Source organism: Canis aureus, chromosome 17, assembly GCF_053574225.1.
Source record: "Canis aureus isolate CA01 chromosome 17, VMU_Caureus_v.1.0, whole genome shotgun sequence".
Taxonomy (NCBI): Eukaryota; Metazoa; Chordata; class Mammalia; order Carnivora; family Canidae; genus Canis; species Canis aureus.
Window position 1 is genome coordinate 3,154,585 of NC_135627.1, and position 144,179 is coordinate 3,298,763.

The following is a 144,179-nucleotide window of genomic DNA, read 5'->3' on the forward strand; positions in this document are numbered from 1 at the left end:
GACTTTCTTTGGGAGCCAAATATCTTCTCAGCAGCTGCCCCCCACTTCCTTTCACAAATGAACTCCTTTACTGCACAAAAAGCCTCACTGCTCAGCTGGTCACTGTGAACCCACATCTCCCTGGCTCCCTGCAGACCCCATCCTGCCTCTGCTTCTTCTGTTCCAGTCACAGCTCTGGGATTTTGCTGGGCCCTTGATTGTTTTTTCCAAAGAGGGGTTTTTGTTCTGTACATTCTTTCCTTTTTTAAAAACTACTTTTTATCAGAGTAAAATATATATGACATCACACTTGCAATCTTAACTATTTTTAAGTGTGCAGTTGGGTGGCATGCAGGGCATTCTCATTGTGCAGCCATCTGCATGTGTACAAGACCCCAGGCCCTGCTCTGTGCATAACAAATTTGAGAAGCATGGCACTACGGGATTTTAGCCTGGGGACACCCTCTCTTTCTTGAAGAAGTATTAGCTTTTGCCATTTCCAAGCGCTATCCTCTTGGGACACACATCCTGCAAGTCTGGAATGCTGTTTCCCACATCTTTACTTTGCATCCTCCTAGGTTCTGTTCTTGGCTTCCCTCCTTCAAATCTCCACCTCTCCTTCTGACATCAAGGCTTCCAGTCTTGTGTCCTCCCCTCCTCCTGGAGTTAGATGGGGATGCTGTAGTGTAGAGTCACATTCTGCTATGCCAATTGGATTCTTGCCTTTAATCTGTCCAGGACGACCTGCTATTTTTCAAAAATATATCTGATCCTGTAATTCTCTTAATTAAAATTATGCCATGTCTCCCTAGGACCTACCAACTAAGGTCCAAATTCCTAAGAAGGACATTCATGGCCATTCCCAATCTATTTAAAGCCTATAATTTTTCCTAACCTTGTCTTCTTCTGTGTCTAAGTTCTAGATCAGTGATTCTCTGTGCTGGCTGCACATTAGACTTACCCGTGGAAATTTAAAATACTAAAACATCTATGCCCCAGACTTGCCATAAATCAGAAACTCTGGGAGGGCAGCCCCAGCATTGGTGGTATGAAGATCAGAACTCAGGAGTAGACAAAGTTCCTGAATTTCGAGAACATGCCACTTCCCATAATCTTCTGGCAGGTGACATCTTAACTCCCACCCATTAGCAAAGGGCCATCTCTATTTGTGGGGGAAAAAAGAGAGAGAGAGAGAGAGAAAGAGAACATTCTTTCCTTTGTGAGGCAGCCTTTCTTGTAATATCTATAATGGATTTCACTTCATTCCACTTTAGTGAAGATGAAAGCAAATGTAAGAAGTCCAGTAAAATATGATCTTCCAGGAATTAATACATGCCAGGGGATGCATTAACTTAATTGGTCTATATTAATAGAATAAAAGAGGGTAACATAGTGGTCTTCATGATGTATCATAAAACATAGCTGTTGGCTAGATTTAAGAGAAAATCTTAATGTGTATGTGTGCGTGCGTATGCACATGTGCATGTGTGCGTGAGTGTGCCAGTACGTGAGTGAGTGTGTGTGTGAGCATCAGTCTTGAATTCTCATTAAACTTGCTTTGTCTCTGAAGCCTGACTTCGCTGATTTTTTGACTCAAAGTTTTCACATCCTTAGTATGAATAAGAGTTAACTGACATTCTGAATGGCAAAGGCCATTAACAAAAATTACAAACAAGTAAAAGTAAAAACAAACAAATAAACAAGTTTGCCTTGTAATTAGGGTCATCTTTAGTTTTGCAAGATGCAATATTGACTTTTCTATCATTTTTAAATATGACTTTATGGTCTGACTTTTTCAAATGGTAAAATATGTCCAATACCATTTTGATAGATAACCATCTACTTCAATAACCCAGCATTTGGCTGAAAAAATATTGCTTAGCCTTTTATTACAAAGGAGTGTGTGTGTGTATATACACATATAGGTATATGAAAGTATATTTTGTGTACCAAATATATGTACACACACACATATTCCAAAACTTTTCAAAACCATTCTTTTAGTCAATCATCTGAATTTCCACTCAGTCTGCAGTAAAAACACCCAGTACAACTAGTGCTGTAAAACAGAAATTACATAGTGTTTGTCACAAACAGGGTGATAAGAGGCCCGTGACCCTCAAAATGCCAGAGAGGGAGGGACCCAGGCTGGCCCCAACCCCCAACCTGAGTGCAAAGTCTGTGTGAGAAGAGTTGGAGGGAGGCAGCGGGACAGGTCATGGATAGGAGAAGGGAAGAACCAATAATGGCCTCGGGAACCTCACTGGAAGCAGAGGGGCTGGTCTGGGGGCAGTGCTACACCCAGAGGAGGCTCTGCAAACTCCCCTGCTGGGCCAATGTAAGGGGCCCACTTTTAGACTCACCAGCCTTGGTCCCTTCCAGGACAATGTCCCATATAGAGGAGAATGTGCCAGGGATAGAATCCAGAATGAGGGACCCCTGGGTGGTTTAGTGATTGAGCATCTGCCTTTGGATTAGGTCCTGATCCTGGGGTCCTGGGATCGAGTCCCGCATTGGGCTCCCTGCATGGAGCCTGCTTCTCCCTCTGCCTGTGTCTCTGCCTCTCTCTGTGTGTCTCTCATGAATAAATAAATAAAATCTTAAAAAAAAAAATCCAGAATGGGCAGGATAGAGACATCCAGAGAAAAGGGGAGGTGAGGGTGGTGAACACAGCTGGGGGGGGTCTCACCAGGGACCACCCTTACCCTGGTGGCTGAGGCAGACAACAGGAGGAGCTCCAGAGCCAGCAAGCTGGCAAAGCTCTTGGACCCCCGTCTCCCACCCCTAACTCAGAAAAACCCCTCCCAGGTAAAAACCAGCCACAGCAAAGGCTCACAGTATAATTCTGTTCAAAGTTAGTCTCAGGAAAAGGAGAATACGGAACAGAAGAAAGCTCCTGCAATAGTGAGGCTAGACCTGAGAGATGCATCCACAGGCTGACGGGAAAGAAAACACACTCTACCTCAGCGAAAACTAGAAGACGCGGAGTAAGTAACAGAAGACATGGAAGATCAACACAAATCAGAATGCGGAAAATTCAGGAGTGTGCTGACAGCATTCAGGGAGGGATTGCAATTAAGAGAAACTTTCTTTTAGAAAGGAGACCCGAATGAGAAGAAATATGAGGACTTCATAGAAGGTGAAAAGGAAGAAAAGTTTGGCATCAAAAGGAAGGGATCCAAGAAAAGGTGGAAAAACGTAGACTGCAGGCAAAGGAGATTCAAAATAAGTATCACGGAATTTCCCCCAGAAGGAAGCAACAGAAGGGTACACACGCAGCTCGTCCACTTTTCCTGGATGACAGCGAAGACCCAGCTGCCCCCAGAGCCGCCGGGTACCAGCAGGACCGGACCGGGCGGCAGGAGCGGGCCTGTGGCCGCCTGCGTGTCCCTGGGTGAGTGAGGACGGCGTCGGGGCTGGACAACAGCGACATGGGGAAAACCCAACCATGAGAGTCAAAATTGCAAAACTTGTACTTTGTGTTGAAAGGTGGAAGCGTGAGGGTACTATGCTTAGGATTCGGTCCCTCCCTCCAGAAGAGGGGTCAGTGCACCAAGTGGGGATTGCCCATTTAGCACATTCTCCCCCCGCTCCCCCCCAGCCTTGTCCAAAGACCGGTTGTGGGGAGAGGGCACCCAGCAGCGCAGCAAGACGAGCTGGCTCCCACGGCAGTAAATCAGGAAGCTCCCAGGGCAACCCCAGCTGAGTGGCAAGAACAGTTTCCCCCCTTAATTAAAAGAAAACAAATCTGTGTGGGCTGCAGTGTTTACTTATTACTATTGACACTTATTTTCTGTTTGGAAATGTCTTCGGATTCAGGGAATCGATAATGCTCACACCTACCCTCCTCTCTTGTAACGGCAGTTCTGATATTCCGGTAACAAATAATACCATTTCCTGGTCACAGCCTCACTCACTGGGGCACTTGGGAACATTCCCCGACCCTCTCAAAACAAGAACCCATGCGATTCAATAGGATGCAGAATCGCAAATATCCTTCTGGCATGAAAAATAAAGTATGAAGATGTTTTGAGAAGTTCCTTTGAGGAGCAAATTCTCTAAAATCAGCTAACTGCTCCGGTGCTGAGGCTGGTCATGCAGTGAGCTCGCTCTGTGTAGCACTAAACAGTAAATGTACTGGTGAGGATAGTTTGATAGTTCTCTGAAAGGCAATTGAAAATGATAGAAAATTAAGTTTTCCACCTTTTAGATCAGAGAATCTAACCATATGTGCATTTAAGTATGAAATTTCCCCAACAAAGGAACTTAACAAAGGAAATAACTTTTTTTGTACTTGAAATAAGATTGGAAAGAAATAAGCAAGAGTTATTTACTTTATTGCCTAAGAAGTGAGCAAACTCTGAAGTCCTATAGGTAGTTTTCCACAAAGGGCATTATAAGTAAGAGGATTATCAGAGAGGGTATAACAATTAACCCAAACGAGGAAATGTTTGGCAAAGAGGGTGTGTAAAATTTCCCCGTGACTTATAATTCCACAGCACATAAGTGGTTTCTTTTTTTATTTTTAAAGATTTCATTTATTTATTTGAGAGAGAGAGAGAGCTCACAAGCAGGAGAGGGAGGAGCAGACTCCCTGCTGAGCAGAGAGATGGACGCGGGACTCCATCCCAGGATGCTGGGATCACAACCTGAGCCGAAGGCAGACGCTTAACCCACTGAGCCCCCCAGGTGCCCCCATGAATGGTTTCTTTTTCAAAATTTTTATTTATTTATTCATGAGACACACACACACACACACACACACACACACACACAGAGGCACAGACACAGGCAGAGGGAGAAGCAGGCTCCATGCAGGGAGCCTGACGTGGGACTCGATCCCGGGTCTCCAGGACCACACCCTGGACTGAAGGTGTGGCGCTAAGCCACTGAGCCACCCAGGCTGCCCCCATAAATGGTTTCTTAAGAAATAATATATCACACTGAAATCATATACTAATATTGATTTGTAAATATTACGTTTAGTTTTTGAACTTTGTTGGTAGATGCTAGAGTATAGCAATATCCTAATGACTTATGTTGCTTTTATGGAAATTAAAGAACAATAGGAAATAAGCAGCTATTTTTCATGAATACTCATGGAGAGGAACAGTCCGATGCCTCGTCCTCATTAATACCTTCTTTCCAATCTCACCAGCATCCATCTAGTTGGGGGTTTAGCCCCCAGGACAGCTCTGCTTATCTTCTCATTGGCCATATTCACAAAGCCAAGCCCCTCCTCCACCAGCAGCACCTGCTACTTTGTGGTGGAGGCATCTCTTGTCAGGAATCTTGAGAATCTGCATCTGATTCAGGTCTGTATGCATGAAGGTGCATCAGAACATTTTAGTCTTTTTTTTTAATAAATTTATTTTTATTGGTGTTCAATTTGTCAACATACAGAATAACACCCAGTGCTCATCCCATCAAGTGCCCCCCTCAGTGCCCGTCACCCAGTCACCCCCACACCCTGCCCACCTCCCTTTCCACCACCCCTAATACGTTTCCTAGAGTTAAGAGTCTCTCATGTTCTGTCTCCCTTTCTGATATTTCCCACTCATTTTTTCTCCTTTCCCCTTTATTCCATTTCACTATTTTTTATATTCCCCAAATGAATGAGACCATATAATGTTTGTCCTTTTCCGATTGACTTACTTCACTCAGCATAATACCCTCCAGTTCCATCTACATCGAAGCAAATGGTGGGTATTTGTTGTTTCTAATGGCTGAGGAATATTCCATTGTGTATATAGACAACACCTTTTTTATCCATTCATCTTTCGATGGACACCGAGGCTCCTTCCACAGTTTGGCTACTGTAGACATTGCTGCTCTAAACATCGGGGTGCAGGTGTCCTGGCGTTTCACTGCATCTGTATCTTTGGGGTAAATCCCCAGCAGTGCAATTGCTGGGTCGTAGGGCAGGTCTATTTTTAACTCTTTGAGGAACCTCCACACTGTTTTCCAGAGTGGCTGCACCAGTTCACATTCCCACCAACAGTGCAGGAGGGTTCCCTTTTCTCCACATCCTCTCCAACATTTGTGGTTTCCTGCCTTGTTAATTTTCCCCATTCTCACTGGTGTGAGGTGGGATCTCATTGTGGTTTGCTAGAACTCATTTTAGTCTTTTTTCTAAAACCATTTGTGACAACATGATGGACCTTGAGGATCTTCTGCTAAATGAGACGTCAGGCAGGGAAAGACACACATTCCATGATCTCACACGTGGACTCTAAAAGAGCCGAACAGAGACTAGGATGCTGGCTCCGAGGGCTGGAGGTGGGGGAAATGGGGAGATGTCAATCACAGGGCCAACGTCCAGCTAGCTGATGAATTAGTCCTGGAGATGCAGTGTGCAGCAGAGATGACAGTCAACAGCGCTGTGCTATAAACTTCAGAGTTGCTAAGAGACTAGATCTTAATTGTTTTCCCACAGAAAAGAAATGTGGCAGAGGCGTTAGCTAACGCTGTGGCAGTAATCATTGCGATACATAAATGCATCAGGTCAACGCTACTGTACCTGAAGTTTACACAGTGTCATCTGTCAATTATATTACAATAAGAATAAATAAATAAAGACAGTGAGTGACTTTTTGTCCTGAAGTTACATCCAGGTTCATGCATCTACCTCCCAAGAGAAATGGTGACATTTCAGAAAAACCTGGCCACTTTTACTAAAGAATGAGGAGCAGTGTCTGTGCATCTGGGAATACTATATACTGAAATCAGCTCCAGCTTGGCAGCATTCTGCTAATGGAAGAATCATCTATACCTTGTTACCACGGAATTGCTACCAGCGTGTTGTATAACTAACTCTTAGCACACCCAACCAGCCTTGTGTGCATTAAGTATCAATGGTTATCTGCTAGGAGATTTTTGTTTCGATCACAAAGTAAACTCATAACTTGGGTGTGTCCTACACCCCTTGGACCCACCAAAAAACAGGGTTGAACAAGAGGGCAAGAACAGGTGCTACCAAGTGTGTTCTCAGCTGGCACGCTGGAGGAGCAATTAGATCATAAAGAATTCCTGGTATTTTAGGAAACACTTGTGCAGTTTTAAAATTTTGTTTGGTTTTCTTTTGCTGCCTAAGTTTGCCATCCCCGAGATTGCTTTGCCCTTTCACTAAACATTCAGAACAATAGGGAAAAAGTTGCAGTTCTGGCCTATTATTATTTTTTTAAAGAGACTTGTTATAAGTTAGACCCACTGTAATAGTGGGCTTTATCATGAGGCTGTGTGGGGCATGAGAAGAGAGCAGATTGTGGGCTGACAAACCTGCATTTAAATTGCAACTCCAGCATTTATTAGCTGAGTGACTCTAAGTGGGTTGGTTGACTTCTCTGAGCTTCTATCTCATTCTCTGAAAAAACACGGATGACTACAGCCCCCGGCTGATTTATAGAAGAGAATCAAAGGAGACCCAGGACACCGGGTAAGCACTCAGGGAGTCTTCCTTTCCTTACTTCCCAGGCATCCTTTACTCTGCCTTGCTACCTTATGACCACGGATAATTGAACGTGGGCTGTGGTTTTACGTATTTTGATATTTTAATGATCCTGCATAATGTCCAGGACTGTGCCGAGCGGCGCCTGGCAGGGAGGGCTGGGCTACAGGGCCCTGGGCTTGCTGCCCTCCAGGAGGTGAGCTGGACCAGCCAGCTCAGGGACAGCCGAGCTGAGGGAGCAGCTCTCCCTCCCCCTCCCGCCCTGCCCCCACCACTGGGGTTCCGAGCCCTGCCACCTGCCAGCCCGGGTCTCCCCACTGCAGAGAGTTTCTCTCTTCCTGTCTTGGGTTTCATGCCGGGCAGCGGGGGTGGGCCCTCGCACTGGTGGTTTCTCTCATGGCACCACACATAACTCATGTCCTTCCCAAATATGGGAAAGGCTGAATTGCCCCTGAAGCGCTGCTGCCGGCTCACAGGCTAATATTTGCACACGTTCTGAGACCAGTTTTGTTTCTTATGAACTATCTGAGTAACACGCACTAGATGAATTTCATTCAAGTGACTTTTACAAAAGGATCTGGTTTTTTTTTTTCTTACAACAGAAAAAAAAAAGTATTGCACATTTTAAAATAAAAACCTAACATGAGATAGAAAGCAGCTGACTGGTGGCTGGGTAGGTGAAGAAGCTTGATGTTATTTAGCTGACACCCGAGGGTTTACCTTCTCCAGGGCTCAGGCTGGACACCTCGGTATGTAAGATTTCTTCAAGGACTACAGTTATGTCTGCGTGACATTAGGCCTCACACGACTGGGATGATGGGGGCGGCGGGGGCGGGGGGTGAAGAGACTAGGTCCAGTGATTCATATCCTGGAGCATTTTTGCAAAATGAAATGCAGCAATGAGAGGTAGAGTTCCAAACCGTCCCTGTAAGACAGCAGTTGGGACCTAGCTCACCACGCTATTTTTAATAAATGAGGTCACAGAGTATTTATATGCACCCTTGGGGCAGGCCCCTGATTGAAACAGGAACCAACAAACTTACACTTTAGTGACCCCACCACTCTCAAACTTCCAGTTTCATTACATTTAGAACATTGTGTTATTTGGGGACAAGGCGGTAAAGAAGTGACGCAAAAGAAAGGAAACGAATGCACGAAGAAAGGGTTTTCTCTTCACCTGCCTCCAAGAATGTCATCTGTTCCATTTAAGAAGAGAAGACAGATAAGCAAACCATGGTCCCAACAATGGAATATTATTCGAGGATAAAAAGGAATGAGCTCTCCATGCACAAAAAGATATGGAGGAAACTTCGATGCACATCAGTGGATGGAAGATGCCAGTCTGGAAGAGGTCACACGCCATATGATTCCAACTATGGGACATTCAAGAAAAGGCGACATGATGCACACAGCAAAAGATCAGGGGGTGCCAGGGGTCACAGGGGAGACAGGGATGAGCAGGTGGACTACAGAGGATTTTTAGGGCTGTGGAAGAGTCTGTTCATGACCATAATGGCAGATACGTGTCATATTACACATTTGTCAGAACTTACAGAAGGCGTGACACTCAGAGTGAACCTGAATGCACAGGTGGATTTAGTTAACGGGGAAGTTTATCAATACTGGCTCATCCATTGTCTTAAACCATCCAGGATGTTAACAATAGGAAGGAGTGTCAGGAATGTAGGTTATTTAGGGGATATATGAGAACACTCTATGTTTCAGACAATTTTCCTATAAACTCAAAACTGCACAAAAAATACAGTCTATTAATTTTTTTAAAGGGAAGCAGCTATTGGCAACTTGGGATTTCTTAGGGCTGTCCTCTGTGCTCTACAGGGAATCCTTGGGGCCATTTGCTTCTGTCCCCGTGCTCTGCCATTTCCTTGTCCCTGTCTCCCAGGGAACCTAGCGGCACTTCTGTTCCTGTATCATCCCTGGCCTGGCACAGTGTCCACCAAGGAAAATGAGTGCCAGGCCAGGGCTCGAGCCTACTCTGGAAGCTTGAAGCTCTTACTCCACTTGGCTCTCTAGTGAGAAGTCCTTTTGGGTGACTTTAGTGAAAAAGCAACACTTTCTGCTGTGAGTGGAGCATGGGCTGTTTCTCTTTTCTTCAAGATGACCCACCTGGGGGTGAGTTATAAAGCACTGGCATTTGTACAGATGTGTGTCCATGTCATAGTGGGCCCTCGGCCCTGGAGGGAGGCACGTGAAAGGCACCCCCTGGCCCTGACATTGACAGAACCCCAGGCTGTGGGCATTTCCTGGCCATCTTCTAAGTGCCAACCAAGCTCTGTACCAGGCAGGGGATGGACACAGTGGGGGTCAGATCTACCCCTGGGAGACGGGGAAGGAAGGATGGACCCAGCGACACAGGAGGGGCCATGCAGACAAAGAAAATCTACATAAAGGGGTATGTGGCGCCAGCCCCCCAGGAAGGCAGGACAGGAAAGCTCTCCATGGCTCCAGGCAGCACCCAGCTCTGGCCCCACAGATGCTCTCTCTGCAGCCCCCAGGCACCAGGTAGCTGTTCCCTGTGCCCGCTCACCCTCCAGCTCAGATCAGATGTCCCAGTGGCACCACAGGGAAAGTTCAGGGCAGGTGAGGACCTTGCTTCGCCCTCTAGTACTCACTCTCTGGGATCTTGCATGGATTATGCTTCAAGGGACCTTTGCCAAAGCTCTTCAGGGCAGTTACATTACATTCGGAGCAAGCCTGGGAGTCACCATGACATCTAGCTCATTCTAACTCCTCTCATCATGTAGATTCAAGGTTGGAAGGGGTCTCTGAAAGCCTCCATATTCTCTAAAGCTTAGGAAAAGGGGGCACCAGGAGGCTAAGTCTAGGTAGAGTTTTCCCCATGCCACAGACACATTTCTCAGAAGCAGGGCAAGGAGAACAGAGAAGTGATACAGAGCGATCACCTCATTCGGGAGAAATCAGTCTTGAGCAATGTCAAGGGCACAAATCCTCTTTGAGACAAGCACGTAGATTACCACGTATGTCCATAAGCCCAACCATTCTCTGAATGCCACCTCCACTTCCTCGTCGCCAATTTACCTGGCCACAGAGCACAGGTACGGGGACTTGTTCCATCATGGGACATCTCCCACCAGGGTGACTGCGGGTAGGTCACCACCACTGCCCCATCAGCAGTGAGCTGCGGGGGTGCTGACCAGAATCCCCAGGGTAGGTCCCAATCATCCAGCAACTACGGGAGCAGTGTCCACTGAAGCAAGCCTTATTTTACCTTGATTTACCTCTTGGGCATTATCTGTTGTTTTCTGTTTGTTTTATTAGTTTCCAGTTTTCTTCACTGCCCTGGATACACTGAAAGGCTCTGCCATACGGCTGTAGCAGGTGCAAAGCTGAAAAAGAATACTGGTCACCAACATTACAGGGTGGATGAGACGGTACAACCTCTTCAAGCAAAAAGTGTCTAAGGAGGGCAGATCTAAATAGTTTTTCCAAGACCCTCCCCCAAAAAAAAAACCAGAAAAAAATCCCCTGTGATATTAAAATATTAATTTTATGATTCCAAACTTTTAAACTAGTTTTGTAATTATGAAAAAGGGAAGTTTTGCCTTGCTCTGTGTGTGTGTGCGTGTGTGTGTGTGCCAGTTCTGCTATCACTAATGTTATACGTTGGCAGTAAACTCCATGGGTTCTTGATTGTGTCTGTACTGGTTCCAGCCACATCCAGAAAGAAAGCGCCCGGGGGGCAGGGTTGGGGGGGACGGAGGTGGCTGGTGGCCGTGAGCTGCAGAGCCCTGAGCACGCCAGCCAGCTGCCCATCTCGGGTTACAGCCCTGAAGCCGCTGCAGTGTAAACGTCACCGCCCAGAGCGAGCAGAGATTCTTCTCAGAGCAGAGAAGGAGGCGAAATAGAGCAGCCTGCAATTGCTTCCAGCAACTCTGAGGCGCTCGCCGGAGAGGTTCCCACCAGGTTTGCAAGCAGGTGGCTGCGCAACCACACTCGTCCCTCAAGCGTTGCTGACCGCTGTTCTAAGGCCTCCGTGAGGCCTTCCCAGACGGGCACTGTAAACGTCTTTGAGAAGAAAGTAGGGTAAGGGGAGGGCTGAGCCACCCGGGACTGGGCTCGGTGATGATGCTCGGGACAAGGCTTAGGATCTGCACTTGTCTTCCATCTTCCATCCTCTACCCTCCAGGACTTGGGGCAGGGGGGGCGACAAGCACAGCATGTGGGATCACTCGGTGCTCCCTGCAGGCTGACTGTCCCCAAGTCGGCCACTCTTCTGCTTGCCCAGCTATATGGCTCCTCATTTTGTGAATTGGCTGGGATCAGATCAGTGGGGTAACACCTCACTCCCTAAGACCCCTGGACCTCATTTCCCCCATGAGCCCTAGCCCTTCCTACAGGGTGGCGACACCACCAGGAGTTTCTGACGTGTGTTGTGTGTGCCCTGCCCCTGAGCCCCGGGGAGCAGACATCAGGTCCTGCATCCCTGTGTCCCCAGCAGCAGCAGCAGCCTGCCACAACCAGGTGTCCAATAAATGTTTTCTTCAAGAGGTTCGTCTGAGATGAACAAGAGCCTGAGGACCATGAGCAGGATATCGTGCTGACAGCAGGCGCCTCGTCCCACTTGCTCCCGGACCCTCCGTTCGGCTCCGGCTCCCAGACCACAGGAAGTGGACCCCACGCACTAGGGTGGCTTTATTGGCTCTACCCTTAGACTAATCATCCCTAAACATTCTTCCTGTTTCATCTTAAATGCCTCTTGTCTTCCCCAATTATTTTTTTTAAGATGCTTCCTCTGTCTTTGTTCTATTGATATCAGTTCTCTTGATTACAAAAGGAGCCTGTCTTTTTAGATTAACTTATGTATTCGTCTGTACAGCATCTGAGTTATAGAGCAGATATTCTTTAAAACTAAGTAGTAATGGAGGTTTGGCCTGTCATTTCCTCTGAATTTCATGTTATACCACAGGCCATTGGCTCCGGTTAACTGATCCATGGTTCACTTTCTTACTCAGAACAAGTGCACTAATTTTTATTTTGGTCTCTCACAATTTCAGTAAAATGTATTTTTTTAAAGATTGTATTTATTTATTCATGAGAGACATACAGAAGGAGGCAGAGGAGGAAACAGGCTCCCTGCAGGGAGCTCGATGCAGGATTCGATCCCAGGACCCTGGGATCATGCCCTGAGCTGAAGGCAGACGCTCAACCCTGAGCCACCCAGGAGTCCCAGTAAAATGTCTTTTATTTTAGTGTATTCCCTGTCTAAAATGGCTCTGTTATACTCCAGCCACTAAAGAAAGATACTATAGGACAAACAATACCTAATGGCATAGGAGAAAGCTGGCCTTATACCATTTCTGAAATAATGTGTGTGATAGAGTCTCTATTACATTATGGTCCCAAGTGTGCAAAAGTTAGTAGTTACACCAAGTTGGTAGGCTTATGAATGATTTTAACTTTCTTCTTTACATTTCTCTGGATTGGGGAGTGTTCTTTGACGGACTAAAATTTCTTTGTCTCAAGGAAGAGAAACTGTTGGCATGTGAGAAAGCATAAACTCTCCTTTTCCTTGGCCATCCAGAGTGTGGGGTCGTTGATTCATATAAAGACCAGAAGACTCCTACTGCTGTCTGGCGGCGTGGGAAATCTCTGGTGTCATCAATGTTAGAAGGCTATGAACTTGGATTTGGGAAGGACAAGAGCCTGAGAAGTGGTCTGAGGTTTTGGCTCAGGAGGGCAAGAGTGTGGGAAGTGACATTGTGATGGCTGCCAAGCCAGCAAGGTAACAAGTGAAATTCTGTGACTAGATCAGTCACCGAGGGGCAGGAAAACCTATCATGTCCAACCGAGGACCAAGGACTCATCTGTTCAGTAAATCTAGGAACTGAGCCCTCCAGGAATAGTCACAGATTGCTGGGTGGACCACCACCTCTCATTGTCCCCCCTGGCAGTTACCAACTTCTGAGCTCACTGTCCAGGACAGCGCCAGGGCAGTCAGGAAGGGTGACACCAGAGGATGGTGCAGCTGGGTGGTACGATAGGGTGATTCAAGCCTGCCACAGGTAGATGAAGCCAGGTAGATCACCCATCATATCTGCCAGCTCCAGGTGCCTTTAGTAAAGGGGAAATAACATTTCCAAGCATCGCTTCTATAAACAGGGCGTTTTACCTACTGTGCTCTGTTCAATGTCTGTGAAACAGGCAGCTGCTTCACTATAGATGCGATCATTGGCACCAGGGAGGTGACACACCCAGAGCTAGAAAGGGGCAGCTCTAATTCACACCTGGGTCCCCAGAGTCCCTCCAAATTCCCTGCTTCAATGGGACCAGAGGGTTGTATCTCTTGGACAAGCCAATGTCTCCAAGCTACAGTTTGTCTGTAAATGGAGGTGACTCAGTTAAGTGGATTTTGAGGTCCTCTTGGGCCCTTGCATTTTATGACTCTAATGATTTTACTTATACTAGAGTCACAGCTTAATACAGTTTTAGTGAAATGCTACATTCTTCTGGCATTAACTTCACAGAGTCCCGAGAGCAAAGCATGGCAAAGCAGAGACAGAGTGTGTTCAGATGATGGAGGGTTGCAAAAAGGTCAAGTTAGGAAATGCATTCCAGAGACCTCTGCTTTCCTCCTCGGAACAAGACCCAGGGCTGGTGGACTCGGAGCATCGCCTGCAGTGGTGGGAGTAAGTGTGTGAGCAGTATAGTCAGTCATGCTCTGATGCCCCATATCTATCCTCTCGTGACTTTCACACAGTGTGTACCACTTGCAACATGCAAATTAACTTTTCATTTTGAAATTCTAATTTCCTCAAAGTCTTTGAAACAAGGCTTCAAAAAGACAAATGGAATCACATACATCTCCACTCTGGTACTGAGCTATGATTGAAAGGAACGTATCGATCCCAAGAGTTCTCAGTAAGCTGTAAGGTCTAGGTCTGTGCCACGACAGCCAGCCCAGCAAGGTGACAGAGGTGGCACGTCAGAACAATTCAGTAATAAGCACCCATTTAGGCATTTGTTGTTCAAGTTCTGCATTTCTGTGGACTAGTGCTTCTGCGTGTCATCACTATTAATGTGTGAAAAGAAGAAGTTTGCATACAGAGGTGTCAGAGTTTTTTTAATCCAATGGTAGAGATGGGAAACTCAGTTCATAACTTCTGTGAATATATGTTTGTAAAGGCATACAAATTATTTTTTCTAATTGCTGACAACTCTTGAGAAATAGAACTCATTTGGACTTTCTGTGTAAAGACTCTGAGGCACAGTATGTAGACTTCATCTGTGTTCAGAAATCCGCAGAAAGGACCTGGTGGGCTGGAGCCTGTGGTGGTTGGACTATTTGGTCCTGGGGGCAGGGAAAGGCTCTGTGGTGAACTCAGAGGTCGTGAGGAGGGGCCCTCTGAGGGATCCAGCTCAGTTCTTACTGGTTCTGTTCCTTATTTGGAGTCTGTGACCACAGATCTGTTGCATACGCTGAAGGCTCCGTTTCTGCTTCTGTGGGTTGGATCACTAACTGTGCTTCTTCATGAGGTGGGAGCGAGGATGCCATTAGGTGGTGTAAGGGAACATGCCCGCCACTGCCTAGCACAGGACCAGCATCCAACAAATGTCAGCGTTGATAAGGATGAAAGGGAGCATTGCATGAGTATCTCGGTCCTGGAAAGCAGGGTGAGAGCAGAAACTCTGAGGCTGGAAAGAAGGTGTACATGGGGAGAGGTGCAGAAAAGGCCATGCCGATCAGACAACGGCCAAGTTGTGTGGCGTGGGGCTGAGATCTGCTGGTAGCAGAGTGCTCTGCCTCTGACTGTCTTCTTTCTCTCTCTCAAACATGGGCCATTGACGGCTCTTTCCAATCATTCATTCTCACTTCAAGAAGTAGCTCTCACTTTCATTTCTGGTCTTGTGTTTGCAGGAAATCTGAGTTAATGAATGCTTATCTCCACCCGCTACATATCCAAGGTAGTATCTCTTCCCTGGTCTGCACCAGGGACACATGCAGGCTGGAAAAGCTTAGTGGACAGGCTAAATTTATGGGTCAGAAAGGCTGCTTATGTGGTTTGGGCAGCCCCATGACTGTGAGGCAGCCAAAAGCCCAAGAAGCTGCTTGACCAGGAGCCCACACAGCACAATAGGCCATGGGGTAGAGCTCAGAGAGCAGTGTGCTCCAACGACCAGGTAGAGGCTGAGGTGGGTCATGGCCACCCCTGACCAAATCACAATATAATCTGCTTTTCCCCAAATTTGGTCATGGTCCTTCCCTGATTGGATGGCTAATCTTTGGTGTATACTTTAAACTCTTTAAAAATGTTGTCATTCAAAAATCTGAAATAGCACCATGTGATACCAAAGATGTTCTTTTTCATTTAGAGGAGGAAAAAGATAAATATAATTTTGTAAATCCTTCAAGAGTCTCATACTGGATCAGAGTGCAAGGCCCATCATCCATAGACCGGCTTGCAAAGTGGATGGAAGGAACTTTGGTAAAAGATCTGAAGTCTTGTATTACTAATGAAAGGAAGTAAGTTTGCAAAATTCTGCTCTTACAGGTGTCAACTGACCTACAGCCATAAAACAACTCACAGGTTTAAAAAGTTAACTAGGGGTGCATGGGTGGCTCAGTGGTTGAGCATCTGCCTTCAGCTAGTGTCATGGGTCCTGGGATCGAGTCCTGCATTGGGCTCCCTGTAGGGAGCCAGTTTCTCCCTCTGCCTATCTCTCTGCCTCTCTCTCTGTGTCTCTCATAAAGAAAATCTTTAAGTAAATAAATAAATAAACTAATTAATAAATTAATTAATATAAGAAGTTAACCATTTTAGAGCAAAAGGTTACTCGTTTTAGAACATCCAAAGATGTCTCCCCTTAACTCAAGGCCTAGTTGAAAGCACAGAGGGACTATTTGTTTTTCTCACTGGTTGTACCATACTTTTGCTTCCCCTGAAAGTTCACATTAGAAGCAAAGGCTCAACCAGTAAAAATAAAGCTAGCGTATGGGTGCTTTCTTAAACCGATTCCATTACTGATTTTCTCAGATGTTAGTATTTTCTCATTGATTTATTCCTTGGCCGAGGGTGATATTTGAAATATGAAATATCACAGACGAGTTTTCAGAAGACATATAATCATATGATCCATTATCCAGGGAGTGTGCCAGATTTTAACTCTCATTATAACATCAGAGATAGAATTTTTACTATTATCTGTGCCTGAGATTCTGTGAAAAATATAACATCCAGGACAATTTGGTGTTTTGTCCTCAGGAGTATGATGTGCTTTTGATGACAATGGGAAGAAAGTGTGGTTTCGTAGTAAATTGCCCCAAAAGCCTAGTTAAAAAATATTCTTTAAATGGTTAGGCATATGGCTCATTTCCATCGCATCAGCAAACAAGGAAAGTGAGCTGTAAGAAGGGGCACAAGTCATTTCATTTGATTTTAAGAAAAAGAAGAAAGGAGTAGATGATGGTGTGTATAGTGCGGGTGAGTCAGCAGACACAGATGGCCAGGGTGTATGGGCTCCATTCGGGAGGAAGAGAGGATGGATTCAAAGAGCCTTACGTCAACCGCTCATTTGTTAATTAATTTTACAGAAAGACAGTTGTGTTTCCTTACCCTGATCAACAATGGCATTTCCTCATTCTGTTGCATGCTGACGTGGGGGATTTTTTTTTTTTTTTTTAACCAACTCTTGGATCCTTCCCGACTGTTCATTCAAGCCATTCACATTTTGCCTCCATTGATTTGAACCACAGCAACATGTTTTTCAATGGATCTCCACCCTCCTCATGAGAGGGAGCTATGCCTTTCACCCCAGGGTGTGTTGCTCATAGAGAGATCCACAAGCAGGGCGGAGGGGGCCTGATTGTTCCCACCAGAACCAGAGAACCCATGGGAGCCATGGAGGATGATGAGCTGGAGTATCTACTGGAACAGCTTTAAAAGCCAAGGAAATCTCACTATTCTGGTGGGAACCCTACCCTGTGGCAAAGTGCATTCCCATGCTCATAGAAATTGTCCAGTTTGTTGGTTTTCAAAATACTTTTTTAAGATTTTATCTATTCATGAGAGACAGAGAGGAGACAGAGAGAGAGAGAGAGAGAGAGAGAGAGAGGCAGAGACATAGGCAGAGGGAGAAGCAGGCTCCCTGTGGGGAGCCCAATGAGGGACTCAATCCCAGGACGCTGGGATTACGACCTGAGCTGAAGACAGACGCTCAACCACTAAGCCACCCAGGAGTCCCTTTAAAATATTTCTTATCAGCAGATCTTCTTTTCAAACAAAATTAGACAGGTCTCTGCACCACACTGTGCACTACAAAATACACAGTGAAGATACAGAAGAAGCTGCTCTACTAACAGCAGAGGTTGGGTAGGGACCCCAGAAGGGCTTGATTTAGACAGTTCTAGTTCAAAATTGCAACCCCACAGAGCAAGGAGAGTGTTAAAGCACTGTTTTGTTGTCCATTTCATTGGAAGCAAAAGTGCTCCCACAATCCAAGTCCCTTAAAAACTCATTGGGGTGCTGTTCTTTTGGTACACATTGGGTCAACAACAACAAAAAAGGTTTGGTTAAGCCTGGGGTATACTGCTTAAGAGGTTGTGAGTTCTACATTTCAATTTATAAAACTTTCTATTAAGTGGTCAAGTTAATACACCATATATTAAAGGATTCACTTGTACTTAAAAGTTATTCTCATGGAGGGAGAACTTCATTTACTGGAGCTAGATAATATGTAGTCTGGTATATGAATTGATAACCATACAATTTGCTTTTGTTTTTATTTTTTTTCCTTTTTAAAGATTTTATTAATTTATTCATGAGAGACACACAGAGAGAGGCAGAGACACAAGAAGAGGGAGAAGCAGTTTTCCTGCAGGGAGAGGATGTGGGACTCGATCCCAGGACCCTGAGATTAAGACCTGAGCTGAAGGCAGATGCTCAACCACTGAGCCACCCAGCTTTTGTTTTTCATATTAGGATACATACCTTTTAGGGCCTGGGAACCCCAACAGCGATAAGACCCATTTCTGGTCTCGTCCCCACCAGTTCTACTGGTTATCCCCATGAAGCATCTCCCAATCAAGACACTATGTGCCAATGCATTGCCCACCATTGCAGGTATTAGAGACCTCTCTGTATGATTCCTACAATATCTTGATACTATCTAATTGTGTACCACTCAAAAAAGTTTTTAAAAAGAGCCCCTGGAACCTTTTAGTTGGGACTTGCTCCTTCTGCCCACCTTTCTCTGGTTTTCTACTTCCACTGCCCAGGCAGGCTGGCAGGGGTTGGCAGCTCTGGGGGAAGCAGACAAGGACATGCCAGAGCCTGGAGAGGCCAAGGGACCCCCTGCCTCACTTGGGCCCCTCCCAAGTCCCCCTGGAGTCACCAGATGCAGGCTCTCCATGCACATCCGCCGTATGGCCACGACACCCATTAGCTTGACGGGATCTTTTGCCATTCTGCATTCAGTACCCATGTCCAAGTCTGTATGTGACAGATCTCTTGAGATGGATTTTTTTTTTCCTAACAGAAATTACCTTAGAGCAGCAACTTAGAGTATTTCAACTTTAAAACACATGGCTTTCTAGGTACTTTTCAGAGTAACACACAAACAAATCCCTGTTAAGATAACAGAGCTATTCAAGGAATGCTCCTTGGGTTCACCATGAGGCTATGGATGAGAGTTGGCACTCTTCCTTCCCAGTTTGGTTGGAGGTATAGGAAATCTAGGTACTTTTTCCCACCAGCACTGATATTATAAAGTGAGTAATATCATAGGACAATGGGAAAGCCCAACCAGAAATTTTCAAATGTTTTCCTAAATATTACTCCTTTGAAAACTAGTTGTTGACAGCAATCGTATTTATCAGGTTTGTGCCCGTGCACCAGTGTACACGCAGAGCTCTCTCCTCTGAGATGTGTGGGCCAGAGATGTGCATTATGGACAGCTGAGCATGTCGTCCATGGTGCAAGGAAGACACGGCAGGCCTGGCATGGGGGCAGAGCCACTGCTACTTCCGGCTGTACCGGCATCTCACCATTGCCAGATCTGCTATTAGAAAGGCTCAGTATTAAGACAATTTGGAAAACAGTGCTTTAAAATTCTCCACCCCCTGCTGCAAATGAAGCACGTTTAAAATTTTCTCAGGGATTTGAGTAAATTATTATTAAAGAATTGAAAGTGAGGGGAAATAACTAATTCTGGTCTTTGAAGCCCATTTGAAATTTAATTGACCGCTAGGCCACCAACTATCTTGGCGCATGACCACTTAATAATGAGAAGCTCAACCTTACATTAGGAATGAGAGCGACATAATCCATCAAAAGCTACACACCATTTACAGTGCTTTCCTCGGAGGTTTCTTGGGGAAAGTGCAGAACACACAGTTTTAAGTAATTTATGGGCTTTTTAGTAGTGTTATAGAGATTGAGCTCTGGCAATAATGAAAGTGTTTGTCGACAAGTATGCTTAAATTTTATTTGACGCGGGCCATAATTGTACCTTGTCTCCTGCCTCAGAAGCTCAGGCTGCAATTAATGAAGTCATGGGAAGAAATTCTTTGAAAAAAAATCTAGTAATACAGATAAACATAAACATCTTAAGTGTTGAAACCGAGATAAAACAATAATACCACCTTATAGTCAAACAAAATCAATTTGTTAAATCGCATTGCTGTTCTGATGAATCTCATTTGCTCCATGTGGACCCAATCATTAAAATTATCAGTTTAACAATTAATTTTCAGTCTTGAAAATTACTCTTACATTAACCCTATGATATGCCGATAACAAAGAAATATGACCAACACCACCGTTTCCAGTTTTGACCTGAGAATGGACATAACCCTGATCACCATGGTAAGGGCACTGAATTAATCCCTACCAGCTCTTCTGTTCTGAGAAACCAGCAACATACAGCAGAATGGAGATTCTGCAGGCTGAATTCTCAGCTTTCCTTTGATGAATGCCATATAGCTTTGGCCTTGAGTTTGGCATTCAGTCTCTCTGGGCTACGGGTTCCAGTCTGTGACTCCAAAATGTAATGTAAAATGGTGATTTTTAAGCTTTTTGCATAGGAGGACCATTTTTATAACATCAAAACTATATAGACCACCATGCAAAAATAGGGTAACCTTCATTCTCCACTGATATAAAAAAATGATATATGACACATATATATCATCAGGACTTGTAGTAAGTGTGTGTACCATAGTAATCACAACATCTGAAAATTCTAAAATTATCAGCATATGTGTATGAGAAATGGAATTTATCCAGTCTATAAAATTGTAAGAGCTTTGGCTTACTGAGTACTTATGGGATAAGCATTGTGTTAATTATGCACTTGACATTATAAAGGTAAACTATTAGTATGGTTATTTATTAGTATGGTTATTTTACAGATGAAGCCTTGGAGGCCTTGAGAGATTAATTGACTTGCTCAAGATCACAGAGTTAGAAAGATGTGGACATACTGAACCCTTGCTAATTACCCTAGACCCCAGACTCCCACATCCCCAGACCACATGTTGGATGCAGCCTGAAAGGACCATTCTAGGCTCCATCATTCCGTTATAATGCTCAACTCTAGGTAAATTCTTCCTCTAATCACCACATCAGAGGATAAGACTATGCCTGTTTCATTTATTCCAAAGCATTTATTTACTCAGTTATGTGCAATGATAGATTCTGGAGGTAAGCACAATGTAAGTAGTTTATGAACCATGTGGGTGGAACTGTCATTGGCTTATAATGTGTTTCTACCTGATTCCATGTGATGGGGAGAATGGCTCAGATGAAAAATGTAGGAGGGAATATATTTTTGAAGGAACTGGCTTCAGTTCCTTCAAAGCAAATGATGACTGGAAACTCCTTTTCATGGACTCTTCTTATATTATTTATCAGATGGTATAAGTGCTCAAATTCAAGTAGCATTCCAAGGAAAACAATGGCCTAGTCTTCCCACATGCCTTAACGTTCAGCAAGAAATTTCCTATGGGGGCGCCTGGGTGGCTCAGTCAGTTAAGCATCTGACTCTTGGTTTTGGCTCGGGTCATGATCTCAGGGTAGTGAGACTGAGCCCTGCATTGGGCTCCACACTCAGTGAGGGTCTACTTGAGTTTCTCTCTCTCCCCCTCTGTCCCTCCCCCTGCTCGTGCACTTTGTCTCTAAATAAATAAAACAAAATCTTTAAAATCTTAAAAAAAGAAAAAGAAAAAAGAAATTTTCTGTGGATTTTAAAGTATGGCCACATTGTCCTTCAACAACTATGTGAGGATACTCACTGTTATATAATTTGGCACTTCTGATATGATTTTAAATGTCTCTGCTGGACAGAGCCTTATTTTCCACTGTCAGCTTTGGACAGATATAAGATGCCGCTTTTTTTTTTTTTTAAGATTTTATTTATTTACTTGAGAGACAGCAAGAGAGAGAGAGAGTGAGAGGGAGAGCACAGAGGAAGAGGGAGAAGCGGGCTTACCGCTGAGCAGAGATTCCCCACATAGGACTCAATCTCTGGACCCTGGGATCATGCTTTATCAACTGAGCCACCCAGGGATCCCAATAAGATGCTGCTTTTAAATTTATACCAAGCAGAAACAACTTACCTCTGATAATGTTTGTGTTGTAACTGGAGCTCTAGTCTCTACGTCAATCAAACCCCAGAAATAGGTTTGTATTTGATTAATCCCACCCGTGATTCAATAAGACTATTGTAACTTCAGGACCAAGTGTTGTATTGGGATGATCCCAGAAACTACAAAGACAAGTGAACCAAATACATGTGTTTGATCTCACTGTTATTCAGGGTTGACATTTTTCTGATCAATCAATGCCTTTCTACCTTTGTGGTTTGTACCCACACGTTAGTATGGTTTTTGAGACTGGAAAGTGCCTCTGTGCACACATTATCATCATTATGAATAATGTTAAATCATTTCAAACTGGAATATTTTAAGGTATTTATATAAACCTGGTTATGAAAGTAATTTGCATATGGAATGTTGTTTAAAAGCAATTGTCATTTCCAATTATTTTTGCAACCACATTCTTTATTAAATTGATTTACTTCAAATGGTCCACAAGAGACAAATTTTCCCTACAGGAATCCACTTACTCTGGAAATACTTTTATGTTATATAACTCTGCGGCTGCCAAGTGTTCTCCTTTTTCCAAGTCATATTTCCTATTTGAAATTTGACCAACAAATATTTACTTACACTTCATATAATTTAACCAGCTATAGACATTTTCTTAACTATGTTTTTAATAAACAGGAATATTGTCTCAATGGCACTTAGACACAAGAAAGTGTCTTGAGATTCATAAATATTTGAGGCATACTTAGTATGTACCAAGAGGATAACAAGCCACATTGACTTCACTAATTGAAATTGCAACAGAAAACCTTCAACTGTATGTGTTGGTTCCAGTGACCAAAAAAAAAAAAAAAGAGTAAAATGTACTTTCAAAACTTTTGAATAGCTCCATATTTTATTTGCAAATTTTATTAATAAAATCTATCAACTCTTTTGCTTTTGACCAAAATAATTCATCTTGTCTTCTCAACACACATGTGTATATATATATATATATATATATATACACACACACATAAAAAATCTGTATCAACATATATATCTCATTTAATATATATATATATATATACATATATATATATATATTAAATACTAAGGATATCTGAAGTATCTAGTTGCCATACTTAATTTGTGATTCGTTACATCATTCTGGACAAAAACAGAAACCAATACTTTTTTTCCAGGGGGTCTTATCCTCTAAAATCTTTGACAGATGCTAACAACTGCTGGAGCTAGTTGCCCCATACATTGATCAGTTACAGTTACTGAAGACCTACTAGGCTCCAGACAATCAGTGAATCAGTGAACACAACAGATGTGGAGTGTTCTATCCACAATGGGAATGCACCACAAAGAGTAGAGATAATCAATAAGCATATCACTCTGTGTTGCAGAGTGACCTATATCATGAAAAATGAAGTAGATGATAAGGAGAAGGAGTCAAGGCGGCATTCCACCAAAGCCTTGAAGGAGGTGGGAGGCTGGAGGATGTCAGGGTAGGGTTGGCAAGGCCAAGTCACACTCTCAAAGGTGCCAGGACAGCAAGTGTGCTGACACAGCAGGAGCAAAGAGGGGCAGAGTTAGAAGGCAGGTAGGAAGAGGTCCTTGTAGGCCACTGACTAGCCCTTGGCTTTCCTCCCCAGAATGAAGTGGAGAGCCATGTGGAGATCTGAAAGCATTCCATGCAGAGGGAACAAAAAGGCACAATCCTACCTGGAGTGGGTTGAATTGTATTCTTCAAAAAGATTTAAGGAAGACCCACTGCCCAGTACCTAGAAATAGGAACTTATTTGGAAACAGGATCTTTGTAGATGTGATGAGGATAAGATGAAGTCATTGGGATGGACCCTAATCCAGTGTGACCAAGGACCTTACAAGAAGAGACATGCAGGAGGGAGGTCACATGGGGACAGAGGCCGAGGATGAAGCGTTCTGTCTTCAGGCCAAAGATGGAGGCAGAAAGGATTCTCCCTTAGAGCCTTCAGAGGAGCATGGCCCTGCCAGCACCTTGATTCAGACTTCTGGCCTCTAGACTCCAAGAGAACACACTTCTTTTGCTTTAAGTCCCCAGACTGTGGTGTTTGTCATGGCAGCTGTGGGAGACTCACATGTGATCCGAGAATGAAGGTGGTGGAAGGCTGATGGGGGTGGGCAGAGGGGCCCTGGTTCATGGGAACACTGGACAGGGAGCTGGCTATGCAGCCATCTGGGCTCACTCACCATCTGCAATTGTGAAGTTCATGGAAGGCCAGGCAGTGTGGTCTGTGTTTTCTCTGGCCACACATAGCTGTTGGGCAGAGTCGCCCAAGGGCAGAGAATTGCACGTATGCATAAATGGATGTGTTACAGGTGAGTGAGGGGCGAGGTGCAAGGCAGTGAAGGGCATTTGCAAGGGAGTGACTGTACTACATTGACCACATGAGTATAGCTGTGTAGAGAAGCCACGGCTTGAGAGAGGATGAGGACCTGGGAGAAGCAGTGAACTCTGAGTCCCACTGAGTTAGTTTTCATTTTCCAGTTCCTGGCATAGCACCTCACATATAATCTTTGTCCAATAAATCTGAAATTGCAATAATAACAACCCCAAAGCTGTTTTTCTCACAGTCTCTCAAAATTAGAGCTCTGGGTTTAAATGCTATGGAAAAATGTAATTTTTTAGACCAGGAAAGTGCCTTAGCAAGCATCTAGCCAGACATACACATGTTTTTAGATGGGAAATACCTAGGGTCAGCATGCTGCCCATGATTACACGGCTGCTAGAACCTAGAAGCAGAAGTAGAATCAGGTGGCTGCTTGCTATGTGCTGTTCCCGTCACATCTGTAACTTCTTTACCTCAATGTCTGTCACTCACACATGCTGGACTTGTGGTTCCTTCGATGTGTCTGCTGTCGGATGATTGTTAGGACGATTTGCTCTACAGAACACATTTTGAGAACCAAATAGTATTAGAATAAAAAGGAACCATATTATTATACCTATGTTCTATTTTAACCTGTTTGCTTTTCCCACTAAGTTACACCATAAAAAAACGGAAAAGCAACCACTATTATTGTGTCTTCTATTACTGTAAGCAAATGCAGAGGTACCAGGTGGTTTCTGGGAGCGGGATGGGTGTGGTAGGAAGGACTGTATTCCATGTAGTCATTTGCATGAAAATGTGTGCCAGATGCTTGGCGATAATTTACGGACAATGCATTCCCCTGCATTCCCTTGGTTGTCACACACTGACAGAAAAATATCAGTCTCATGTGGGAAAATCTGCAGTATTGGCCGTACTGAATGCACAATTTTGTGTTTCAATAAGCTACTTTGGAGGGGGCTAGAATTTCCAGCATCATTGGTTGCGTTTATTGTTGGCCTTCAGAATGCTGTTCTCTTGGGCAATTTACCTATTTAGAAATGTTAATGTAACCTCACTGCTTTTATTTGCCCTGAGTCCATGTCTGTCGGCTCCAGATACCATGGCCACCAGACCAGAGAGATGGGACTTCATTTCTGTTCCACTGAAGATGGAAGCTACATGTAATCAGGAGCCTCTTATGGTCTACCTCTCTGGCCTGATCCTCAGAGCTCTGCTTCTGCCTAATTGTGGTTCATCCACTGGGTCTCCATACAGGGGACAATTGCTCTTTTCTTGGCCCCAAACATCTCTTTCTACTGGATGGTTAGCTCTGGGACTTCTGGTCCCCAGCCACTGACTGAGCCTGGCAATTCTGATATCTCTTTAGCCCTCTGCAAGGATAGATTCAAGGGACAGAGAGTCTTTCTCTGAGAACAGGCACACATGGGGGAGGAAGGAGGCTCCGTCTGCCTTGGGATCACTAGTTGTAAAGAGAGGAGATGCCCAACAGCTATCTTCCCTAGCACTGAAGAGAGCCTGTTTGCAGCAAGAGACAATAGAGCCAACCAGAAAAACGAAATGGAAATACGTAGAGATGGGTGGAGAGGAGGGAAAGAGAGAGACCAGATTATGTGATGCCACATAAGGTCCAGATCCAAATGCGCACTCGGTCCTTCCATTCTGATGCTGGACTTAGGGTGGTAGACAGGCAGTCTCGCCTGCTAATTGAGCTAGTGCAGTCAGCGGCACCACTGTTTTCAAAAGCCTTCTACCTCTTTTCCCATCTCTGCCTCCTAAAGGTACCTCAAACAAGTCCCATTGAATTTTCTGGTCACTCTTGCTTATTGCAAGATTCACATTCTCAGACACAGAAAGTCTCATCCTGTTCTAAACCAAAACTTTACTCTTCCTTCTTTAAACATCTCAGCTTCCCAGCTCAAGGCCCCCTGAATCCTGGGGTCAGCATTTGTCCTTCCACTCCTGGGCTTCTGTCTTTCCCCTTGCTACTCTGACTGCTTTAGAAGAGAAGGGAGGAAGTCCAACTCGAACACAGTTCGCAATGTGGTTGCTTCCTCTTTCTGTTTGCAAATGTCAGGACACTGGGTGCTCCTCTCTGTTGTCTGGATTCAGGGGCCCCATCCTCCACTGAGGACTGTCTCCTGGCACTTCCTTTTCCCTGCAGCCCTCTTGGGAGAAATCTTTGAGCTGGGCTCCAGTCAGGTCCCAACTCCCTGGTATCCACCTGGGTGATGAGGAACCTCGGCACCCTCTCCCACCTATCACCAAATTCAGGAAGAGCACATGTCTCCCACTTCCGCCCTGTCCTTTGCTCCTGCCTTTGGGGGCTGTCCCAGCCATACTGCCTTCCCACCTTGTGAGGCAAGACTTGAGGGTCTCTTTGTTCAAATGGGCCCACCAGTTCCAGGGGATGGCTCTCAGCCCCCCAGGATAGACACTTCACAATCCAGTGCCCATCTTATGAGATATCACAGAAAGGCTCTTCTTCTCGAAAGCACATCCTGTGGCTCACAGATTCTAGTGGAGATCTATCATTTGACTGGGGAGAACCAATGTCATAAAGTCCAAACTGGACCAACCACTCTTTGCAAGGAAAGCAAGTTCAAAGGTCAGCCCCTGAATTCTCTCTTCTTTTACAGTGGCCAGCAGTGGGCAGAGGGTCTCAGAAAGAACTTTTGGCAAGTCCTGTGGTTTTCCCCATTAATGATGGGGGCAACCTTACCCTGTCCTCCTGGAGCTCCAAAGCCCTGGGGAAGTTCCATGTAATATTCCATTACAGTGACTTCAGCTCGAGTTGGGTTAGTTGTCAGCAAAGGACTCCTGACATGTACATCTTCTGTTTCTCATTTATTCCCCAGGCCTTGGGATCCACTGTTTATGGAAACTCGTTTCTGCCTTGGAAGGCCCCTATAAATGCCAGGTTTATGACTGCTGTGTTTCAATTCCCTCCCATCCACTTGGCATACCCTAGGAATTCCCCTCTGCTTACACAGAGGTCCCAAATATCCTCTTTCCCACTCCTTGGCAACAAGCCCTCGATGAGTACATAAAGAGGCAAGTCAGCACAGAAACCCATGCACTGCTATCATCCTGATGTATGCAAGCCAGTGATTTTCCACCTGAAAGTTCATGACCAGTTTTCATCACTACCAATGGTGAGACCGTTTTCCTACTCACAGAGAAGAGTGTGCATCTGCCTCTATAAAGACATACAGACACGGAAAGGTAAACACTATCTCATGGTCAAAAAGACAATGAGGTGAGCACCTGGGTGCCTCAGTGGTTGAGCATCTGCCTTTCACCCAGGGCGTGATCCTGGAGTCCAGGAATCAAGCCCCACATCAGGCTCCTTGCATGGAGCCTGCTTCTCCCTCTGCCTGTGTCTCTGCCTCTCTCTCTGTGTCTCTCATGAATAAAAAAATGAAAAGACAATGAGGACTCTCCAAGAGAGGACAATGAGTTTCCACCAGCTTGAAAATAAGAAGACAGAAATAGGAGCATCCTTTGGGACAAGCCCATAAAGCAGACACCACAGTACAGGAAACAAATGTAGAGCTCTGTGAGTTGCTGTAGAGCCAACACGTTCATCACAGCAACCAGGTCAATGCATGAACGGTGCCAGCCTCCTTAGAAGCCCTCGATATATCCTCATCCCAATCACACACTCTTGCCCGTGTCAAAGTCACCTCTATCCTGACTTTTGTACTAATTGCTTCTATTACATTTTTTATTGTTATACTTGAACCTGATATGCCCTAAAATCTGTGTACTCCCCACCACCCCGTCCCATCCCTTTTCTTCCAGTGTGTCTGTCTGTCCTGTAGCATTTCTGGCAGACTAGGTCTGCTGATTGCTAACCGCACGTGGCTGTGACCTTGTGTCCTCTGTGTGCAGCTAGATTTCAATGTTTAATCAGATTCAGTTTTGACTCCTTTGGAAAGACCACAGGTAGCATCATGCTCTATCATCAGGTGGCCCTTCCTGTCTGTTTTTTTGCTCCTTTTCAACAAAAACAGCTTCTGGTGCCCAGTTCCTCGATCCATAGAGTTTTGGGGAATTGGAAAATACTTATCTTCTTCCATCATTAGTTTTTCATCTATCAGCTGGAATAAATCTCTGAGAAGACCTCTCCCCTCATCTCACCTGTAGGTGTGTAGAGTTGACCAGGATAAGCACAAGAAGTGCTTGACTCTTTCCTTTTATTTACTGAGGTTCCAGGATAATGGGTGCATTAATCATCCTCCTCAAAGAGGGACCGATTTGGCTTTTAAAAATACCATTATAATCACAAAAAGGTATGTCTACTTGATATATGTCAATCTTTACCATTTCTACTCATTGAGACTCAAACTGTACCCTTCTGGCCAGTGGGAAATTTGTTGAGCTAGCTTCCTTAGTTCTTTTGAAATAAGTCTAAGTAGTCTTTTACTGCTTCTAAATTTTCTGGCATTACAAAATGTTTTAAGCTAATTGCACTAGTTTCCTAAGGCTTCTATAGCAAAGTGCCATAAACGGATGGTCCAGAGCAACAGACTTTATTCTCTGAGTTCTGGAGTCCAGAAGTCTAAAGTCAGGTGTCGGCAGAGCTCCGCTCTCTCTGGAGACTCTACAGGACCATCTGTTGCATGCTGTTTTCTTAGCTTCTGGCATGGCTGACAATCGCTCCAACCTCTGCATCACTGTCCTGTGGTGTCTCCCTGTGTCTTCACATCACCTGCCTTCTGTGAATGTCTGTCTGTGTCTCTTCTCTTCTGTAGGGACATATATCATGTTGCATTAGCCCACCTCTATATATTTTATTCTATAGTATATTGCACTACCTAGGTTGTGGTATAGAAGGAAGATACGTGTCTCCATCCATCTGCTCTCACCCTCCCATGTGGCATGTGGTGATTCCCACATGCCACATGGTATGCTAACTCCCTTGAATGTCCAGGTAGCACAAGCATGAGTGTTGAGAAGACACTTCCTTGTGTCTTCAGTATCAGGAAAGCCCAGGGAGAAAGCAAGAGATAAGTGGTATGTGTTTGAGTCATGGTACTGTCAGCCTGAGACAAGCTACAGCCTCACTGAGCTGTCAGCCACCACCATGGCTGGAGATGAGGCTGGGAGGCTGGGAGGCATTGCAAAAACATTCCAAAAACAGGCCTGAGATGGCCTCCATATCAATCCAGAAGTAGCTGCTATGGAACCAGGAGGGCAGCTCTGCCATCTTCACAAATCTTCACAAATCTTTCACCCCCAAGTCCAAAGAGGTTCTACTGGGTGCAAATGTCAGGGAGTACATGCCCATTCCCTGGAAGGGCATGTCCTGAAAGTGGCATCCGTCACATTCCATCAGCTGGAACTCAGTGACTCACATGCAGATTGGAAAGTCCTTAGGGTGCTCAGCCAGCTGGTCCTGAGCTTCCTCCAGCCTCCACGTAGGGAGGAAGGATAGAGCATGGTTATTGGTGGACAGCGGTGTCGGGACCTGTGGTGGGGGCAAGGTGGGGAGGAGCCATGGTTGCAAACAGGCTCTCGGAGGACCTGAGGAGGACCAGTGACGGTGGAGGTGGAGGAGTGCTGGCTGCCGGCTTAAGGGAGTGTTTCAACCCTGATGGAAACTTCTTCTCATTTGCTAATGTGGGTTCAACATAGAGGAGTTGGTAGTCTTTCTTTTCAATACTCAGACCTATCTTCTGCCCGGAGAAGCCCCCTCCCCTCTTGGCCAGTACTCCTGTGGGGTGCTCCAGGACCTGTAGTAACGCTCTCCCGTTTCAGCAAATGGTCTGAGGCCAAGTATATGGCAACTGCTCCCAAACTTTACAGACAAAGAACAAGAGCTTGAAGACAGCTCTACCTGGTCAATTTTTCAAATAAATTTGCAGCCAGGTACTTCCAAGAACCCACTTATCTTCATCATACTGGCAGGCACCACACCAAACCCAGCACTCAGCTCCAGGGCACATTCGATGATATACTGAGGGGCATTCAATCTCATGTTTACAATCAGATTCAAGACACAGGACAGGCTTCCCCAGCGCGCCTCTCACCAGGAGCCCAGTGGAAGCAGCCAGCAACAAGCAACCACCTGTGGATTGGAGGGGCACGCTACAGTCTGGGGTCCCCTGGGGATTCTGGGTGGCTCTCGGCTGGCAGAAGAGTATATAGGTCATTCTCTGAAACGAGGAGCCCTCTTCCAACCAAACCAGTTCTTCAAGAATTTTAGGGTTCAAAGTAGCCTCAGGCTGGCCAGTAAGCAGGCCTTCCCAGGAGTCTCCCAGTGAGGTCTTCCTCATTCAGAGCTTCTCCACCGGGAGGGGGCACAGGTGCAAACCCAGGATGCTAACCTGAGTTCCTGGCACACAATAAAGGCTTAGTTAAGGTAGCCATTCCTATTCTGTCTGTTTCCTATCCAATTTATTTTAAGATTCCTCAGGGCAGAACCCATGTGGCATGCTTCGTTGCCTCCCTGCTCCTGGCTGGTGGCACAATGCGTTGTACACGGTGGCCCCACAAGGTCCTTTTTGCTTAGCTAGTAACGGGAATGTAGAGAAGCATATCACTGGCAATATTGCTAGTCAGCTGGCCTCACATGTCCGAACCTACCCTGTGACTGCACGCATCACAGCATCAGGAGGGTGCCATGTGACATTAGGGAAAGTTACCTCTCTGTGGCTCAGTGTGAGTTCTACATATGCAGGATATAGGACAATCCCTAGTGTACCTTTTATTTTCCTTACTCAATCTTATGTCCCTGAGGGAAGGGGCACATTTCTCTCTGGGTTCTTGGTAGCCAGTGCTCCTGCATGTAGGAGAAGTTGAACAAATGCTCAGTGACTTGAACAGAGCTCGTTGTCAGAGATGACAACGTAGGTGTCTGCACCTGCTGATCCCGTAGCATCTTAGGAGCACTAGTTATCGGGGCTGCGGTCGATGGGGTTGCTCACTGGTGTCTGGCTCCTCTTTCCTTCTGCACACAGAAGTCTGTGCTTCCCAGACACGCAGAGGTTGGCGGGGCCGGGTACCACGTGCCAGACCACAGGCAGCGAGCGGGAGTGGTGTGGGAAGTACTTGCGGGTGCCAGCCTTCCGGTACTTCTGCCGGCAGGGAGCAGCGGACCACGTTTTACTCGGCACAGCCCCTGCCAGCCTCTCCACACAGGATTCTCCAGAGCTGAGGCCACACCAGCCTGCGAGGACACGCACTAGGAAACACAGCCTTGCTGTGGCATTCAGTCATCATGACTTAGTCACAACCATAGTGTCACCTGGCCCAGTCTGACTACTACACCTGGAATGGAACATGCATGTTTGTTCAAGTGTATGCACACACACGTGCACACACGCACATACACAAATGCACACACACGCACATGTGTGTCTCATGCACACACATATATGCACAAATATAAGTGCACATATGTACGCACACGTGCACACACACACATATAAGCACACATATATACACATGCACGCACATATATACATGCACAAATACAAGTGCACACTTGTATGCACACACATGTACATACATGCATATATACACATGCATGCATGCACACACATGCACACAGATACACACACACACAATTTATAGACAAGGCAATTAAAATTGAGAAGTGACCTTGATTACCCAAGATGAGTAACGACCCAGATTCTCTCCATCCCCATCCGGGGAGCTCTCTGCCTCCCTACCCTGGGGCTGCCTCCATCAGGTGGGCCTCTTTGCATCGCTCCCCTCAATGTGTGGTGCTCTCTCCTGTCTGAGATTTGCACAACTTGCTCCTTCTGCCTGGAGTGCGGTTCCTCACTCGCCTCACTTATGTGCATTCAGGCTCTGACATATTTGTCCACTTCTCTACATAGATAGAACATTTAGCCCCCTAAATCCTGGTGAGGGGCTCCTCCAATGCTCCCCCTCAGCTATCCATAGCCCTCTCCTAAAACAGAGGAGCCCACACTAATGTGTATTTATGCATTAACTTCTCTATAATTTCAAATGAGGCAGAGGCTTCGCCTGCCTGAGCTCACTGTGGCCTCCTCTGGCCTCCTCCATGGCGGATGTCCCATGGATGTTTGCAGAATGAATATATGAATATTATAGCTACCATTTAGTAAGTGCTTATCAGGGGCCAACTTCTGTGCCTGCCTCTTCTCCTAAAGGACTCCAGATTTTAAGACGTGTGAGGTAGATAGTATCATTCATATTTCAAGATCAGGAGAACTCTTCAAGTCTAGAGTGATTTAAGATCAAAGATTTAAAATTTAAAAACATCTTTAATCCAGAGAGACTACAAATTTACCTGAAGTCCCCCAGTCAAGGAGTAGTGAAGATGGGACAAAGAACTTGGTCTCAGGCCACCAGCTACCACTGCCTAGCAAGAATGCAGGGAGCTGGCAGAGACGCCACTGGGGAGGCACCTGGACGGCCCACAGTCCAGCTGAGGTTCTCCAAACATTGCCATGGATGTGAAGAAGGCACGGACTCAGATCCTATTTCTCCGTGAGGCCCTTCTGGCCCACCACAAAGGACACGGGCCTTTCTCTTTGTGGGTACTCATAACTTCCCTTCCCCGACTCACGGTTGTGCCATGTTATTTCCTGTGCAGGCTCAGTGCACGCCCATTTCTGAAGCACAGAGCGCAGTGGCCTCCTCGGCCCTGTGACTTGGGTGCCGGGACACTGGCGGGGACTGCGTGCTGGGGGCGCAGGGCCAGGTGCACAGCGGGCAGCCAGGTGGGCCTCCCAGCTTTCTCTCGGGACAGCCTGACGTTGCAGCTAAATGCTTCCATCAGAAAAACACAAGCAAACGTTTCGTTTGCCATCTTCAGACTACAGAATGCACCTTGGGACCGAGTAAGGGATCCCCGAAGAGAAAGAAGTGGACACCAGAAAAAAGCTGATGCCCTTGGACTCATTGCATTTCAGATAAGGAGGAACAGCAGGTGCCTCCCTCTTCCTTTGAGGGAACAGCCGGTCAGGGCCATCTCAGGACGCTGGCACCCATGGCTGTCACCCTTGCCAACCCGCGCGAGACATGCAGGCCACAGCTGCCCGCGGTGCCCCCAGTTCCCTGCTGGGATCCCAGGGAATCCGTGCGCACTGGACTCAACAACATACTGTCACTTGGAGGGCGCCAGGCATGCCTGCCGCCATGGCTTCCGAATGACCTTGTGAGGTCGGACACAGGATTCTGAAGATTCCAACTGTCGTGTGTTCTATTCAACACATATGTGTGCACTGCTAAGCAGCCAGGGGCACCTTCCCAGGGTGGATGCTTCCACTACCCACCCACCCAGCCGTCGGCTCCTGGGCTGTGGTCCACCTCGGAGGCAGCGGTCCCCTAGCCCACAGCTTGGTGGTCCACACACGTGGGGTGGGAGGAGCGGGGCCCCTTCACGCCCATGTGCTGGCACCTTCCAGCACTTAGTTAAGGGTTCCCCATCGGTTCTACATACCAAGATGCAGTAAAGGGCCGGGGAGTCAGGACTCTGGGCTTTGTGGACGGTATGGTTTCTGCCATAGCCATGGACAGGTGGGCAGGAGCCAGGAGTTTAACTTAGTTTATCTGAATTCAAAGCCCCGAGCTTTTTTACTGTCATTACCAGCCCCCAAAAGTGATTGGTTACACTTATATGCTGGTACATGCCAGACCTTGTTTCCACGCTCTTCACAACTGGCACGTGTGATCCTCACATATCAAGAATGTAACTTACCTACCTTTACCCCTGAGAGAGGAGTGCCTTTAGAAATGGAGACACAGAAGCACAGAGAGTACTAGTGACTTGCCTAGGGTCACACAGCGGTCTGCGGTGGTGCTGGGATATGAACCCAGGCAGGCGTCCTACCCGCTATGCTAAAACGCAGGTGAACCAAATGTCTGTGATCAGGATGTTGTATGATTCAGTGTTATGTTGGATGACAAGGACCCAAGTGGCCACAGAGCTTATAGGAAAGTCCGTGAGGAACGGAGTTGTCCAAGCAGTAGTCCTGAGTGAGGGGGCTGGTGGGGGCGGAGGGCGGAAGGGACAGTTGGGGGAGCAGTGTTCTGGGGGCAACAGGGGACAGCCCCAGGCTCCACGGAATGGAGTTATTTGCTCCTTATCCAGACACCTTCTGCCTCCCCATAACCAAAATTTATCGAGCACTTACAATGTGACTTACCTCGTTAAGCACTTTCACTGTCCTAAAAGACGAATTAATCTGCTTTACTACATAGATAATCAGAGAATATGAAAACTCAGCATGGCTTTAAGAACCATCTAGAGAGTTCCAGCTGCCCTCCTGAAGGAAAGACTGGCTTGGTACCTCGAGGGAAGCCTGACTTATGGCCTCACATGCAGCACTGTTGTTTTCTGGGAGGCTTCTCGGGTAGACCCTTCCTCGTTCAGGTGGCAGAGAATCCAATTCAAAGTGGCTCAGACCAGTAAAGGAGAATTTACTGACCACATACTGAAAGGTCCAGAGTCACTCCCTCAAAGCAGAGTCCACCGTCCCCATGGGCTGGGCACAGACACTGATGTCCCAGCGTGGGTGTGTCCACCCTACACAAAGCTCCTAGCCTGGTGCCTCATCCTTCATCTCTGCCCCAGATGCTCTAAAAGCTGGAGGCAGTTAGTGCAAACTCTCTAAAGTGAGTGGTTCTTTTATCCCTCATCTGAACTCTCTGTGATTCCTGCCCCTAGACCTGGCCCAGCACTTCGGGAGGGTCTCTCCATCAAGAGACAGCCCCTTGGGGTGGAGAAGTCTATTCCTGAGACTTACACTATTTCCCTTTTATTAAAGATTTTATTCATTTATTTGAGAAAGAGGGAGGGAGAGAGGGAGAGAGAGTGAGCATGAGCAGAGTAGGGGCAGAGGGAGAGGGAGATGCGAACTCCCCACTGAGCAGGGAGCCTGATGGGATTTGATCCTGGGACTCTGGGATCATGATCTGAGCTAAAGGCAGCTGCTTAACCAACTGAGCCACCTAGGCAACCACCACTCTTCTTTGAAAATGTGTTCCAGGGATCCCTGGGTGGCGCAGCGGTTTGGTGCCTGCCTTTGGCCCAGGGCGTGATCCTGGAGACCCGGGATCGAATCCCACGTCGGGCTCCCGGTGCATGGAACCTGCTTCTCCCTCTGCCTGTGTCTCTGCCTCTCTCTCTCTCTCTCTGTGACTATCATAAATAAATTTAAAAAATTAAAAAAAAAAAAAGAAAATGTGTTCCAAGCCCCTGGACTTGGCTGCCGAGGTGGGGCAAGGGGGAGGGGCCAAGGCGCGTGTGCACAGGGCTGTCTAGAGCCGCTTGTGTGTCCACGAGACCCTCCAAGTGCAAGACAAAAGCCCCGTTGCAAGACACCGGGAGGCAGACGGCAGGCTGGGCACAGGGAACCACGTCTCCAGCAGGGCTGACATGCAACCTGAGAGGTCTAAGAATTTGAACCTGGACCTGTAGCCCCTTATAAAGGCACATTTGCTAAGAGCAAGGAGATAAAAGTGATTGTAGTTGACCGTTTTTTGGCTTGGTTTATCCATATGGTGTTTGAGGCCCAATCTGTGCTCTTCCATGAATGCAGGTAAATACTTTTTTCTTGTGAAACATGGAGAAAGGCCATGAAGTGCAGAGAGAGCAGGTGTACAAGATGCAGACCTGAATCTTGGAGAATGAGAGACATTGGTAGAGAAGGAGCAGGGAGGGAAAAGAGGAAGGAGGAGAGAGGTGGCTCACGTGGATGAGGGACTAGGGGAGGCAGAGACAGAGGGGCCGGCGGTACCCCTCGCCGCTGGAGGGGCGGTGTTCAACTGTTTCTAATGTTCTTTGAGAAATGCAAAGAAACTTAACAATCACTTTGAATCTCCTTTGGTAATACACTGTTTTGTCTGAAGGCTAGTCCAATGTTTTTCAAGCTGTGGATTGCTGCCCATTCATATGTATGCACAGAAAATAAGTGCTGTTTCCAATAAACAAGATAGATTGGCAAAGCATAGACAATAGCCTGTAGGAAGTATTGCTTCAAAGAAACTTATTTCTGTCGAGAGTGAGTACATATGTACAGGGTCATGATGTAAAATGTTTTTCTTACTTTGGGCTGTTATCAGAAAGTTTCAGAGTCCCTGTGCTCTCCTGTGTGACATACTCATATTTGAGTTACATGAACATTAAGTGAAATAAGATGCGTAGAATTCTAGCGTAATGCCTGGCCTACAGGGGCATTCATCACTCTCATGCCAACCTATACGGTGTGCGAACACTATCCTGGAGGTTAATTCTCAAGGCCAAGACAAGCAGAGATGAGCCTGGAATCCAGATGTCTGTTCTCAGCCCCAGAGCTTTGCTGAAGTTCTATACCCCTTATTAGAGAGGTCTGACCAGCTAAGAAGCTGTCAGTACTTGTCCGTACTTCCTTTGTGATTTTAAAGGTTTGCCTCAATACCTAACACACAGAAAAAAAGAAATCTTAACTCTAAATGATTCCATCTAGGAACACTTTTCACTTTTTTATTGAGGTATAAAGTACAAACATGGTAAGCATATAGCTTGATGAATCTTTGCTTTTATAGACTGCTGTGCAAACACCACCCAGATCAATCAAATCTCCCAGAAGGATCTCGGATGCCCCTCCGGGTTAATGCACTTTATTACCAGAGATCAGACTTGCCCATTTGTAGCTTTATACACATGGGATCGTACAGTATGAACTTTTTTCACTCAACATTTTGTTGATGACTTTCATTTTGCTATGACCTTATGCAGTGGTTCCTTCTGTCTCATTGTTATCTAGTGTTCCATTTTATAAATACAACCTAATTTGTGATCCATTATAACCTTGGTGGATATCTAGTTTGTTTCTAGTCTTTGCTACTATTTATCCGTTTGTTGTTATTAAAAGAGCTGCCAGGAGTGTTCTTGTACCTGTGTTTTGGTAGAATTAAGTATCCACTTAGATTGGGTATTTACACATGCCTATAGAATAATTTAATAATTACAACTTTGTATAAAACAGATACAAAATAGTATTTTCAATAGAAAAAGAAAGAAACAACAGAAATCAACAAGGAATAGATAGACATTAAAAATGTAGTCTTGGGGGGTGCCTGAGTGGCTCAGTCATTTCAGTATCTGACTTTGGCTCAGGTCATGATCCCAGGGCCCTGGGATCGAGTCCTGCATCAGGTTCCCTGCTCAGCAAGAAGCCTGCTTCTTCCTCCCCCACTAGCCTTGCTTGTGTGCACTTGCGTGCTGTCTCTCTGTCAAATAAATAAATAAAATCCTTTAAAAATGTAGTCTTGGGAATGAGTACTTATGTATGGGTAAATGCCAGTTTTTATTTTTATTCACACCATTTACCAAAATGAAAGCATCAAATAAATAAATGAAACCATAATTGAATATAAGAAAACATAAGCAATACTTCTGTTTGGGCAAAGAAAGAATTCCTAAAAAATGAACGTTTGTTAAATAAACCACAATGGAAAATAAAGATGTTTGGACACACAGCAATTTTAAACCTCCAAGGATCCAGGCACATCGTGAACTAAATTACAACCCATATACTATTTCAGAATAATATTAAGAGGTACATCATAAAGGATTAATAACCTTAGTATAAATAGGGTTCACATAAAATTTGGTGAGAAAATCGTTAGTGACCCAAGAATTAGCTAAACTGTAGGAATGGATTTATAAAAGATAAGATACATGTATTTAATGAACATGAAAACATTCCAACCTTAATGGTAATCAAAAAAGAGCAAATGAAAACATGGGCACATCACTTTTCCCACATCACAAGGTACGAAGGAATATTTAGCCAAGAGCGGGAGAGAAAGCAGAGGGAGCCCTTCTGCTAAACTGTTGGGAGGGCGTCTCCAGGAAGCAGCTCAGTACTATTTGTACAAAACTTCAAAACATTTAGTCCCCTTGAACTTGTATTTCAGGATTCCATTGTTTGGGGATAATGCAAAATAGAAACAAAAATGTGTTTGCAACTAATTGTTTGGAATGTATAACACATTCATCAGAAGATTATCATTGCAAAATATAAGGGGAAAAGTGATACTTGTCAATCAGAAGAAGAGAAAAAGGGACCATCTGATGTCATGGTGCCAACATGGAGGATGAGGCAGGCATTAAACGATGTTGTTGTGCAGAGCAGGGGCAACCAGCCCAGTGGCACATCCACTGTGCCCTTGGGACCATCGTGAGCAGCCTCACTGGGCAGGACAGAGCGGGGACAGCAGGTACTGTGCGGGCCCTGTTGTCTGTCCATCACTTCCCGGCAGGAGCAGCAGTCTGGCCCATGTGGGTGGTGGCTGCAGAGCCTTTAAATCACAGAACCGGAGAAGGACCACTGTGGTGTCCTCAGAACCCTGGATGGTCCCAGGGTGGTGCTGAGGGTGGAGGTGGCCCAGGCAGCAGTGGGCGGTGGTCGTGCCACCTGCACTTGACACAGGGAAGCCTCTCACTGCTTCCCAGGCTGTGAAGCTTGCTGTGGGTTCATCAAGCTCAGTTAGGTATGTGGTGCTTGCAGGTCACACCTGTTAGGCGGCCGGAAAGGCTGGACATATAGTAAATACCAACAGATAAGTGAAAGTTCTTAAGAGACAAAAAAATAAAAATAAAAATGTTTGACCAAACACAGCAAAGGGCCAGACGTTGTTCTCTGGCTGGTGGGAGAATAGGAAGCCCAGTTTGGGGTAGGTTCTGTTCCTGTGGTCCTGTCTTTAATTTCGTGTTGCGTTGAGCTAAGAACATGTTCTTGGTACCCAGGAGAGAGAGAACGGAAGAATACGGCTTCCTAAGTCGCCGTTAAGATTAAAAGGGAACAGCAGGAAACCAGGGCTACTCTGCTTCTCTGCTGACGCCCTTGGCTTGAACCAGGCCATTCGCAGGACTTGCTTACATCACTTGAAGATGTTCACAGAGTTGAGTCAGCAACAAAAATCTGGCAGACTTTGTAGCCATTTTGTAGGTTCTCTCAAAGATGTGCGCAGAGGTAGGGATACCATTGGTAGAGTCGTTTCATTTGGGTTACCCTCTTTATCCAGCACATCAGGATTCTCATTTCATCGGCAAGTAACTAATGCCTGGGAATGTCCTCCACACAAGACCAGAGCCACCGCTCTGCCCAAATCCAGGGACCACTATTCAGAAAGTACAATGGCCCTAGGCTGCTTGTGGCTCTCCGTGATGGCCCCCACTCAGCAGAAATCACTGGTAAACAGAGATGCTCAAAACTAGGTTCTTGGTCAGCTCATTCCAGGGTGTCGCCTCACTTAAATCTGTAAGGGAAGGAAGATTTCTGTTCTACCCTTTATCTTCCCATACTACAAAATATAATTTATGTTGCAAGTTAGTTTCCATTCATATACAACATACTCAAGAAATAAGTCATGCTTTTAGGGTTCAATATCTTTAAACTGTCAAGTAAGTTTGTCCAAATATATCTTATTTAGTATTGCTAAATGTGACACATTAGTCACATCTCTTGGTGTGATACAGTGGTCACGTCAAATGCCATTGAAAGAATATGTACACAAATAGTTATAAGTTATTTTAAGTGTAAAACAAAAAGATAAACCACAAGAAAGTTCTCTAGATTGAGTTAAAAAATTTGAAAGCCTCCGCTTTTCCCTTTGGGGCAAACTTATAGATGTGATATCTTGAAAATTTTCTGCTTTAAAATATCCAGAAGTTTTCAAATAAAAAACATATCACCTTTAAAATTTTTATTTATTTATTCATGAGAGACAGAGAGAGAGAGAGAGAGAGAGAGAGAGAGGCAGAGACATTGGCAGAGGGAGAAACAGGCTCCCTGTGGAGAGTTCCATGCAGAACTTGATCCAAGGACCCCAGGATCATGATCTGAGCCGAAGGCAGACACTCAACCACTGAGCCAAACTGGCGCCCTAAATGCACATCTTATTAAGTTCATAACAAGTTTGCAAGATATTAAGTGAAATCCTCGGGAGACCAAACAAAATGAGGCAGGAATATTGTGGCGAGCCAGTGATGGATAATGGCTCGCTGAAGGCAAATGCCCGTGTGCCCCCCAAGTCCATAAAGACACAGAAGAAAATAACAAGGGTTCCTGGAAGGCTAGAGTCTGGCTGGACCTTCTCCTGCAGCCAGAAACTCCAAGAGCCATGCTTAGCAAGAGGATGAATACAAGAAACCATCTGCCTTTCAAAGAGACAGAAGGTCACTTAAACATCCAGACACAGAGATTGACAGCAGACAGATAGGCGATGATTCGGACACACACAGACACAAAATCAGATGCTGGGACTCTCAGACACAAAGACCGTATGTCAAAGTCTGTTTTTAGGAGAACCCAAAGTAAAAGAATGACAAGATTAAATTTATTCCAGAAACACAAATTTGGTCTAACATTTGAGAATCAACAAATGCAGTTCACTATACGTAGAAATTAAACCAGAAAACCCAAAGATCACGGCAGTAGGTGCTGAGAAATATTTGATAAATGTTCACATCCCTTCAGCTTAAAACCATGAGCATATTGAGATCCAAGAGAACTTCTTTAAACTGGGAAAATGGAATCTACCAAATTATTTGAAAAAAATAAATAAATAAACATGATACCAAATGGTAGAATTTAAAATGTTCCCTTTCAAAAATCATTAAGACAAGGTTATCCTTGGGGAACCTGGGTGGCTCAGTGGTTGAGCATCTGCCTTCGGTTCAGGTCATGATCCCAGGGTTCCAGGATCGAGTCCAGCATCGGGCTCCCTGTGGGGAGCCTACTTCTGTCTCTGACTATGTCTCTGCCTCTCTCTCTCTCTCTCTCTCTCTGTCTCTCATGAATAAATAAATAAAACCTTTAAAAGAAAACAAAAGACAAGGTTGTGTTTACACCACATACCTGGTTCTAGAGAGTTCAGGAAGGGGAGAAAAAAAAAAAGGGAATGAGAATTTGAAAGGAAAACACAAAAATTCCATGACTTGTACAGTATTTGCAAAGTATCCCCCCATACTTCTCCAAGTTATTCAGTCTAATAACAAGGTTTAACACAATTGCTAGATATAAGATAACTGATTAAAAATCAATTTGATTTCTATACCCAAGCAGCAAAGAGAAAATGGATTTTTTTTTTTTTATATATACAGAGGCTATTTACAATAGCAACAAAATACACAAGGTGCTAGGAATAAATCTAACCAAATATGTTTAAGATCTCCGGGAGGGGGCACCTGGATGGCTCAGTTGGTTGAGTGTCTGCCTTCAGCTCAGGTCATGATCCTGGGGTCCTGGGATCGAGCCCCACGTCAGGTTCCCTGCTCAGTGGGGAGTCTGCTTCTCCCTCTGCCTCTGCTCGTGTATTCTCTCTCTCTCACTCTCTTTCTCAAACAAACAAACAAACAAACAAACAAACAAATCTTTGTGGGGAAAAATATCTCTAGAGATAAATTTATAGAACATTTTCAAATCCCCTGAATAGGTTGGGAGACATGCCTTATTCATGGGTGGAAGAACCAGTATCTTAAAGATGTCCAATCTTCCCAAACTTACCTAAATTTTAACAGACTCGTTCATTAAATTTGTCAAGCTGATTCTGAAACATGTGAGGAGTAGGGTCACGGGTATTCACATGTTTCTGTAGCAGAAGGTGAAGTAAATGTCTCATCAGTGAGATGTGTTAACAGAATAGAATACTCAAGTGGTGTGACACTGACCTGGCAAAGAGAACAGCGGAAAAGAAGAAGCACATTTATCCATGTATCAAGGAGATTTGCTCTATCAGAGAAGTCTCATTCAGACCCAGAGGGGGAAAGTCAGAAATTCAGAACATGCTTCCAGAAGAACAAGAAAAAAATGGAAGTGAGCCTCTATCCCATGCCATATGTAAGTGCGTGAAAAAAAATGTCAAAATGAAAAAAGGAAAAGAAAGAAGGAAGGAAGGAGATATAGGAATAAATGCTTGTGACTTAAAAGTAGGGTAGGAAAAAAAAATAAAATAAATAAAAGTAGGGTAGGGTAGGGTAGGGATTTTTTTTTTACAATGAAACAAAGCACAAACCTCAAAAGGAAGTTTGATAAATGTGACTCCATTAAAATTTAGAATTTCTGTTCATTCAAAAGACAACATAAAGAAAATGAGGAAACAACAACAAATCAGGAAAATGCATTTTTATAAAGGATCAGTGACACAGTAGGTAAAGGACTGTTACAAACCAAGGAGCAGGGATCAACCATCCAGGGGAGAAACGAGCAGGAGCTTGATTTGCATTTTACAGAGGAAGAGCTGCAAATGGCCAGCGGCTCTCCAAGAGCCCCTCCACCTCCACAGCAACCACAGGACACACACGATGAAGTCATGAGATGCTAGTTTGCACCCCCGCATGCAGGAGAAATGTTAAAGCCAATGAGACCCTCCTAGTGGAATTCTTAATCTGTATACATAGTTGGAAAAAAAATTAAATATGCATTACAATTAAGGCAGGGCAGATTTAAGAATAGAAATCCCATTCCTATGTCCAGATCCCTGTGTGTAAGAATACGCACACATGTGCGAGTGATTTATCAACAGTGCTTTAATTGCTAAGAATCACTTAGTTGTTAAACTTCCATTGTTTAAAGCAAATAGTTTTAAAACAAAAAATTTTTTTAAAATTACAAATAGTCAAAATTTCCACTGGCAGAAGTGAAAAGTTATTATACATGTATTACAGTTACAACGAATGACCTATGGCTTCCCTGGTCAAAGTAGATGACTCCTTAGGACGTATTGTTGAACAGAGTCAGGATTATTGGTGGCTGGGGATGAAAAAGGGGGTGATTCTCCGTGGGTGCAAGGTTTTCTTTAAGATCATGAAAATGTTCCAGGTTTAGATAGTGGTGATGGTTTCACAACTTTGTGATTATGCTAAAAATCCCTGAATTGTACATTTTATGTAATATGAATTATATCTCAGTTAAGATAATGTGTAAAAAAAAAAGCAAGTTGTAGAAGAGTACAATAGTATGATAATGTTTCTATAATGCTTAAATATAAGCATAATGTAGAAATTTATTATTTAGATTTACACACACATGTGGTAAAATCATAGATAATCAAAGAATAATTAAACACAATTTAGGACGATGGTAAGCCCAGTTGATGGACTTCAAAATATTGGTAACATTCTCTTTATGAAGTTTGGTGCTGAGTATACCAATTTCAAACTATTTTTAATTGGCATATATGTTAAATATCCTTTTGTATGTGTGTATTATGTTTCATAACGTAAAAAAAAAACTTTATTAAGATAAAACAAAAACGCATCAAAAATGTGCAAGAAAAAAAATGTGCGAGAAAAGTTGGAAGAGGAGAAACAGGATCTGTGTGACAAGGAAGAGATAACAAGTGCCTAGCATATTACACAACCCCTCAGGAACTCAGAAAATCAAGACCAAAGTATCCACACAGGAGTGGGTGGTGGCAGAAAAAAAGTGATAGGTCTGCAGGATATTTTGGATGTAAGTCGATGGGCCATGGTCCTGGACTGGGGCTGAGAGCGAGCCACAGCAAAAATGCTTGCAGGTCTCCAGCGTGCCTAACTGGACATGTGGCAACCAACTTGCCAAGATAAAGCACAACACGAAATTGTGTTTAGTCACCGCAGTTCAATGTTTAACAGTAAGAGATTAGAAGCAACAAAAACAGGCAAGTTTAAGACAGTAGTTGAATGAATCATGGTGCCATTGCACAGAGGAATGGCATGCACAAAAATTCATAGTTCAAGAAACTGACGGCATTTCAAATTTTAAAACAATGTCTGCATAGGCTATGGTTTCCACTTTGCACAATTATACATACATGATTTGTATAGTTCTATAAATGTAAACTTTTGTATGTATATTTTTATATACATACACTTAACGACGGCCTAATGTCCTACAATGTTAGCAATAGTTGTCCCTAGGTGGTACAATTGTACTAATTTAAATTTTCTTCTATTCATTTTCCTGGAATCTAAAAATTTTTCTACAATAAGCAATGATTACTTCGATAATCAGAACATATATGTGCCCTTTTACATGGCAACTAGAATCGCTGCCAGGCTCTTCAAGTGTTTGTGAAGACAGCAAAGCGACACAGCGGCTGCAGAGCCGCTCAGGAAGCCGCGCGTGTGCTGCGAGCTAGTGTGGGAGATCAGCGGGGATGAGAAATGTATGTTTGTTATGAAATAATTATCGGTGGTTGGGGGTTAAAAGCCTCTGTAGGCAATCCAATTCCAACCTTCACTCAGACACTTTGAATGCCCGATCATAACACCTTCTTTTCAAGTGCATCCCAGGGTGATGCAAAGTGAGTGCTCCGCACAGCACCTTCCAGAACAAAAACATCTTCAGACAGAAGGTGTCTCAATGTTTCAGAGACCATTTCTTTTCACCTGGTGGGATTACAGGCACACTGCGGTTCTTCTCTCCTCCTTCACTCTGGAATGTCAGAGTTTGGCACATTCGTCTTGTTTTGTCTTTTTGCCTTCATGTTCTCTATCCCTCTCTTCTGCTCTCCTACTTCTCTGCTTTTGGGAATAAGAACATCTTTTGGAATAAATACATGTTGGGGTGTTTTGTACTGTAGGTTCACCCCGTGGGGCTGCTTGAGGCCTCTCTGAAGATGTGAAATGCTTCAATCACGGCAGATTTTATCAAGTAAAATTCACAGAACACAGAATAATGATGTTAAGATATGCAATTTGGTGACATTTCATACTACCTCATGGTAGATTTTTTTTTTAGAGAATATCTTGAGGCTCAATTGTTTTAGAGCAGTTTTAGGGTTACAACAACGCTGAGCGGAAGGTGTGGACATCTGCCCCCACTGCCTACCCCAACGCCACAATGCACAGCCTTCCCCAGTGTTACCATCACTCACCTAGATTGGCACAAGTTTTACCAAGGATGCATCTAGGAAAGTAGACTTCAAAATATGATAAGTATGTTTGCATAGATTTCTCTTGAGCTCTAAAACATATACATGCTTTCACTCACTGGACTGTAAACAAAAACTTAAAAACGATATACATACTTCATCATGATGGGATTCTGGAATTGAGAATTAGAATAAACAGATCCCAGATGACCATAATAGCACATGGGAAGTAGACTAAATATTTTATATATTAATCCTCTTTCCTGTAAAATTACATTTTCCCCCCTAGAAACCTTCAACTTTTTGTTATTGGCTTTACTCATTTTTTTCCTTCTAGCAATGTTTAGAAAACAGGCCATTACTTTTCTAGAACTAAATATGGAAATAATTTACTAGATATCCACTAATATATACTTCATAGGTATAATCCACTTCATAGGTATTCTTCCAGAATGCACAATATGGCACAAGAAATAGTTTTTAGTTATAAACCTTGTTGGACACCCCCGACAGAGGACTCAGATTTCCCTACCTCACCAAGTCCCTTCACTAGGCGGCGCTAGGATGGATTCTTCCAGAAACCTTGAGGCCGGTGAATTCCTCTATGGCTCAGAGCTCTGTAACTCATGGTCATGTTCACAACGTTGGTTTCCTGGGTCTTGTTTCCCCTCCACACGCTACCGTCTCCCCGCACCCAACACCCACGGCTTCCCTTCCTTCCTGGTCATTTGTTGTACCCTCTGGAATTCCTAAATTTCTGTACCTAAAGAAACCAGCCTCTGTCTAGCCTCTGTCTAGCCTCCTTGAACAGAAGGTCATAAGGTTTGTGATCCACACGTGGTAGGATACAGAACACAAAGTACTCTTAACAAACATTTATTGACTGTGTGATGTGCCGGCCCTTTATTCAAAGGGCTTAATACATCAATTTATTTGAGTTTTTCTGTAATTACAGAAATGTCCAATTAGAGGAAACAGCATACAAGTATAATCCAAAAAGGTAGAAGAACAATCCCGACAAGAACGTATTGAGCATCCATCTACTATGTGGTAGGTCCCTTAAGAAAGTGAGTCAAAGGGCAGCCCGGGTGGCTCAGCGGTTTAGTGCCGCCTTCAGCCCAGGCCATGATCCTGGAGACCCGGGATCGAGTCCCAAGCTCCCTGCATGGAGCTTGCTTCTCCCTCTGCCTGTGTCTCTGACTCTCTGTCTCTCTCCTCTCTGTGTATTCTAATGAATAAATACATAAAATCTTTAAAAAAAGAAAGAAAGAAAGTAAATGAGTCAAGGGGCGCCTAGGTGGCTCAGTGGTTGAGCATCTGCCTTTGGCTCAGGGCATGATCCTGGGGTCCTGGGATCGAGTCCCATATCAGGCTCCCTGCGGGGATCCTGCTTCTCCCTCTGCCTGTGTCTCTGCTCCTCTCTCTGTCTCTCTGTCTCTCATGAATAAATAAATAAAATCTTTAAAAAAGAAAGAAAGAAAGAAAGAAAGAAAGAAAGAAAGAAAGAAAGAAAGAAAGTCAGTCAAGAGTAAAGTGTGAACCAACAAATGCCCAGGGCAGGCTCGAGAGCTGCCATGGAGGGAAGCTCTCTGAGGATGTGTAAGGAAAACCTGCCAGCCTGTGGTACCAAGGACAGGAGGTGAGATCGGGCATCAGTCTCCATGTCTGTTCCAGAATGACATCAACATTCGTCCCACATGGCTGGTGGCATCTGACAGTCGGCTAATGGCACAACATCTGGAAATTCCTGACCCGAGCCTTCACGGGGAGCTGCTGGTATAAACAAGTTGCATCCACCCCAGGTATTATGTGAACAAGTTCTAACAGGCTACCAGCCTGAGAATCAAGGAAACAGATTCTACCCTTGTTCCAAAAATGCCAAAGCTGAAGAGAGATAGAGTATGATGATACTTATGTTGGGGGAGAGTTGGTAATGGGGGTTCTATGATTTATGACAAAATGGAACCCTGAGATTGAGAGGGACAATGGAGAACCCCTGTCCAGACAGGACAGAGGTCCCCAATAGCTCCGTGCCAGGGACTCATCCAGAACAGTCAGAGGCACACACAGATCTCTCCCTGCCCCACACTGAGGACCCCCTGGCTGGAGCCTCTCTGGTCACCCATAACAGCTGTCAGCCGTAGGCACCGTGGATGCCAATACAAGCACAACCGAGAGGAGGGGTCTTGGGTGCCCTTGCTTTGTGAGGCTGGGCTGCACTCGGGGAGCACCTCCACAACCTGCCACACGCACAGGCTCCCGCCCACAGCAAAACCCGTCCTGCCATGCACCTGATCCCACGGGGTTGAGCTAAGTGCTCCACGCCTTTCAACCAGCCTCATGCCCCTCCTTTGTGCCCTAAATGCTTCTAGTACATTCTTAGATGTGTCATCACACTGCAAACTCGAGTCTGTCCTCTGGGAACCCTGTTCCACCCTGCGCACGCTGCTGCGTTTGCCCCCAGGACCGGCTCCATCTCCATCTCGGCTCACTGGCACCTGTTGACCCCCTGGGCGTCGCCAGCACATGAAGGGAAGTGCTGCGTCCGTGGCACTTCCTCCTCCTCTGGGGCCCTGGCCCATCTTCCCTGCAACTCTGGGCTGCGTCCCCACCAACTCATCTCCACAGTGCTCCCGCCGTGGAGATCAGAGCCACCTCTCCAGGTGACTCCCCATGGTTGCCCATGGCCGTGCGGGCGGCCACCTTGTCCTCTGCTCAGTTCCCTGACTCCTCACCTGCCTGGTGACCTCCTGCCTCAAAGACTGCCCCTTCCCCTTCCCTGGGCCCTCTGCGGGCTCCTTGCCAATGGCTTCTGAGCACCAGCTGTGCCCTCCTCTCGTGCACCCCCCGGCTCAGTTCTAGCGGTTCTGATCTCCTGTCCACACCCGTCTAACATTCTGCTGGCATCTTCCCTGGGGCAGGTCCCTGTCACCCTGCAAGAGTTTCCAGGAGTCAGTTCTGATTCTCCCCATCTTTCCGCCCACCCAAACCATCACCAAGGTCTACCGAGCCACTCGTTAAAGCAAAAATTAATTCTTTTCACACCTTTGACTATTTAATAGACTCTTGTGTTACAAAAGTCATAAAACCCAAAAAAGTTACTGAGTAAACTGGGAATCCTTTCCCTATTTCTCCCCCCGGCAACCTAGGTCTGCACTGTTGCCAGCTCTGTGAGCATGCTTCTAGAACATACATGCATATACATATACATACATATACATGCTTTTTATAAAAATAGCAGCATTCTATTAAACACACTGTTCTGTGACTTAAGTTCCCACCTTACAGTGTATCCTCAAACATGATTGCAGGTCAGTGTAGGTAAAGCTGCCATGTTCCCGTTCCTGTTGCATAGCATGCTGGTATGCATTCATACTACACTTACACCTGCTAGTTTTTTTTTTTTAAGATTTTATTTATTTGTTCATGAGAGACACAGAGAGAGAGAGGCAGAGACATAGGCAGAGGGAGAAGCAGGGTCCCTGCAGGGAGCCCAATGCAGGACTCAATCTCAGGACCCCAGGATCATGCCCTGAGCCAAAGGCAGACACTCAACCACTGAACCACCCAGGTGCCCCACACCTGCTAGGTTTTACATGGATGTGCCCTGTTTAAGAAATGGGCACTTGGTTATTTTCATTAAAATGTTTTAATTATGATTATGTTTGCAATTGCAACCCAGTCTTGATTAGGGACACCACCTACATATTTCCTTATGAGCTAAGATAGATAGATAGATAGATAGATAGATAGATAGATAGATAGACAGTTTGATCAGTCCCAAATTGTTGGCATTCAACTTGCTTCCAAATTTCTGGTATTCTAGGCAAGGCTGAGATGAAGACACAATATACATGGTTTCACATATGAGTACTTGTTTCTAGTCCAATCATTAATGCCATAAATACCCTTGAAAAGAAATCACTTCATGTGTGCACAAGTAATTCCTAGAAGTTAAAGTATAGGTCAACGCACGTGGGTATTTGCCATCCTGATAGATACAGTCAAACTGCTTGGCGAACGTGCTTCAGTGGGTACTCCCGCAGCCCAGAGTGGAAACCTTTCCCGACATCCTGGCAAACACACTGTGTTATCAAACTTCCCAATCTGAGCCAATCTGATAGGTGAATGACTGTACCACTTTGTGGTTTTAATTTGCATTTATCTTATTTTAGGACAGGTTAAGCAGACTTTGATATGTTTAAGACTTTCTGGCACTTCTTTATATTATTGTGACATTTGTGTTCAAATATCTCACCCATTTTTGAATTCTTTGTTATTATCTTACAGGAGTCCCTAAGGTATCAAATAAAGACAGAATTAGCACTTTATCTGCAGTACTGGCTGTGATTACCTCCCCCTCCCCCCAGAATTCTGTTTTAGAAAGTCGAATTCATCAATATTTCTTTCATTTTCTCCTAAATTTTATGGTTTCATGTTGTAGTATTTAAATCTTGATTCAACTGACATTTCAGTGAAAGGAGACAGGTATTCCAACTTAACATGTCTTCAGATCTATTTTCTGGGTATGCCAACCCCATTTATTGATAACCTGTCTTCTTCCCCAATGAAGTAAAATGCCCACTTGGTAATGCACTATTTTCCCCTGTGTGGTTGGTCTATTTCTGTACTTAGCACGATTGGCCCTCTGGTTTAGCCATTTGCCTGTAGAGTCTCCCCTCCCCACTAGACCATGAGCTTCCTGAGGGCACTGTCAAGGTCTGAAATTTCATTCTTTCTCAGAATGAACTAACTGGGTAGCCTGCCTTGTGACATGCATGCTAGCCGAGGATGTGAGCTTCTTGGGTCATAGACTCATGGCACAGAAGATGGTATGAATTGTTTCTGCTCCAACCCGAGCACCATAGAGGGTAGCCTGGAGGGGCTCAGAGCAGGCTACCTCTGCAGGGAGTTGTTCACAGCTGACTCACAGGGGTTTGGATAATCTGCCTCTTTTGTAGCAGGAAATAAGCAAGCCTGCCGTTTGTCCTGGAAGGAGTCATTGCTTTTTCTCTTAGGGCGATTGTCTGCAAACCCACCCCTAGAATTGGCTTGAGTTAAGAGTGTCCACTGTGCATTGTTCACTCAACCAGCAAGAGGTATGGCAGCCGGTGAGACCCTGGAAGATCGTCTCTCCCCGCAGGCACCACTGGGTGGCTGTTGTAGGTTTGCATTTTTGTGTCCATGGGACTACACGCAGTGTCTAGCACAAAGTAAATACTTGAACTATATTGATAAATTTGCTAGAACCAAATATTTCATTGGGTTAGAATGAATTTATCACCAGACAACATAAACAGAAACTCGGTATTCTGTATGATTCCATACTATGCAAATAGCTCCTTAGCCTGTAGACTGGGCAGGATCAGAACACTGGCTTTTTAAAAATTAACCTAACACTGGACTAAATAGAATTAGTAATGTTTGACTAATTAAAACTAATTTCCACAGAACAAAATTTGGAGACTGTATTTACTAGTTTCATTCCCTGGGAAGTGTTCAGCCAATAACTTGGAAAGCATGTGCTGGGTTTAAGTGCCCTTAATCTATTTTAAATGGATGTGCCTTATTTATAAAATGGGCACTTGGTTATTACCACTAATATGTTTTAATTATGCATTTTCATGTTTGAAATTGTAATCCAATCATGATTAGGAACACCACTGGGTAAGCAGCGCCGGGGAGACAAAAAAAGGGTTTGCCCTCCTCTGGAATTAGCTACAGATGGCAAACACCATTTGGAAGGCAGGGAACAGGACCTGGATTAAGAATGTTAAGGGAAGGGATCCCTGGGTGGCGCAGCGGTTTAGCGCCTGCCTTTGGCCCAGGGCGCGATCCTGGAGACCCGGGATCGAATCCCACGTCGGGCTCCCGGTGCATGGAGCCTGCTTCTCCCTCTGCCTATGTCTCTGCCTCTCTCTCTCTCTCTCTCTCTCTCTCTCTCTCTGTGATTATCATAAATAAATAAAAAAATTAAAAAAAAAAAGAATGTTAAGGGAAGAGAACCAGCGGGAACAAGGGAGATGCGCAACAGCAAATCACTTCATTGTACTTGAGGAGCAGTTTGAACTGGATTACAGGGACTTCCATACCATGACTATGGAGCTGTGGCTTTCTACCTGAGCAATGAACCTGGATGGAGGAACAGCAGAAACGCTTCTCTGGGAGTGAGGGGGACACATGATGGCACAGGTGTATGTGTCAGAGGCCATCCGGAACCCCAGTCCCGACCAACACACTCAGGGTCACGGGTAACACAATTTCCATGTTAACTGCTCAACATCTAACATCAATCAAATCAAACCAAAAGGCATTTTAAAGTTGTATCTTTTACTTGTTCTCATGTATCCCCTGTCTTCTAAGTGCAAACAGAATTATAATCAGAGGATAGTTCTGCTTAGCAAGGTGAAGTTCAGTTCTTGTTTGTTTGTTTTGATTTTCATACCACCTTGTCCCTGCAATTTTTCTGAACATGTAATTTGATGTGATGTGAGATGGTTTGTAAAGCTTTCATGCTCAGAGATGAAAATCACTTTCTCTGATATTCGTTATTGGCCAGAAGAGGCTAAAGCAGCAGCATTAGGAATTAATATAAACCATTACAAGAATTAAGGACACACCAGATGATGATCATAATAACATATAGTCATTTTTGTTTCCAAATTATGAGACAATATTGAATAAAAGGTACAAGAAAAAACAAGCCTCTTAAACATTAATCATTTAAGGAGACAGTACCTTAAAAAAAAAAAAAAGGAGACAGTACCTTATTATTTAGATAGAAAAGCAAAAGGGCGAGGCACCTGGGTGGCTCACTGGTTGAGCATCTGCCTTCAGTTCCAGGATCGAGTCCCACATCGGGCTCCCCACAAGAAGCCTGCTTCTCTTTCTGCCTAGGTCTCTGTCTCTCATGAATAAATAAATAAAATCTTAAAAAAAAGAAAAAAGAAAAAGGGCAAAGACTTACATTCTAGATAATTCCTAAAAGATGTTCGATGCTTAACAAATACCAAACAAATGTTTACTGATTTTTATATTTTGGATTGAGGAAGATACAAATTCACCTGAGTAGTAAAGGGTACTCCTCCTTTTCTATTATTCTATAATTAAAAAATACTGTGATTTTTAACCAATGGGACCAAATGGCTACATGCATATAACTTCCTTTTTAATTCATACTGTAAGGGATATGGGTGCCATGCTGAAATTGTAATGAACTCTTCTTATGTAGAAATTTTACAATCAGGTACAAGTTTACAAAAATAAAAACAGAAAAACATCAACTCTCAAAATAGCAATATATTTCATTTTCTATTTGTTTTCCAGTAATAGTAGTAAACATGGCTTTTTAATTCTTGCTCTTTACTACCCCAAAAGGCATTCTTGCAATATAAAATCTAATGTTGAGAAAATTTTTATATAGCATTCTTAGTTTTCCCTCTTGTAGCAAGACTATAGGCTGACATCTTAATAAAGACCTAGCCAAGGTGAAATACTGGCTGGTGTTTACACTCACAGTGGTCATTCTTAGAACCAGCTTATCTGAACTGACATCTCCCCTTCACACTTAACAGCTGGCAGGAAGTGGCAGGAAGTTCATCTTTATTATTTTCTTGTGAACTTCACTAATATTTCCTCAAGCTAATTCAGTCAATATCATTTGTTCTAAGAGTCCTTGACAAGGCAAAAAGTATAGTAAATATGTAAGTGCTTGATCGCTCTTAAAATTATATGTGGAGCGCATAGCACAGGTGAGTGGGAATGAAAGATTGAGGTTGTATTCCTACTTGCGCTGAAATCATATATTTATGGTATGAGTAGTATGGGCGAATTATATATATTTTACTTGTCCCATAGGCTGGTAAGAATCAAATGCCTTAATACACATGCATATACTGATAAACTACCCTTATCAGTTATTATTATTGCTTTTCTTTTTTAACATATCAGTATTTTTTTTTTTCACTCACAGTAAAGGTACCTGAAGGGCATGCTTGGTAGCAAAGAAATCAAGTCTTCTGATCTCTTCACTCTACTTAGATAACTTACCTAAGTGCCGTTACTAATGAGTATCTCAATTATTTGTATTGCCTGAGGACAGACTAAAACAGTAAAAAAGAAAATGCAATTTATACATTTAGAGTTGATAAATAAGTCATGAGTATATAAGTTCAAATTATTTCAATTAAAAAATAGCCACAAAAAAATAAAAAAAATAAAAATAAAAATAAATAAAAAATAGCCACATTTGACATTTATTAACTGCCATTTATTATTTATAGTTTAAACATGTTTTTGTTATTCTTCACTTTTAAAGTATATTTTCTTTACTATCTGTACTTTTTCAAATTTTGCTTTTCAATATCCCTCAAAGTGACTGGCTTATTCTAAAAAAAAAAAAATTGAGACTGACAGGTCAGTTTAGTGAAGAAATATGATAAAAAGTTTCCTTGCAAGACAAACAAATATTGATTGTAATTCATGTTTACTCCAAAATAATCCTGAGTTTAGAGCCTTGTATTTTTTTTTTTAACTTTGTTGGTTAGGTAGCTTTCTAAAATCTTAAATGAAGATTGATACTCATTTTTTTAATATAATAACTGTTCTTGGTAAATAAATATGCGAATTGGGATATAAAATATATTTTAAAATTTGACTGTATTAGCTTGATACTTCTCAAATCATATAAAAAGTTTTTAGACTGAATGTATCCATTTGTTTGTCACCTGATAATGCCTGAGTTGTTCATTGTCGATATTTCTTTGTTTTATCTCAAATGGTTTCTATCAACTTATTTAAAGATTCATGCAAAGCAAATGTATGCTTAGGTTGTAACCAACTTTCTGCTACTACTCTGGCTGTAACGTCTTGCAAAAAAAAAGCCTGTTCTGTCTTAGGAAGAAGCATTGCCAGTTGGTGGCACCATTCACAAGAACGGGTCACATTTCGCTGTTATCTTTAGGTTGGATTTCAAAACAACTCTAGAAAACAGACTCAAAGGCAAGCCTAGAAACAGCACGTGAACTGCAGAAAAGTGGAAGGTTTCTAACTACAATCCAGTTCCACAAAACGCCAGAGCATCTGGCAAAAAGCAAGGTGGCTCGCGTCCTACTTAGCTCCTGAATGGTTTACAAACAGGGTGAAAGCTCGCTCCTAGAGCAAACAGTAGGATCAATGAACAGGGGCTGATCTTTCCTTCCTAACATTTGCTCTGTTCAAGGACACACAGCTCTCCTCACTGCTCATTCCCCCTCCCTCCTAGAAAATATAGCTGTGTCATTTTAGAGACTTTTTTTTTTTTTATGTCATCTGCTCATGATCCACAGATTGAGAAGCAGACAATTTTGTTCTGCTCTGACAGAAAAGCCACAATAACAACAAACAAACAACTTTTTAACCCAGCAGCTAGAACACGGACAGCCAGCACTACCCAGGGCACCAATCTGGTCCAGCAAAACGTGAGTGTATTATGTTACAGGGCCGAGCATTCCAAGAGGGATATTCTAAGAAGGAACTCTTTTGTGTTTTTACGGTTCAGTAATGTTATACAGTCTTTAATGTAAAATTTTTATTTCTATCATGGAAAGTCCATGGGAAAAAAGGTGTTTGCTTTCTTTAAAAAAAAAGTGAGAAATACTTTCTCAAACACAACAAAATCTAGAGGTGGGTTAATAAAAATTTTAAGTTACTAACTATAGTCACTTTGTAATTGATTGTTTATACGTTTAAGTTTCTTCAGCATAATTATATTTAAAATAAAAATGTTTTGAGTATTGGGTGAGCTGTACTTGTTCCTACTACATAAGTGAGTATTGTTCTAAAGAGTATTAATTAATTCGGTGTATACATTTTTCAGAAGAATTCTTACTGTTAAACTCACAGTAGTTTGCTCCATCATATATGCACACAAAATAGTCATTTATTTTAGAAAATCCCCCCTCCCTAACGAATATTTAAGAAAGAGAAGATTTAAAATACGTAAGTATTTGTAATAAGCAAAATAAACACTAAGGTGGAAAGCTTTACAATTTCCAAGGAACCAATATGATCTATTACCAAATCCTGATTCTTGGGACATTTGGAATGCCTGCATAGATAGTAAACTATCCGAACAGTAGTTACATTCTCTCATGTCAATCATTCTGTTGCACACAATTAGCATGTTACAAAATTCTTGTGAAATTTCAGTTGAAACATATTAGCAAATATATTGGTGGGGGGAAAAAAAAAACAGCTACCAAAGTCCAGGAAGTCCTCTTATGAATTCTAAATGAGGAAAAGTCTATCTTTGCTTGGTTCATTCACCAGAGAAAGAGAAATGTATTAAATGAATTACTGAAATTCAACATTTAATAAAGCAAAATGTGATAAAATTCTGTCACTTTTTTAAAAGACTAAATAGGTCCTCTGACAAAAGCCTCTGAGGTTAAAATCTAGACCTCCTAAAGCATATTTTATTTTTATTTTTTTTTCCTCCTAAAGCACTTTTTAAATTGAAGCTATTCTAACTGGTTGTATAGTGTTCCACTATCTCCCTGCGCTGTCTGGTTTTAGATACAGTTCATCTAGATAGGAAATACTATCAAACAGATACAGGGTTAAGGATTAAAAAGAAAAAAAGAAGAAGAAGAAGAAAAAAAAAAAACCTCACAAGCCCTAAAATGTTATCTACTTTTGTCCTCCTATGTTGTGCCTTTCTTACATGAAACAGAGAATTAATGATGCTTACAATTATTTGTATTATGGATTTGTGATGCATTCTTAATGACTACATTTTTATGAAATTGACTACTTTATGAAAGGTAATCAAATTGTTCCAGAAAGGACCTTTCGTTTTAAGAAAAGAATCATTGCATATGATCCTATGTAAACGAAACAAAACAAACAAAAGACGCTCCTTGCTAAAAGATATGGCCATTTCGTTATCCATGATACCAAAGAGGACTTCCAAGGAAAGGTCTTGGACCATGAGAAAAAAATTTCATCCAGGCTGCTGGCTGGCAACAGGCCATGCGAGCAGCACCCGGCCCTGCGTGGAGAGCAGGTTGGCAGATGTTATTAGCTGACTTTTGCTGAAAAAGTATGGGAGAACAGTTGGAAAATCACAAGGTGTCGGACAAGCTTTAAATAAATAAATAGCTTATTTGGCAGTAGAAAGAGAGAAAGACAACAATAAGCTCCTTCGTTGAGGAAGAAGACGGGGATACTTCTAATTACAGAGTTCCTTACTGTTGGTTTCACGGGCTGACTTCTTAATGAGAATGGAAACTGTATCTCCCACACTCGTATTTAGAGGTTCTAGGACTTCAGAATGACAACTAGTTTATAGTTTTGCTCCAGGAGATTTGCGATCTTTCTGGTATGAGAATGCCAGTGATGTAGGTGAGAGTTCTTCACCCTTCTCTCCTGGTGACTGAGGCAGCACGTGGGGAAAGTGCCACCTGCTAACTTAGAGCTTCTAACACCTTTGCTTGGAGATGGCATAACACTAGAATAGCCCTAAGGAGAAAAACAAACCTTCCAAAGATGACACTTGTTAACATCTGAGGGGCACCCCAAGCAAGCATTGGTGAATATAGGAAAATCTAATTTCATATGAAAAGGCAGGGTCAAAAAGAAAAGAATGAAACAATTGAAAAAGATGCTTTCTCAGAGGAGATCATCAGTACCCCGTGAGGCTGAGAAGAGGTTATCCCAACATCGATCACTGCTGGCTACTTAGGGCTGCCGAACCTCTAGGCAGGCCCGTTCGGATCCCCCACGGAGTGAGATGGAAATCATCACAAAGCTGACAAAATTGGGCCACATTTTCTGCAAACTCCAAGAATCCCTTCATCTCCCCTTTCTGAGTAAACATATTGCCAGGCAACATTTGTCAACATAGAAAGGACAAGATCTAAGAAGAACAGAAAACCAAAGCACCGTGTCCATGAAGGTGCCCGGGACACACATACAACCTCCCACATGCATACCCCCACGCACCCTTAAGATGACATTCCGAGAGGTATTATTTCTTAAAGCTAGACTTAAAATGGAAGATTGACTTTAAATATGCCTCCTTGAGGCAAACTCTACTATGACTGACGCCTCGCTGACCCTTCTTCCCCAATTCATGCTGCTCAACAGTGACTGTAAATTGTATAGAGGCCACAACGCTGTTATCTTCGTGCAAATAGGGTTCTTTTGGCACATGCTATTAACTGGCAGGATCCTGGAGTCACATGCTCACAAATATGTGAAAATATTTATTGCCCTGTCAAAAAAAATCACAATCTTATTATCCTTAGACGTGAGATTTCATTACATTTAAAAATAAAGGCCTTTCTAAAACTAGAGAGGACATTCAAAGGCACACTTCCAGGACTTAATAGAAAATAACCAACATTATTGTTTCAAATTATGTCATGAAGACACACAAATTAAAGGAAGAGAACAGACAAGGGCTTGTTTTGTTAAGGCTTCTTGGTTTCCGCAAGACTCGGAGCCCGCTGGGAGGGTCTCCGGTCGGGGACACCTACCCTCACCCGCTGCCCCCACTGTGACATTTAGGAGATGCACCGCAAGGGTACTTATTTGTCACCGACTCTGAAAGTCACAAAGGCCATCACAAAAGCCGCGTAGACGTGAGCCTCGGGAGCGCTCCTTCAAGGGCATTTCCGACCCAGCCGGGGCCGGCGGCGCAGGGCGCGCGGGTCTGGAGCCGCCCCCTCTTGCGCGCGGGGCCGCCGGGGCCGGAGGGGACCCGGGCTCGGGGCCGCGCCTCGCCGGAGCCCGCCCTCTTTCCGGCGCTATGGAAACCGCATTTCTGCGCGCCTGCTCGTCCTCCTTCTCTTTCTCTTGTTACATCCCAGGCACACGATTTCAACTTCCCGAGAACCTGACAAGTGAATGGCGCTGACGACGCCCCGGAAGAGCCCGCGACCCGGGCGCGGGGGAAGGGACCCCGGCAGCAGCCGGGCGCGCGCGGGCCGGGATGCGGGGGGCGCCGCGCCCCTCCCCTCCCGCCCGGGAAGGGCACCGAGCTGCCCCGACCCGGCGCTCCCCGCGGACAACCGTGATGCTCGTAAACAGGGCGCGGGCCAGGCCCCCGGGAACCACCCAGGCGCGCGCCCACCCCGGCCCGGGGCTCCGGGTCCGCGCGCCCGGGGGTGCCCGCGGAGGGGGTTACGGGAGGGCGGCCAAGTTCGCCGCCCGCCGGGCCCCCGCCGGCCCCCGCCCCCCGCCCCCGGCCCCCGCCCCGGCGGAAGCTCCGAGCCCAGTTAATTGAGTCCGAGGCGGGAGGGAAGAAGGGCCCTGCGCGCGGAGGCCGGCCCCCGCCCCGCCCCGCCCCGCCCCGCCCCGCCCGCGCGCCCCGTTTCCCGCCCTGGGTGGCATCTCCTCCGCCGGCATCCACAACGAGCCCCTGATTAATGAGGCTCGGGCCGCCCCCGCCCCGCCCGGGCCCGGGCCTCCGCCGCGGGGGGAGGGGACGGCGGGAAACGCGGCCCGGGGAGAAAGGGGGGCGGGGCGGGGGCGCGCTCCCATTGGCCGCGCGGGCCGTCCGTCGGGGGGCGCGAAGCCAATGCGCGCGGCGGGGCGGGGCGGCCGCGCCGTGTGTGCCTGCGTAACGCCGAGTCACATGTTGTTTTGCTCCTGTTACTTCAGTCACTCGGTGCGCGATGTGTTACTCACTGTGCGGCGGGGACCGCGACGAGCCCGGGTCGCCGTTGGCAGCAGCAGCAGCAGCAGCAGCAGCAGCAGCAGCCGCCCCGGCGGCGGCGCGGACCCCGAGCGCCCGGGCGCACCCCGGCACCCCCGAGCGCGGCGCAGCGGCCGGAGCGGTGCGGCCGCGCGCGCCTTAGGCTCGGCCCCGCGGCTCGGGGACCCCGACTCCCGGCCCAGCCAGCGAGTCCCCAGGCGCCGCCCGAGAGCCCGGGAGGCGGCGGCTGCGGGCCGCCGGGCCAGGGGGCGGCCACCGCCCGCGCCGGGCATCCTCCGGGGCCCGGGGGCGCGGAGGGCGCTGCGCCACCGCGCGGGGCCGGCCCCCCCCGCGGGCCTCCCCCGGCCTCCCCCACCTCCCGGGCCCGAGGGACCGGGGCTCGCGCGGGCGAGCAGGGGCGGGGGAGGGAGCCGCCCCCGCCCGCGCCCCCGCCCGCGCCCGCGCCCCCTCCGCTGCCCCCGGCGGCTCGGCTCGGCTCGGCGCGGCGCGGCCTGAAACGCCGGCGATGGCGAGCCCGCCGCTGCCCGGGCCCCCGGGGCCGGCGGGCGGCGACGGCCCCAACCTCAACAACAACAACAACAACAACCACAGCGTGCGCAAGTGCGGCTACCTGCGCAAGCAGAAGCACGGCCACAAGCGCTTCTTCGTGCTGCGCGGGCCCGGCGACGAGGCGGCGGCGACGGCGGGCGGGGTCCCGGCGCCGCAGCCGCCGCGGCTCGAGTACTACGAGAGCGAGAAGAAGTGGCGGAGCAAGGCGGGCGCCCCGAAGCGGGTCATCGCGCTCGACTGCTGCCTCAACATCAACAAGCGCGCCGACGCCAAGCACAAGTACCTGATCGCGCTCTACACCAGGGACGAGTACTTCGCGGTGGCGGCGGAGAACGAGCAGGAGCAGGAGGGCTGGTACCGCGCGCTCACCGACCTGCTCAGCGAGGGCCGCGCGGGCGACGCGCCCCCCGCCCCCGCCCCCGCCCACGCCGCCGCGTCCTGCAGCGCCTCGCTGCCCGGCGCCCTGGGTGGCTCGGCCGGCGCCGCCGCGGCCGACGACAGCTACGGGCTGGTGGCGCCCGCCACGGCCGCCTACCGCGAGGTGTGGCAGGTGAACCTGAAGCCCAAGGGCCTGGGCCAGAGCAAGAACCTGACGGGCGTGTACCGCCTGTGCCTGTCGGCGCGCACCATCGGCTTCGTGAAGCTCAACTGCGAGCAGCCGTCGGTGACGCTGCAGCTCATGAACATCCGCCGCTGCGGCCACTCGGACAGCTTCTTCTTCATCGAGGTGGGCCGCTCGGCGGTCACGGGCCCCGGGGAGCTGTGGATGCAGGCCGACGACTCGGTGGTGGCGCAGAACATCCACGAGACCATCCTGGAGGCCATGAAGGCGCTCAAGGAGCTCTTCGAGTTCCGGCCCCGCAGCAAGAGCCAGTCGTCGGGCTCGTCCTCCACGCACCCCATCAGCGTCCCCGGCGCGCGCCGCCACCACCACCTGGTCAACCTGCCCCCGAGCCAGACGGGCCTGGTGCGCCGCTCGCGCACCGACAGCCTGGCCGCCACCCCGCCGGCCGCCAAGTGCAGCTCGTGCCGGGTGCGCACGGCCAGCGAGGGCGACGGCGGCGCGGGCGCGGGGGCGGCGGGCGCGGGGGCGGCGGGCGTGGGCGCGGGCGCGGGCGCGGGGGCGGGCGGCAGGCCGGTGTCGGTGGCCGGGAGCCCCCTGAGCCCCGGGCCGGTGCGCGCGCCCCTGAGCCGCTCGCACACCCTGAGCGGCGGCTGCGGCGGGCGCGCGAGCAAGGTGGCGCCGGCGCCGGCAGGGGGTGCCCTGCAGCACAGCCGCTCCATGTCCATGCCCGTGGCGCACTCGCCCCCGGCCGCCACCAGCCCCGGCAGCCTGTCGTCCAGCAGCGGGCACGGCTCCGGCTCCTACCCGCCGCCCCCGGGCCCGCACCCGCCCCTGCAGCACCCCCTGCACCACGCCGCGAGCCAGCGCCCGTCCAGCGGCAGCGCGTCGGCCTCGGGCTCCCCCAGCGACCCCGGCTTCATGTCGCTGGACGAGTATGGCTCCAGCCCCGGCGACCTGAGAGCCTTCTGCAGCCACCGGAGCAACACGCCCGAGTCCATCGCCGAGACGCCGCCGGCCAGGGACGGCGGCGGGGGCGAGCTGTACGGGTACATGACCATGGACAGGCCCCTGAGCCACTGCGGCCGCCCCTACCGCAGAGTGTCCGGGGATGGCGCCCAGGACCTGGACCGGGGGCTGAGGAAGAGGACTTACTCCCTGACCACCCCTGCCCGGCAGCGGCCGGTGCCCCAGCCCTCCTCCGCGTCCCTGGATGAGTATACCCTGATGCGGGCCACCTTCTCCGGCAGCTCCGGCCGCCTCTGCCCGTCCTGCCCCGCGTCCTCTCCCAAAGTGGCCTACAACCCGTATCCCGAGGACTACGGCGACGTCGAGATCGGGTCCCACCGCAGCTCCAGCAGCAACCTCGGTGCCGACGACGGGTACATGCCCATGACCCCCGGCGTGGCCCTCATGGGCGGGGGCGGTGGCAGCTGTAAGAGTGACGACTACATGCCCATGAGCCCCACCAGCGTGTCGGCCCCCAAGCAGATCCTGCAACCGCGGGCCTCCGCCGCCGCCCTCCCCCCCACGGGGGCTGCAGTGCCAGCGCCCGCCCCTTCGGCCGGCAGGGCCTTCGCGGCCAGTGGCAGCGGCGTTAGCTACAAGGCGAGCTCCCCAGCCGAGAGCTCCCCCGAGGACAGCGGGTACATGCGCATGTGGTGTGGTTCCAAGCTGTCCATGGAGAGCGCCGACAGCAAGCTGCTACCCAACGGGGACTACCTCAATATGTCCCCCAGCGACGCGGGTACCTCGGGGACTCCTCCGGACTTCTTTTCGGCCGCCTTGCATGGCAGTGGGGAGATGCTCAGGGGAGTGCCTGGCTACTGCTACAGCTCCCTGCCGCGCTCCTACAAGGCGCCCTACACGTGCAACGGGGACAACAACGACCAGTACGTGCTCATGAGCTCCCCCGTGGGGCGCATCCTGGAAGAGGAGAGGCTGGAGCCGCCCGCCAGCCCGGGGCCCACGGCCGGCGGCGCCTTCGCGGGGGCGGGCGGCCACACCCAGCCCCCCCACCCAGCAGTGCCTTCGCCCGGCAGGCCCGGTGGCAGCAGCGCTGGCCGCCCCGACGGCTTCCTGACCCAGCGCTGCCGGGCAGTGCGGCCCACGCGCCTGTCCCTGGAGGGGCTGCAGACGCTGCCCAGCATGCACGAGTACCCTCTGCCGCCCGAGCCCAAGAGCCCCGGCGAGTACATCAACATTGACTTCGGCGAGGCCGGGGCCCGCCTCTCCCCGCCCGCGCCCCCGCTGCTGGCCTCGGCGGCCTCGTCGTGCTCGCTGCTGTCCGCCAGCAGCCCGGCCTCCTCCCTGGGCTCGGGCACCCCGGGCACCAGCAGCGACAGCAGGCAGCGCTCCCCGCTCTCCGACTACATGAACCTCGACTTCAGCTCGCCCAAGTCGCCCAAGCCCGGCGCGCAGAGCGGGGACCCCGTGGGCTCCCTGGACGCCCTCCTGTCCCCCGAGGCCGCCTCGCCCTACCCGCCGCTGCCCCCTCGCCCCGCCGCCCCCGCGGCCTCCCTGCAGCTGCAGCCGCCCCCGCCGCCGCCCCCGGGGGAGCTGTACCGCCTACCCCCGGCCGCCCCGTCGCAGGGCCCCGGCGCGGCCTCCTCCTCTTCCTCGGAGCCCGGGGACAATGGTGACTACACCGAGATGGCCTTCGGCGTGGCTGCCACCCCGCCACAACCCATCGCGGCGCCCCCGAAGCCAGAGGGCGCCCGCGTGACCAGCCCCACGTCCGGGGTGAAGAGGCTGAGCCTCATGGACCAGGTGTCGGGAGTCGAGGCCTTCCTGCAGGCCAGCCAGCCCCCGGACCCGCACCGGGGCGCCAAGGTCATCCGCGCCGACCCGCAGGGGGGCCGGCGCCGCCACAGCTCTGAGACCTTTGCCTCGACCACCACTGTGACCCCCGTGTCCCCCTCCTTCGCCCACAACCCCAAGCGCCACAACTCGGCCTCTGTGGAAAACGTGTCTCTCAGGAAAAGCAGCGAAGGGGGCAGCAGCGGCGTCCTGGGTGCCGGGGACGACCGCCCCACGTCCCCCCGCCAGCTGCAGCCGCCGCACCCCCAGCAGGCGCGCCCCTGGGGCCCAGGTCAGCCCGGGGGCTTGGTCGGCTGCCCTGGGGGCAGTGGCGCCCCAATGCGCAGGGAGACCTCTGCCGGCTTCCAGAATGGCCTCAACTACATCGCCATCGACGTGAGGGACGAGCCTGGGCTGTCACCCGCCCCGCAGCAGCATCCGCATCCGCATCCGCATCCGCAGCCCGGAGACAAGAGCGCCTGGGGCCGGACCCGCAGTCTCGGGGGCCTGATCACCGCCGTGGGGAGCAGCGGCGGCGGTGGGGTGTGTGGGGGGCCCAGCCCCGGCGCCTTGCCCCCCGCCAACACCTATGCCAGCATTGACTTCCTGTCCCATCACCTGAAGGAGGCCACCATCGTGAAAGGTGAGGCCCTTGGACCTTGTGAAGGGTGGGAGGACCGGTGGGAGGATGGCTGGAAGCACCGGTGGGAGAACCGGTGGGAGATCGGGGGCTGCTGTTCTTTGCTACCTGGACCTGAGTGCCAAAATATCGGGCCAGCCTTCCGGTTTGGTTTTCCTTCCTGCCCCCTCGGCTTCCTTCTTCTCCAAACACCAAGAGCCGTCCAGTGGTCTTCCGTGATATCTCTGAGTTGGAGGTGAAGCCTCCCACTCAGGAGCTGTGGACTTGTTGTTTGGACCCCACCCCCTCCTCCCCTCTGTCCCCAGGGCACGGGTCTTCCCACGTCAGCCACCCCAGAGTGCCAGGGGTTGGTTCTTGACCTGAAGTTCTGACAGCTCCCTCACCCTTTGTCTTTGTTTTCCTGGAAGCAGGTCCCACCTGATTTTTGCTGAGCCTTAAAGTTTTTAAAGACAGGCCTGCAAGTCATTTAGAAAATGAGCATCCATTTTGGTGGCTGCAACAGGGAACAGTTATAACCGGTGGTTCAGTTTTACACAGAAACTGTAGGGGCTTTTCTGTAAGAGGCATCGTTTTTCTCCCAAGGGTCTGACAGGGTGGCAGTGCCTACACGTGGGGTAGAAGCAGTAGTTCTCTGACTCGAGCATACCTGGGGGGTCACCTGGTCAGAGATGGCTGAAGCCTGGATGACTGGGTTGTGCAGAGCCCCAGAGATTGTGATGCGGAAGGTGTAGGGCGTGGCCTGGAAGGTGCCTTTCTCGGAAGTTCCCAGGTTGTGTTGCTGCTGCTGGTTGGGGAACATCCTCTGAGAACCCTGTCCCAGGTTAGGCTCACCTGAGGAGGTTTGAGAAAGCCCCTTTGGGGCCTCGCCCCAGACAGATTGAAGCAAAGCCTCCGGTGGGCAGAGCACAGGCACCAGTGTTGTTCACAGTTTGCCTGGGTGATAACGTGCAGCCGGGATTTAGAATCAGTGCTTTAGAGGAAACAAGTGGAAGACAGCCACGTGGTGTTTTCAAGAACAATTGGACAGGATGGTGCCCCGCATCCTTCACGTTCTTATCAAATATCCATGAGGAGAGGTGTGCTTGCTTTGCAGCTGGTGGTGCATTCTGAGGATCTCAAACTTTGAATGACTGGGTGGTAGGGGTGTGAATGTTCAATTCACAAGTTCCTAATTTTTCTTTGGTGATGTGTGTGTTTGGGGAGGGTTCTAGTAAGGTAGAGGCTCCGGAGGAACCACAAAATATAAAGCAGCAAATAGTGTTAATGTAGATGCCGGCGTGAAGTCAGAAGTCTGCAAAGGGTCCGAAGTGACGATCTCCACAGCTTTTGGGGATCCGTGCGCCTTTTGGTCTTAAACAGAGTAGCTGAAAGCTAAGTCCAGCATACAGTTGATAGTATGCCTGGGACGGTTAGTCCATGGGATGTAAAAGTATAGCTGTAGGGTAAATAGCCTGTTGTTCTACTATAAGAGAGGAAGAGCTCTTTACTTTTTTATTAAAACCATAGAATAAAAGATGAAAAGAGTCCTAGAGAATTATCAGGAGTATGGTGCTCTAGCACCATCTAATTAAATCAATCGGAACTTGTCAGAGTGTATCCCATAAACGATGACTTGCCTCTGAAGGTCACTTTGCTTGCAGTTAAGTTAAACACTACAGATACTTCTGAAAAATTGTTTGTGTGTCAGGGAGTTGAAGGATTAGCTGCAGTCTAGGACACAGACCATAGAAACACACAGGCATGACTGGAATTGAGGGGGGGGAGGGAGAAATGCATGCATGCAAACATTTTCCTCGCATGCCCAGATGGGTATATGGGGGATATGCCATAGTAAACATGAAAGTACATTTTGCTGAAATCTGATTCTAATCAGAAAAGCAGCCTGAGAACATAACACCTTTTTTACCCCTTTTGGTGAAACAGGAAGCAAAACCCTGGCCTGGATTACAGAAGGCCCCAGGAGTGGGTTCCTGCAGGAGCAGGAGGAGTGAGCTGGGGTTTGCCTCTACCAGCCTGAAAGGATTCAAGGCCTTTCTGATAAGGGAGATACATTAAGAAACGTGATTCATGTTATGATATAATGCCCTTTTCAGACTCGGGGAAAATAAAATGTTAAACTGCGAGAGATAAGTTTAGTTAGAGACCTGATTTAGCTTGTTCTGTTTGTTTTCCCACCAGTATAAAATTCCTTTCAACCTATAGGACTCAGGACTCCTGAAACCAAAACAGCAGTTCGTAGGCTCGGTGGTGGCTGAACAAAGATGAGATTGAATTTGCTTGCCGTTTTTCCAAAGACTCTGTGAGCATTATGGTAAACACCTTTTTAAGAAGAGAAAGGACTATTTTTAAGCAAGATCGAGAACTGCAATTGATCCATTGTGCCAGAACCACAGTTTTTTAAGAGGGCTACATGCGAAATGGATTTCTAGTGAACTGATTTGACACAAGAACAGTAGAACAGGAAAGACGAGGATGTCATCTTAATGAATGTGGAACCTGCGCTGTGGTCTGTGGAGCCAGAGAGGAACTCAAAATGAACGTCCACTTTTATTTAACTCACGTGTGCATGTAGAAATTTGTCTGTGGTGCTCATAAATAAAGAGTTCACGGGAGATAAGCGTCCTTTGGGAGGATGATTTATAGGGAGGAAGACTTGGAAAGCATTTCTTTGAAGATGAAATAGGAGAAAAAAACTTCCTGGGTCATTGTGTGCATGGCCTGGCGCTCAGAAGTGGCATAGGTGTCTGTTCACACTGAGCTCCTCCGTCTCCACATGGGGAAATGTCATTAATTATGCTGAAGCAGAATGATTTGGGGTCCTGCAGTAGGGTTTGGCATTTGCATAAGTGGTAACAAAGACACAAGATTTCTGCAACAACGTTTGATAGTTGTTTACAGTAGAGTTGGGGGATGGTGGGATTTCGGTGCCAGAAGCAAGTCAGTGCACTTTAGGGGTGTGTGTGTGTGTGTGTGTGTGTGTTTGTGTATGTGCATGCTCTGGATTAATATATGATAATAATCTGTATAACACAATAGTTATGGATTAATCCAGAGCAAATAAAATTTGAACTGTAAATTATCCATCTTATTGGGGAGCAAAGGAAGGCCCTTTCTGCGTGCTTTGCGGGTGCGTACGTAGGAACATTGAACCAATCTGTCAGAACGTTGTTGTTTTGGAACTGAAAATACAGTGTGGAATTTACTATGCTTTAAAACAGCATTTAAAAATTAACTGTATACATGTTTGTGCTACGACTGTAGGTTGGTGTAGATCATAAAAGGTGCTATCTAACTGTTCCTCTTTGGTGGGATTTTTGTTCTAAAATTGGTTTTTATGTATGTATAAGGCAGATTAGATATGAGTTACCGCTGAAAGCATCTCTGTTTAAATTCTGATTGATAAGAGGACTATTTGTTCCTATCCTATGGTCAGAGAATTTGGGGACAGCAGGAACGTCTCCAAAGGAACAAGATAATCACGATTTATGTTTAAAAGGATTGCCTATTGGAAGTCTGAAAGCAAAGAACCTGAATATTTTTAGAACTCCAATGAGATTGCTTGACAAACCACATGCCCTTTATTTTTCTGTTTTGCGTGCTCTCCTGCTTTGGTTGGCCAGCTCTGGTCGTAATAAGATAATAATGAACACTGCTCCTGCCCTGTTCCCGGGAACAGACAACCAAGGTGCTAATGAAAACACACAGGCTTTCGTGAATGAAAGTCACGTGACTTGTTCTACTTCCTTTATTGAAAGAGAAACCTTTACAAAAATAGTACTTCGTAGAAGGAAGCATAGTATGTGGAACATTAAACCAGGAATCAGGAAACCAGGTTTCTGGTTGCTGATCTTAATGAGTCATTGTGTGACAGAGGAGAACCATTTAACCCCACTTTCTCACTTTCTCTGTCTGTAAAATGGGGTAATTATAACCCTCTCACTCCTGTGGCCTCGGCCATTGGGAGGTCCAGCAGATCATAAAAATCAAGAACGGTTAAAATGCTCTCCTGAAGGATCCTGCTGATAAACTCACTGACACTATTGATACTTATTGCCTTGAAACTATGAGGGTTTATAGGAAAGTCACTTTTGTCAATGAGTGTTCTTAAAAAGAAACAACTCACGGTCGTCTAAAAATGGAGCTAACGCCTTTTTTAAGAGATGCATGTCTTTTCTTCTTCATTGCTAATTCCACTCCAGTCTCCAAGAACCATGTTTTCCCCTCATCTTTACCCAACTTGAGATTTTGTTCATAGATAATCAATTGCAATGAAGTAGTGTTTTAAATTACGTAGTGAGGGATCCCTGGGTGGCGCAGCGGTTTAGCGCCTGCCTTTGGCCCAGGGCGCGATCCTGGAGACCCGGGATCGAATCCCACGTCGGGCTCCCGGTGCATGGAGCCTGCTTCTCCCTCTGCCTGTGTCTCTGCCTCTCTCTCTCTCTATGTGACTATCATAAATAAATAAAAATTAAAAAAAATAAATAAATAAATTACGTAGTGAAATGACATAATCAAGGAAAACAGCGTCCTAAAGCTGAAACTATATTAAGACCGTACTTTTGATTACCTTTTATAATTTGTTTGTATGTCAACAGGTATTGTCAATATGAAAATTAATAATTACGATACTCATTTTTTTTAACTGATAGTTTTGGCTTTTAACGTGGGCTGTATTGAGAGAAAAACAGAACCCTTAAACTTTCAGCTGCTGAACCTAGTGTTGGGCTTGGGGGTTCTCTTTTAGGGTTGATTTAACTAGGGTAGCCCCTCCTGCTCTGTTTTGATTTTTTTTGGTTGTCAGACATGGTAGGAAAACCTCCAGTGTTTGTTTGATTCATTTGCTCTTGCACAGGCCCACTCCCCCACAAAAGGAATTTTAATAGATAATTAAATATAATTATTTTCTTTGGAATTATGTGTATTACATGAATCTCTCTGTTTTTCTGGAGAGGAGGAGGACTCGTAGCACTTTTATTTACTACCAGCATGGGTATAATGGGTTTTCTGTTAAAATTCCCACTAATGCATTTTCTGTAGAAGCATAGTTCCAAGAGCTAGTTAACTTTTGGTATCAGATTTGGCAAGTTGAGAGGGTTTTTTGTTTTGTTTTGTTTTTTTGGGTAGCACAGAATCAAGTGTTCCCATTTCACCTTAGAAACTTAAGGGAAAATGTAACTTTACTCTTTTTATCTGCACTGCCAAGTAGAGTGAGGAAAAACTCAGAGGGAAGTGAAGCCCCGCCCAAAGCCGGGTCTTCACCGACTCCACGAATAGTAGGAGAGTTCGCTGCAGATTTTCTCTACTACAGACATGAGGAGAATGTCTTTCTATTCAAGATGAGCAAGACATTTTAATAAACAAATGAAAACCAAATTTTCTGACCCTCCAATGTGATCAGTTGTAACCACGTTACTGATCAAGTAGAAACGTACTATCTAAATATAATCGGGGAGACTCTCTGTTGATTTTATCTATTTGAATGTGTTCTTCAAGATCACTGTGGTTTTTTTAATCATTCAAGGTAGATCATTGCAGACTGAGTTCATTGGTAGGTTTTTTTTTTTTCTGAGGAGGACGAGTGGAGTCATCATTCAAGATAGGGCAAATGCTGAGGCTGAGAACTGCTAGTGAGGATTCGATTTCTTTCTAGATAGCCACAGAGACTTGAGTTAACGGCACACGAAAATAAAAGGCACAGAAGGAAGTTTGAATAGAGGGAGTAGAAATACACGTTGTACACTACCATTTTGCTCAGTGGATGCGAATAATACAAGATCCTTCTGTGCATGGTACTCTTGCTGCTTAATTGAATTCATTGCATGGGAACGCTGGGATAGAATTGGGTTAAAATTTAAAGGCTGCACGTTTACAAGCGGTAAAATAGTCAAGTTAGCGGTTCTGATTTCTCAGCGATTACACTAGAAAAATATTAAATTTGCATAAAGTCACTTTTACAGGTCCAGAGACATTGTAAACCTTGAGCAGACAAATGTGTCTTCAGATTTGGCCCCATTTTCTTATGCCATACATAATATTTACACCCACAAACAAGATTTATAAAATACTCCTTGCCTATTGTGCTTTTAGTGAAATTTGGAATATTTGGTTAAATATGGTGGTACGTAATATGCCTTAAGATAAATGACCATATGCACAGCACCTTGTCAGTACTGGTTGTTTTTTTGTTTTGTTTTGTTTTAAGTTTCTATTTTATTGTATTTATTGGTTTTTAAGATTTTACTAATTTATTTTAGAGAGAGGAGTGAGGGAGGAGCAGAGGGGAAAGGGACAAGCCGACTCTGTGCTAAGTGTGGAGCCCTAAGCCAGACTCAGTCTCATGACCCTAAGATCATGACCTGAACCAAAATCAAGATCTGACGCTCAACTGGCTGAGCCACCCAGGTGTCCTTTAGTATTGATTTTAAACAGTATCAAATTTTCCAGAAATAAATATTTTGTGTGTGTGTGTGTGTGTGTGTAGGGGAGGGGGCTCCATGTCTTATCTAATCATGCCCCAAGAGGCTTGGTGGGAATTTTGTCTTTGTGAAACTCAAATACTGAATAATGACGTGTTCTCTAATCACGTTAAAACTTTACAACCTTAAGTATAATTATAGTCTTACTGGTGCTTTAATCTATCCATAGGGTGTTGGTATAAATCGTTGGGTGAATGATTGTAGTCTAGTATTAAATTGCAATTTTTTCAGTGTGTAAAAATGGGGATTATGATAGATTTCATTATATTATGTGATTTTAATAATTACTTTAAAATCCGTATGTTTATCCTAAGAAGGATTTATGCTTTTACATAGTATTAATGCCTGATCTCTAGCATTTATGAGTGTGACGTAGTGCTTCCTCTGTCCAAATGTAAAAGTAGTTACTTAGGGGAGGGGGCCCATCATTTGCCTCTGAATTAGGTGCTACTAAGAATCCCAGAACCTGATGCGCAGTGAAAGAAGGCAGCTGGAGCTGGTGCTGGTGAAGTTGTAACCATTATGCTGATCAGTATTGGAAGAGTATTGTGTTGCCCTAACTCCTTTAGGTCAAAAGAATTGTTTAAAATCCAGGCACTGTTTTTTTCCTCACTTCATGGCATCGAGACATTTTCTTCCCTGTAGTATCACATTATACTCCCAAACCCAGTGACATTAGGCAGGGCCACTCCTTGGGAATGAGGAATCTGCAGCAGAGAGAGGCCCCGGGACTTGGCCAGGTTCCGAGAGCTGAGAGGAGTACTGTTGGGTGAGCCTCAGAAGGTGCCCATTGACCATCCTTGTCCTGCCTTGTCCTGCGGTCCTGCCTCCTCAGGTCTGACTCGGCAGCCTGTGCTCTTACATCCCATCATACTGTCTCCGAGTGCTACAAACTGTCTGCTGGGGAAGCTCAGAGCCAACAGTTACATTAGGATTTTAGCCTAGACCCGTCTCAGGCAACTATCCAGGTAGCTGTTTTGTTTTCTATTTCGCTTGGCTGATACTTACTGAATTTCCCTCTTTTTTTTTTCCATGTGTTTATTGATTCTGAGTAAAATGTGGGCAGTTAAGCAGGAAGTAGGACATGGAAGGGAAGCCCCCTAATTTTTTTAAACCCGTTTTATGCCTGGCAGTATGCAGAGCTCAGGATCTGATAGGACTTTCACAGCCGTCACTGTGTTGGTGGCTTCAGAGTGGTGGTTCCAGGTTGTTGACCGGTCATCTGTTCTGGGGCTTTCCAGTCTCACTTCCTGGGGTCCCAGTGGTCTGCAACACTGAAAGCTCCTATTCCTCTAGCTGCTTTTTGTTTCAACAAAGCTGGCTATATATTATCCTTGAGAAGATGCCTCTCTGCCCTCCCACCACCAAATACATGAAAATTCTGTCCACACAGTGTGGTGAGGATCAGGAGAGAATGCAAGGTCGTTTCAAGGGAGAGGAGTTGGGAACGGTTGGTATAATAAAACTCATTTAAGCCTGCGTACACAGAGGCTCAGGGAGGTCAGACCTTTTTTCCAAGGTCACCATTTAATTCGTTGGTAGAAATGTTTGTAAATATTATCAAGAAAGAATAGAGTATGCCCTGTCTCTGTGGGTCTTTTGTGTACCACTGAATAACTTCCTCCCAGGGCTGTCGTATTCGCTCCAGAACAACTCAGCGTTTGTACAAGTGGTATCTGTCCTTTTTTTTTTTTTTCTTTTTTTTTTGACTTTGGAACATTTTGCTTCATGCGTAGACTAGCAGGTCTGCTGGCCGACAGAAGCAGAGGATGCAGAGGCACCTAGGTAAGGAAGAGTGCTGTGAATCAGGAGACACGCCTGCTCACGATCATGTGGGCAGTGTGTACTGGGGAAGCAGAAGAGCGAAGGTTTGGCAAACATTCAAGATCATGTGCTTACTTGTTAAAAAAAAAAAAGAAAAGAAAGAAGAAAATTCTTGGCATGATTCCAGTGGAAAAGCCTCTGTTACCTGGGAAAAACATATGTCCTTGCCATTTGTGATGGGTTCAAGCTAGATGCTTGATCTGGTTATGGCGTGAGGTGTCTTTGTGATAGATTTATTCCATAAGTGAAATACATATTCTCCTCCTTATGAATAAGTCCATTAACAGTTTCCTAAGAAATGAGTCATTAACCTACTTAATGATGAGTGTATTTGAAAACTAACCAATTTAGAATTTGCCTAAGGACCAATAAGTTAACTAATCAGTTGTTGCTAGGTGGTAATCTTCTGGGGACCAGATTATTTCACGAGTGCCTCTCTTATTTTCAAGATTTTTTTTTTCTGAAAAAAAGAAATCATTTAACTGAATTTTTGAATGAAGAGAAATGGTTTTTCTACCTTCCTAATGATGTGACTGTGACCCCACTTTCAAAGGCAGAAGGGAAGATGTAAACAAACCAAAATTCATAGGCTGTCCATATTTTTAAAAAATGCAATGGGGATCTACGGGCTGAGTTGGTTTTGTTTACATTAGCTGCCAGTCTCTCCAGCATCCTCCGAGAGAGGACTTCCTTCCTAGCAGATGGCAGCCTGGGGCCACACGCCTCCCTGGTAAGCATCGTGCACCAGTAATCTACCCAGCCCCTCGGGAAGGAGGCTGCCGCCGCCCACTGGGGTCAACAAACCAGGGCGATGCAGCTCCCTCCCCTGCCCTTCCCATCAGTGCACTGCAAAAACAGCCTTTCGGGGTGAGGGTGGGGGAGAGCAGAGTTCAGAGCGCCCTGTCTCTGGGTTCTGGGTCTGGAGAGTACTCACCAGGTGAAATGCAAAAGCTGCCGAATAAAGATGCTGCTGTGCTTGCGCTGTAGGGAGTCTTCATAAATAAATGCAGCAGTGTTTCCCAGGGCGAGGTTTGGATCCCCTCCTTAGAGAACCCCTGAACTGGCGTGGCCGCACTGCCAGGTGCTGGCGGTGGGAAGCCAGGGAAGTAGGGACTGGGGTGGGTGAAGGCTGAGAGTTCCCCACCTGCAGTAGAAGCCACGCCCATGCCCCCCCCCCCCCCAGGGGACTTGGCCCCACACCACAGCCTGCCAGTGCCTCTTTCCCTGTCCCCAGTGCAGGGTCCCAGGCACCCGCTGGGCCAATGGCAGGGGCGGGGGGTGCAGAAGCATGAAGAGAAGTTTTGGAAATAGGCCAGGACATTCTTAATAAGTTTAAAAACTATGCAAATCGTGCTTTAGAAACTCTGAGCAATAAGCAGTATTAAACAAGGCACCAATTAGTGTGCATAGAGCAGCTTGATTTTGTTTGAGGGTGAGAGGGAGGTAGGAGTAGTACTCTGGGACCCTGTCAACATTCTGGAGCTCCTGAACTACTCAGAGGACAGAAGTTGCTAGAAAGAGACACTCAGGCGGTCAGTTTCTTTCGCCGAAGGCTGGATGCATTTTTTGGAAGATAAATTGCTCAAGTGATGGGTGGCAACGCATACCTCTGTTTTATTCTTACATGATAGCAGGGTTTTCAAAAATAGTTTTCTGGCATAAAAGTGACCTAAAACAGCACTTTGTGTATACAGATGAAACAAACAAATGCATTTGCTACTCATTCCGTCTTCCAGTTATATTTATCAAATAAGTCTGATGACATTTCTGCGAAGAACTTTCATTAGTTTGCTAAGTAGACTTCTTATAAACGTACAGTTCAATTGAAAATATTTAGGTACTATTTAGCCAAATACACGAGTTGCAAAACTGCAAAATCTGTATTTCTTCCTTCTTTAGGATGTTATAAATCCAGGAGCGTACATTTATTTTATAGTCCGCAACAGAAAATTAACTTTTCAGCTGGTTCGGTAAAAAGTGGAAACTTGAATAACGTGTGGTGTGGAAATATTAGATATGAAAGCCCGACAAACTTACAAACAATGAATTTTAAAACATCCTTTAGCCTTTACTTATTTTGAAATTTTAAAATGAGCATTTTCTCTGAAAGTTTACATAGCTTCTAAGCATAATGACATTTTGGTGTTTATGGTCCTATCAGAGTTTTAAAGATGCAGTAGAAGAACTCACCTTAATTCCATTTTACTTCTTATCATTATTTGCAGTTTAGCTTATCAGTAGGGCTGGTTTATTAGTAGCCTTCGTTCCAAATGAAATAACCACAGCAGTAAAATACCCAAGTTTCTCTGGCATGGAGCATTTAATTAAGTTCCTAGAATAACTCTGGGTGATAAGCATTCATCTCCACGACTCTGGAGTCTGTCCTGTTCAGCTGGAATGTTCAGAATTCTTCGTGTCTTGAGGCATTTCCTAGAGTTGACAGTTTAGCCAGTTACTCGATGGAGATTCAGTGTGTATGAACACCTGAGTAGTCGCCGGGGGCCACTCGGTGCTCCCCACGTAGGCTGTTTCCTGGGCAGCGGCATGGAGCGTTCCAGGAGTCGTCCGTCCGCCCTTCTCAGTGGGGTGGCCTCGCTGGAAGGTTCTGATGGAGCCACTCCGCGCTCAGTCCTGTCTCCATACTCTTGGGGTTCCTCCGATGATGCTGGGTCAGTTTTCTTCTCAGAAACTGTGGGTTCAGTTTGCCAGGGTCCTGGCTGCTGGGTATAGCTCACTCTAGCCTCTGCCCGTAACTGTCCCAGGATTTCTCCTTGTATCCCATCTTTGCTGTCAGTGGAAGTATTCCAGAAACTTCCCAACACTGGGATATTGGCCTCCTTTTCCAGAGCCTTCCGATTCTTTGCAGCTTACCCACCATCCACTGCTGCTTAACGGATGTCCTCTCTTTTGTTTGCGTGGTGGGAGTTCTTTCTGTGAACTCATCCTTAATTCTGCAACACCAAGCGTTCATGGCCACACACGTGGAAAGCTCACATGTAAAATGCTTACTGCTACTGCTCGCGCCCCACTGTGGCCTTCCATAAATGGTGAACATGTAGATTTTAGACACTATCCTAATAATTTCCAAATCAGGCCGACACATCTTTAACGCACCTTCAGTGGCATGCAGGTGTATCTGAAGCCCTTGAAAGCGGACGTCCTTTTTATAGACCCAGTGATCTGGCCAGGAAAGCCCGTCCCCCTCCTGCACAAGGGAGGCCCCCCTGGCTACCAGCAGCTCCCTCTGCTCTGAGACCTGCTGCTGCCAGACCCATCTCTGCCTTGGCATCCACTGTGGAGAGGAGAGGGCCATCCATCGGCCAGGCAGCTGTATCTCCAACCCATCAGACTGATGTGGGAGTTGGTTTCCTGTCCTTCTGTCCTTTTTACATTTTCCCACCTTTAAGTGCTCATTCAGGGCAGGGAGTGGTGCGGCGGGGGGGGGGGGGGGGGGGGGGGGGACTGATAGGAGTGTCACTTAATGCTGCTTGGGAGGGTAGAAAGATGGGCTGTGGGCAGGAGGGACAGAGGCAGAAAGGTTAGATCTCCCTTCAACTTTCAGAGTTAATCAAATTGTTAAATTTTTTTTCATGACAAAGATGCCAGTTGTTACTTGTTGAATACTTTTAAACTGTTTCACTCATTTGAAAAATATTAAAGTGTATGAGAGAAAGAAACAGGTTTGGTTCCCAAGCTTAAAAGAAAAACAAAAGGTACTCAGTGTTCAAGCCTATATTTGAAACCTAGGAAATAAATTTAATTTCGTTATGTTTTCAGATGATGAAGTATTATAGGTAGTAATAGATGCTCCAGAAAATAAAGTGGCGGAAGGGAGGGAGGGGAGAGGTGACAGCTTGAAGGTGATAAAGAAGCAGGTCTTCTAGATCTTTACAGGGAGAATCCATATAGGCAAAGGAATACCTGTGCAAAGGCCCTGGGGCAGAAGATTGCTGGTATGTTCCGCAATGAGGAGTGGGTCAGTATGACTGACGAAGAAGGAGAAAGGCAGAGCATATTAGGTGAAGTGAGGGGGTGACAAGGGACCATGATCTGTAGAGCTCGGTCAGCCGTTGTAAAGATGTCAGCTCATATTTTAATAATGTAAAGGAGCATAGAATCATCTAATTCTGCCATCTTGTGTGTGGGGTTTTTTTTTGTTTTTTTGATTTTTGTTTTTTTGTTTATTGTTTTTTGATTTTTGTTTTTTTGGTTTTTTTGTTCTTTTTTTGCCTCGTGAGGGATATGGCAGCTCTTGAATTTCCTTTTCCAAACTAGCATAGAAGCTGGGAGAAACCCTGAAAATGGGTTGAGGCACTGAGTTGTGAGGGGGTGGGCGCTGGAAGATGATAAACAAGATTAACAGCCAAGCACCTGCCTCCTGGTGGAATTATGTACGTGATTATGCAAACATCTGTAAAGAGCCTTGTAATTTATAAAACATTTTTTTTAAAGATTTTATTTATTTATTTATGAGAGACACAGAGAATGAGAGAGAGAGAGAATGAGGCAGAGACACAGGCAGAGGGAGAAGCAGGCTCCATGCAGGGAGCCTGACGTGGGACCCCGGTCTCCAGGATCATGCCCTAGGCCGAAGGCGGCACTAAACTGCTGGGCCACCCGGGTTGCCCTATAAAACATTTCTAACTGTTGTCGAGTCCTCGGGACCTCCTTGGAGGGAGGTTCTTGTTATTCTTATGTTTTAAAGGAAAAACCTGGGGCTGGAGAGACTCTTTGGGCCTGGGAGGTGTGATGCTGCCTGCTTCTGGGTCTTGCAGGTGACATGCTGGCTCCTTTGGGGGGAGAAAGGACACTCACTCATCCTGACCAGCCAAACCATGGGTGGGTCTGGCGCTGGGTTAGTGCCGCGTGCGGCCGCCTGCCATTAGTTGGGCAGGCTCTGCTCTTGCTCAGGAGTGCCAGGTTCGAGCTGCACACTGGGTTGGTTTCATCGTCCAGGGATGGAGCTCGGATTCCTCCGTGTGTTTCACAGAGACAAACCGGCAGGACGGTGCTGATACTAGGAGTGAGCCAGGCTCCAAGGCTGCCAGGAGGACCCACCTGCCCTCAGTCTGTGTGTGAGCAAAATGGATGTTTTGCGAGTGGATTTGTGTGCAGTTATTTGTAGCTTGTATCGTTTGAAGACTTGACGTAGCATGTAGGTCTGTCTTCAGGATTTAGGTTTTGTCTCACTTAATTTTTGTGAAATACGTACATCATACGGTAGCGTACATGCAAGGTGTTAAAGAAGCTCCTCCGTTGGAAGAAGACTGGTGGTCTGCTCCTGGCGGTTTGCTTACCTGCATTAGCAGTTACAACTTCCACTTGGGTTGCCCTTGCCTCTTCCAGGCCAGAATCGTGAAATTTCCATGTTGACGTTCACGTGCAATGTTTTAGAAAATCCGTCTATGCTTGTGGGTCTCCTTGGTGTCTCTGCTTCCTAGACTCTGGAGAAGCTCTTAGATGAGGCTCTGCAACAACAAGAGGCGAGAGTGGGAGGCAAGTAGCCACAAGTGGGCTACTTGCCCCACATCCAGGGCCTTTGTAGGGACTTGAGGCTGTGGCTGTGGCCGTGGCGCCCACCCTGTGACCCGCAGCCCGGGGCTGGTGTGGATTCCCACTCCCCAGCTCCTGTGTGACTGGCTGCCGCCCTGTTACCCTCTGTTCAGGCTGCTTGGAAGCCCGTTCATGTTCCGTTGAGTACAATAGGTAGAAATGACAAAATGTAATTTGCTGTGTTGCCTTTTGTCATTTGGGCTCCCAAGGACGTGGTTAGGAACGCACGTGACTTTTCAGTCCATCCTGAAAAGTCGCAGAGGCTTCTGCTCAGCTTGAAGGAACTGGAAATGGGACCAGGCCAGTCTACGCAGACAGGCTAGCCTTCTTCCCGTGGAAGGAGTGATGTCTTCACCCTGAGTTGACTGTTTCCCCCTCCCCGAGCCTTCAGCACTTTGGGAAGCTGGATCTTGCTGTGCTTGGCTGTGTTGTTCCCTCACTGGGCTTTCTTCTCACTAGAGAAGGGGCAAGAGTGGGGGACGTGCGTGATCACGCGTGCAGCTGCGGGGACCAAAACTGGGTCCCCTCCATATTCCCAGCCCAGGGGCAGCGTCAGGTGCTCTTCCTGGCTCTGTGTGTAACCGTTGTGGGTCTGGCCTCCAGGAGGACTGGGGGGCTAGGGTGTCCATGTGTCCATCCTGCCTGCTCTTTCGAATCCCTCCGAGGCCTTGAGAGATGCCAGGCTGGACCCCTGGCTCAGGTGTCCTGGGGTCCAGAGCCTCCCGTGTGGGAGGTCCCTCCTGGCAAATAAGTGTGTAAGATGCCTACCGGGTCCAGCCACTGAGTTCTCCCAAGGCTGGAGAAGTGAGTCTCCAGAGCCCTTTCCCTGCAGAGACTCCAGTGTGAGTGACTGGAGACACTACACTTTGGCACTCTTTGGCCCAGAGGGCATGTGTAGTAGCCTAACCTGCCCCAGGGGCTGTCGGGTTGTGAAGTGGGGGAGGGGGCTGGGGGCGGCACCTGCAGGTCCAGGTGGGGCCGGTGGGAGGAACCGCCGTTTTCCTGGCCCGCTTCCTGGGAAGGCCTGGCCATCCATGGCTGCTGATTTTATTTTTCAGTAAATGAACTCGGTAAAGACAGTTTGTAACTTAGCACTTCACATTTTTTGTTACTGAAATTTTAATAAGTAGTACTTGGTTTGAATGTAAATCTCTGTGTGCAGCAGAGTCTGAATGCTGATGTTGACCTACAGTTTGCCACACTTTGGAGCATAAACCCGAGAGAACAGAAACTCGTGCCCATGGCCCCGCTCGCCAGTGGGCACCGTGCTGCGGGGCGCGTCCCGGCGGTCCCTGATGGCGCAGCTGCCTGCTCCGGGGCACATGCGCCCCCTGGCCGCACGCACGTTCTGTCCTGCCCACAGGACGTGGGGGGAGCAGCCGAGCAAGGCGATCAGGGCAGCATTTGAGAACTATTAGCTTTAAATGGCCTGGAGTTACCCTCAGAAAAACAATTCTACTTCTGTTCTGCTTCTATCCAATTAAAACAAGTTTATTCATTTCATTCCGGGAGCTATTTGCCATTGTTTTTGTGCATTCATGAGTTGTTTATTTGCTGCTTGAAGTTCCAGTTGTTCGTGATGTCATTCATGGGTAGAATTTTGAATGAAGGAAAATGCTGTGGTGGCAAACGTGCTCAGAGATAGCACTGTTGTGGCCGCACAGATTAGCCAAGAGAGCGGGGTGGGAGGAGCCAGGCTTTCTTTGGCCGCCTAGGGCTGCCGGGTCTCATTAAGTCTTTGTAGTTCACAAGGAACATGTGGCTACGCGTATACATCATTTGAAGGAACTTGAAGAAAGCAAAGGGACCCACCTGCAGGGTGCCACTAATGCTAGTGGCATGTACTCCTCTGCACACGGAAAGTCAAGAGTATCTCTACATTGTGTTTGACTTACATGCTTGTAGCTTTCATATGTAAAATTTGGTAGTTCCACAAAGGCCCAGGAAGGAACTCAGGGCAGGAGAATGATGGCCCTGTTTTCAGAAGGAAGAACAGAATGGTAAATGCTGGATCCTGGGCCCCAGGACTCCCTGTGGGACCAGTGACTGTCCACACCCACGTCGCATTGAGCCATTGGAATGGCATTCAGTTTGCAGGGGTGGGGACGGCTTGACCTGAGTCATTCCTAAGCTCCCAGAATGCCTTTGAGATGAGTGATGGTGAGAATGAGCCAGGACACCTGAGGGTTGGCTGCCCATTCACACAAGAGCCTTTAAATGAGATCTATTCTGAGCCCCCAGGAGATGGGAGAGGATGCCGACATCTGCATCCTGTGGACGTTAATAGACAGGGAGGGAATCAGCCTGCGGAGAGGCGGAGGCCACTCAGGCCACCCAGGTGCATTTGCTCAGTGGAAGCTCGCACCTAGGAGGGAGATAGCTGGGCAGGGGCTGGGGGCAATGGATTCCAGAATTGCCCTCTGTTTTCTTTTCTTTTTTTTTTTTTTTAAAGATCTCATTTATTCAACATTTACTTCTTTCTTTTTTCCTGTAATGAAAGACAAGCACTTTAGTGCTTATTATGCTCTATTTTTAATACGTTTCCAAGTTGCTGTATTATTGTTAAATGTGTAAACTAGAGTATATATCTTAGAATCCTAGGCCGTACCTTTTAACTATACTCATAAGTCTGTTTCCTATTAAGTGATATTATAGAGGGGATTTGAGGTGTGTTTGTCATAATTTCAGACTTCCAAAAAATGCTTATTTCGGTTTCAATAATAAAAACAAGGAATGAAATCATAAAACTAAAATAACCCCAGTAGCAACTCTTACATATCTAAACATTTGAAGGAAAGAAAGGTGCATTTGAAATGATATATAACAACAGGGTATTTGGGGTGGATATATTTTGAATAAATTGTTATTGTACATTTCTTAATTTTGTAGGAAAAACATAATAGGTCTGAGAACTTCAGATATAAACAAGAAAAACATTTTTGTAGTGTACATAAAATACATGTTCTTTACATCGGCATAAGCTCATGAGCTTATGGAAAGAATTACAGTGTTCATAGGATATTTGCAATTTTAGTGCACATTATATCATTTAGCTCAATTATTCTTACTGTTTCATAGGGAGAAACATAACGCTTATATTCATGCTCTTAAATGACCCGAGAAAGAGAAAAGATTTGGACCCTTCTAGAATTGAAGGTCTAACTTATTATAACTTCACCTCTGTTAAAGTTGAAAGAACGATACTGTAGGATGTATCTTGTGTATGAAAACCGTATTCTCGTATTGTGTATGAAAAACGAACTAGAAGAGCCATAGGTAGCGGAAATTAATCCCCAAAGTGTGCTGGCTTCATAAATGATTGCATGACTTGCTTCCTCGTTTTCAGCAGGGCCTGTAACAAGATAGCGTGTTTTTTAGTCGAGGGTATTACATTTCTGAAGGACATAAGCTGACAGCTTATATCCAGAGGGGGAATCAGGCTGTCTCCAGGTGTAACACAGATGGAAATGTATGGTGTTATTTTGACTCCCCCACCCTACTTTCTCCTCTGATGCCTTCCTCTCGTCTCGGGGCAGACGGTCTCTGCACAACCACTAGCTCTCCCGCTGAAGTGCAGAAGCTGCCCTGTGCAAACGAACGAGCATGGCTGTGTTCCAATAAAACTTTATTTACAGAAACAGACGACAGTCAGATTTAGCCGTACTTTGCTGACCTCTGCCTTGGAATGCCACTCTCTCTCATGAGGTGAAGAGGGTTTTCTTTTCTTCTGGGCCTCAGACCGTTCTAGGGTTTCATTCTCCTTTAGAAGTTCTGTTTGTTTGTTTAGCTTTTCTGCCTGTGAGAAATGGCATAAACCACATGGGTTTTTATTTCAACTTCATTGAAGCTAAAGAAAGGGCCTAATAAGCATTGTGCCAGATGCTGGGGACAGGAAGGGTTTGAGTCCCCAAATCCCAGGGGAGACAGGAGCAGGCGGCAGGAACCTGTGTAGTATTTTGTGTCCCTGGGGAGAGTTTTGTGATGGGCTAATAATGGTGCTTACTGTGCAAAAGTGTAAACTCCGAGGCGGACCTCCTCTCCCTCTCCCCAGTCCCACCCACTCCTATACTTTGTAGAAATGCTCCCAGTGGAGCAGGGAGGAGAGCCCTGGGGAAGTAAAGGAGCATCCTTTACTTCTGACCATTCTCAGGCGCTCCCTTACCTGGCTTTTCACCTAGAAAGGCCTGACATTTCATGATGTAAGAGCAAGGCCCCCAGCAATCCGGAGGAGGGTATTTTGCCCCTCTGGTGTCTATGCTGAATATGAATAATCAGTCATATTTCCTCTCTGGACACTGTTGGACTCTGCTGCCCTGGCATGGTGCACACTCTTGCTGCAGGAGATTGGCTGCTAGGGCACAAGCACAGAAAAGAAACAAATAGTTGAGATGTAAGTGTGCTGAGGAAGGGGTGGTGCAGTAGCTCCAGGCTGGGACCCCAAGGGCAAGGGCTCTTGCTCTTGGTGAAAAGGTCAATGGGAGGTAGAGGTGGAGAAGCCACCTTTCAGGGTCCCCAGCCTCCTATCAGGCTAGACCTTCTAGTCCCTGTCTGTGCCATGTCCTTTCCATCATGTACAGCTCAGTGCCAGGACATTTCTCCAACAAGCATTCATGATGAGATGATTTTACCTGTCAGTGGAAACAGTGATCTCATATAGAAGACAGTTTTAAATCTTGCACAATTGGTAAAGTCATTTACTGCCCCCTCTCCGTCTGTCCTGAGGAACTTTGTCTCCCCGAGTTTCCTTACAAGTTATTATTTTTTTCTGATTTAAATGAAAAGTTCGAGTAACCGTTTTTCTTAGAATCTCTTGTTATCACACTTAACCTTACTTTTTTTTTTTTTTCCTGGTATATTCAAGAGTGTTTTGCTTTTCTTCAAGTAAGGAGATACTGTATTATCAGGTTTATTTTTCTAGGAATTTCTCCTGTAACTGAAAAAGTTTATTTTCTCTTGTAATTCTCTGTTTTCACATCAAAGGTTTAAATGGGCCAAAGGACATGTCTGGGCTTATTGCAAGTTTCTTTCTTCCTAATCATAGTTGCCACTGGAAATGTAGGGTTTTGTTAAGTACGTTGTTTTGTTTGTCACGCAAGTCAGTATTTGCGCAGTCTTAATGCAGAGGTGCCTGAAGTTTAAGTCATTGTTACCTACTAAGTGCAGATGTCCCCCTCCCCCACTCCCCTTTTCCAGTGCCCTTGCTCCCTGCACCTGAGCCTGACCCCCCACCCCCACCTGTGGAGTTCTGGGTTGCGCCCCACAGGGTGGCTCACACACAGCCCTGCAGGAGACCATCTCCACCCAGGCCTCCCTAAGGCTCTGCGTGCGACCCTGGGTGGGACCCACGGGACCCTCTGCAGAGAGAACCAGGGCCTCGGGGGGCTGACTTGCAACCATTCAGGTCTGTGTACCAAATTCTGGGCACTGAAATATGGACTGTGAAGCCAAACACATGCAGACCCACGTACTTTTGAGAAATCAAAGCGAAAATGTCATAAGTCAGAATGTGTATGAAAAATGCTGCTTGAATTTATTTGCTGGTGCTGATTTCCCCAGCTTACCTCCGGAACACCCTAGAACATTCTAGACCTAATGATGCTCACTGTACTTTCCACTAATGTATTGGGAATTGTGGAATCCAGCTTGCCATCGCCAGGACATGTCAGTGTTTTGACATTTGTGCTGTCCATGGCAAAGAAACCTTCACACTTGTTTTCTATTTCTTTCTGGTGTGTGTGTGTGTGTGTGTGTGTGTAAAATAGAGCAGATTGAAGGTGGGGTCTTTAATGACATTGTCCTTGCTCATTTGCATTGTGATTGCTCTTAAATGGAAGAGTAAAGGCAAGGAATGATCCCCCTCCTCCTCAGAAATTATGATACCTGGCACATGGAAACCTATTCTTCATGTGGCATCATTTGTCACATGTGACAGAGGAAAAACAAGACGGGAAAGTAACTGGCCGGTGTGACAGATGCTTTGGAACAGCTTCTATCTTTTTAATGCAAGGGTTTTTTTTTAATCAACTTACTTTAGACCGATGCTTCTGTGAATGGGTTTCTTTACAAAGCAATGTCTAAGCTACAGAACAGTACCGTGTGATTATAGGACAAATTCAATGAATGCCAATAAGTTTAAATTATTTTTAGACGCATTACCTTCAGGATACAATCCAGATACCTTGGTAATTGCATTCATGAACAATGCTTCTTGATATGTTTATTTTTTATTTTGCCTCCACATCTAATGAGTTCCAGGAATGTCTCCCATCCTAATGAATATTCAGTGTGGAGTGATCATAAAATTAATAATTTGTACTTTTCTTCTACTAGAATTAACATAGATAACAAAGTACATAAAATTTTGCTGGGATCACCATCAGAAGTCATAAATATTTAAAGGTGAGGATGTCAAGTTTGTGGCATTTCCTAGTCTGGATGAAGCAGATTAATTTTCAGGAGGAGAGATCACTTAACTTACTTTAAAAGTCAGTAAACAGGGATCCCTGGGTGGCTCAGCGGTTTAGCGTCTGCCTTTGGCTCAGGACGTGATCCTGGAGTCCCGGGATCAAGTCCTACATCAGGCTCCCTGCATGGAGCCTGCTTCTCCCTCCGCCTATGTCTCTGCCTCTCTCTCTCTATGTCTCTCATGAATAAATAAATAAAATCTTAAAATAAATAAAAGTCAGTAAACAATCGAAAACGGCAAGTATGCTCATGCTCCCAGGGCCAGCTCCTGCCACTCTCCTCTTCCTCTGGGGATGGGGGAACAGGGGGTTCCTGCTGCCTCTGCATCCTCTGAGCCCTGGCCCAGTTCCTGAGCGGTCGCCAGGCAACCTTTTCCTCCGGCCGCTCCTCTTCTCGACTTCTCCACCAGGTTCAGGGCCCCAGCCAGCATGTGCCACAGCCTCGGGCTGGAAGGGCAGCTGGGGACCCTGTTGGGCCTTCTTTCTATAACAAATTAAAAACTATAGTTAGGTTTCTAAAACCAATCCCTTCCTCCCTGTGTGTGTTCTTGTTGAGTATTCACCTCTGGTGGATTCTGTCCAGATTCTTTTCATCATCATGTCATGGCCCTTGTGACCTGATTTGGGGTGCTCCAGCCTTCCTTTCTTTTGCATCCAAACAAGGATGTTTGCTGAAGGCACGCTGTTTGTTGCACGTGAGGCCACCACCAGCTCCATGAACCACAGCGTGTCGGGGAGGGCCCTGGGTGCACACATGGTGAGCCACGGGTGGGGTGTCGTGAGGCAGCTGCCGGGTGTGGCAGGTGGTCCGGACCCCAGGTCCTTGTGCCTGGGACCCCCCGTCTTAACCCTCCTACTGCCACACCGAGAAGCACTGTGGAAAGCAGCTGCTTTAATCTCATAGGAGACAGGTTGCATACATGTGTTCACTCTCATATTCATCTGTGTTTTCCACGTGTAGGGAGCACAACACACGTCATGCTGGGACCTCTGTCTCAGAGCTGGTGGTCGTCCTCTTCCTGCCATGCCCAGCTTCAGCTGGTGTTCTTCCCATGGCCAGAAGCAGGTGCCTCCTGCTGTGACAGTGCAGACGCATGTGTGTGGTCACCTCCCCAAGTGTGTGTGTGTGTGTGTGTGTGTGTGTGTGTATGTCTATATGTGGTCACCTCCCCAGGTGTGTGTATGTGTATGTGTATGTGTGTGTTGTCACCTCCCCAGGTGTGTGTGTGTGCGTGGTCATCCCCTCCAACGTCCCCAGTCCTCAGGATCTCTCCCTGTCCACCCTTTCCATAGTGTCCTAGGGTTGTGTGGGCAGCCCCAGGGTCTCAGAGACCAAGGGAACTGTGTTCCTTACTGTCCCCACCCTGTGCATGGCATCACTGGTGTGCCCCCAGCCCACTCCTCTGGTGCCTGTGGCGCACCTGTCTCTGTGCTGGTGACTGTGGCCTGGCCATCCTTCAGCGCCAGGCGTGGGCTGGGAGCCGTGCTTCCACTGGTGGGGGGAGGCTGGCAGTCGGGGTCCCTGAGGGCTCCCCCTTGCCCATCAGCCCTGCGAAAGTCACCCTGTGCACAAATGTATGAATGAAAGATGATCCCGCCTATCTCAGCGCTACTCCCACCATGCTAAAGCACAGAAATTAAGGTTTTGTGCTGTAGTGCACAAGGGGAAAATCTCGTGTTCACCTTGAGGAGAGCCCACAAAGATCTGATGATTGGAGCTGTGTCACTGCTGTGAAGCCTTCCTTCCATACGGAGTGAGCGGGCTGTGGCCCCCAAATTTTGCCAGTGTGAATGGAAAATGCATTTCTCAGGAGCAGCTAACCCACATGTCTAGGACCATTCTTAAGTTTGGGAAATTGAGGAATTTACTTGCTTAGCTGTTTTCACAATAATGGATTGAGGGTTAACAGGAGACAATTCAGCTACATTTAGCTAAGCTTCAGAGTAAAAAGAAAACAAACTCTGACCCAAAATCTTTATGTCAGCAGATCCACTGTGTCTTGACCACCTGCTCTGGAGTGGCCAGGAATTCATCTCCTGCTCAGGACCTCAGGGAGAAAACGCAAGCTCTTATTTTGGGGGAGACTTGGAAGTCGGAGGTGGATTTTAGCAAACACCTGCTATCCAAGGAACGTGGGCATTTGGGTTTGGGTTCTCACACGCGCTCTCACTGGGACAGTGTTGAAATAGCCAGGGCACATCTCTTCCCGGGACAAAATCTGGCCCCTGTTTCTGCTTTGGGGGAACTCTTCACCTATTAAAGTTTTTAAAGGACATAAAGCTTTTTTTTTTTTTTTTTTTTTTTTTTTTTTAAGATTCTGTTTATTCATGAGAGACACACAGAGAGAGGCAGAGACAGAAGCAGGCTCCCTGCAATGAGCCTGATATGGGACTCGATCCCAGGATCCTGGATCATGACCCGAGTCAAAGGCAGACGCTCAACCATTGAGCCACCCAGGTGCCCCAACATAAAGCTTTTTAAAAATAATAAATGATGGCAATACCACATTGTAGGGGACTTATGAGAAAACAGGAAAAGGTATGATGTTTACAGTGTATGTTGGCAGTTGACAGAAGCTCGTGTGTCCAAGCCTTTTGTTTTTCTGGCCACACATGGGATGCAGCCCGCGGAGTCAGTACCAGGGCACGGCCTGGCATGCGAAGCCATCAGGGCTCTCAGGCGCTCATTCTGGGCTGCATGGTGCTCTGGAAATCCTCTCTTGCTGGGAGCAGCCCCCTGAACTCAAGGTGCACAGAAAAGAATTAGCTTCACAACGAAGTAAAACGGGTAGTGGGGTGAGGGTTGGGGGCGAGTTGTAATGATTCTGGAGCAGTGTTGGGAAGTGCAGGTCCTGTGAGTACAACAGCCAGGGAAGAGCACCTGCCTGCGTAGGGCAGGGCGTGGCCAGCAGTGCCCGCAGGTGTCCCATCGGCTGCCATCACGGGGATGGGCATGCAAAAGAACCACCTGGCATTTTGATTAAAAAGCCAAAAAGCTTAAAAAGGAAGGCAATTTGCTGTGAGATGTTGGAGTCTCTCAACTTGGTTGGTCTGTCCGCCAAAGAAGGAACATAGGGAGTAAAAACATGCTGGAAATGATGAAAATCGGGAACAGGTTAAGGAAGTTTGATCCCTGGGCCTGGAAGGGAGGAGGGAGTTCGAGCAGGCTGGGGTCCTAAGGCCTTGTCACCACCAGGCTGGTGGGAGTAAGTGACCTAACCCTGCCCCAGGCAGCCACGCAGATGAGGAGGGTGTGGGATGATAAGCATGTGGCTGCAGGTACTTGCATCTTCCTGGTCATTCGGGGGAGGGGATCCACGATCCAGTGGGAGGGCTTCCGAGGCAGGGTGTGGACTCCCCACATGTCCCGTGTTCCCGCTAACCCCCAATGGCACAGCTTCCGGATGCGCTTCCGGCCCTTGGTGCCAACCTGTGGTCTTCGTGCTCCCCCGGCCCCTCGCCAGCAGCCCCCCCCCGCCCCCCCCGCCCCCACCCCCGCCGGGAAGCCGAGTGGGGCCTATCCTTCCAGGTTGTTTCTGGCAAACAGAATGAGGGTTTGGTGGCTTCCCAAAGTGCATCGCATTTGGAAGTGTTCACGCCTTCACAGGCCGTGAAGGTGGCTCCAGGGGGTTTCTTCCTCTAAGTCAGGATCGCTCTGTCCCTGTGACAGTCACCACTGACTTCTTTCCTTTCTTTTCCAGAGTGAGGATCTGTCTGGCTTTGTCACCGTGACATCTCACATCAGAAAATGACAGTGAAAGAAGATGCTCAGCGGTGGTGGTGGTTTGCGTTCTTTTTGTTTTGTTTCGTTTCGTTTTGTTAATCTGAAGCTGCTTACAATTTTCTTTTTGGATCTGAGCAATGACTAGGATTTGGAACATCTGCCACCGTATTAGACTCTAAACCCACAAGGCAAGGACACCTGCCCCTCTGCCTGGTTCCCGCGGGGGGCATTCATCATTCTGCTGTTTGTGCTGTGTTCTGTTCGTTTGACAAAATTCGCCGAAGGAGTTGTAATCAAGAAAATTGGATGTTCCCATTGGCCTTTTAAATTGTGGCCAGTGTCTTTATTTCTTCTTACTTTCATTTTGGCAAAGCAGATTTATCCCTCAGCATGCTAGGAGATTCCACCAATACCCACGAGAGTGGTAAAATCTGGCATTTACTGGCATGCACTCAAAACTACCACAGTCCTACCTCAGTTCTAGGGGAAGCCGGATTTGCGTGGCCGGGGGCCGGCAGGACCTCCCGTGTGCATCTCTGCTGAGCGTGTCTCGAGCGCGGCCTTTCAGCCTTAGTAACTGGTCCCAGGATGCAGCTGCTCCGTGGACTCCAATCCAGGTACCTGCGTGTTTACTCAGAGCCCAGTGTGGGACTGACATTTCTCAATGGAAATGCCATTTGGGATTGGACTTCAAAGATGGATTCATAAATAATAATAATTATGTGTAACTGAAGCAACCTTCTTTTGAAAATCATCAACTCTCTTGGGTAGTGGGGGCGGGGGGAGGCCTGGGGCAGGGGGTGAATATCTCTTTTTACCTTTAACAGACTTGTTTAATCTTCTCTATGTAGATGTTTATGTAGGTACTACAAATTGCAAAAAGCCTTTGATCCTATTTACAAGCTCAAATGTCTCTGCTATCCTTAATCTTGAGCTTGCACTTCTTTAACCAAAAATTCACCTAGGCATGCTAGCGATCCAAGGGTGGTCACAGCTTTGGCAGATTAAAAAAAAAAACGTATTATCTTTACTCAACGCTATCATGTCGGCTAGTGAGGCTGCCCTGAGCAACAATAAAAAAACGCAAAAACTCAGAAAAAGAAAAGGGAAGGAAAGAACCTGGCATAAGAGCTATTCTGGCCCCTGTGTTGTTAAAGGAAGAAAAACAAGGAGACAAAAAAAAAAAAAAAAAAAACCTCACAGTACATCTGACTTGTCGAGAAAGTCCCTAACGAGACTACCCTCATTTTATGTTTCCAGTGTTCTGAAGATAACAGTGTTGTGGCCATTAGTACAGGTGTCACCCAAACCTGCTGACCTTGGCCAGCAGAATGTCATGTCACCTCTCTGCCCCCTTGACACGTGGCAGAGGGCTGAGGATCCCCCTCCCCCGGGCACGTCCACGGTGCCTCTCTGCTCGGATAGTCCTGTAGAGGTTACACTAATTCATCGGAGATGTGAGTTGTCTTTTTTTTTTTTTTGGAGAAAAATATATATAAATATATAGATATATATCACTATAGAATAATGCATTAATAAAATGAGGCTTTTTTAGAGGAAGACCAAAAAATTCAATGTCTTAAAAATATATTTAATGGCAATGCAAAAGTCTTCCTGCTTCCATGCTGAACTTTTAGAACAGAGGATTGTATTGCAAGACAAAGTTGAATGTAAAGTGATCCCCCTGAACATTTTTTAAGTTTTACTTTTCTAAAATTACACATTGCGACAGTGTATAGACCATACGATGTTCGTTTGGAGGTCAATTTCAGTGTATGATGCATATACTTTATGAAGATGTATAAAATGTCCTGACATTTGGATTTAGTTTTGGGACTCGGAATCGGAATTGATGGACGGTATTTGTATGGAATCCCCCCAGGACAGCGTGGACCCTGCTGGATACAGTGTATGGCGTATGTAAGTAGTGCTCTATACTTAGCGTAGTCATAGCACTATACTGCAGCTTACAACAAGCAAAACGAAAAGTTGATAATATTAATAAATTTTCCTCTATCCTGTACATTTCAAAAAAAAAGGCATATGCAATATTTACATTTTTAATTTAGTTTACAGAATGGAACCAAAATGTATAAATGTTATGTTTGCTAAAACTTCACAATGTATATTGGGTCTTTGTACATTTTGCCTGACTTACCTTAAATTTAAAATATTTTTTGCTATATAAACTTTAACAGTTATTAAACAGTGTTTTCTTTTTGGGTACGTATTGTTTCTGGATATCAAGATGTTAAATATATTTCTTGCTATTGTGATATGACAAAAGACTTACCTTATCTTGCTCTGTCTTCCACTGTACACGCTGTATATAAGGGTCAATGTGACGCTGCTGGAGACGACAATAAATGGATCTAGAATAGTGCATTGTATTTAGTCTGTATTGATCATGGATGCTCTCCTTAACAGCCATATGCAATAAAATAAAATACATTATTTATGAAATGAATAAAGCCTCAAGGATATCTTTTTCTGCGTGGATGATTCTGAGTTCAACATAAAACCACTCTACTCCAGGTGTTTGAGAGCAAAAAAGTAAATAGGAAGCTCTTAAAATACTTTGATGCCTCTTAATTTAAATGTTTTAATCCTGGAAACCCAATAATATTCCCCAAATGACAGAATTTATGAAAAGTAAGTGTATTAAGAAAACAAAGATGTTACTTATTTCACAAAACACAGATTGTGTAACTGTGCTGGCTGGACACAGTTCTAAGTGCTGTACGAACATTCACTCCTTTGTAGTTCATAACAACCTCAGGTGGTAAGACACACCATCCCCATTTTACAGATGACCAGCTGGAGCACCAGAGGGCAATGTCCTACCTGGGGGTATGTAGCTCTGAGCAGCGGGAGCCGGAGTCGAAGCCCATCTGCAGGCTTGTGCTGTCCGGCCTCGCCTTCTCCCAGGGATGCGGTTGTGGGAGGGCTGAACCAATGCATTCAAGAGAGTCATCAGGGCCAGGAGGTACAATTTAGGAGGCAAAAAACATAAAAATGATGACTATTGATTTTTATCAAGAACAACTTTACCTCCTTGTTGGAAATAATTTTTCTGCACCTCCATTCACCCTGAAATTATAGGAGTGCAATAACATGGGTATCCCCTCTTTTGAGCAAATAGAACCAGAGCAGTTTGGCAGACAATTTTAAAGGTTGGCTTTTAAGTCACAAGACTGGTGGACACTGTGTGTGGCGCTCAGGGACTTGGTGCAGCCCGTTCGTGTCTGGCTGGATTACGCGGGGTCTCATTAGACACACAGGAGGAGGAGGCCTGCCCAGGTTTGATGCCCTGAAATCTATTTTAACGAGCAGGTCATAGCTGCCATTCTAGGAGAGTCGTATAGGAATCGGCAAATATATTTACCCAAAAGAGCTGATTATAAATGAAGTGGAGAGTAAGTTGCAAAGATGCACAAACACCGGAGGAGTTTACCTGAAACCGATTTAGAAACCTCGAGGAGAAGGCTAAGTTTTGTAGGACAGAATAATGTGAAGGTTGGAGATCCCACTCTGGATTTAGGAAGAGTTGGATTCTGAGCCCTAGGTGGTCTCAGTAGTGAATTTGGAAGATGCACCTCTGTTCCCAGTCTTCTTCTTTTTTTTTTTTTTTAAAGATTTTATTTATTTATTCATGAGAGAGACAGAGACAGAGAGACACAGACAGAGACACAGGCAGAGGGAGAAGCAGGCTCCATGCAGCAAGCCTGACGCGGGACTTGATCCCGGGTCTCCAGGATCACACCCTGGGCTGAAGGCGGCACTAAACCGCTGAGCCACCCGGGCTGCCCTGTTCCCAGTCTTCTGACCTGTCTTTGCAAGAGTCCAGTATCTGAGCTGACCTGCAGGACTCCAGGTCCCAGGCCACACCTTACAGAACAAGTTTCCAGGCTGGCCTGGGCAGATTGTTCATTTGTTTGTGCACAGAGGTCTGAAGTGACCATGTGCTATCATTTCGGTGAAGCAAGCATGATTTAATGTATCAGAGCAACACTTTGATGCTCCTGGGTGAAGTATGATGGGGAGATAATCGCCCCTTTGAAAGGTGCAGTGTGTCTTTTCCATCACTGCCCTCCTGCGGCTAACCCATGTTTCTCTGATTCGTACAACTCGGGGCACTAGGAAGTTTGCAATTCTTGCTTTGGCAGGAATCCACGGGACAGGGCAGTGTGGCCTCGCAGTGCTTGACAGCTGGGCAACACTAAACATCCCTCCAGGATCTGGCCAGGTTTTCACTCTTGCAGCCCCGTCTGTCTCTGTTCTGTTCTTCAGCTTGTTTTCGCTTCTCCTAAGGACACTGTTTAGCAGTTGGGTGGTTTCGTGCCTGCTTGTCCTTAGCACCTCCTTGATTTTGTGCTAAAACAATTACTTGAATCCACCTCAGCCCTCCAGTGACTCATGGCCTTTGCCACTACATGTAGAGAAAGTTCTGGGCTCTTTTGGGCACTGGCTTTTCTGATCTGAAGCTGCACCTCCTGGGTTTTCTTTTCTTTTTTTTTCAGAGTCCACTCCTTTCACCCAGGATGGGAACTCTAAAAACTCTAAATTTTCTCAAAATTCCTTACACCTCGAGAAAATTGAGATGCCCCAGCCCCCTCCCTCCAGCTTTCCCATCTGAGACCTCACAAATTCCTGGGTGACCCCATGTAAAACAAAAACATCAAATGATTGCATTTCCCAGAAAAGATGTGTAAAATACCATACAAGTATTCATGAGGATAGAGTTCACCGCAGATAATAGAAAACCCAAGCAGTGGCTTACTCCAGTGGTTCTTCAGCACACAGGCTGATCAGGATCACTTGGAATGCTTGTTAGACCAGATCTTGGGATGATCAGTCCCCAGACTTTCTTTTTATTGATCTGGGTAGTAGGACTCAAGGATTTACATTTCTAGCAACATCCCAGGGGATGCTGAGGCTGCCAGTCGGAGACCACACTTTGAGAACCACTTAACGGTAAAGGGATTTATTATCTTCTGTAACAGGGGTTCAGGGCTGGGTTAATTAGGCAGCTCCATGGCATTATCATGGGGCCAGGACCTTCTCACCTTCTACTCAGCCACCCTATCTTTGTTTTTTATTCTGAGGCCTGTCCCCTCATGTTTATAAGATAGTTGTAGCGGCCCCATAAGGTATATCCTCCCATAATAATATCCCGTAAAGACAGTCTCTGTTCCATGGGTACTTTTCAAAGAGATGCAAATGGTCCCAGAGCCACCTACTCCCAGCCAGCCAGGCCTCACTCCCACAGACAGCCCGTTGTGGTCTTGGTTACTGGGGAGAGACACTGTGGTTGCTTTGCACTGAATGAGACTCACCCTCTGGGCCTGGGAGCAGTCAGCATCCCCAGAAGTGCCAGTCAACTGGGTAGTGAACAGTCGGCTGCTGGTGACAAACTCTTGAGAATGGGTGGTATCTCGCAGAGCCGGGCTGGCAGTGGCTGTGCCAGCAGCAGAAAATGAACCTGTGATTGGAACTCTTTCAAATGCAAGAGGCCATCTGTGTTCACGGTGCACACACTCCCAATCTCCGGGGACTTTGAGAAGGGGTTCCTAGTAATGTACAAGTGGACCGAAGTGAAAAGTCTAGCACGATCAAAAATCGTAATAGTGATACTGGCCTGTATTTACAGAATTGCTGTTTTCAAGACCCTGAACATAATTCCCACCACCGTGTTCTTTATGTATGTTTGCTCTTGTTATTCTGCACAACATTGGAAGCTATTTTGTGAAAGATCAAGATACAAAGGATGGAAAATTGGGCCTTTGCAGGAGTATTAAAAGCAAAGACTGTTTAGGTTGGAAGAGAGAAAGCCACAGTGATTTATCCCCCTTGCTGATGTTAGAAGCTAAGAAGAGAGGCTGGTTACCGACCTTCTTTTGAAAGATTTAACTAGCAAAAGGGATGAAAGGCAATGGGAAAAACATGTTCGTTTTCCACAAGGAATAACTTGATAATAATGAGGATTATTGAATGCCAATATTGACGTCGAAAGAACTTTATATTCTGTGCAAGTCTGAAAAAATAAGACTTTCTCTGAAAGGGAGATGGCAGGTGGTCCTTGCAAAGTCAACTGGCCCTTCTTGCCTCTCTCAGCCCCGGAATCAGGGCCAGCTTTCCTGCCCCTACCACCAGCTGCTTCCAGAGATGATAAAACTTGGTGCAACCAAAGTGACAGAATGATCCTTACAAAATCCACGAGTGATCAAATCTCCATCTCGGTTAAAGGTCCTCTGCCCCTCCGCCAGCCCGTTATCTTACAGGAAAAGTCAAACTTCCTCAACCTGGTAGACACAGTGCTTCATGGTGTGGCTTTCTTGGACTTTGGTGGGCCCTTCACGGCCACCCCTTCGGCTCGTCAGCACCAGAGCCTTCCCCACTGCACCCAACCTCGCACACAGATGGAGACAGAATGACGCTGAGAAGAATCGCTGGACTTGAAACGTGTTGAAAACGTTCTTGTAGCATACCTTTGAAAAGTTCTTATTTTGAAATTTATTGAGTTTTCTACTTTAGGGACGATTGTTGGATGGGCTTTATCTCTGACACATCTTCATATCCTATTATTAGCTTCCCTATAAACGTCTGAATACCATTCTCCTGTTTTACCTGTCTGTATTCACTATGGTTTATTAGAGTTTTCTCCAAGTCTGTAATTCCAGTTTTCAGCCAAGTCTAACCTACTTTGTATATGTCGGATGCAATAATGCTGCATCAATGTTGCTTGGTCCTAATTCATGGCTTTACGACTTTATTCCCCTTTTGAGCTTATTCTGATTTTTGTTTACAGATTCGCTTTTGAGGTCTTAATTTATTGACTCCAGAGATTCTGCCAAATGGTTTCTGTGTTCGAGTCACTATTGGGGAATTGGCCTTGTGAAAGGTGCCTTTTACACTCTGCCCCCTGTCCACCCAACCAGACTCAGCTTACACCCTCCCAGTGCTGGGAACAGTTACCTGAACTCATTACCAACATGAATCCTTTAAAGACTCTGTTCCCTTTGACCTAGAGTGTGGGAGGCTCCTTCTTTACCTGGAAACTTGTACTCAGGCTTCAAGACAGATACCATCACCTGGATCAGTCAGGATAAGCTAGGTGATGCTGCAGTGATAGGCAAGCCCCAAATCTCAGAGGCTTATTTCTCATAATAACACATCCAATGTGAGTGGGTAAAGGGAGGAGCTAGACCTAGCTTACTGTGGTCATCAGAGAGCAGAGCAGATGGAGGCACACTCCTTTCTCCCAGCATCACTGCACAGGAGGAAACTGTGAATTGTCCACTGCCTTCTTAAAATTTACAGTCAGAAATGAGACATGTCTTTCCTGCTCATTTTTCATTGACCAAAGCACATGCTGTGGCCACGTCTTCAAAGGGGATGGGAAATTGCACACCATGGTTCAGAAGGAGTGAATCCAGAAATATCTGGTGAGCAGTCTTAATGACAACACAACCTATTTTCATTTCACCTAGGCAGAGCTGGTTACTCACTTCTCTGGATTCACAAATCCCTAAAGGCTAAGTATAATCCAGAGCACCGAAGCTCAGAGAGATTGCACAATTTGCTCAGGGTCACACAGCTAATATATAATGAGTCAGAACTCAAAACACTCAATCCAATTGGCAGGTCTTTCCCACTGTGCTTGGTAGAGTGAACACAGCATGTGGTACATAGTAGGCTCAAGAAATGTTTGCTGAATATTTTGAATGAATGCCTTTGCATTGTATACTACTTGAACAGCACCAGTCTAAGTGAGTTCATTGTTTTTGAATGATTATACTGTATTGTACACTTGCATTATTTCTCAATATTTACCTTGTTTTGGCTTTATGAATGCATAACACTACTCAGGGAATTAAAATACATCTTCCGAATTATAATACGTGACTGATATTCAATCCCAGTGTTCGCTCAATACCTAGCATGTGCGGAATTACATGTAGCTCCCTAGGGCAAAAAGGTCAAAACAACAATGGTTCAAACAAAGAACTGTTTATGTGGACATTTCAAATTGGTATGGGATTTTCACAAAGTTTCCCAGGACCATGGCTCCTTCTGTCATGAAGCTCTGCTGTCCCCTGTGAATGGCTTCTGTCTTCAGGTTTTCTTTGTGGTCCAATGTGGCTTCTGCAGCTCCAAGAATCACACAGGCTTTTGCACATGTAAAAGCTGCAGGAGAAGGTGGGAAACGGACTTTGAACTGGGAACATTACACCCTGAAATGTAACTGGGCTCTCGGTCTAAGGAAGAGGGGGAGACAAATCATGTGTATAGATCTGACTTCAGGGATGCCTGGGTGGCTCAGTGGTTGAGCATCCGCCTTCGGCTCAGGGCATGATCCTGGGATCTGGGATCGAGTCCCACATTGGGCACCCCACATGGAGCCTGCTTCTCCCTCTGCCTGTGTCTCTGCCTTTCTCTGTGTCTCTCACGAATAAATAAATAAACCTTAAAAAAAAAAAAAAAGATCTGACTTCAAAAACACCTGCTTCCTTTGCATTAACTTGATTGCGTGGTTTGATTTTTTAAAATATATACCTTTTATTTGGCTTCTTTTTCTCTCAAGGAGTTTTAAAATCACATGACTCTGAACTGTATGAGGGACTTGGTCCAGAGGCTTGAGGTGCTCATGGACAAGAGCTGAAAGTGTCAGGCACCACAGTCATGGTTTACCTTGCACATGTTTACTGTGACATGTGCAGTGCTGAAAGAGAGATACACACAGAGGTACATCATTAGCAGTTACGTGATCCATGCGGTGAGAAAACCTCCACCTTCTCAGGAGAACATGTACCCATTTACAATGACTAAGATTATACATGAACCTCGACTCTGGCAGGACGTCCTTAGCTCTGGTTCCTCACTGAGCTTCGTGGAGGCAATGGGGAAATTTGTTCGACAGTAATTCACAATGAGAGTCACTAGACCAGAAAATTCACTCCGGTTTCCCCACTCAGAAGACATAGAAAAGCAGGATTGTCCACGTCCAGCTGTGAACATGTTCGCGTCCAGGTAATTGAGAAGCCAAGTCACTATCTGCACCTCCACATCTGAGACATGTCACAGAGAACCTTCCCTTTCAACACCACTAGTTTCTTCAACAATGTTTATTGTGTGTCTCTTCTACGCCAGGCACTCTTATAGGCACTGGAGCCAGTGTGGGGAGGAAACCTGCGTCCTCGCACTCACAAAACTTCGAGTGACAAACAAATCACTAAACATGAGATGAAGATAAGATAGGGAATAGTGTAGAGAAGGCTAGCTTGGGGGACAAGGGGAAGCAATGTCTTCTATGGTGGCTAGAAAGGGCCTCTCTTGGAAGGTGACCCTTGAGCAGAGCCCTGAGCTCTGCGCCCTGCCCCCCCACTGCTGTGTAGACATTCAGAGGAAGAGTATTGAAGGCTTAGGGGTTAGCATGTGCAAAGGCCCTGGGGCTGAAATGAGAAGGAGGCCAAATCTCAGTTCCTGCTCTACCATTTCACATTTTCAGCTAACTACTTAACTATCTTGTTTAAATGTGAATCAGTTATGCAGATAATCTATCAAAATGTATCATAGTTGTTAAGAGTTTTGCTTTACTGCCTAATCCAGAGAATGGGTGGAATTGGAGGCAGAAAGCATTAAGCAAACAACAGAAACTTCCCTTGAAATTGGAGGGATATTCATTTGGGGTGAGTATATATTCCGTGAAAAGGGAAGGACATGGCAGGCCAGACATTAGCAGAAAGAGTATGTCTCCTAGAGCCTGCGGTGGATGCACCAGAAGGCTGGGAGCAAGGCATCGGGCAGCAGACCCCTGCTAGGGAGCCCTCTCCTCTCTGCTGTCTTGACAAGGCCGGCGGCTTCTGTGCGCCCCAGAGCTGCCTTGGGAAGCACAGCTGATGGTGTGGTGACCCCCTCTTCATCACCGACATGACCACGAGCAGTGTGTGGGAGCCGAGGCCGTCGGGGCTGCTGAGCCTGCTCACGGCACCGGGCACGCGCTTATGAGCCGCCAGGCTGGTCTCCACGGCAGGACATCGCGTGTGCCGGGTCATCACCTGCCACTCACCTGGAGGGCTTCCTGCGAGGTTCACAGGTAAAGTGAGGCTGGCCCCCTGTCAGCAAGGGTCCTGATGGTGCTGAGCCCGTCACCCCACGTTTCAGAGGGTTATTGTCATGAGTCAGCATAACCAAAGATCACCAGGCTCTATGGTTTCTATACCCACTAATGCAATTACTGTTATCACATTATTGGGATCTTGAGTATCATCATTATCAGGGACATCTGTGAAAAACTGCGCTGTCCAAAGAAAGCAAAGCATAAAACATCATCACGGTCTCACCCGTCCTCACAGGGCAAGGAATACTCACTGACATGCTGAGGAACGGAGATTGGCGTGTCCTGCTAAAATAAGCGAAGATAAGGTTTTAAGAAAGTGGCCTCTCTCTGGCTGTGTATTTTTCTTTACAAGGCATCTCTCTCCACCATCCAGCACTGCCAGAGGAAGCCCATAGTAACTTTGTAAGATTAGAGGTTTGGTTTTTAGCTGTGTCGTGCTGGGTGTGGGTGAGCAGGTCCCCCCTAAAAAACAACAGAGGCCGGTTCATGTGCAACGGCGTGAGAGGACACACACAGGCGTCCAGCTCTGCAGAGCTCTGCCGTCTGGCAGAGTGTTCACACACCTCTCAGACTCCTTGCAAAGGAGGAGGGAGGTGTGGGGCTGAGAGCAAGCCAGGCCGTCCCTAAAGAATGTGAGAGGTAAGGGAACCCAGGCAAGAGGGAGCTTCTGGGCGCCCGGGGCACCTGCTGGCAGGAGCCTGGCACGGTGCTGTCAGGCCGGGTTCTTCCAGGCCGTGGCTCTCCTGTGGGGTTTCCCAGCCACATCCAGTTTACCCCAGCCCCAAATGCACTCTGGATGCGTCCTCCCATGGAGCACGAGGAGGGAAGGGATGCTTGCTGCCTGCTCATGCCAGCCCCCTGAGCTTTCGAGGACCTACTGGAGATGTCAGGGCTCCTCCCCGGCAGGTGGCCCAGACTTGTTTACTGCTCCCAAAGCAACCTCGCACTCCTTCCTGCCGTCCGGTCCATTTTCTGAAAATATGAAGTTCTTGGTTCAAAGCCGCTGCTTCCTGCTTTCATCTGTTCAGCCTGTCCCAACGACGTCCAGCTGGCATCCAGAGCCAGCCCTCTGTGGGCAGCATTAGTGTCCCCAAGGGTGCACAGAGGGACCCGGGCTCAGCCGTGGGCTCCCTTTGTTCATCACAATACCCCAGGAGTTACTCAAAGTCAGCGCACTCATGAAGGCTCCCGTATAAAGGGCCACGTGTCTAACTCAGGTCTTGGTGACATAAAATTAAAATAACACCTCTGCATCAAGTTCAGCCATGTCATACCCTGTTTCGGGTTCCACCAGCTTTGCCAGGTGGCATTCCTTGGGGGCTTTTTCCTCCAGGATCTCCTAAACCCAGGCTCTGGCAATGGAGCCTCCTTTCCAGCATCCTCTAGAAAGCTGATTAAATAATAAAGCAGGAAGCCATCACGAGAGCCTCTTACCATGTCTGCCTCCTCTCCCCTCCACGCTCCTCCAATAGCAAGCAAAGCTGCTCCGTTCCAAAGAGTCATTATTTCCTTCTGCACACACATTCCGATTATTCAAAGGTATGTTATTTCCCTTCCACTGAAAGTTTTCTCCTGATTACCTGGAGGCATCCAGGTGTGGCTCTGCTCAACCCTGGAAAATCAGCTCAACCCCAGGAGTGAGTACCTACAGCAAAGAGCCGCGCAGGCCGAGCAAGGCAGCCTGTGCAGGGTGAGGATGCTCAGGGCAGCCCGCAGCTGCTTGTCTACCCGGTGACTCAGGCTGGTGCACAGGCCAGATGGACGGCATCTCGAACTTTCATCTGATTGCTTAAGAGCAGGTTCACCGGAAAGTGATCTCATGCCCTCACTCCGTCTGCAGTCCCTCGGTCCACTCCCCGGCTTTCTAAACTATCTCGAGGAAGAAAATAAAACTTTTCATTATGTCTCCTTTGCATTCAAGGTGTGGTTGGTGATTATTGATCGGCACCAAAGTGCACATGTAAGTAAATTTAAAACATCTATTGAAATCGTTTCTGTGTCGTTGTCTATAAAATAATTTCTAATCTTTGTTTGTTGCTCTAGACGGAACATGTGCATACCCCCAGACTAGGTTGTTGAAACCTCACCCCCAGGGTGACAGTATGAGAGGTGCCGAGGTCCTGAGGTCAGACAGGCTTAGAGGGCTCCCTTTGCATGAGGACATATGTGGTCTGAGACCCAGAAGAGGGTCGCCGGACCCCACTCTTGGCATGCCAGCCTCCAGATCTGTGGGCAGCAGATCTCTGCTGCTGTGAAGCCACTTTAGACATCCGTCCTGAGCGGTAGGCAGAGGGGAAGAGCTCAGAGGGCCTCTGTGTGCCCACAGCCCCGTGAACAGGCCTGAAGGCACTCTTTGAAGCGTGAACGAAGCCACGTCAGCCACTAAGGGGATTATCTGCACAGTTTCTCTTTGGCGCTTCAGGGCACACCTGAAATAAGCCAGGTGAGCCTTCTCCTGAAAGATGAGGAGTCTGGTTAGTCCCTTTGAAAGCTTTTCTTTGGAAAAATTCAAGTGGATGTCATTTAATAATGTGTAATAATGTTTTTCAGCTGTTGATGTGCACACAGATTCCCCGGGGATTGTGTTAGCATGTAGAATCTGAGTGAGTGGGTGGGCCTGGGTAGGCCTGAGGCTCCGGATGTCCAACAGCCCCCGGTGATGCTGCTGCTGTAGGGATGGTCCTTGGGGCAGCAAGGGGCATAGGATGCAAAACTCAGCTTATGTGGGAAATGTGTGTGGGAAGAGGACCTAACTCTTAAAGTCAGTATCTCATACCTTCTCCATTCTTCCTCAAATTCTCCTTCCCTAGTGACAAGACTAACAAACCCCAAGATCAACTCCTGACATGGTAGTAGGGTAACTGCAGCTGGTTAACAGGGCACTGAAGAGCTGAAGGCCATGGTCCCACTGGGTGGCCTCCAAGGCAGGAGGCCTGGGTCCTTCTGTGTGACTCATTTGATTGTCCCACCAATGCCATCACGCCATGGAAGTAATCTCTGTTGAACCCTGAGACAGACAAGGAGACTTTCCATCTGTCACCCACTTATCACAGAGATACATGCAAAAGTTGGCTTCTGGAATTTCAAGGAGAAATGATGTGGAATCGTGCAAAATTGCAGGAAAGCTTCTTCCCTCCCTGGGACCCTGGGGTCCTACCGCATTGTGACCATAGCCAACTTTCCTTCTTCCTTTCTGCGAATTTACCCAGTGGTGCTGAGGAGTGATCAACCACATCAAACCTGCCTTTCTTAGTTTTGTATTGCATAAGGACCAGAAAGGACAGTGACACTAACCAGATGTGGGGAAACGTTTCCTGCACATTCGAGTATGTGTGACACGGCTCCTTCCATTGATGCATTTTCTCTCCCTGTCCTAGAAATCGGTGTTACTCTCTGTCCCATTGCTCGTCACCTCATACCCTTCCCTGGACACCATCACACATCCATGACTGCACCTGCAAATCTGTGTGCTGGACCCTGACTTCCACCTGTCTCCACTTCAAGGACACAACTTCTGACTGCACACCTCATCAGGACATAGCACAGCAAATCATATTCTTGCCTAGACCTGTCATCCCCCCTGAATCCCCCATTTGGCTGTTCTTGCCAAACATTCTCTCTCTCCGCCTCACTGCCACCTCTTTCCAAAACATGGAATCTGGGATGGCAATCTCATGAGATCACAGGGCCCCAAGTTCCATCTGTGTGCCAATGACACACCTTGATGTCCATGGAAGCAATGTAATAAAAAGGGACCCCCCTTTTTTTAAAAAGATTTTATTTATTTATGAGAGACACAGAGAGAGAGAGAGAGGCAGAGACACAGGCAGAAGGAGACACCTTGGATTCTTCTCTCATCAGCACCCCACATGGCAAACCCTGGTGCTTTCACCTGCCCCTTCTCACCAGCTCCCCTTGTAGATACCAAGCATCTCCCCTTGAGCTCTTCCCCCATCCCATCCCCTTCTCTGGACACCTCAGTGAGATGCAGACAATGTAAACCAGACCAGATCCCTCCCCAGTGGCTTTCCAGCACCCCTGAAGCAGTGTCCATGCGCCTTTCTATGGGTGACAAGTCGCTGACCATCCGCCATGCCCACCCACACTACGACAGGTCAATATATCAATACAGTAATTTCCCTTTAAATGTTTTAGAGTCTCAGAAGTGATTGAGAATGGAAAAGGAAAAATAATTATCTAGTTAGTATTAGATAACGTTTACCCATGTATTTGAATAAGAAATGCATACATACATACATATCTGAATGCTCATACAGACATGAAAGTTTTATTTATTTATTTATTTATTTATTTATTATGTATCTTTTGAAAAATATTTTATTTATTTACTTGGCAGAGAGAGAGAGAGAGAAAGCATGAACAGGGTGAGGGGGAGAGGGAGAAGCCAACTCTGCGCTGAGCTGGGAGCCCAATGTGGGGCTCGACCCCACGACCCTGAGATCATGACCTGGTGCATCACCCACTGAGCCACCTGGGCACCCCCAGACATGAAAGATTAAATAGTATTACTATATAAATTTATATAACCAATGCATAAGAATGCGATCCTTTATAGGATGAACAGGATCCATGTTTTCCTTTATAATGAGATGTCTGTAAAACCGGCTCCAGCTGTCACCTGCTGATAACTCCTGCTTGTTCGCGGACAGATGTCCTCTCGTTGGATCACTTGTACGCGGGTACGTCTTATGGCTCCTGCTTACTCGGGAGGCTCATCTGGGAGGCTCGTCTGGGAGGCTCGCCTGGAAGCCCCCGCCTGTGTCCTGGCTGCCTCTGTGGTCTGTCTGGGGTTCTTCTTAGCCAAGGGACCATCGTGCAGTTTGGGGAAAGCATCCCCACTTGTTTCCTGACAAAAGAAAATGCTGGGAAGCAGATTAAGGATAAAACCACAAGGATCCTCTCTTACTGAAGTCTTCCTTGAACGCTGGAACCCAAGAGAGGCTCTGAAGTAAATCTGGAATTGGCTGTCGAGGGACATTCTGAGGCTGAAATAAATCATGCATGATTTGTTATAAAATAAAGGTACCACTTTCTTGGGTTTGATTTTCCAAACTGCTGTGTTAAGTGAGTGGCAGAGAATCTGGTTCCTGATATTATAGGCTAATCCATTTTGCCAATAGAGTGTGTCACGTAGCCACACACTTTGGGGGGAAGGTAACTTAAGGAAAAATTATGTGACTTAAAGTTACTGTCTCTTCCATCAGTCTCTTTTCTCTATCACTTACAAAACAGTAATTAATAAAGAATAAAAAGGAAAAAATAAAATAAATAAAATAAATAATGAGAAGGAGCGGGCAGCCCGGGTGGCTCAGTGGTTTAGCACCGCCTTCAGCCCACGGCGTGATCCTGGAGACCTGGGATCGAGTCCCACATCGGGCTCCCTGCATGGAGCCTGCTTCTCCTTCTGCCTGTGTCTCTGCCTCTCTCTCTCCTCTCTGTGTATTGTCATGAATAAATAAATAAAATCTTAAAAAAAAAAAAAAAGAATGAAAAGGAGAAAGAACAGACTAGGATTCAAGAAGATTCTTCTCCTGTGTGATGTTGAGCAAATTACTTTACCTCTCTGGGCCTCGTGTTGCTGACATGTGAATTATCTCATAAATGATTGAATTAGATTCACTCAGCAAATATCTATACTAATCACTTGTATCAGGCCACAGGCCCTTCAACACATGCATCCATTTGATCAGAAGTGACAAGCATTAAATCATTTAAGATCCTGTACTCAGTTCACTACGCGACAATCTGTGGGGCTGATGACAATAGTCACTAGAACTCCAAGATCCCCTCATTAGGCCTTGTCAGGAGATAGAAGGGATCCGTTGCCAAGGTTTCAAACTCAGAAGCCCCCTGGCTGGCCACTTCATCGTCCCCTTCTTGTCCCCTTCCTGTCCCAGCTTCTGGCCCCACCGGGCATCCCATCCTCCGTCTGAGCCTTTAGGCTCCTGTTGCCACAGCCTCCCTCCTCTCCTGAGTGTGGCCAAGCTGTAACTTGCTGTGGCAACCAGAATGTGGATGAAGAGACAAGGAAGTCCCAAACCTGTCCTCAAGAAGCCCTGCAGCTTAGGCTTGCGCTCCTAGAATCCCCCCTTGTGTGGAACAAGCCCGGGCGCACATGCTGGCTAGGGGGGACCACAGGGCAGGGACCAGGCAGTCTGCTTGTCACAAAATCTAAGGGAGCCCCGTCCAGATTAGCAGTCACCCAACCACTTCGCAAACTCAAAGCAAAGGCTTCAGAGCAAAGGGGAAGGCTGACAGGTGTCTGCGGTTGCAGTGCTGGAGCTGTCAGCCTGCAGCATCCTGTGGCCACGGGCGTGCCTTGAACTTGTCCCGAGCCAGCAGGACCTTCTCTCTAGTCTCTTGGTTCCTCCTGCCCCACCTGGGTTCCACCTGCCATCTACCCCAGTCATCCTGAAGCTGAGAGGCCAGCCACGAAAGCCCCACCAGGGGTCTTCCTGACTGTCCCCCACCAAGATCACCCCCAAGTCAACCCCATAATTTCTACTCGCAGTTTAGATTTACTGATGCTCTCTGTTAGTCCTTTCTCCTGCACGATTGTGACGGGGGCCTCCTGTGATCCTAGCAGGGCCCTGGCTCTGTGCCGGGGGCCCCATGTCCACGTGCCCGGGCTCCCTCCCCGGTCCTCCTACCAGACCTGCCTCCCCTCCTTCTGCCTCCACAGCCATACTCTGCTCCTGGGCGCTGGGGGGCATCCTCCTGCCTGGGGCCCTCAGCCCAATCCTGTGGGCAGGGTCGTGGCACAGGGGCTGGTGAGCATATCAATGACTGGATTGTGTCACTGGGGCTTTGCATAAAGAACAAAGACCATGGAGACACCAGAGGCTGGAGCCACTAATTCCATTGTGAAGAATCAGGGACAGCGCTTGAGCTGCAGGAGGCCTCAGGAGGCCGTTTTCCCAGGCAGAGGAGGCCGATGGGCTCATCTGTGTTTCCTCCCAGTCACTGGTCACTCTCTGCCCCTCTGCACTCTGGCTTTGACTCTGACTGTGCTGTGGTGACAGCCTTCGAGGCACCCAGACAGTAGCTCACAGCCCCCTGAGCAGCTCCCTCACCAGGAGGGGACCTGTCCCTGCTCCCTGAAGTCACAGAAGCATTTCTGAGCACCAGCATGGGCCGGGCCTTGCACCCACTCCCTGGGGACTGCTTGCAGCTAAAGGCATGGGAGAGCAGGGGCAGGGGTGCAGGGGCACGGGGGGAGCAGGGACAGGGGTGCAGGGACAGGGCTTACAGCTGAGCTGTAAGCTCAAATCCCAGAAGCCCTGATCCTCTCTTGCAGTTGCCAGCAGCCTGCGTACATTTGGTTTTCCTAATGGCCTCTTAGGTTGGACAAGTCCAAAAATGGATTGTCATCTTCCCTGAAAACCAATTCCACCTCCTGACCTTTTTCTCTGAGTGGTGAGGCTAAAACTTAGCATGCACGGCTTATTTCCGCACCCCCCGGGGCCTCCCCACATCCAATCAGATTTGGTCTTTGAGGTGTCCCTGGAACCTGAGCCTTCCTTGCCATTTCCACGGTAATACATGGTTTATTATGTTGGACTCCTGTCGTGTTTTTCTGGCCATCGGGCCACCTCTGCTGCATGGCCAAATGAATCCTGTGCCATTCAGCTTGGATTATGTCATTGCTCCATATACAAAACCTCAACAGATCCCTTAGTGACCGGATAAAGTCCCAGATCGAGTTTTTAGGGTTCCCAGCCCTGATGACTCTGTGGCAGCCTGATCTATGATGGCCTGAGCTCAAGCAGACGCACAACCCTGTGCCTGAGGGCCCTGTGCCCCAGTCCCCTAGCTCTGCCTGGCGAAAGCTAGTGCCCCAGCTTCCGAGGCCATTCTCCACTGTTACCTCCCCCATGAAGACTTCCCCGATGCCTTCAAACCCAGTACTGACACTTGGCACCCTTTTGGCCCATATTTGCCTCAACTCTGAGAGCAGGAACAAGTGACCATCTCATCGGCCATAAACCTTGACTCTCACAGATTGCAAATATTTAGAACGTTGACTCAAAATAATAAGTTATGATTATGAGCACGGTGGTAACTATGGTTTTATAAGTCAGGGATAATCCTTGTAGAAATGTGCAAATACTCCAAAAGAGTAGCCTGGAGAGGTATGCTGCGTGGTTGCTAAGGAGCAAACAGCTTTAGGGGAGCTTAAATCTGGTGGGGTGGTGGCCTCTCCCTGATTAAAGTGTTTGTAGCAATATTGCAAGATTTCTCAAAGAATGTGAATGTTTGGGTCTTCAAAATCATTTGTTTGTGGAATTGTGGGTTGGTCTGAAAACGCGGCACCATAGGGAACTAGTTTGGATTTTGATAAATTATTTTTGTGGCCAGTTTGGGGAACGTAGCTATACTCTGTACTGTATGTTTTGGCGGGTCTGTTCTTCTAAGATATGATGATGGGTAACACCTGCAAATGTACAAAAGTGTGGGTCATTGTTTTCTAGCCTCTTGTATTTAATGAACCTATTCATCAGGGGAGCCCCGGATGTGTCTTTAGAGGATCTAACCACCTGATGCTACTGGCGCTTGAGAAACCCTCTACCTCCCTCCTTCATTCACTGAAAATTAGGTCAAACTCCATACTACGCACATGCAGTATTTTGAACACGTGAAGACTTTACAAGAAATAAAATAGCGGCTTAAGTTGGGGGATGAAGGCCTAGCTTTCCCTCCCCAAGGCCAAGATATCTTCAGGAAAAGGAAAACTAGCCCCCAAAGCCACACGTCTTACCCTATCAGCCGCAGATGCACAGACATCCTCACTATAGGAAGGAGATGTCTCATGTTCCCGCACTGCACCTGAGGTTCCTCTTGGTGCATGGTGTCTTGGTTCTGCGTGAGCAGGCAAACAAAGGAGATGTGTTCTTACTTCCTTTTCTCCTTTTGCCCCCCTCCCTGCCTCCCTCCTCCCAACTACCCCATCTCTCTTCCTCTCTGTCTCATGTCTCCCCATCTCTTTCCCGTTTCCCCTCATCTTCCCCCATCTCTCCCTACCTTTCCCCCATCTCTCTCCCCATCTCTCCCTACCTTTCCCCCATCTCTCTCCCCATCTCTCCCTCATCTCTCCATCTCTCCCCACCTCTCCCCCATCTCTCTTGTCATCTCTCTCCCCATCTCTCCCCCATCTCTCCCCCATCTCTCTCCCATCTCTCTCCCATTTCTCTCCCCATCTTTCCCCCATCTCTCCCTCAACTCTCCCCCATCTATCTCCCCTCATCTCTCTCCCATCTCTGTCCCTATTTCTCCCCTATCTCTCCTCATCACTCCCCCTCCCATGCACTCCCCCCCCCCCCCCCGGGCAATGTCCCAGTCAGGTAGATTTGACCGGGTGGCTACCTCTGACACCACCAATCTTTCCTCCTTACACAAATATGCACTGGGTTTTCAGAACACACTCGCTGCTTCTCCTGCCTCACCTCTGCCCGCTGCACTTAGTTTGGCTCATCCCCTCACTGACAATACCTCCCACGCTCACTCTGCAAGCCTTGGGCCTCGGCTCTACTTGCTACCTGTGCACACCCACCAGCAAGGCTACCGACCCTCCTGGACGGTGCGCTGGGGCGGCTGGTGGCATCAAGGGTTTGATGTGCTCCAGGCTGAGCACCCCCTCCTCCTTATTGTCCGGAACAGCCCCCCAGCCCACGTCATGGCTCTCCATCCTTCCACGACGCTTATCCTTCCAGGGGCTCCATCCTTCCAGGGGCTCAGTAGAGGTGGCCTTCTTCCCTCCTGCCCACAGCAGTAAGACAAGACTGTCTCCCTGGGTGTCACCCCCGTGGGGATCTCCTTTCCCGCAGCCTCACTCCCTCCAGGATGGCTCGCTTCCTTCCTTACGGGGGTCTCTCCCTTTGCCTCAGCTCCTTTCACTTGATTCTCTATTCAGATGTGTCCCAACTTCACTCAGAGCAAAAGTCCAACAGTGTCCTGAGAACCTTCCAGAAGGATGGCTCCCCATGCAGTGTGGTCCCACGGGCTAAGCTCCCCAGTGCCACCCCCTCCCCAGGTCCTGGGGCAGGTAGAACCCTCACAGCCTTCCCTGCCATTCTCTTCATTCGTGTCTACGTCCCCTGGGCTTCCCCCCTGGGCTTCCAGCTGCCTCCCGAACCCCTGCAGCAGCCCCAGTGCAGTCCAGCTGTAGGTGATGCGGGAACAGAGGACTAGCTGAGGACAAGGCACAGGCTTGGGGCTGCACATTGACAAGCCCTTTGACACAGGTAGAGAGACCTTCCTCTACGGACGCAGCTGCCTCGATGTTCATGCTTTGCTCAGGGCAGAAGGCAATCTTAACCCGGCCCCAGGATCCTGTAAGCCTACTTTAACACGTAAAAATTCCTTTAGAAATTTTCTTTATCTCTAAACCCCCAAGATACGTGTTGGCAATCATCGCCCGAGCACGTGGCCCACGGATACACATCTGAAGGGTCTCATGACCAAGGTTTTATTAGACAGTAATCAGTGACCTTTTCCTAAAAGCAGCCAGCCCCCTCAAGGTCCTGGAAGCCTTGCTTCCAAAATTCCAGAGAGGACGCTATCCTCAAACCCCTCTCACTCCCAGGTATATACTCGCCACCCTCACAGGCCTGGGGCAGCTGCTCTTCCTGCCCACGGGTCCTGTCCCTGGGCTTTAATAAAAGCACCATTTTGCCCCAAAGATGTCTCAAGAATTCTTTCTTGGTCATCGGCGATGGCCCTCGCCTATATTCCAAAGCCTCATCACAGGGACTGTCCCCAGGATAGTCAGGCAGGGACTTCTGTCCTGGCTACTTGTTTACATAAAAACTCCAGCCATCGCCCCCATAGTTCATACACGCCCTTCCGATCTCCTTTCTCTGCAACATGTGTCCCTCTTTACAGCACTGCACGTTGCACAAGATACGTATCTCGTGTGTTGTCCATCTTTGCGACCAGAACGCACCTGACATGGGCAGTGATGGTTGCTCTGCCCCTCCTCGAAGCGCTCCTGGTGTACCCCGGGCATGCTTCAGCACAGCCTTTGTGAATCCTTTGTTGTGACAACCTGGGACACGTTCCAGAATCTTGGAGCTGGAAGAGGCCCCAGAGGGGTTGACTCCCCTTTCCTTCTCCGCGCAGAACCATCAGTGGACGTGGACCCTTCCAGTCCTGAAGCAGGCCCTGTCTGGTGGTGGGTGGGTGCTCACAGTCAGAGGAGACCCCGCCTTCCCTGCCACTGAAGGCCTTCACACCAGGATTCCTGTCATCCTCGTGGCACACACACACCTGCCAGGACGGGCGGGCCGTAGACATATTTCCGTGGAGCAAGGCAGCAAGGATAGCATTTCTGATGATACAGCTGACGAATGGCGTGGAGGCCACCCTCCCTGGCACGCCAAACCCTTCTGCAGTGAATCCCAACCCATTGACCCCTTTAGGATTTTATGATAAATACTAAGTAGGGAAATAGAGTAGCTTGATCTTACTTCCAACAAATCAGCTGGGTTTACTGATTTATACCAGTATCTACCTCTACCTGTAAAAAAAAAAAAAGTCTGTTATATAAGTTTTGGAATCATCCGCCCTTTGGTAAATAAACTTAATTGCCTTCATTATAGATTACCAGTTGTCCCTACATTTTATATTTTACAGTTTAAATCACTATACACTTGAATTTATAGGAAACAAATGGGTTTCCTAAAATCCCGAAGAAATATATTTATTTAGTATAATCCAAGAATTTCATAATTCCAAACTGAAAAGCATGCGCTGAAATAAAATGTCCATAACCTATGGAAGTCACTATGACTTAATCTTATTATCTAGGGTCTCTGATATGTTCACCACATGTACTTAGCTAGAAAATTAATCTTGGCATTATCGAATATCTTAAGTACCACTAGGATTCTTCCGTTCTTAAAAATGATATTCAGAGTTGCAAATCAAGACACAGAGTCCCACGTGAAAACAGGTGCAGGAACCTGGGACTCTGCTGGTTCCTGTTGGAGGGACTCTGCTGAGCAACTCTACAGTTTGGTCTTCAACGTTAGGCCACCATGATTCTCCAAAAGCTCCATGACTTAAAACAACTTTTTCATGGCATCTGAGTTGTTTGCATGTTTTCCCAGCACTGGGGTGTGGGGAGAGGAAAAAGAGAGACAAACAGGCCCCTGAAGGAGGTAAGTAGAGTGGAGGAAACAGTAGACACCTTGTCAAAGATTTCTTTCACAAGGCAGCTTCCCTGCCTTAACTCTACACAGTCCTTGTGGGGGAAGAAGTGATGACTGTTTAAAGGACCTACGAAAGTGCGTGTTCCCTAGAACAGAGCTGGGGGTGTGGGGGGTCGGGGGGGGGGGGGTGCTAGGTATGTGCTGCCGGCTTGGGAAGATGGTAATCCTTGAACTCTGCTCCACCGAGGCTGGGGCGGGAGGGGCGGGGAATGCGGGGCCTCTGCAGACCCAGCCAGCCTGCAGGCATTCCTGAATCTGAGGAAAACACTTTAATTAATATGTAAAACAGCAGTGGGAAGAAAAGCTAGGTTAATTTCCAAACCACATCACTACGGGCAGCATTCAGGTTATGAAACCCTGGGACACTTATAGGAGTTCTTGTTTAAAGGCACAGAGGTGCTTTTGTGTGTGAGCAGCTACTGAGGCGCTCAGAAGCCCTTTTATCTGCCCCCCACAGTGGTAGTCCTTTTTCTGTGCTTAAAAACATTGCCTTTGACTGGCAGGCTGCTGTTTTTAATTTGCAATGCACCCTCCGCTCAGTGAAACCACCCCGGGGCTCCTGGGGGGCTGGCAGGCCGTTGTTTGGGACCAGCTGAAAGCAGCTGAAAGCAGTGTGGACAGGGGAGCTGCTGGCTGGCTGGCTTTCTGGGGCTTCCTTTGTCTTGGTGCCGGCTACCTTTGGAATGTGGGGAGCAGGCCTCTTGCTGCTCAGGAAGCTGCTCTGCACTTGCCTGGGGTGAGGCTGTAGCTCATTTCCTGGGCTGAGTTCTCCGACCAGACCTGCACAGGCTGCATCCCCTTCTCCCTGCTCCAGGCCAGGACCGGCTCCGGCTGAGACACGGATCCTCCAAGGGGAGGCGTGTGAACGAACACGGCCGAGGAGTCTTCCCTCCGTTGGACCTGACGGGCTTTGTTCAGTGCTTGAACTAACCCAATTAACGCTGCCCAAAGACCTGCAGACAGGTGACTGGGTGCGCCTCCTGACTCCCGCCTTCTCCATGGCTCAGGTAACTAGAGTGGACGTCTGCACGCTGGTCCCCAGACACCCTGTGCGGGACCCAGAAGCTTGGAGCAACGCTGTATCCCTCCTACCCCTCGGCCTCATCCAGTAAAATGCCCAAGCCTGGCCATTAACACCTGAGCATCCTCAACATCAGATAAGGATGTGTTCTTGGATTGTGCACTTCTTTAAGAATTAAACTCCCCCAGGAGGAAAAGCATGTTTGCACACATATGCAAAGCTTGAGTACATTTTCAGGGGGTTTTGCACACACCTGCTCCAGCCCAGTTAAGGTATCTCCCCTCTAGAATCTGCCCCTCGCGGCCTCCATGTGGAGATCCACGCACCCCTGCCCTCTGCCTGGATTGTCTCTAACGCCCCAGTGCCCAGCCCGGGTCCTTTCCATCTACCACGCTGGCAGAGCTGTCTCTCAGCATTCCCAAGCCCCCTCCCCCATGGCCTCAAGAGGAAAGCCCAAAACTAGCACACTAGCTTAGCAGCACGTGCCTGGGGAGTTTGGGTCTTGCTCTGTGCAGGCCCGGAATGCTTTGGGGTTTCTGGAACCCTGCCTCTGCCAGGACCCCCCCCCCCCCCACCCCCGCTGGCTGTTTTCCTAAGGCTCCTGTCCTCCCCCTGCAGGATAGCTCCTGTATGTCCTGGCACACTCACACTGCTCTCACTCCCTCTGGGCACACCCCCTGCTCCTCTGATGGAATCCTTTACCCCCCACCCCCACCCGGAGAATCTACCGGGAGCCCCCTGGGTTTTCTTTCCTCAGCATGGGAGGCCCAGCTCAGCATGGTCACGGCTGACTGGGTGTCTCCTTTACTTGACCTTGAGCTTCTGCAACCACAATTTCTTTCTCCTGTGTCCTCTGGTGTCTAAACCTCCCAGGGCAGTGACATCTCCTGATTCCTAACAGGAGAACTGTGACCTGCAAAGAGGTAATGACTCAGGGAGGGTGCTGAATTTCACAGAGTACAATGTTCTGATTTATATTTAATATGTGCATGAGGTGGCTTGAGGGGCTGGTGAAGCTGATATGGGGTGGGAGCTCCAGCCGCAGTCCTTCCCCTAACAGCACCCCTGGGGAGGTGCTACTCTCTCTGGCTGTGCACATAGAGCAACTCCTCTGGCGTGTGAGATGCTTCACACATATGTTAGGTTCCTAGATGGATGGCTCTGGAGAGATGTAGCCTAGGCACCTGGATGGAAAGAGCAGGAGCCCAGGAGTCAGAAGACAGGGGCTCCAGCTCACCTCTGCCCGAGCCACGTGATTTCCCACCACCTCCCCCCGCCCCGCCCCTGCCCACACACACACACATACACACAGCCCTGCACCTGTGGACTTACTACTTTTCCAAGGATGTTGGCTCATCGGTTACCCCACATCATTGCTTTGTACTTACTCCTCCACTCAGCCTGTAAGCACCCTCCCCAGGCCCCAGGGAAAGCTCCGCTCCAGGCTCTACACTAGGCACCTGCCCTGCACACTCTACCCCAGTGTACTCCTCACCCCCTCATCCTGAAGACAGCTGCCTGCAGCATCTACATACTCACTTCCCAGCTTAGCTACGTGATGGTCTCCTCCACTCTGGGGGAAGAGCTCACCAGCCTTCTTGATTGGCAGATCCAAAGGATCCTCGTAAGCCACAGCCTTTGAACTCTGGGCAGTGTTTTAAACCACGAGGCTGCATTCTGCTTCTTTGGGAATGCCATGGGGCTGACTGCCTTGTGAGGGAGCAGGCCCCCTGCCGTCTGATCCCTTCACTCTGATCTCCAGGGTGTCTCTCTGGGCCCTTGGCTCCCAACCTGTTGGGCACACCAGGGATGTGCCTCATTTCTAACCCTTTTGCAAAGACTTCAGTTTCTAGAATTTTCTCTTTGCGAGAGTATGATGTCGCTTCCATAACGGAGCTATCCAATGGCTAGGCCATATCTAGTTCTGCCCACTTCTCTGTGGCCTGGGCTCTTTGCTCGCTGCTTTCCGGTTGGCACTCCTGCGGTAAAGGACAGGCAGCATGCTCCTGTGCTGTCCCCACGGCGTCAAAGACTGCTTTCATCTGTGAAGCTACAAACAGGCTCTTTCTTGCAAGCATGGAGGGGATGCCTTGCCTCCCCTACAAACAAACAAAGCAAAACTAGACACAACCTCAAAGGAACCCTTGTATTGAAAAGCTTATCATTATAAAATAATTACGTTCTCTTGTAATTTACAAAAAAGACCGAGTTCATTTTTTTTCCATGAAAATAACTCAAAACGATCTTGGTTTTGTTTTTCTTATTATAATCAATGTCGAGGAGAAAAAAAAAATTAGGAATTCATTGGTTCATGAAACGAAAAGCTCCATGGATTGATCTAGAGCAGGGGTGTTTTGAGTGGAGCTGCCCTGGACTCCCCTGGGGGACTCGGGAAGAGACGCGGCTGAGTCCCGCCCGCGGAGTTTCTAACCTGGGGGGGGCCATGAACTTGCCCGTCCAGCAAGGTCCCAGGTGCTCCTGCTCTCAGGACCCCACTCGGAACAGCGGAAGCCGAGCTTCTCCCCTGGAAGAGGAGGCCCGGGTGAGAGAAACACCCATCCAGTTAGCGCCCCTCAGGTGTCTGTATCCCTTTGGCCAGAGATGCTGGAGGTACAAAGGGGCTGGGGCTACCACTAGCGTTCATTTCTGTGTGGCTCTTGCCATTTCTTCCTTGCTGAAGCCTCTCCCTGCCTTCGGATGTTCCTAGGAGTCCCGGGGAGCAGTGAGGCGAGAACGCCCTCCCCCTGGTAGCTGGCTGTCCGCGGAGCCCCAGCAGGGAGAGCCCCTCCGCGGGCCTATGCTCCGGTCGTCAGGGCACCAGTTGTTGGCATAGAGGGACGAGCTGCCTTCCTCCGTGCCCTTTCCTGCTCACTTACGGACTCCCTCTCGCACAGACAGGAGCCTGGAGGAGGGTGATACCAGGGAATGTCATTTACTGAGCCCTTACTACGTGCTGCCATCGCATCCTTGCAAAGCCTAACAGGTAGATGCTCAATTTCAGATGAGGAAGCGTAGGCTTGGTGTGGAAACTGCCTCCTCAAAAAAAAGAAAGAAACTGCCTCTTCCGTGAGGGCCGCCTGGCAAGGGGTAGCGGCAGGGCTGGCGGGCCAGGCGCTGCTCTGGGGGCCCCCGGCGGGGGCTGTGAGGCTGACCACCCCGGTGCTGGTTGCTCCAGCTCCTCCGGCCCCGGGCTGGGTTTCTCCCGTGCAACACTTGGAACTTTGAGTTGTTGATGTTGCTGCTGCTGCTCTAATTTGGACAACATCTGCATTCCCTCTCCGATGGTCACTGAGATTTCTGGCAGTCGCCGAGGACTCATTGCCTCGTCGTTGCCATGGGTGTTTTTCTCAGATCCCGGCTCTGGGCCCAGGGCCATCGCCCCGATTCACCGTGCTCAAGAGATGCCTTTGTCAGCACAACGGCGACCTCAGGTAATCCCTGTGTTGGCCCACCTCTGATCTTAAGCACCAAATTAATTCTAGAATTTGGATAAGGCAAGGTCGATCCCTCTGTTCCCCTTGGGAGTGGCAGCAGGCAGCTGGGCGAGGTGGTGGGGTCCCTGCCTCAGCCCCCTTCTGCTCTCAGCAGCCTGAAGGAGGTGCGCCGGGTGGGGGGTGGGGTGGGGGGAGGCTGCGGGGAGGGGTGGTCCTGCCAGATGTCACAGACAGGAAATGACTTAGGAGAGCCTAAAGATTTAATCCTGGCCTTTAGATCCTGTGGTGCTTTGGGATCCCTCCGGAGACTCAGCACACCACTGTCCTTCTTGGCAGACATTTATGCATTTGTGTTACACGGTAATGCTTTAGAGAAGTTTCAAAGAGTCACAACAATTTGGGGGACCTACCTGGTGGTTTTATGCCTTCCCTGAAATTTTGCTATCAGAGTCATGGATGACTCTGAACAGAGTGAATGAATGCCTGAGTGAGTGCTCTGACCCGGATAAACTCAAACACTGGAGAATAAAAATGATGATAAATGTGTAACCAAAGTTCTATCTGGAGCCATTCTGAACTTCTTAAAGTTTTGGGGCTAATTGGAAAACATTTGCAATGTAAGGAGAAAGTAGATCACTTACCAGAAAGTTCTGGATATCTGACCCCACAATGGAGGCAGCATATTACTCCCCCGGGGAGGACTCCACATACTGCATCTCGAGGCACCTGCTTGCCTGCGGAGGTCAGGGTCCTACCTGGTCAGACCAGGCTCGGGGGAAAGATGCCCCCCCCCACCCGTTGTCACCCTGGGCGGGGAGAGAGGACAAGACATGCCTTACACTCCTACTGCAGACCATCCTTTGGGCTACCTTTCTACCTTGGTTGTTTTCCCTTTTGGTTTTTCTTTGTGGGACGGATCCTTGATGAGGGCAGAAAGCCCATCGCCATCCAACAGGGTGTTGAATTCAAGGAAGCCTGGAGGGATGCGTGGAAACCTTGTGATTGAATTTTGCCTGTTAATGAAAGTCCATATAAATCAAGGCTCACACAGCTCTTTTATGAATAAAATATTATACCTGGAGGCAGGAGGATGTGCTATATTTTACTATCTTCATTAATCTGCAGGTTTGCAGTTCAAGGCAGAAGCTACCCATCACTGCGAGGGTGAGACATTCCTTTCTGGAGTGCAGTTTTTCTCAGACCAAGAAAATGATCTCTCCTTCCCAAGAAGAATCTCTTTTCTCTGATAAACACCTGACTTCACTCTTTTGCAGACTTGCAAAATTACTTAAGTGTATTCAAGCTCAGGGGTTGGCTGAGTGCTTGCACCATATCTTGAGGTATTCTGCATTTTATAATGATTATGTTTTACTCAGTTGCAGTCACGTCAGACACGTTATCATTATAAAGACCATTGTGGGGTCACTGTAGCAACTGACCGGGTCCGCAGGCACACTGCCCGGGCTGCTTGCCCTGGTCACACGGCCCAGGCTTTGAAGACAAAGGGATGGGGGTCCCCCCGGGTGGCTCAGTCAGTTGAGCGTCCAACTCTTGATTTCGGCTCAGATCATGATCTCAGGATGGTGAGATTGAGCCCCATATCAGACTCCACACTCAGCATTGTGTCTGCTCATCCCTTTCCTCTCTTTTGCTCTCTCAAATAAATAAAATCTTTTAAAAAAAAAACAAAAACAAAATTAAAAGCAAAAAAAAACACAAAAGGATGAAGGAAAGTCCAGGGTATTGGTGTGGTAGTTATCATATACTCAGGAAAATTCAAAACATTAAATATTTTGGTATGGTCCAATCAAACACTGTTCGTGACCTCCTTTGACAGTCATTCAGGATGTGCAATAAGGTGATTTTTCTTTTAAACTATCTTATCAACCAAGCAGATTCTTCCATGTGGCCATCTGCTCAGTTTTGCAGCACTCAGCTGTTCTTGGAGCTGAAAAAAAATCCTGCTGTAAAAAAAATCAATGTACTTGTCTCATAGAGACATAGATTTGATATTGTCACAGGAGTAGATGCTGTAGAAATACCTAAATTGGTAACACTGATTATATCTCCATTTGATTGAGGGATCTTCAGGTAAACGTAACAGTGCTTCACGTAGGGTTCATCAGATTATTTCGGTTATTGTTTGAATAACAAATTCAGCAATTTTAGCAAGTGGAATAAGAAATAGCATTCTCACACTGAAAAAAGGTTTTCTAGATCTTTCCTGTAGTAATGTCTCGTTGAGACTCTTTTCTCATTGAGACTGGTATTTTTGAAACTGTGGTTCTGTTCATAGTTTGGAATAAAAGCTTTGAATTTGGCTCTGTTTGGGGTTCAGCACATTAGTGGTTTGTTCTGGTTTGTATCTGAGGTTCTATTTGGTACATGCCCCTGGAGCTGGTCCAATGTTTGTGGACAGGACCCATGATTATCCAGTGTATAAACAACAGGAAAGGCTGGTCTTGGAGCGCACAGCCATGCCGGCCCCGCCACACTGGCATTCACATCCTGGACTCGGCCTCTGTAGCTGGAGAGGACAACAGGGCTCTCCATTTCCACATTTTCAGGGGTGAGCTTAAGGAGAGACAGGGTCAGTTTTGGGGAAAATTATCAAGATCAAGATGCCTGGCTTCTGTTCCCAGCCCTGGCACAGCTAGAAGGGCCTAGACACACGTTGGTCGCTGCTCGTACAGCCCTCAGAGCAACGCAGCCACCGAGTACCCCACTCCAGCCAGCAGTCCCAGGAGCCCTGCTGCAGGTCAGATGCCTCCACCTTCCCCCCCTCTCCCCACGCCATTCCACATTTCAGGAAAACCAGACTCAGAAAGACCCCAGATTTGCAAGTCATGAGACTATAAGGGTTGCAGTTCATTCAAATACTTCCAGGTCCCACGTGGTTCTGCCTTCTATCTTGAGGCCTCTGTAAACACAGGTAGAAGGTAGCATAGAAATCGTAAACTTCAGCATTTTTACAGGCCAAACATATGCAAAAAGCACAGTAGTGCAATTACAAAAACCTCTTGTAAATCAAATATTTTGATATGGTAAAACCAAATAGCAGCAACCCTTCTTCCTCTGAAGATAACCACATTGTTGGCCATCGAGTGTTTTCATCAAACAGAAGGAATCATATCTAAGAAGACTGCTATGTTTTGGAAACCTTTTTTTCTCATCCTTTCTACAAGAATGGCTGGATAAAACATAGACTCTAGGACCATTCTGGTTTTTGTTCACTGGAAGCGGGCTGATCTGTGGGAAATGGGTTCATCCAAGCCAGTGAACCCTGAGGTACGAATCGAGACTCTATCATGATCTATGTGTGAAATGAAATTTCTATAAATCACTACTTTTCATTTGTTCCAGATTAAATCAAATAGGGAGCTAGAAGATGCTGCCAATGTAGTAGATGAATAAAATAAATGAAAGAAATATTTACAGCTGCAGTAATTTAGTGGCTAGTAACTCTGAAGAATGTCATTTACTATAGAGATAGATGTTTTGCTTTGGTTTTGGGATTTTTCTTGGGGGAGGTGTTCCTTCATTCGTTTGTTTAATGGGATAAAATTACATAAATTAAAAAAAAATTCATCACTTTTAATGGTGCTTCATTTTATGTCTGTTTTTGTTTTGTTTTTGTTTTTGTTTTTTGTGGTAGATTTTCTCAGGTTTTCTTACCAATTTTACCCACCATTCCAACTCACCTTTCTTAGCTATGTCTTCATGTATCCTTGCAATGATGCTTTAAGTGAACAAAATGGTCCCTTTGAACCATGGAATAAGTGAATGACCTTTTGAAATAAACACACGCTCTGGGCTCTGGCGTGGTGCAAACCAGAAAAACCAAATGAATTGACAGCCAATTAAAAAGTGATTGGTCCAATTGAGGTACACCTGCCAAATGAAGGCTGCCAGCTGGAAAATTCTTACACATGTTCCTAACTCAACTGTTATATAAAATGTTGAGGCTGTGTGTGTCTGTAAGTAACCATTGCTCTGATATTTAAAGAGACTTGTTCTTTTATTTTTTCCTTCCTGGAATAGAGAATTGAGAGACCAGGGTTTACTGAAGACGAGAAACCAAATCAAACAGTGGCTTATTCTTTAAAGTAAACAGAGCAAAGGGTATCGGTGGCAGATGTAACCGAGAGCTAGCTCTACACAAAGAGGAGATTATAAAAACAAAAAATTTCTTCCTTTGAAATAATTCTCTTTAATTACTGAACTGTTTTTAATGCTTTTTATTCGCACAGCATTTTAAGAGTAAGTGATGCTGACAAGCACTAATGAGAAAATGGGAAAGGTAGATTTATAGGTTTCTGGGGGCTCTTCTCACTTGCTTACGTGGACCCTACGTCTTCAAAGTCCTGCTGAGACCCTCTTCTTTGGATAGCCCGCCCCCCCCCCAACCATCCTGACCCCTCCCGATCTCTGTTCCTCTGTATTTATGAGACCCATGAAGACGTGGCGGTGCGACTGATGTCATTCGATTTTGCTCTTTCTCTTTTGTTGATAGCTTGAGACAAAAGCTGGCTCTATCCAGGGTTCATATTTGAAAAACAAAATAACAAAAACCAGAGCAATTTTGATGAGTTCTCTCCTGTTTTGTGTGTTGCCCCTGTCACTCCATCTGCAGTGAAGGGAGCAGGGGACTTTGTGACTGTCCCTGGCCCCCATAGCCCCCAGCGCCATGCTGAGTCAATAGTGCATGCTGGGTGGATGGTTGTGGAAATGTGTCCAGGCGATTGCACTCTGGCTTTAAAAGTTTATTCAGGTATTTGGAATGAGATCAGAGACTATCTCCTACAGGTAGTAAAATTTGATCTTTTAGCCAACTAGCCAAAGGTAAGCAGGCTGTCAGAGTCTTATCTGCTGCCAGGTTTCAGAGAACGTGAACTCTGTTCTGGGTTACTGTGTGTTTCAGACACCAGGGCTGGTCTCTGAGGAGCAGAAGTGGTGTTTTGTGAGTCCAACCCTAGCTGGAGCCCTTCTGGTCCTACTAAGTTCTGAGCTCTCCAGCACAGCATCCGTTAAACACGGCAGACATGCGGGAACTGGGGGTTTCCTGATGAGAATGAGGATCCTTCCAGATCCTGTGACTGTTCCTTACCAAAAGCCCTTACAGAGCATGGCCAAGGAGTTAATGACTCTTTTTAACACGGGCATTGCCGATTCACCTGTTCACCCCCAAAGCAAATTCTTGCTATGGGTTCCAACAACATTCTTATAAATATCATGTAAAGTACCAATTTTTTTCTTATTCAAAAGCAGTAGTCTCTCTCTTTTACTTTTTTTTATGAAGTTCTATTGAAAACTGTGAAATAAATACTCAATTTCATTTGTGCATGAGAGACCAGCTATGAATTGTAAGTGTAAAGCTAAACTTTAACATAAATATAAGCATAGGCTTTGAGCCCTGTTGATTACTACTGGGAAAATAAATCCTCATTAGATGGTGGCTGTGTGAGGATGGTATCGTGTATATGTGATACAAAGCATATATAGTATATTTAGTGTATTTATGTAATTCAAAGTATATATAGACATACTTGATACTATGTGAATATTTATTATGCTGTTATACATTAGTACATATGTGCATGTATGCATATGTACACATACATACATTTCAGTCTGTTGAAATCAAACTTAAATAAAGAACAGACTTGAAAATTCTCTGAGCAGACAAAAGCAATTTAGTCCTATAAGCAAAGCTTAATTTAGCTTATTTTGCAAGATAAGTTGAAGCTAACTTGACTTGGGTCACCTCTTGCTTACGGTTTGAAAATCATAAGCGAAACTTAACATCTTCCCTGAAATCGATAGGAGGTCACCACAAACCAATTTCCTCTCATTTAAGAATATTCTAATATTGGAACCAGCCGCTGTGAAGAATGAGCATTCGCTGCCTCCGTTCGGGTTGAGCTGCTGTGCAACAATATCCTGCGAAGCCCCATCCCACGTTTTGGTTTGAGTGTTCCTGGGTTTTGGTGGGTGCACATAAGCTTTTTCTAATTACTATTTCTGTGATGTATTGGTTTTACTAATTTTTTTTTCTGAACTTTTTACAAGTCCTTTTGGTTATATTCTTTATTTCTTTGCAAAAGGCATGTTTTTTTTTTTAATCCCAATAAAACATTTGTCTCACAAAAGTGCACTTGAAATATTTAGGTTGTTGATTAAAAAACAGTTATCTTTGATGAAAGCATGACTTGCATTCCATTTCACAGTAGCCTTTAATTCCTTTCTGTGTCTTAAAGAATTAGTTTTTTAAAAATATTTCATCCTTCTTCTCATCCCATAATTCACCATCAATCGTGAAACAAGTTCCAGGAATAATTGAAGTTGTTTGCCAAATCAATAGGCGAGTTCTAGTGCCTTCCTGGCCCCCACATCCCCCCCCATCACCACCCCAGGGCTTCTTTACTTTCTCTTTTTCCAAAGTTCTTCTGCTCTAGAATTCTACTATCAGTCAGAGTCCCTGTGTAAGTCATCTGTTACCTGAATTTTCTGCTGTCCAGAAGCATTTCCAAGTTTTCCTTAAAATTTTTTTTTTAAAAAGCAGATTTCATAGAAAGTAGAAGTAGCTCACAGGCAACATACAATAGTAATTCCAATCAGCGCATTGAATTAGCCATGTTGAATTCGATTTTGTGTGTGTGTGTTTCCCCCATTGATTTTATAAAAGGTCGTTCTTATTTCTCATGTTTGAGTTGTAATTCAATCATACTTGGCTAATAGGTATATATGAAATAATAGTAAGGTTTCTTAGGAAAATGAGTTTGGCCTTCAAAATAAAGCAACTTTTCTCTTATATTAAAATCAAACAAAATGGGACAAGAACAAGTCTCTAAGTAAGACCAGATGTCCATGGAGTGCCTTCCACCGCATGAAGCTTCTGTTCCCAATGCCATCCATGTGGTGACAATGTAACCTAATGCAAGAGCATTGCCTCTGGGTAACCTCCTGGGATGGCTTCCTCAGGACATTCTGAGGAGATAGGTGTCTTCTGCAACCTCTGGTCCTACAGGGGCAGATGGCTCGTCATCCTCCTCAGTGAGGAGTACCCTGGGCTCTTTCTCCAGGATCTCATGTTGTGCTAGTCCCTAGGCTGCAGGGGCCATCCACAAATGTCCATAATTGTAGATCTTCATGTAACTGCAGGAAGGAAAGAACCCTGATGTTTTGGTGTGCATAGGATGCGTGGGCTCTGAGCAAGGTGCTCTCTGTACATTACCCACTGTATCTTTCTTCCAGCTCCAGGACAATCAGCCTTAGCTGACCTTGAGCTTCATGGAGGTTAAACTGGCATGTGTGGGAGGTGGGAAGGGAACCCAAGTCAGCATCTGCAACTTTCTTTCTGATCTTAATTCCTTTGTGACAGAGGTCCTTGCTTTGTCCTCCTGTTCCCATGGCCTGTGGGCTCTTGACAGGTTTCCTTGTTCACATCTGAAATTTATCCCCCCAGATGCTGGGAGCTCTGCTGCCCCATCCCTGTTGGATACGAGTCCTTAACAATACTTCTAACCTGCCCACTGCATACCTGTTCCCTCATGCACGTGCCCCCTCAACCCTGCAAGTCATCTGTTACATTGAAAGACATCATGCACTTCCTTGCAATGAATGATCTCTGCTCCAAGAATAATCATAATTACAGTAATATTAACGAATACCATTATTATGTACAGCAGCAGTGCTATGGGTTGAACTGTGTCCTTTCTGAATTGATATTTTGAAGTCCTAACCTCCCAATATGACTGTACTTGGAGGTGGAGTCTTAATGGCAGACATTAAGATGAAATGAGGTTTAGGGTGGGCTCTGATCCAATATGACTGGTGACTTATTGAAAGGGGAAGGTTGGAGATAGAGGCACGCACGGAGGACATAAGATGTGAGGAGCCAGGGAGAAGACCACCATCCACATGACGAGGAGACAGGCCGGGAGCATGCTCTCCCTCCTACAAACCAACCCAGTAGCACCTTGATTTTGGAGTCTGAGCATCCAGAAGTGTGAGTGAACATATTCTTATTGTGTAAGCCCCTCATCTGTGGTACTTTGTCATGACAGTCCTGGCAATGAAATAAAAACAGTAATACCAAAAGTGCTATATGTATGTATGTATAGGGCTGTGTACACACATACACACATGCCACAAATCATACACCCTTAACACATGCAAGGTGTGGTATAAGATGCTTTTTTTTTTTTAAGATTTTATTTTTTCATCAGAGACACGCAGAGAGAGGCAGAGACACAGGCAGAGGGAGAGGCAGGTTCCCTGCAAGGAGCCCGATGCAGGACTCAATCCCAGGACCCCGGGATCACTACCTGAGCTGAAGGTGGACACTCAAGCACTGAGCCACCCAGGCATTCTGGTATAAGATGCTTTTAATGCATCATCTCACGTAATCCTCCCAGCCATCTAATATCCCCAGTGCCCCTGAGATGGTGATTTTAGGAAACTTGCCCAAGACCACACAGCTTGCAGGTGGGAGATCAATTCAAGCCCACACTTTGCATCGGAGCATGTTGCCGTGACCAGTGTGGTGGGTCACTCTCCCTCATCTGGCCTCATCCAGTCTCTCCAGTGTGCTGGATCTGAGCGCTGAGTTTCCCCATCGTGAACGGCCCCTCTGTCTCAAATGTCAACAATGTCATCCAAACAACAATGATTTTTTCAAGCCACTAATGTTCAGGGGACATTAAATTAAGTAGGGGTTCTCATATTCCCAGTCTCCACATAGTAGCAGAATCCGTTGGAATGAAGAAGGTAATCTCATTAGTAAACCATTGCCTTGGAACTGAAGGGCAAGTGTGGTGGTTGTTATTTCTGGCAACAGGGTCTTGGTCCTGAACAAAAGCTAGCCTGGTACAATGCTGTATAGACTGTTTATGAATAGGTCACTGTTTATAACCCCCAAGTCAGTGTTGCTTCAGAACCGGCCTGGCTTCCTATCCTGTGGGCCAGGGGTCAGTGGAGGGAAATGTGCTTGTGGCCAGTCCTGGAGGGTTCACGTGGAGGTGGAGGGTTCTCGGCTCCCCTCTGCCCCCAGCCCTCATGGAGGCAACTGAAAGAGATCTTTCTCTCTCTCAGCTGGCTTGCCTTGAAACTGACGTGGGGGCAGAAGGAGACTGAGGCTTTCACATCAGACATTATAGGTTCTATATCTTATATAGCCCATTTTTTGATCAGCAAAATACATTTCAAGTACATCCATTTGGGGTTGGACTGTGTCTTTTGTAAGTGGATCTCTCTGGGTTACTTATACATTTTTTTAACATTTATTGCTTTCTGTGAGAGTTACTGATCTTATAAAGATTTCAATACAGAGATTCAGGGAAATCAGAGTAGATTTATAGTGTTTATATGGTTAACTAATAGACCTTCCCCTAAAATTGTCAAGGCCTCCAATCTTTTTTTTTTTTTTTTCTCAGAGGGGTGAGAGACAGAAGGAGAGGAAGACAGAATCTTAAGTAGACTCCACGCCCAGTTGGGAGCCTGATATGGTGCTTGATCTCATAACCCTGAGATTATAACCTCAGCCAAAGCAAGTGTCAGGCACTTAACTGACTGAGCCACGCAAGGGCCCCATTGTAGACAAAATCTTATAGCAAGAGATTGCCTTTCATTTTTGGTGGCTTTAATTAAATCGGATCAACCGAATTTTTATTCCTATTGATTTTGTGAAATTCTGGTCCCAGCAAGGTAAAAATGGTGAGACAAGGCATTGTGTTGGTACTCAAAATATATTTACTTCCCTTGCCTGACTTAATATTTTAGATTTTGGGGGCACCTGGGTGGCTCAGTGGTTGAGCATCTGCCTTTGACTCAGAGCATGATCCCTGGGCCCTGGGGTTGAGTCCAGGGAGCCTGCTTCACCCTCTGCCTATGTCTCTACCTTTCTCTGTGTGTCTCTCATGAACAATTAAATAAAATCTTAAAAAAATATATAAAAGTAAGATAAATTTTTTACATAATGGGAAGTTGAGCTGCCCTCTTTTTTTTCTCTAAAATATGGCTGGTTTCACCAGTTGGTTTATGCATTTAGGCAATTATTCTTTCCCAGCAGTTAAGATTCTAAAGTGATGTCTTTGAGCAGAGAGAGGACCTGGCAAGAGGTGGGAGGCCATGGGGTGCTGTGGATGTACATGCCCCAGGCAGAGAGGGTTCCCGTCACAGATGTTACCCCTCTGGCAAGTGAGTGGCACTCCAGTCACAAACCTTGGCTTTCCTCCTTGATAGATGTGACTCCTTCCATGGAATCAGACAATTCCAGGTCAAAAAGGCATCATTTCACTGGGGCCAAATGTCACATCTTATGGGAGACAAACCTAGGAGGGGCCATGATTTGTCTGAGGCCATACAACCACTAAACAGCAACATTGAGATTCTAAACCAAGTCTCCTGATCATTAGTTCAGTGTTTTCAACAGAGTTCCAATGTGACTGGTTATTTCATAGCAAGACCCATTAGTGAAGTGCCCCATGATGCCATCTTGAGGGGCGATGGGCTGTGTGTACCTGCTGCCATTTTGTCCCCAGTGCCAGCTACCTGGAAGGAGCTCAACCACATCTGTCCAATTAAAGTTTCAAAGATCAAACATGTGTTCTCTTAATGATTATTCTCTCTCTTTTTAAAGATTATTTTATTTGAGAGAGAGAGTGTGTGGTCAAGTGGGGAGGGGCAGAAAGAGAGGGAGAGTCTCAAGCAGACTTGGTGCTGAGTGTGGAGCCCAGTGCAGGGCCGAATCCCAGGACCCTGAGATCACAACATGAGCTGAAACCAAGATTCAGATGCTCAACCGACAGAGCCACCCAAGTGCTCCTCTTAATGATTATTTTCAAATAATTCTAATATTCTTTAAAGAGTACTAACAGTTTTGACCTTTCCATTGCTCCTGAATGTGGTTGCCTCAAGTTGAAAATAAGGGAGATGAAGCAAAATCCACCTGTGTTTTGCTACTTGTTATTAGTGATAAGAAAATTTCATGGCAATGGAAGACACAAATCTATGGGAAAGCAGAGTTGGGAGGTTACTTGATCTTGTCTCTCTGGGTTTTAAATGAGCTCTGTTATCACAGATGAAGGGGCAGTATTAGCAAAATATGTATTTCCAATGCCCATAACTGAGCTACTTTTGAAATACTTGAAGTCATTAGAATACACCAATATTGTTACAGACCCAAAGATGTTAATTAAACTTTGAAAAGTTTGTTCAGTTCAAATGCCTCTGGAAAATCTATGAGGAAAACATGAATAAACAAACAAACAAAATCCTCAACAAATTATTTTTTCTTTGTGGTTTTGTTCCAAGAAAGCATTGTGACAGGTTTCTGGCCCAAATTGACCAATATAAGTAGATATTTGAAGGTAATGAATAAATGCTACATCTGGAGTAGTAAGAAACATTAAAAATAGAATCCTTGACATGTGGGGATGTGTCATGCAACGTGGTGACTGTGGTTCGTAACACTGACCTGCATATTTGAAAGTTGCTAAGAGAGTAGATCTTAGAAGCCCACATCATAAGCAAAACCAACTTTTTGTAACTACATTAAAAAAAAAGAAAGAAAAAACAGATTCCTGAAATGGAAGAGAAGCTTATTTTTCCTTTAGCAACAGGTTTTTGTAGGGGATCTTGGCTGCAATGCTGGAAGACTGGCCTCACGTACACAAACACCACTCAGGGATGGTCTAAACATCTTTGAATGTTTTGTACTGTCCCCCCATCTCCAAAGTTTATTCAAATTGCTTCTAAGATAGGATGGAGACTGTATTGAAATGGTTGAACAACTCACAACCCATCATTAATCTTGGCCAAGTGATGGCATCCCAGTTTGGGAATCCCAACTCTTATACCCAAATGCTCCAGAGTAGGTGAATGAGTCTGTTGCTCAGCGAGTCAACAGATGTGTTGAGTGGTTAACCATCCTCGTCCTCCCCCAGGCCCAGCCTCCCCTCCACCCTGAGCCCCATTCTTTCTCCTGGGCTGTTTACAGCTCCCTCTCCAAGTGTTAGCTGGTAACTGAAGGTGTGAACACTCCCAGGAGTATTGCATTTCCAAAGAGGCCTCCAAAATAGAAAATACTTCAATGAAAGGAGCAGGAGAAGGGAGGACTGTGGTTATTTTTTAACCTACTTGCAGGTAGAGTTCCAGGCCACTTAGCTCCATGTTTAGCAAGAGCCCCCTGCACACGGTTCGCTCCAAATTGGAGAACATGACTCTGAGTGGCATTTTCTTCCTTTCAAGCATCCCATTACAATCATGTCAGTCTAAAATCTCCATTTCTGCCTGTGTCTTAGCTTCAGGTTGTAGCTGAGTGTGGCTAATCTCATCCAAAACAGAAACAGTAAACCTGTTGAATTCTAAACAACATCTTAACAGTGTGTGAACAAAATAATTCGTATTTTCAGGAGCCTGTACCTGCTGCAACTTGCATGTTCATAAACACAGCACTGTATCTTGTGCTTGGACTCTGAAATGCAATTACAAATCTGGTTCCCTACTTTCTCACATATTTGAGTGCACTTACTCATGTGTGCCAGGGCTTCTTCCTTACAGTTATCTTCTACCCATGTCTGCGTGAACAATGTGTATAGGACATAGAACTATGTATGTTAATAAATATGAGGGATGTACCAATGTTTCCAACTTATTCTCATAGAATGAGAGTTGTAATCACTGATGTCTGTGTTCAAGGGCAAACATTTCTGGCATTCTTTCTATGGCCAGGTGACAGGAGGCGTTGGATATACACCTGGGAATGTATCATCTCTCAGTAATAGCCAATGGATAAAACAAAGACGCACAAATGTGCTTATGATTTAGGGAGATATGCTCAGTTGTAGGTTCCCGCAAGCCCTCAGAGTTACAACTGTCTACTTTGTATTTGGATTGGCCAAGGACTCCAGCCAACAACATGAGAATATGCCTCCTGGTATGGTCTTGCCTTATATAGTTAATATTCAGACGTGTGTATGCACCGTAGACATTCAGACAGAGTGTCAGCTCCATGGAAGGCACCAGAGTGAAGGCGTTCACAGTGCACTGCTTTCCCAGCCCGCTCTGGCTCATTGGTTGCCATGGTCTGTGCCCATGCATAAGCCTCTATTTTGGTGTAGGAGCAAAAATAAAGTCAGTACTCGTGATTTGTAAAATTTAGTGCATGCTTCCTACTAATTTAGTTTTCAGATCATCTCTGGAAATTCTTTTAATCTTTTCTGAATCACAATATTGTTTTTAGATTTTGGGTGAAAAAAAATGGCTCTCTTTCCTGAAACAAGCGGACCGTTGTACAATAGGGTGGAAGGTATGGCAAGTCTTCCCCTGTTTTTAGGTAGGTGATCAGCTCACAAATCACCTGGGGGGTTCCCTACTCTTCATGCTCCTGGACACCTGCAGCCACCTGCTAGCAGCAATTCTAAAGATGCCCCGTTTACCCAGACTTCACTTTTCCTTGTTTTCTTCTGATTGTTACTCAATGAGCTGATCTTGAACGACACGTTGATTTTTAAGGGATATTATCTTTCCACTCTCATTTTCTTAAAATGAGAAATATTTAAAAATTTACAAAAGTAGAGAGCACGGTATAAAGAGTAGTCAAATATTCAACACCTACTTTCTGAAATTATACACTCATAGTGGCTCTTGCTTCTAGTATATTCTTCTGCCGAGGGCTAGAGTGGACAAAGTGGCTGCAAGAGAATGGAGAATTAATGAATTAATAGTCTTGGAGAGCAATTAGTGTGGGGGAGGAGGGGCATTTTTAGGATCAGGGTTTTATTCTCTCTCTCTTTATTTGAATAGGTAATATAGCTTGTAGATCCTATCAGAAGCTTGGCTTCAGAAAGTTGTAGGCTTATATATTAATTTTAAACTTTAATGACTTAAGGTACATGTTTGCAGGGTATCCATATGTAAAGAGAAAAATATAGGCAACTTTCTGGAAGTTCATGTATCTGGGTAGCTATCTTTGTGTGGATAAAACATAACAATGAATGAAGCCAGAAGGGGTTCTGGTCACGGACATCAGAAAACCCAGGGTCCAGTCACTGCAGGGTGACCGTAGGCAAGCCACTAACTCAACCACTCTGAGCCATACTTCCCTGCTCCTTTCATTTTTAAATAGAACCTATATTGAGTAATTATTTCCTACTAGACCTCGTGGGAAACACAGGGGCGCAGAAATCACCATTCGAGATGTGAAGAGCCTCTGATCGAGGAGCTGGAGTAGGTGTCGGATCTTCTCTAGGACATTCTCAACTCTTGTAGCTCTCATGGTTTGCTTATTTATTTTATTTTTTTTGTTTTTTGATTGATTTTAGAGAGAAAGAGAGAGTGCACAAGTAGGGGGGAGACGGGAGGGATTGAAAGAGAGAGAGAGAGACAGAACCCTGAAGCGGACTCCTCACTGAGTGCAGAACCCAATGTGGGGCTTCTTTCCATGACCCTGAGATCATGACCAGAGCTGAATCAAGAGTCAGGTGCCCCACTGACTGAGCTACCCAGGCACCCCTCGTAGTATGCTTTTAATTATTTATTTAATGCTAATATTTTTCCCCAAAGCATTCACTATTCCCCATTATTTACAGGATACACCATTTAGTCTAATATTTGGAAATCACCTCGCTCTGATCCAAATCTGCCTAACTTACGCTTCTATTTCTTCTCTACTAAAATCGTTCTCTCCAGCTACGATGATTCCTATTATCATTGCCACCTGGCCATTGGATCACTGAGGCATCCCCTCTGCTTCTCACTGAGCAACAATTCCCACCTGTTCGTCCACAGCCAACAAGCGTCTTACCTTCTCTGGGGCTCCTCCTCACTGCTGCCCTCCTTCCCTGCATTTCTAGCAATGGCACTGTCCCCTCTCATTTACTACAGACCCTGGTCTTCAGATGTCCCCTCTCCCTGAGAGCCTCCCAGACCTGGCCAGCTAGCTCCTTCTCACCTCCCCTTCCTGCCGGGAAGCTTGTGGACAGGCAGTGTCCGCCTTTCACCTCTGAATCCCAAACGCCAAGCAATGGTAATGCTTGGCCCAGGGTACACGTTCAGTGAATGACTGGTGGTGACAAAAGGATGCCTAGGTTGGGCCTCATCATGTGATTCCTCCTTGGGTGTGTGGGGAAGAGAACCACAGAACTGTCGCTCCTCAGGTTCCCAACATGTGGCTCATCCAAGAGACCTTCAGTTACCTGGAGTCCATTTTCAACATATGAAAGTTGCATTTTCAGGTTTTTCTCAAGAGATAATAATTTTCAAAAAATTATTTAATCTCTTGCTAAAGATTTTTAAACCATGATAAAGGTGTCCCGTGATACTTGTTAATTACACACAGTTGCAGATGTTTTGGTATCTGGGAACACCTGGATGTCCTTAGTAAGTATGTAAAATTTGTTTCATGATGTTTTCACAATCATATTGGAGAAAAATTGCTCCAGACATTTTTTAAAAATTATTTTTTTAGTAACTCTGCTTCAACTAAAATAAAATCTTAAAAAAACCCAAATGATAGTGATCTCTTGGTTCAGAGCCCCTGACAGGCATTCGAAATACTGTCATGGATCCGGTTTTGTTTGGGCTTTAAGATAAACGGTGAGCTAGGACGCTTCCTAGTGTATGTGTTCTTTCATATTTAGCGATGAGGAAATCAGATTGAATACCCGTCTCTGTAGGTTGTGTAGAGAGCAGTAAACAAGCCATGACAGGTTAATCTGAGCTAATCCGTTAGCCACATAACCTGAAAGCTTGAACACATCTGGAATATACATAATCTGAGCAGGACGAACTGAAGCGCGAATATGACACTGAGGAGAAGAGAGAGATTCTAGTGGCCATGACTGCCTCCTGCTACGCGGAGACTGCCCGCAGCCCTAATAACCTGATCACCAATCGTCCTCAGCGGTGACACTTGGTGGTGTGAGGGTGGCTATGCTTCAATACCTGTGATGCCCCTACGTTGGCACCTGCCATACGCATGTCCATGGTGCGTGCTTGCTTTTATTACCACATGACAAAATTTGACAAGGTTGTTACTAAAAGCCAGCTTCACGAAATATCTTACTTGCCTGTATTTTGCTCTTTATCCAATTCATTCATTTATCCACCTAGAAAACAAACCATTTTATAACTACTTCTCATGCAGGGACTCAGCCTTATTTCTTGAGTAGGCGCTGTGGGAAACAGTGCGCTAGGTGTGCATGTGTGTGTGAGACCTAGCAGACACCTCTCCCACCTGGGCCATGGTGGCAGGAAGGTGGTGCACAGGCCCCACAGTGGCCTCACCAAGACACCTCCTGGGGATGTGAACTGGTACTCCCCCAGCAGGCTTCCCCGCGCCCCCACACAGAGGAAGCACCAGCACCCAGGAACATGCTCTATTCACGCTGTCACCCACCACAGTCACCAGGCTGCCCTTGTTCCTTGGGAAGCAAGGAAGCAGGAGAAGATGCTTCCCATCCCACCCCCAGGGTCCCCAGCCTGGAGAGGACGACCAAGGACCACCGGCCCCCTTTCTGTGGCTGCTCTGAAACCCTCTGGCTGTCACACATGTGTTATTCACACAGCCGGGCTGTGATGAGCGTCACCTTTTCTCAAAGACCCGTGTCATGATCCCTTGCTTATAATCATTTCCAATCTTTCCTTTAATGACTAGATCCTGATTTTCTTGCGGAAACATCATGTTTCCCCCTCACTCCCCCGAGGACTCTGCCTTGCTCTGTAACTGCTCTGCTCCCACCGCCGGTGGGTCTCGGGAGAGTTGCCATACCAGCTGCAGAACTGCTCCCTCCTCCTTAAACTTCTCCTGTGACAAGATGCCTATCGCTTTGCATCAGGTTGCATCATATGATGTCAGAAAGCTGAAAGAAAACAAAGTCCCTTCCCCAGGGAATGGGCGCTCCCAACAACAAAAAGGCGACCTAGGGTGAGGGGATCTTGGGTTTCAGGTGACATAGGTCTACCTCTGCTTTAAATGGTCGTTCCTCAGACCCACCTTCTCCACTGTGCTTTCCGTGGGCATTCAAAACACATTCTTTGTTCTTAGTGTCTTCTGGGCCTTGAAATGCACTCGGTTTGTTTAATAGCATTTGGGGCTCAGCACACTACTTGATTTTGTGTTCATCCTACTCCAGGGATGGATGATTAAAATATCATCAACAACGTAGGAACACCTTGTGGATAACTTCGGTCCATAACTAATATCTTATTGACGACTGACCTGATTTGCTAAGAAATCACCTATTGTGAAGGACTTTCCTGGGATCAGATATTTTGAACGAAAACCTTATATGCGAAGAATGTATGTTGTGATTTTGTTACCTTGCATTTTACGTATTTTCTATCATGATTTCTATGTGCTGCTGTACTTTGATTAAATTTCAGAGAAGAGCGTCTAACTCATGCTGACTTTTTCTCTAGTGAGAAAGCACATCTAGTGAGAAAGCTGAGGTGGGATATGAGAGGGGGCCGGGCCCAGAGCCGCTCCCAGAAGCTGAGGTCCAGCCGTGTAGTCCTTCAAGAGGCATTGGACCTGCCCTGCTGCAGGTGCGCGTGCCAGTCTAGGGAAGGCTTTTCTGTGTTAAACTCCTCTGGCAATCAGAAATGCACAAACATGGGAAAACAAATCACACACCATGGGCCATCCCTCTCACAGTTCTGGGGTAAGGATAAATGAGATAAAATGGGCCTAATTTCTCTCCCTGACCATAATCTGGCCTCTGAAGGAGAAGCCAGGCCATGGTCCTGAAGCCTCCAGGGCGGTGGTCGCCAGCAGGCCTTCTGTTCCCTTCCAGAAGCTCACCTGCCCCAGGGCACATTCCCAAAAAGGAAGCCCAGGAAAGAGGGGGACTGGGAATTCTATCTTATGCTCTGTTCTCCCAGAATAATCTATTTTCCCACTGTGAGGACATCTTCTCTATTGCATTTCCAACCTGGGGATTGCTGGGGGAGAATTATAGGAGGCAAAGGAGAGTAACTGAGTGTGGATAATGACCCTCATTTGCTTGCTTTGACCTGAGCACGTCTGTGAGAGCTCAGCTCCCCAGCTGGGGTGGTGCCATGTAGAAGCATAGGGCGCAAGGTGCAGAGTGCCTGGGGGATCCCGAAGAAGCCAGGTTCGCGATTCTTGCCTTCTTCCGTCTGTGGATGATTAGTGAGTCGACTCGGGTCATAGAGCGAAGCGTGCCGGGGATGGGATTATTCCAGGTGCTCAGTGCCAGGGTTCCAGCCGGGCTCTGCCGGGACTGCCCTCCTCTGTCGCTCTGTTCCAGCCTGAGCGTGTGGCTGTGACCTGGGAGCCAGAGATGTGGTCTCCCCGTGGGGCAGCTGGCTGCGCAGCCTCGTCCTGTCCCATGTCCTTCACCTCTTGCCTCCTTCGCTGTTCTCCAGCCACATGGATTTCCCTCACTTGTATGAGGACACCGTGCTCCCACAGCCTCTGCTTCTTGGTAGATGCTGTTCCCTCTGCTGGGAAGTCTTCATTTCCCCTGTAACCCAGGCAACACCCATGGGTCCTTCAGGACTCGCCTGAAACATTCCCTCCCTAAGGAAACTTTCTCCCACTTCCTCCCAGGTTGGGCATATCCCCCTGTTTAAGGATGTCCCAGGGCCACGTACTTCTTCAACTGTTACAAAATAGGGCAAGTATTTCTGAGATGCACCAGTGTGATACCTGCCCCAGAGGGAAGAGGATGCTCAGCAGGAATGCCAAGAACACATTTATTCATACACGTGAGGGTAAGTGGCTTCTGGCACGTAACATATGAGAACATGCAGAAACATACCAAGGCTGAAGGCCAAATTTCACGGAGAGAGAAGGATCTCCCAAGCTTGGATTCTCCTCTTCTGACAGATTCAAACCTCAGCAAAGTGCATTTGATGATGTAAACAACAGCAATTAGAATTAAAGCCACAGCAAAAGTTCAGTATAAAAACTATGTGGAAATTAGAAATATTCCATATATAGTCTTTCAGTGGCAGAGATAATTAAAACTAGATAAAGAGATTGTTCAGGAAATGCTAACAGTGAAATGTCATAATATTTGGGACGCCAAAACCCAGACTGGGCTGGGGGAGACTGTACGTCCTCAAGATTTTTATCTATAAATAAGGAAGAATGGAAATAAACTATCCATTCCACTCCAGAACCAAAACAGCATCAAAAACAATAAACAGGGGTCATGACCTGACATGAGTACAAATGCAATAAATAAATGCACAGTGGAAAATAATGAATAAAATCTGAAAAAGTATAGAATAAATATAGTAACTCAGAGCCTGATATTTGAAATGTAATTTTAACATTGACAAATCCTGGGCAAGATTCGTCCCAGGAGGAGAGGAAGAGGGCAGGTGGTAGGCATTGGAAAGGAGAGCTTGGCAGGGAGGTGCCCACAGCCTTGTCCACTGCCTGCCACGACCTGGGAAGGCCACCTGACCCTCTTGTGCCTCGGATCCCCATCCTTATAGTCAGTCACCATTTGTAAAGTACTCACAAGGGCATTTTTTTTTATTTACTTATTTATTTATTTATTTATTTATTTATTTATTTTAATTTAAATTTTTTTTTTCAGAAGGGCATTTTTAAAGGAAAATCATTGTGTTTGTTACACAAAGAAACCATATGGACACCAAAAGTATAACAATACCATGCACAGCCACGTGACAACACATTCTGAAAGCTAGATGAAATGAGCAAATATCTAGGAAAATATCTTTACTAAATGTCCCTTAGAAGAGGTAGGAAGCTTGAATTATCAGTGCTGCAGGAGATACTTTGAAAGGCATTCCGATAGAAGTATACTTCTGTCGGTAGAAAGTACTGTCTTATTCATTCATCTGTTTCACAAATACTGATTAACTATCTCCTATGCACCTCTGCTGCTCTCATCCTGGAGAAGGTACCATAATTGTTTTATCTCCATTTTTAAAAAATTTCAAAAGCAAGCTGTACTTCAAAAGAGAGAAGGAGTATCAACTGGTAAAGATAAAGAGCCAAGGGCTTCATCTCTTCCACCGTCGCCCCTGGGTGTCCTGTGTCCTTACACATGTTTATCTATGTATCTGTGTGTCCATCATTCCTTTGTCTCAGTTACGTGTGTGTGTGTTTAGTGTCTATTGGTTAAAAGTATCCACTTGTTCTACACGTTTTTCTTTCACACCATGGATGTCCCTCAGCGTCAGCCCATGGTTATTGTAATTGTGCTGATTTCATTGTCTTCAACAGTGGTGCAACTGAACCGAACCTGCACCAAGGAAGTGTGGTCCCGTGTCCATCGCTTTTGCCACTTGCAGAAGAGTGATGGAGGTCAAGGTCGCCTGGAGGACCGGCCTGGTGTTTCAATTGAATCTTTATGTTGCAATCTTCTGCTTGTCCCTGCCAGTGACTCCTTCTCCTCTGAGGGCTGTTTTCTGCTCTTAGATCTCTTCCCACTTCCTTCTTGCAATGGTAGCTGGTTCTAATTTTGTGGATGCAAACCCCTATCCAACCTCTCAGGATCCTGTTGGCTGATTTTTGGGAGTATTATCACTTCTGTTTGCTCCAGGTGAGCTGCTGTATCTGGCCATCATGGTCATGAGTCTCATGTCTCGGGTGGCCCCTGGCTGGGCTCGTTTTTATGAATGAAGGCCTGGGTCGGTCACCATGGGCGCTGAGTGTGCGTTTCCTCTGCAGAGCGCACATCTGTTTCCTGAGCCGGCCTCTCCCTTGTATGGCTGACTGCAGGGCCCTGAATGTGGGGGAGGTATGGGGCGGGCATCCTGGAGACCTCTCCCTTCCCACGCCCCTCCTGGGCCCAGTGCCAAACCCGGGAGGCTGTTTGCTGAGAGCTGATAACCCGGCACAGAGATATCCTGGTTTTTTGGTTCATGGCTCCTTTGTCGGCTCAGTGATTTTTCGCAGTGCCCCTAAGCCAAGAGAAGCCCTAATAGCCCTATTCCTAAGGAGTCAGGGCCAGTGACTTATTAACTCTTTATGTCCTTTTTGGAAAACTAGGACAGAGAAACTAAAAGAGAAAACAATACTCCTCCTCCAGGCTTGAAGAGCGCCACCGATGAGTGGTGGATGGCCCGTGACTGCCGGGAGCTATGCCAGGTCTCCCCCTCGGGGACCAGCTAGGGGACCTTCCCCATATTTTCTGCACCACCTGAATTTCCAGTAGCTCTTTGTTTGTTTGTTTGTTTAAGATTTTATTTATTAGAGAGAGTCGGGGCGGGGTGGGGGGGTTGGGGGGGGCTTCTCCCTAGAAGCAGGATCCCTGCAGGGAACCTGATGTGAGACTCAATCCCAGGACACTGGGATCACTCCCTGAGCCAAAGGCAGATGCTCAACCACTGAGCCCCCCAGGTGCCCCTAGCTCCTGCTCTTTATAGTAGCAGGTGCTGAGAATCTCTCCTCTCAGAGGTAGACCTCCGGGGGAGGAAAGGAGCATTGTCTCACGTTGAAGCTGTGAAATGTCTGGAGCCAGAGTTTCAGTGGTGTGTGTTAGCTGTCTGTGAGGGGTGCTTGACCTCCCCAAATGGAAACACTCCCCTGAGGCCCTGGGAGGTGCCTTGGCATCCCAGGGCCCTGTGTGCCATCCTGGTTACAGCTCCAGTAACTCCCCTTCCTGCAGCCCGCTGTCTTTCTTCTTCCGCTGGCCTGAGGCTCTGGACTGCTCTGTTGACGCCTCAAAAACCAACCTGAGAAACTTGTTTTCTTTAGAAAATAGTGTTTGGGCTTTATCTTTGGGAGGGAAGTGTCCTCTGACTCTCACTTGGTGCTAGGGGGCATATTAACCCTGCACCTCCCCATATTTGGCTCTGGGCAAACTTATTCTTGACTTTGAGCACAGCACTTCCCTGAGGCTCCCTTGGAGACTCACAGACATGTCTCTTCCATGGCTGTTCCCACTTTTTCTTTTCCAGTACTGTCACATTTTCAGCTAAGGACTTATACCTACCCTTTAAAAAAAAATCCAAACAAACAGAAATTTGAGAAATAGGAAAAATAGAGTGCTCTGCGTAATGTGCCCTGTGGAATTCTCTCGAGATTCTGATCAGAAGGAGCAGCAGTTTAAAATTTCTACAATTGTACTAGACTTAGAACCGTGGATTTGAATCCATTGAGTCTTCTTGTATTCCACATTTTATTTTCAGTTATTCTTTAGCTCAGGTCCTAAACTGCAACAATTTCACAATTTCTATAGTTTCTATATGTTCAAAGTAAGATGTTAGAGGTGCAAAGTTAGCCAATAACACAATATATTTAGGAGTCAGTGAGCATGGACATGGGAAAATCACTCTTTTTGGGTTAGGAATGACCCAAGCAAAAGAACCACAAAGAGCAGGTTTCCCCTATGAGCTTCATTTCCAATGAGAAAAGAGCAGTCCCTCTCCTCCCCAGTCCCATGACTTTATTCCATTTAAATGTCTATGGCTTCAGTTCTAGACTAGACATCCTTTCAATGATGCATTTTTGGAGGCAATGGTCTCCTTCCTTCCAAATTTGCTAAGCAAAATACAATTCTTAAGAAATCACCAATTAGGAAACAAGTTTGGCATGTTGGTGATATCTATCTCTGTATTTTCATTTACCGAGACTTACCTAGAAAGGACCGAGCGAGGTGTAAACCTGAGGCTCTAAGGCATGGCAATTTAACCCTCTGGAAACAATAACTTCAGGTGTATTCAAGATTAGTTATACACTTTTGAAACATGTATGGGATGTTTTACAAGTAATGTGGTAGTTTGGAAGCCTGGATATTGGAAGAGCCTGGATAAGTTACCTCAATTTATAGGAAATTCCGTTGCACTAGGGTTCTACAACACCCTGACTGGACAGCAAATGGTAACTCTTTTGGGAAAGGAAATGGGAAAGTCAAGGCTGGAACAACATAAATCCGGTTCACCAAAGGCTACTTCATCCCACAGGTAAATTCAACTACCACTTGTTACAATTAGCTCAGACTTCTTTCTGGAGCGTCAGACTCGTATATTCAGTGCCCTGTAGACATCTTCGCTTCAATGTCCCATAAGTGTCTCCAGCTCATTATGACCAGAGCTGAATTCATTATCCCTCAACCCTAATTGGTCTCTCTTGTGATGGAATACGAATGGTTTCCTTTGCTTTCCAACGTAACCCTCTCTGATTGCTTTTCCCAATTGTCGACAGAATGATCCCACAAAAACCCAGACCTAAATGTGTTTCTCTCACGATTAAAAAATCTTTTGTTTCCCCATTGCATTCACAACTCATTTAAAGCCTCTTTACAGTTTTTTATGGTCCTGTCCTCACCTACTTCTCTACCACTTGGACTTTCCAGCAGGTCGGATGACATTTTTCCTTTGGTGTGCAGTTCTACATGTCTTGACTGGTATATAGACTCCTGTGGCCACTACCGCAGCTGGGATACAGAAGAGCTCCACCTACCCCAGATGCTCCATCCCTCCAGCTGTCCCTGTACAGCCGCCTTCCTCCACCCCGTGCTGCTGGCCACCACTAACCTGTTCTCCACCCTCAGATTTGTCTGCTCATTGATGCCTTACGAATGTAATCCTACAGAATACGACCTTTGATATTCTCTCCATTCGCTCATCACAAGACTTCAAGATCCATCCACATTGGTGAATGTGTCCAGTTTGTTCCTTTCCATGGCTCAGTTGTTCCTCTTGTACCGAGGGGCCTCTTTGTTCACTCATTTACCCATTGAGGGACGTTTATGATTGTTTCCAATTTGGGGCAGTTAGGAGTGGAACTGCTGTGAACATTGATGTGCAGGCTTCTGTCTGAACACATAATCTTATTTCTTTAGAATAAATATCTAAGGGTGGGATTGCTGGGTCCTATGACAAATGCCTGTTTAACTTTATAAGAACCTACAAAACTGTTTACCAGAGAAGATGACTACATTATTTTTAAAGAAGATTTGTAGTTGATTTGGCTGTGGTCTTGGTCATCTGGGCTGCTATATGAGCACCACAAACTTGGTAGCTATTTCTTACATTTCTGTAGGGTTGGGAGGGCACACTTGCTTGTTCGTAGACAGCCTTCTTCTCCCCGCGTCCTCATCTGGTGGGAGGGACAAAAAAGGATCTCTCAGCCTCTTTCATGAGGACACTCATCCCATTCATGGAGGCTGCACTTTTTTGATCTAATCGTCTTCCCAAAGGCTCATTTCCTAATACCATTGTATGGAGGCTAGGCCTTACATAGGAATTTGGGAAAAGACACAAATGTTCTATCTACAGCAGGTACACAAACTGGTTTGGAAACCATGTCTGTGTATATCCATTTGCATATTAGTGTCTCCTATAAACTACAAGCTGCTTCAAGACAGACTGCGTGTGTTTATTTTTGTATTTTTGTATTATTTTATTTTGGGTTTATCCCCAAAACCTAACTAAATGCCACCATATGCTTGTTTATAAGCACAAGGATAAGAGCAGTGGTAGGCCTCTGTGAGGGTGATACATGAGGTGAGGCAGGCTGCTTGCCCCCAGGGGTGTCTCCAGAATATCACCCGCCAGGTGATTCCTAACACTCCCCTCCTCCATATAACATAGTTATTTTTAGTGATGATCATGAAAGAATCAGAAATAATAATATATTATTGATTTGTTCTTTAATCTTAAAAAAATTGCACTTAAGTAGTATAAATTCCTTAAAATATTTTATGAACTAGTATTTGCAGTTACCAAACAAGTCTTGAAGTTTGCCCTGTCTCACTGTTTTAGATTTTGACTATAAATAAAAGCTTGAAATGATCACCCTGAAAGACAGAATGGAGATAACTCAAGTGGTGTTTGTCTTTATAGCTACTGGACTATTACTCCCTATGTATTTTTTTTTTTTTTTTTTACTTTTTAGAGATTTTATTTACTTATTCATGAGAGACACGGAGAGAGAGGTAGAGACACAGGCAGAGGGAGAAGCAGGCTCCCTGCAGGGAGCCTGATGCAGGACTCGATCCTGGGACATAGGAATCACGTCCTGGGCCAAAGGCAGATGCTCAACCACTGAACCACTCAGGTATCCCTGTTACTCCCTATTTAGAACTGATGTTTCTTCCTTTCTTTTCTTTTCTTTTTTCTTTTCTTTTCTTTTCTTTCTTTTTCTTTTTTTTTTTTTTTTAGAACTGATGTTTCAAACACAAGGATCTGTATTACCATGGGGGTGGGAGCAAGCAGGACCTGGTGGTTACCGGGAAGCCCCTCCCTCCACATGAAGGTAGGAAGTGGGGTGCCCGCAGCAGGGGCCCACTGGGGAAACTGAGTTTCTGGCTTCAATTCCATGTAGAATATTGTGTTTATTAAATTGGAAAAAAATATGAATGTATTGAGTGACATTCACATATCCACATTCATTTCCTGCAGCAACAAAGCACCTCAGACCTGGTGGTTGAGACAACAGAATTATATTTTCTCCCAACTCAGGAAAGGGAGGCTGAGACCAGGGTGCTGGTGGGCTGGGTGAGTCCCTGTGGCGATGCCAGGAATCTGCTCCACCCTGGGTCCCTAGCGGTATGAGGCTGGTGGGTGTGTGGCTCTAAAGTCTACCTCCGACCTCACACAGCCTTCTCCCTGCCTGTCTGCTTCTCTTCTGCTCTCATCAGGACACCAGTTGTGTTGCCTCTTGTTTTGGGGTTCTTGATGTTCTGGAACAAACATCACTTTTCCAGAACCGTGAATTTTACTGGGTGGCGAGCAATTCTAATATAAACATAAATACAGTGCAAAACAGGTTGTGAATTTTATATATATTTTAAAAATGAAATAGGGGTGAGACAATCAAACAGATCATAATCCCAGGAGCCTGAAGTCACTTTCCTGTGTCATTGCGTTAAGTGAAGACCTGGGAGAAAGTGTCCATTGCAAACCAATAAGACGCGTAGTGTTTCTGAGGATGACTTCATCATTTATTTGCTCTCACCCATAACCCACAACGGAAATAATACCACCCTCTTGTTATCTCAGTAAACAGTTTGTGAACAAACAGCATCACACAGGAAAGGAGCCCTGGAGTCCTGTGAGGCATGTCCTTTCCCAGGAGCTTGGAGCTGGCTCAGGGCAGGGTGGGTGAGCTTCTCCTGCATGGAGCCAGCTAGTAAACATCTTCGCCTTTGTGAGTCAGCCCTCTCTGCCCTAGCTGCCCAGCTCTGCCCCTGTAGCCTGAAAACATCCATGGACAACGCACACACCAAGGAGCATGGCTGTGCTCCAGCACGACTTCACGAAAACAGGCCTAGGCCCGATCAGGCCCCAGGACCGCAGTTTGCCAGCCTGTGGTAGAGAGGAGAGAGAATCAGGAGAACCAGGTAGGCAGTGGAGATAGCATGGAGAGGGCAGTGGGGTTTTCTACGCATTAATCTTTTGCCTTTATGGGGATCCCTGGGTGGCGCAGCGGTTTGGCGCCTGCCTTTGGCCCAGGGCGCGATCCTGGAGACCCGGGATCGAATCCCACGTCGGGCTCCCGGTGCATGGAGCCTGCTTCTCCCTCTGCCTATGTCTCTGCCTCTCTCTCTCTCTCTCTCTCTCTCTGTATGACTATCATAAATAAAAAAAAAAAAAAATCTTTTGCCTTTATGGAAACTTTTTTTTTTTTAATACTTTCACAAAACAAATTAAACTGTCAGAAGGTCTACAAATGAAGCACTGATTTCATTAGCTTTGACGCTTCAAGCATTTGCTGTCCATCCTCAGAGATGCCAGGACATGACCTGGCAAAGGGGGACAGGGGAAGGTGGAGGGGCACCCTCACTGTCCCTCACCCCTGAGCTGACCCAGAGCCACTGTTTCTCATGCCGCAGGGTCGTGACTACCCGAGGGTCATTAGAGCAGGTTAGTGGGTCATAACCCACATGTAAGCAGCAGATCGGGTTTGGCAACATGAGGCCAGCATGGGCAATAAGCAGGCCCGTCCCTCAGCAGCCGCGCTGTTTTGTGACTGCGTGTACACCTGAGTGCAGGTGTGCCAGTGCTCACATGTCACCATGTAGAACTATTGGTAAGAAAATAAAAGTTGTTCCCGAGAAGAGAAGGCTTTGGAGACCATAGTCAAGTCACCCGCGTTTTTCCATTATGTTTTGGGTTGATGTGGCAGTTGTGAACAATCAGGAAGCCAATGTAGAAAGATCTTGCATTTGGATGGCTTCCCAAGGGCTTCTTCAGTTCTTTCAAGAGGTTCCGACTAGAATTTGGGAATTGGTGCAAAGGTGTTATTTGTTTTTTTCTTTAGAACACTAGAACACTTTAGAAAGTCCTAAATTCTGATCAGCAGATCTATCTTGGAGAAACGCCTCTGTCTCTGAGCGAACATCGGTGGGGAGCAGGTTATGTATGCACAGGTGACTTGCTGTGACAGCCTGTTCACTCCAGACGGGCTGCAGGTCCCCCAGCTCCTATCTGCGAAGACATTTCTGGTTGGCAGGTGCCCTCTCCTCTTACCTGGGGGCTGAGGTAAAGGTGAGAACTACATCAGTAGAATGAAGACTGCTTAGCTTTGGTCTCATCTTTCCACTGTCCCTTGGGCCCTGCCAAGGCAGATGTGCAGTGTTAGGCACAGAGGACTGGAAGGACAACCCCCTGCCCCCCATCCCCCCCAGGCCTCCTTCCTGTGCCTCTGGCACAAGCTCTTCATGGAGGGGGAGACCTCTGCTCTCCTGACCTGCTGGGAGCTGGGACTCCTCCGGCATCCAACGGCCTCACTGTTCCAGCCAGGCTCGGGGAGAGCCAGTCATGGTGGCCACGGTGCTTGTGTCAAAGACAGAGAATAACTGATGTTCACAAGTGCACACCACAACCCCGAGACTCAGCTTGCTGTGTTGAGGCGAGCGAGGATTTATAAAGAATGCACAGAAGATGATAGGCACCTGCACAGGTGCCCACAGCCCGGGTGAGCTGCACTTGGCCGTGGGGCTTGAGGCCTGGGGATGCCACCCTGCTGGCATGTGTCCCCACAACTGGCGAACAATCAGGAAGCAAAGAAATCAGGAAGAAATGTCCTCTCCCAGGCAGGGTGGCAGGATGGCATGACATTATGGAGGTTTTAATGACATCGTCTTCTAAGATCAGCCGTTAAGGACAAATAAATGTAGTGTCATGAATGGTGGGTTGTCTGACAGGGAGGAGCCTAAACATTCACTGTGAATGTTATGAATGAATAAATAGACGGATACATTCAGCCTCTTGAACTAGCAAAGCTCAAAGCATCTGGTGGTGTGTTCATTAATGTTTTTATTATTAAATATCAATGACTACTTATTGCATATTAATTGTGAAATACATACTTTTATTAAAATCCATACTTATGAAAAGACTAACAATGAGCACTCATGTCCTCACCACCCAGCTTCTCTGTATGTTATTAGGCAGATGGTAAGTCTTTCATGAAATGGACTCTGGCAACATGTGGGTTTTCCCTGGGCTGGTCTCTCTGGGAAGGTGCTCGGGATGTCGCTCCCGCACCGTGGACCCCGGGCCTCCTGCAGGACCCCAGGTGCCCTGGCGAGGGCTGCTGGCTACCACCCAGGGCCAGTGGAGCCAGGACCCCACTCCTGTTCATTCTCGCGTGTTCATGGCTCTTGGTTTCACGGGGAGATGGGTCAAGTGAGGGAGCTCTGCAACACTCGTCAGGAAGCTATTGAGACGAGCTTGGGCAGGAGCGGGCTCACTTCTCAAAGCAGACGTGCTGCCTGCAGCCTCAGCGAACTTTCTGCCCGCCAAGCGGTGAATGTTGGTGGAAACCATAAGAGGGAGGCTTGAAACCTGCATCCGAGGTTGAGGACAGGCAGCGTCTGGTGGAAAGAGCTCTGGAAGACTGGATCGACAGAGAAGGTCAATCCTAAGGACTTTGACTTTATACTTATCTCAGAAAAGAGGTCGTTTGGAGGCTGTTGAAATGTACAAAGCTGCGGAGGCTCATGGACCCATCGTTCCAGGGGGTTAAAGAGCAGGTGCTGCCCCAGGCTGGACACCTGCCAGCCCTTCCCGGAACGCTCTTGTCCCAGGTAACACATACCTTGCCCTGAGTTTTTCTTTCAGTTCCCTGTTTAAATGTCACCTTATCTTCAGGCCTTCCCTGGCCGCCCAGGTAAACCCTCTCCATCCCCGATACCCTGCTTGCTTTCCACCATTGCCCTTGCTACCACCTGCCACGCTGGATTACCGAGTGCCACCTAATTGTCCCCTGCTGACCTCTCCCGAATGTCAGTTCCATGGGAACAGGTACTCTGAATAGTTTACTGGCCTGAAGTGGTGTCTAAGTGCAGACGGAATCAGCTTCCATTAACTACTTGCTGGATGAATGAAAGATTGAACAAGCAAATGAGCTGAGTTTTTAAACTCTAGATTCCTGGACACCAAAGTTTGTTTTCGGGGAGGGGGGCGTTGTGGGGGGTGGGGTCATGTTTGTTCCTGTTTGTGTTTTATCTGAATAACTTATGTGTACCTCTCTCAAAAATGGTGTATAGCATCTCAGAAAAAGTACCAGGAAAAGCATTAAAATATATAATAAGATCAGAGCCCTGTGAGAAACCTGGGTGGCTTCAATCTTGCAGGCAGAGAGCTCGTTTCTGAAAAGTGCATTCTAGCGTATTCTAAGACAGGACCTAGGGAGTGATGGACCTCTGGGGACAATGGTCCTCCCACTGTGCTCTGTGGTCGGGGCATATTCTTCTGTTGAAAGAAAGAAAGGACGGATCCTCTGCACCCATGAAGTTGAGAGAACGGATAAAACCTCCTCGATTTAGAAAGCTCCCCAATAACTTTTTCCTAAATCTTTGGCACCTTCTACAGCTGGTCTGCCAGAAGCACTTACATGGATAAGTGTGAGCAGTCCCAAGCCCTTAGAATCCCTTGGAACAGATGAGTGGTGGCGTGACAGCTGGATT

At 46.7% G+C, this 144,179-nt stretch overlaps 1 protein-coding gene and 3 long non-coding RNA genes across 8 annotated transcripts; 1 reads left to right on the forward strand and 3 right to left on the reverse strand.

The window, feature by feature from the left end:
- Nucleotides 1–36,820: 36,820 nt before the first annotated feature.
- Nucleotides 36,821–48,009, reverse strand: LOC144287713 (uncharacterized). Of its 2 annotated transcripts, XR_013355457.1 has the most exons (3): nt 41,869–48,009; nt 41,550–41,696; nt 36,821–39,619 (listed from the first exon to the last, which is right to left on the reverse strand). It is a non-coding gene; the product is annotated as an uncharacterized LOC144287713 (long non-coding RNA). The 2 variants fall into 2 exon arrangements; XR_013355458.1 differs by lacking the exon at nt 41,550–41,696.
- Nucleotides 48,010–59,384: 11,375 nt separating this feature from the next.
- On the forward strand, nt 59,385–89,978 carry IRS2 (insulin receptor substrate 2). 3 transcript variants are annotated; one of them, XR_013355460.1, is made up of 3 exons: nt 59,385–63,469; nt 65,645–70,910; nt 87,485–89,978. XR_013355460.1 is itself a non-coding variant. In XM_077854968.1 (2 exons), the coding sequence occupies exons 1-2, from the start codon at nt 59,422–59,424 to the stop codon at nt 87,487–87,489; spliced, it is 4,053 nt and encodes a 1,350-aa protein (XP_077711094.1). In that variant the 5' UTR covers nt 59,385–59,421; the 3' UTR covers nt 87,490–89,978. The 3 variants fall into 3 exon arrangements, 1 of the variants encoding a protein (XP_077711094.1); XR_013355459.1 differs by having other exon boundaries at nt 65,669–70,910; XM_077854968.1 differs by lacking the exon at nt 65,645–70,910.
- Nucleotides 89,979–95,528: 5,550 nt separating this feature from the next.
- Nucleotides 95,529–98,706, reverse strand: LOC144287411 (uncharacterized). Its single transcript, XR_013355210.1, has 4 exons — nt 98,506–98,706; nt 97,879–97,912; nt 96,064–96,229; nt 95,529–95,694 (listed from the first exon to the last, which is right to left on the reverse strand). It is a non-coding gene; the product is annotated as an uncharacterized LOC144287411 (long non-coding RNA).
- Nucleotides 98,707–101,985: 3,279 nt separating this feature from the next.
- LOC144287412 (uncharacterized) lies at nt 101,986–108,780 on the reverse strand. 2 transcript variants are annotated; one of them, XR_013355211.1, is made up of 3 exons: nt 108,591–108,780; nt 106,407–106,507; nt 101,986–102,494 (listed from the first exon to the last, which is right to left on the reverse strand). It is a non-coding gene; the product is annotated as an uncharacterized LOC144287412 (long non-coding RNA). The 2 variants fall into 2 exon arrangements; XR_013355212.1 differs by lacking the exon at nt 108,591–108,780 and adding an exon at nt 107,199–107,472.
- Nucleotides 108,781–144,179: the final 35,399 nt, after the last annotated feature.

Bases quoted from the DNA above. Each gene is read 5' to 3' on its own strand.
- IRS2 (XM_077854968.1), top strand. From the start codon at position 59,422: ATGGCGAGCCCGCCGCTGCCCGGGCCCCCGGGGCCGGCGGGCGGCGAC.